We start from the raw sequence: 133,836 nt of genomic DNA, 5'->3' as shown, positions 1-133,836 counted from the left end.
CACCATCACCCTGGCTGCTGCCTTATCCTCATCTCCCTCCAGAGCAATTGGAAGGAGGGGGATTTTGAGCAGTCTGACCCCACCCAGTGCTTCCCCCTTCCCCCAGCTTTTTTCCCTTCCTCCTTGCCCTGATTCAGAGAAAAAAATTGGCTGGATTTCAGGTCAGCACCCGGCTCTCCCTCACTCGGCTCCTCCGGGTCGATGACTCAGACGGTCGACGGCGGCGGCATCCGCAGCTCCGGTCCTGCTTGGCTCTGCTCCCGCCCGGCATGGCTTCAGCAACAATGGTGTTGGCCTTGAGCGAGCTTACACAGAGTGGCGGGCTCCCTCCGCACCCAGCGGGGCTTGATTTAGGCAGAAAGCGGGGTCAGAACAGGGAGGGAGAAGCAGGGAGGGAGTGAAGAGGGGGGCTCCATCGCTTGTCCCCGTCTGGGGGGCTCGGAAGCATTTGGTGAACACCTGCATGCACCGAGGGCTGAAGGGGTCATTGCTGGAAGTGGGTGGATGTTACCGGCCCCACATCTCCGCAGGTGGGTGCGAGCATCCCACCCGCACCCCCTCGCAGCAGCTCTCGGTGCTCAGCAGTTTCAGGGAGAGCACCCAACCCCTCCCTGCCTGGGGGTCCAAGAGGGGCTGGGGATGCCCCGCATCACCCGAGAGCTTCGATCTGCTCCCGGGGGGATAGGGCTCCCAGCCCCTTGGGACCGTTACCCCCCGTCCCCTGGGATGCTCGGGCGAGCTGACCTGGGCTCAGCCCTTCCTCCGTGTTACTGAGGGACGTGTGCGGGTGGCGGCAGCCCTTGGCTGAGCACGGACCTTGGCTTCCAGCGATCAACAGGAAACGGGAGATGGATTTCTCGGCAAACTGGGCTTTCCATAAACAGTCTGAGGGGCCAACCCACGACGGCGGGAGCAGTGCAGAGCCAGGGCCGGGCTTTACAGCTGTTTATCACATTTTTCTGCTCTCGTTTCCTCCCCGGCTCGGCAGCTCGGGGTTCCTCTTCTCCCACGTGAAAACCGGGCCTGAGCCAAGCACCGTTGGACAGGCTGCTGCCATTCCCAACCTGGTGCACCCAGGATGCTCCTGCCAGAGCAGAAGCGAGGCGGGCAGCATCTCATGGCTCCTGTGCCCTGCTCAGCCTGGGTGCAAGGTGCCAGGGTCCCATCCCCAATCCTTTCCAAACCTTAAACCCAGCTCCTGTCGGGCTCCCTTTGCTTTGGAGCACATAACTCAGGTCCGTGGCGTCGGGGCTCTCTGCCCCAGGCCAGCTGTTAGCTAACCAGACCTCACCGGCACACAAGCCTCCAATTTCTCAGCAATCAGGACTTAAGAAAACACAAGCTGACCCCGAGAGGTGAGAGAGGAGTGGGGGCAACGCTGGGCTCTCCGCCTGCTTCTCATTTGCAGCAGCTTGTTCAGTGCCATCCCCGCTCCCCTGTCCCACCCTGGTGAGGTTGGCAGCTCCGGTATTTCCCAGTGATGGTTTGCCCGTCTCAGCCAACCATGAGATGAGAAATTTTGTTGTAGAGCATCCTTCTATCCGTCTGTCTGTGCCTCCCTGCAGGACAGAGCTGCTCCATACCCGTGCACCCTCTGCGACCCATACCAGCATCCCCGGGCACTGATCCTGACCTGAGAGGCAGCGTTGTGGGCTGCCCCTGTCCCCGTCCCCGTCCCTGTGCATGCCCTGTGCCATGGGACAGCGGGGACTCTGTTTTCGGGTGGTGGAGGTCAGTGCAGGGCGGTGGGGTCAGCCGGTGGCATGGGCCCCGTTTGCTGAGCCGAACAAAGGGGCTTTCTTTCAGCTCAGGCTCAGGGGGAGCGTGGCCCGTCTGGAAACGAAGCTGCCTGCGTCAGAGGCAGACAGCAGCAGGACGAGGGGGTCCTTCCAGAGGGCAGGAATAGCGGCGGCGGCGGCGGCGGGGCTGCACCGGAGCCCCCAGGGAGCTGCCGCCGGGACCTTTGCAGAGGCAAGACCTCAGGACCCTCATGCCCCCAGCCCCAGGTTGCCCACACCCATTGGCAGGAGGATGCTGGGTGCCCGGGGCCAACGCATGGCCACCGTCCTCATCCCATGATGCCACCACAATGCCAGCGGTGCTGCCAGTCCACCCCACAAGCCAAGCAACCCCCGACTTGACAAAATATATTTTTTCTGGCTCTGAAAGGCACAAAAATGCCCCACGGAAAGGCAAGAGCAGGCACATAGACAGATGTTAAAGCAAAGAGCGAGACACCTGGCACAACACCAATTTCGGCAGGTCGGTGTCGATGGCAAGTGCCAGCTCCTGGCCCCTCCCCACCATGCCCGGTGCAGCCAAAACCTTCCCACAAAAGTCAACTGTGCGACCCACCAAAACACAAGCAGCTCTGTGCAGCCGTACAGGCGTTGCTGGCGCGGCCGTCCGTGCGTGTTTTGGCACCGAAACGCACATCCTATTTCCACGTGATGGATGTGCAAGAAAATGTGTTTGCCTGCAGAGAGGGGATGCGGATGGTGGGATGGGGTCGGGAGCAGGGCTGGCAGGGAAGGCGGGATGCTCGGATATGGGGCTGGCCAAGGAGAAACGCTGCCTGGAAACGGGGTCGGCTGGACCCGGGCTGTGTTTGGGAGGAAAGCTGGTATGTGGGTGTGTTGGTGCGTGAGGACGTTGGGCTGGGGAGTGTGTTGAAACAGAAGGGTTTGATTTTTCATTTGAAATAGCTTTTCTGATCTCTTGGAATACAAAACGAAATGTTACCAAAGGGGAGAAAAAAAAAGGGGAAAAAATCAGCACTAACCGTTCCTTCCCACCCTGAAAAATCCCCTTTGCAGTCACATTTTTTGCTTGCTTCTTTGTTTTTCAGCCTGGGCACGAAGCTGTGTCTCAGAAGCTCACATGGCCCCATGCCGTGGCTCTGCCGGCCCCAGGCTGCCAGGCGGGGATGGCCTTCGAGGAGCCGTGCTGCGGGGATGCTCCCAGCCGGGGATGCACCAGTGTGTGGGACGACGGCAGACACATCGCCTGGTGTTTGGAGGAAGGAAGAAACCTCATGGACGTAGCTCTGTGCCCAAATGTTACAAGAGTGCAACCAAAGAGTGCCTGATCCTGCAGCGAGGGACGCTTATGCCCGGGGACCGTGAGCTGGTGCCCCCAGCCCTGCATCCCAGTCCTCAGCGGGAGCAAGGGGATGGTTAGCACAGGGGCAGGGGGGATGGTCCAAGGGTGATTCGTGCCATCGCGCCCGACCTGGCATGACAACACAGTTGTGTGGTGGGAAGCTCCTGCAGGATTTGCTTTTGCAGCCATAAATCAAAAGAGCAGCTTGTCTGCAGGCCAGCTCTCCCGGGGAAGGATGCTTCCAGCCCCACGGGGCTTTCGGGGCTCCACCCCGGCCTCTCCACGGGTACGGGCACAGGCGAGGGCTGGGGGTGCCGGAGGTGCTAAGCCACGTGTGGGTCCCTGGCACAACCTGTGCCCCTGCCTGCCCTGCCTGTCCCTGGGCAGCAAGCAAGAAGGATTTCAATCCATACCCCCATTCCCATGGAATTTACCGCCTGGATTCCCACTTTTTATTCTTTCTGGCAGTATTTGGTTTATTTTGTCCCCAGTGAGGTGTTGGAGCCTGTGGGGTGGCGTGGCTGGAGCCGTCCCAGCTATAGCTGCTGCTACCCCACACCGGCCACCGCATCCCCCATGCAGCTCTCCCCATCCCCTCTCATGGTGCAAGGGGCACCCAGGGGTGCAGATGCTGACACCCCCACACCCCAGGAGGGTGCTGGGCCAGCCTGCTCCAGGCATTGCCCCGTCTCCACAACTTCCCAGCGCCCCGCCAGCCCTGGGAGCGCCCCAAGCCCCAGGCCCCGCTGATTAGAGACATTTAACATTCCTCCCAATGCCAAAGGGATATTTTATCAGCGGGTTTTTTTTCCTGCAGACTATTTTCTTTTCATGAAAACATTAAATGGCCTGAGAGATAAGGAGCAAATTTATAGCAGTTCACACCAAAGCAGCCAAGACACTGGCAAAGAAAAAATGCCTTCCCTCCCGCTACTCGCCTTCCCTCGCATGCTCCCCGCCCCGGCCGCTTCCTCTCATTCTCTCCAAATTCTCCTGACTCCCACGACAAGCTCGGCCGCCCCATCCTGGCTCTTCCTGCCCCGCGGCAGAGCTCGCTGCGAGGTCGCCAACCGAGCCAGGGTCCGTGGCATGAGGAGGTGCTGGCATGGTCCCGTTCACCATCGCCCCGGGGATGCTGGTGAGGACTGCCTGCATCCCAGGGCGATGCAGCCTCATGTCCAGAAGCCCTGGCATGAGGATGGATCCAAGCTGTGCAAAGCCTGCCTCACCTTAAAAACGAGCTCGTCTAAAACCGGGTTGATGTTAACTGTGGGTCTGGGTGAGACCTGCAAGCCCTCCCCTTCCCTCCCCCAATAAAGCATCCCTTGTTCCGTCCCTGCCTCTGGGAGCTGCTCAGCAAACCAGTCCCAGGGCTCACAGAGCTGTAATGTTTAACTTACCAAAATCTGCAATAAATTTTCCTAGCGGCCCCCAATCAGCTGGCCCCCGTCCGCCGGCGCTGCAAGTTTACGAGCTCTGAAGAGCTATAAAGGCCTTTTACTGGCTGTGTTTTTTATTTCAAATTAGAGTGTGACTGGATAAACACCGGACAAAGTACCGATTTACCGGGCACCCTGCATAGCGCGGGGCTGGGGACTCGGGGACGGCCTGAGCTGTGGCCCCATGGGATGGACAACGCGTCCCTTCACCCCGGCTGAGCTGGGCTGATGCCTTCCCTGCCCTGGCTGGCCAAAACCACGAGGGCTGGGGAAGGGGAACCCACTTCGGGAGCGCCCGTGGGTGCCAGGGCAGGGCGTGGGCTTGGCTGAAGAGCCCCAGTGCTGAGCAGCCCACCCAGTTTGTGGAAAACAGAGTACATCGGTGGTCTCCTCTGTCTCAAACCCCACTTCGAGGTTTGCCACCAGCTGATGTCCTCTCCTGCCCAGAAGGTCAAAGCCAACATCTCTTCTATGGGAATAAGGGAGAAATGCAATGCCAGGGACCCTGGATGCCCCCATCCCATGTTGAGGTGGCCAGTGGGATCTGTAGGGAGCAGTGCCAGCCACCCTCTGTGCTAGGGACCTGGAGATTTCCCTTCCCTGCTTGCAGAAGTGGTGTCACCCTATTTTACAGGCACCATGGTCTGTCCCCAGGCGCCACGGAGGGAGATGGGGGGGGCAAACGGGTGACCAGCATGAGGATATCCAATGTGGATATTTTCCAGCCCTCCCCTGCCGGCACCTTGCCTGCTCGCTGCTCCCGGGGATGCTCTCGTGTCCTCGGGGTGCAGGCAGGGAAGGGACACGCCACCAGCCCTCCCCAGCCCCTCTCTGCCACCGTTAGTCACAGCTCCGTGGGACCGCAGGGCTCTGCTGTGTCCCTGGGACAGGAGGGCTGTTTGGGGTCTCAGACCCCAGGGATGGTAGGGCTGGTTCCCCCCACTTCATGGCAGGGACACGCATCATGTCCCAAAAACAGGGACACCCATCATGTCCCAAAACGAGGGACACCCATCATGTCCTGAAATCAGGGACACCCCTTTCCTGGCCTCGAGTTTGGGGGGTTGGCTGCTCTTTTGGAGGTACAAAATCATGCAGGGGGGTGATCCTGGTGAAGCCAAGCAGTTTTCCAGGCTGTAATTAAGGGTTCCCTCCCCCGCAGGGAGGGGTGCCGGGGCAGAGGGGCCGCTTGCCGCCGTCTCCAGCCCCCCGGGACAGACACTGTGCCCTGGAGCTGAGCGTGGGGCCGCGCTCCCAGCCGCTGTGAGCACTTGAAGCATATAGGTGGTTAATGCCTTCAGCATGTATGAAATATCCCATATGCTGGGAAACAAAAGGGGCTCTGTGCTATTAAAGTTTCATTTCCCCACTCCCCTCCTCCCGCCCCTCTCCCCCCTGTTCACCCTGCCCTGCGCGGCGCGGCTGGAGGAGAGCAGGCGAGGAGACCCAGGCGCTGCCGGCCCCCAGCTCCCAGCCGGGACCCCGGGGTCCGGGCACGGCCGGGGGGACCGTGGGCTTGACCCCCCCCCGGGCTCGACTCCCCTGGGCTCGGCTGGAGCATATGGAGAGCAGAGAGCTTTCCTTCCCCACGGGAGGAAAGGGAAGGGGAAAGAGGTGAGCGTGGCGAGTACGAGCATCCCTGGGCTTACCGGAGTTGCCCTGGGCTCTGTGGCTGTCCCAGCGGGATGCTGGCCGGGGACGGCTCTTGGTGCCTGCGGAGACAGAGCGGTGTCGTGGGACACGCTCCTCCGGCACGGGCATCGGCAAACTCCAGGACAGAGGGGCCTCCGGGCAGAGTGGAGGGTGGAGGTGGGCTTCCCTGAGACCCCTGGCATGTTTTCCCCATGACGGGGGCTCTCTCGGCTCCTTACTCCTGCCCAGGATGAGGTGCCTCCCTGCCAGCATCCAGCCTGCCCTTGGCGGAGGTGGGCTGGGGATTTGGAGAGGGGAGCAGCCCTCTTCCCCACGACCCCCTGGAGCTGCTGGGGAGAGGATGAGCTGCTGCGGGGGCTGCGCTGGAGGGGAGAGACGAGGAGGGGAAAGAAGAGGGAGAGCAGTGCTGGGCGGGGGGCTCACTGGTGGCAGAGCCAGCCCAGGGAGACAGCCCCATGCCCAGGGGGAGCCAGGCTCCCCATCGGTGTCCCCTCACAGGGACAGCCCTTCCTCGCAGCCAGACCCCTGGGGGTCCGCGGGGTTTGGCTCCAGCAGCTGCCTGGGCTGCCGGCGCTCGTCCCCTGGGCTGCTGAAGGGGTTAAGAGAGGAGAGGAAAAGCGGAGAAAGAAAACAGAGCGTTGGGAGAGAGCGGCTCCATCAGGGGCTGTTTGCACTGGCTTGGATGTGTCCTCGGCGTGTTTATTCCTACTGCGCAAGCACTTTTGCCAGGGTGAGAGCCAGACTGCTGAGCACACTGCTCACACACACACACACGCTGCTTCTGTTGCTCACTCATGCACAGCCCCATCCTAAAATGCTTCCCAGTCGCACCCTTCCTCTTCCACCTTCTCCCCAGTTCCCCCTGCATTAAAAATCGCACGGGGACCCCTCCGAGTAGCGATGGCTGGTGGCCGTGCGCCAGCCTCGGGGAATCCCGGAGCCCAGCCGAGCGGCAGGGCTGCTCTCCTGCCTGCCTGCCCCCACCCTGCCTGTCCTGGCAGGGCTCGCAGCCTTGGGCGAGCCGGATGGGAGCAAACCTCGTGTCCCAAGGCCACCAGCCTGCTGTGCCGCTGGGGCCAAGGCCTGGGAACGGGCATGTGCTGGGGTTTGGCTGCTTTCCTGGGCTGGAAAGAAAACACCCCCCTCCCTGGGATGCTCTTTGTTTCCCATGGACCGTCCCCAAGTGCTGCCCGTGGGGCTCAGAGGGGCCAGACCCTGCACTCAGGTGCACTCAGTCCCTGTCTTCTCACTGCGCTGCTAAAATGCCCTTAATCCTCGTCCTGGCGGTCCCCAGGCTGTGTGCATCCATGTCTCCTCTCAGGTCCCATCCTGCCTCTCTGGGATCAGAGCTGGGGACCGAGGGACTGACCAGGGCTGCGGGTGCGGGAGCCAGCAGGGAGTTGCTCCCCCTCTCTTAGCAGCACGGTTCTGTTCCCCATCCGCCTCCTCCAGGCTTTAGGGCTTCAGGGATGCCTGGTGGGGGGGGGGGGTCACAGCAGGGAGGATGGGGCTGCCAGGGCTCGGCAAACCTTGGCCGAGCCACCGGCTCTGCCGTTGACCTTGCATCTACACGTGGGCAGCTCGCGTGCCGTGATCCCGGCAGCCCGGGGTTGTGGCCCCTTGTTTGTCTGCTCGGGGGGAGCTGGGGGGCTGCGACAGCGGCAAACACGGCTGTGAAATCAGGCAGTGGCTCGCTCTGCGCTGGCCCCCGGGGTCGCCCAGGAAGCTCTGCAGCCCCTGGACCGCGGGGGGGCTGAGATGCTCCGGCTTTCAGTTGTCCCAGCTTGGGCAGCCCTGAATGCACAGAGGTTACTTAAACTGGCTTTTCGAGCCCCTGTGGGTTTTTCTGCTTAGTTAATGGGTCGTGTTTTATGTCTGCTGAGGCTGAGCTCCCTGGGGCCAACGTGGCTGTGGGATGAGCCCTAATTCCACTGCAGGATGAGCCCCAACCCTGCTGCAGGAGGCTGCCCTGCCCTCCCAACCCAGGCAGGTTTTTGGCACAACAAAAAACAGGCGCCCTGACAGCCGGGGGTGACCCCATCCCCACTGTGCTCGCCTCCAGGAGTGGCATTTTGTTTAATTAGCAAGCATTCGTCATCACTCCCCAGCAAATGTTCGGCGATATCGCTCGGGAAAGGCATGAAGGCGCAGTCGTGCCAGCCCTCCCTCCGGCATCTGCTGCTGGAGCTCTGCGGGGAAATTTGGGTGTGGGACCTGCTGTGCTGGCGAGCCGGTGGCTGCACAGCCGGGGCCATTCCCTCGTGATGGGTAACGAAGGAGAGCTGCTCGGGGCAGGCAGGGATGTGCGGAGTCAGGGGGCTGGGAGCTGCCTGTACCCATCTTGCTAAGCCAGCTCACTGTAGCGTGGCTTGAGTCTACTTTGCAGCCGCGGCGGTGCCAGCCATGGGGAGAGCCGTGCCACGCTGCCAGCTGGACCGCTGGATCCCAACCGGCATGAGCCTCCCTGCCCTGCCTCCCCCAGGCTGGCTGCCTCGGCTTCATGTGTCCCAGGGCTGGAAGGAGCCCCCCGTTCATCACTCAGCCCCAAGTGGGTTTATAGCAGCATGGATGGGCTTCCCTGCCCCGGCTGCCACCAGCCCAGAGCTTGGTCTTTAAGGTCGGCTTCTCTGTCAGACCTCCCTGGTTTTATATTTCATTTGAGCTTTGAAAAGTCTGAGCTGCATTTTCATCCCTGGCTTCCCACAGCGATGTGCCGGAGCTCCAGCTGACCGCCCTGTGTCCCTGAGCAGCGGTGGCCAGGGGTCCCTGGGAACAGCCAGCCACCTCGGTGGCACCTTGGGCTTGCACTGGGCTGCAGCCGGTGGGACCTGGGGTCTGCAGCGCTCGGCAAACCTGGTGCTTTGCTCCCCAAAACTGCATCAAGAAGGGCTCGAGGCAGCTGTGACAGCCAGACTGCGGCTGTCCTCAGCCACAGGGATGCGGCAGCTGAAGCTGAAGTCAGAGTCCAAGATAAGCAAAGGGCAGGACAGGCTGGGACCTGCCCCGCACAGGGCTGTGCCACGCAGCCGGGGCGTGGGCAGCTCCCAGGATGGTCTGGATGGGACCCCCAGGTCAGACGGCCCCATTAAGGATGATGGGAAGGGGCAGATTGACTTCTGAATCCAGCCAGGAGGGCTGAGCAAGGTCATTGTCGCTCCGCTGGAGCGCACAGGCTGATGTTCAATGGATGCCAATCCCCGTGGAGCATGGGGGTTTGCTGGAGTCCACCCCAGCCTGGGGCTGGGAGGTGGTTTGAACGGTGGGAGGATGGGAGCGGGTTTGCTGAGTGCCGTAACCCCGACAAAAAGCACCCCGGGAGCCAGGGCGGTGGAGCGGGTGCTTGGTATGGGATGTTTGTGCCGGGGTACAGCCCAGCCTGCACCATGCTGCCCTCCAAGGGACTGGCATCCCCCCCCTCCCCAGCCCCCCATCCTCTGCTCCAGCCTGCTTTCGGCCTCCTCGGTGCCTGGGAGCCGAGAGGTGAGCTGCCCAGGGTGACTCCTCTCCTCCCTGAACGGCGGAGAGACAAGCCCAGGGCCTGCGTGAGGAATCATGCAGCGGTGCAAAGGGATGCAGAGCAGCCCCTGCAGCCACGTCCAGCCCTTGCTTCCAGCGTGGGGTGGAGGAGGGAGAGGACATGGTCCAGCTGTCCGGGATGCCGCTGTCCTCCTCTTCCCTTGCTCTGCTCACTGCTTAATCAGGACAACTCCTCTGGTGCCTCGCAGCCCCCGTGCCGTCCCCGGGCATTTCTCCTGCTGCTTCTCCCCACCAGCTGTGGGCAGGGGATGAGGGCGCAGCTCGGCGTGGGCACCCGCGCGCTGGCACTGGCAGCCCCACGTCCCCACAGGCAGGCTGTGGCATTGGGGACCGCAGGGGTTGCACGGGGACAGGCACTCAGGAATGTTGTTTTTTCCATCCCGGTTTCCGTCAAGGTAGTAAATCAGCACTGCAAAAGGCTTTTGTTTTCCCCAGCACGCTGCCGGCTGCTGTGCCTGCCAGCCCCTGCCTCGCCTGCAGGAGCCAGGATGCGGCCATCCTTGCCCACACTGCCAGGGCTCACTCCAGGGACAGGATCCGTCCTGGCCAAGCGAGGCTGGGGACCTGTCATGCCAAGGGATGCAATCCCATCCCATCCCAGTTTCCTTGTGCCCCTTCCCTGAGCACTGGACCCTTGCAGAGAGCCCTTGGCCCCCCACGGAGGAGGCTTCCCTCCATCGATCCTGCACAGCCTGGCCATGTCCTTCCCATTGCCATCCCCTCCCTGCTGGAAGCGGTCCTGCTCTCCCACGGAAGGATGTCAGGGTGGCATGGGGTGACACCGAGCTGGCCCCAGCCCTGGCAGGGCTTTGGGGTTTAGCGGTGGGGTCCTCGTGAAGGGGGGGTCACCCCGCAGGCAGCTCGGCCGTGCCTCCCCCCAGCACACGGCTCGGCAGCAGGTCCTGGCCAGGTACCCGTGGAGCCGGAGCGGGGGATATTGGATTGCAGCAGATGGGAGAGTGTCCCGGCACAGGGTGGCCCAGGCGCGGCTCCAAATGCCGCTGGGTGACAGCTACACCGCAAAGACGTTTCCCATATCAGCTGCGGAGGCAGCGCTCCCTTAAAGAAACACGGGGCCCCCCAGGGACGTGCGGATGCCCTTGGGGGATGCAGCCGACCCAGGCTCCTTGCCCCATGCAGTGCCACGGGCGGAAGGTGCCACGGGGGGAAGGTGCCATAGGGAGAAGGTGCCCAGCTCCCCTGAGGAGACGTTCAGCTGCTGGCACAGGAAAGGTGTGAAGATCCCCAGATGTATACGTTGTGGCTGGGCTATTTTGGAAAGGGACGGAGGCGATCTTGTGACCGGAGCTGGGGACTGCAAGTCTGGACAGCAGGGTCCTGCCTGAGTGACAGCGACCTGCTGCCTGACCCCGGGGAAACCCGAGAGCCCCCGCTGTGCTGGGGACACCTTTCGCACCCCTTCCCGCCCCCGTCCCGCTTGTTTAATGATGATGAAACCCAAGCATTGGGCACCAATGTAGCTGGGGACAACATGGGAAACCAGGGACAGAGCTCAGGCTTGGGTGCAAATCCGACCCCCACTCTATGGCATCCCTGTCCTGGAGGTGCACCCCGTTTTTTTACAGCTGTGCCACCTTCTGCCCCTGCACTGTGGCTGGGACAGGACCAGCCCAAGCCACCGTGGTCCCCGGGGTCCCCCAGGCGGGTGCCGGGAGCAGACGGAGACGAAGACTTTCTGCAGACCCCGTCTCCCTCGGGCTCGGCAGCCTGAATGCCAGCAACGCCTGCCAAAAATATTTGTGTGGGAGGCGGAAAGTTAACTTTAGTTTTCCTTTTTTCAATGGTGGGGGGGTGGCAGGGTGTGAGAAAGGCAGGCGGGGGGGCTGTGCATCACCCGCCAGCGAGTGGGCAGGGAAAGATAGCCGAGCAAAAGGTCTCCATGCTGCCAGATTTCAGCACTTTGTGAACTGAAGGATTTTTTTATTATTATTATTCCCTCCTCTGGCACCATTTTGCAGCTTCTCGTAGGGACTCGCTGCTGCCGGGGAGCATGAGGTGCTTGTTGGGGCTGTGAGCTGGGCACCAGTGCCCAACTGGAGCATCCCTTGCTCCCTGGTTTGGTGCTGTGCCTCTGAAATGGTCCCTGAAATGACCCTCATGCCCCTTTACAGCCTCATTCTGCAGGCAGGGGTCCGCACAGGCAGGCAGTTGTTATCTCAGCCTGGTTTTGTGGATGTGGCTGGCGATGCTGCTCCTCTTCGCTGGTGCAGTGATGCACCCAGGGCATATATACCCACCCTACCCGTCCGGTCTTCTAGCAGACAGGATCAGCCCCACAGCATTTACTAGAGATGCACATTATCCATAAATATTCCCTTCCCGCACTGCTTGCAGAGCCCAGGTCTCCGTGCCGTGTCCCAGGGGGAAGGCGGCTCCTCCGCCGGCAGCTCCTCCGCCGTTCCCCCGCCGCGGTGCCGGGCTCAGACTGGTCCCCAGCGAGGCAGCAAATGCGTGACTCGGTATTTCGGCGGCGTGGGTGGCCCCATCCCCGCAGCATGTCCTTGGGGAACGCCGCTGCTCGGGTCTCGCCAAGGAGGGGTTTGCCCAGGGAACGCCGGCATCGTGGGCGCCCATGCTCGGGATATGCCCATCTGCAGAAAGTGCTCCCGAAATGGAAGGGGGCGGCTTTGGAATATGGTTTTCAAGGCAGCATGGGCTCGCCCAGCAAATTGTCAAGGCAGCTCCGGTGTAGGATGGGCGGGAGTCGTGCTGCCTGAGAAACCTTCTCCCTATGGATGCGGCGAGGGGGTGGGAGTGGGGAGACGGCAGACCCGCTCCGAGAGGATCTCTGCTGACCTGCGCTGGGCTGGGGCTGTTTTTGGCAACTTTCTCTTTGTCCTCGTTTGAGATAAGCCAGCACCCTCCAGCTCCCATAACTTGCCATGTTTCTAAGGAAAGATGTGGGTGGCTTCCCGCGACTACTGGGGCCCCAAGTTACGTAAAAAGCAGGGTGAGATTCCTGTTTCAGAGAGAAACATTGACATTTTCCCCCCAGGATCTCTTTGCAAATCCGTGTTGGATAATTTCAGGTGAGCAAGGCAGGAGGAAGGATTTCAGAAAGGGCAGAAGGTTTCCTTTGGGCATTCTCAAAAAACATGCAACCTTGCATTTGGGAAATGCCCGAGAGCCTGTTCGGCAGCAAAGCTTTCACTGGCTGTTTTCAAATCTGCCTTTGTTTCCAAAATAACCTTGCTAAGGACAGGAAAAGTTTTGCAGACGAGCTGTGCGAGCCCCAGATGAAGCTGCAGGGTGTATTCCTGCCTGAGCTCAACCTGTGGCGTTGACCTGGTGCATTTTCTTATTTCACTGAAAAACCTTGCAATAACTCAGGGAGGGTTTGGGTCGAGCGGAAACCTCTTTTCCTCCTGGGCTGGCTGTTAGGCTGGGAAATCCATCACAGTCCGTGTGCCACGAGCTCTGTGGGTCTCCCAGCAGCAGTGATGCTCAGTGGGCACTTCCCTGGGACCCAGCCTTGCAGCGGGGCTGGGCGACGCTGCGCTGAGCGGCTGCGGAGGACTCATGGCACAGGAATTTCCCCCGTATGCTGTAACCCGTATCCTGTCCCGGGAACGATGACATCCCCCTCTCCCAGCTGATACCTCGCCTCTCGGCTGTGTCAGTGTGTGCGTTCGTCATTCAGCAGGATTTATGCTTGGCAGAAGGGAAGCGGGTCTGTCTGCGCTTGTCCCGGCGCCGCGTGAGTCACTCAATGGTTAAACACAGCTTTGTTAGCTGGATGCTGGGAATTTTGCTTTCCAGCGGGATGGAGGTGGGAGCCAGGGCGCCTGCTAACCCTGAGCAAACCCCATCCACAGGGAACGGGCTTCTTCCCTGAACGCTCCCACCTCCTGAGCAGCAACCATCCCCCAGTGCTGGCCACAAACGGGTGTCCGCAGCCGTGTCTGGGCTGCAAAAGCAAAGGGAGCCAAGCACCGGGCTCCAGCCCTGGGTGCTGTCCCCAGGGTGAGGACAGATGGGCAAGGGTGCTGGGGCGGTGAGCGTGGCGTTGGGGGGGCTGCTGGGGTGGGGGGCATTTACAAAAGAGCTGTTAGGGAGTGTTTGCATCTCGGGGGTCCTTCCTTGTGGGGAGCGGTGCTGGACCTGGAGTCCAGGCTGGGGACACTGCGAGCCGCTCCTCTGGCTGCAGCCAGAGGAAATCAATGCATGCACAAGCATCCTCAATGCTCCCCCTTCCCTTTGCACAGGTCTTTAGATGCTGCTCCTCTGCCCGCCTAGACAAGAGAGATTCCTGCAAAATCCTCCTTGGTGACGTGTGTCCTCCAGGCAAATCCCTGCGGCTGGGTCTCCGAAAGCTGCCTGCTCCCGTGGCATCGCGCCTGGTCCTCCTGCCTGCAAGAGGAGTAAAGCTGGGCTCGTGCCCAGCACGTGGCCATCTTCCCTCTCGGACGCTGCCCATGCTCTGAGGGATGCTGCCGGGGAGGAGGCAGCCCCCTGGCCATGCGGAGCGGGTTTGAAAGGCCGTGGCGTGCCAGCGAAGGAAAGTAGCAAAGATGCTGAAGGCAAGGCTCCGGCAGCCCTGCCTGCAAACCCAGGCCGGCTGCCCCACACCTGGTGAGGCTGCGCAAAACCCGTTTGTCTGTGGGACGGTCAAGGGGGACACCGAGGGGGACACTGGCTGTTGGCAGGAGAGGGGGAGCAGAGGGGGGCAGAGGTGCCCTCAGCTCCGGGATGCTCCAACCCCCAAGACAGTCGAGCGGGAGGGATGGACGGGGCCATCAGGAGGGAAAGCGAGCGGGAGCTGCTGGCGGGAGCCTGGGGGGCTCAACGGGGACATGCCACGTCCCTCGTTGGATGACAGCAGCCTGGCCTTGGTGGCTGAGCCTGCACTCCCCCCAAAATGCCCCGGCTCTGCCCCAGAGCTGCCCCCTGCAGCAGCCAGCCCCACGGCCGACCCCAGCCAGGAGTGGAAAGTGGTGAAGATTCAACGGGTCCTCATCAACCCAGCCGGCGAGCTGAGGAAAGCAGGTAAGAGAAACCCCCTTCAGCCACTGTCCCCCACCCCGAAAAGCGCTGCCGTGCTCCTGGGGCCGGGGCTGCCGTGGCCCAGCATGGCGGTGGGAACGCCCGGCTCTTCCCAGGGCAGGACCTCTGCTGGGTTAGAGGTCCCAGGCTCCCGGCCGAGCCGCTGGGACTTTTTTAGCTTGAGATGATCTCTCTGGCCTTAAAAATAAGGAGGAATCTGTGGCTTTTCTCGGGAGGGGAGTGGGAAGGCAGCGGCAGATTCCTGCGGTCTCCAAGAGCTCAACTGAACCCCAAGCAGGACACGAGTGGGGTGGGCTTCCCAGCCCTCACCCTGGCCTTGGGGCTTGGCAGGACCCTGCCAAAACGGGGGTGATCAGGGCCAGCTCCTGGGGTGCTTGCCTGGGACAGGGACGCCTCTCCCCAGTCGGTCGGGGCAGGGATGGCCAAGCATTCCTTACGTGGCTTGGGGCCATCTCTCTTTCAGCCCCTGGTTTAAAAATTAAGCGCTTTATTTCAGGCCGGTTGGTTCCTACAATGTTCTCTGCCATCGCCTCGCTTCACAGCCCCGTTTCACAGCCGTTCCCCTCTGTGACTGTCCCCTTGGCCACGGTGACACAAATACAGGCACATATCTAGGGTTACCACGGACCTCCCCACCTGGGGGACATGCTCCCGCAGGATTAGACCCATCCTCTTACAGGCATCGGACCCATTTTTAAACCCCGCTTCCACCCTTCTTTCTATTTTGCTCCTGCCCAGCTGTTATCTCAGCTGCCATGTGGCGCCGAGGCAGGTGTGCCACTGTCCCCATGGGACGGCATTATCGGATGCTGCCGCTCTGCTCAGAGCCTGGTTTTCCCAAAGCAGCCCCCAGGATGGGGAGGGACAGGACCGGCTGGGGATGCTCGACATGAACCTGGTGTCCAGAATCTGTCCCCCTCCTTTTTGGGGTGTCAGACATCCTCAAAGCCAGCGGCTCCCCGGACGGGATGAGGGCTGGGAAGCTCAGCCAAGCTCCTTGGCTCACTGCTGCCGCAGCAGCTCCCCCGGCCGTACGGGCGTCGTGTTTCAGGGCTCAGCACACAAACCAGATGGACCCAAATAGTCTTCCCATTTCTCACTCTGCTCTGGGATGGCAGATCTGCAGCGGGGAAAGGTCAGGCCTGACTCTGTCCAGGCTCAGCATTTTCCTAACCCGAGCCGCCATCCAGCACTTTTGCTGCCAGCCTGGAATTTTAAAGTAACTCAACAGGTTTGTTGGAAAGAGTTTGTCTGTCCCATTTCCTCCCCCTCCAAGTGAGATCACCACCAGCCGCTGCCTGCGGGACCCGTCAGACTTTCCAGAGCCTCCGGGCAGGATGTCGCTAAGGGTCCTGAGCGCCGGCAGCAGCGCCGGGACCTTGCAAAAACCCTGCAGGTTTGCGAAGGAGAGGTTTGGTTCAGAGCAGGGCTGGTGGCAGAGGAGGGAGGGAAGGGCAGGTCCCAGTGCCGGTGGCATTGCGGCTGCCTCTGCAGCAGGGTGTTTGCACGAGCATCCCTGGGAGGTGTCGGGGGTTTGCTCCTCTTCTCCTTAGCTGGCTGGGGGTACAGGAACCCCTGCCCCATGCAGCTCCTGCAAGAGAAAGGGGTACATCCATCCACACCCAAAATCGTGCAGAGGTGGCCCTGAGAGCGGGAGTCAAGCGGGTGCCCCCCCCAAGCGGTGCAGACCCACCCAGGCAGCACCTCCCAGGTGCCCCTTTGGTACCCGTCCAGCAGCCCAAGGCCAGGCTGGCTGCTCCCAAATATCCGGCACAGCGGCCCGGGCTGGTTGGCACCTCTCGGGGCAGGCTGGGGAGCGCAGCAGCCCCAGGTAGAGGCAGCGGCTGGGAGATGCAGGAGGCAGGACTGGTTTCTCTGTCTGGTGTGCAAATAAACGGAAGGTTTCACTCCCTGGGGGCTGCCGAGCCAGCACCAGTCTCCCTCAAAAACCAGAAAAGCACAAAAAAGCAAAGAGGGGCAGGAAGAAACGAAATCAGAAAGGCAAAAAATAAGGCCAAGAGCTTATCCTGCGGTGTGGACAGACGCGGGAAGGGGGTGAGGCTGGTCCCACCCGCAGCGGTGCCCAGGAGCTCTGCAGCCCCAGCAGGAGCGGGGTGGTGGAGGTGGGAGGTGATGCTGGCTCCCCAGGAATCATCTCGCTCAGGGCTGTTGTCCCCCCATCACTGGGAGCCGACCCCCCCTCGCAGAGGGCTTTTGGTGCTCTTTCCAGGGGGTCCCCAGGGTGGTGACACCAGTGCTGGATTTTTGCCCAGCTCCAAGTGCCCCAACTCTTTAGGCACTGGGGAAACCGGCAGCACTGGGAGGCCCCGCGTCCCCGCCAGCGTCTGAAACGTAAGGTGCTGCGGGTCCCCAGCAGTGCTGGGAGGAGGGAAAGGGGGTGAGGGGTGGGGTAAGAGGGACGCTCAGGGCTGGGGTAAGGGGGTGCGCAGAGCTGGGTAAGGGGGATGTGCAGGGCTGGGAAAGGGAGATGCCCCAGGATGGAATGAGGGGATGCGCAGGGCTGGGAAAGGGGGATGCACAGGGCTGGGTAAGGGGGATGCCCCGGGCTGGGCAAGGGGATGCCCGGGCTGCTCTCAGCCCGGCAGCGGGCTCAGGGCAGACCCAGCCGGGACGGGAAGCGGCGGAGCAGGGCCGCCGGGGGCAGCTGGGGCTGCGGAGCGGCTGCCGGTGCCGCCGGGGAGGGGGACCCGTCCCGTCCGGTCGGTCGGGCGGGGCGGGCAGGGGCAGGGCCGGCGGGACCCACCACCCCCCGGCCCCGGCCCCCGCCCGCCGCCCCCCCCGGGCCCCGCTCCGAGGGCGGAGCTGCCGCAACTTTCCTGCCCGCCGCCTCCTCCCCGGTGCAGTCGGGCTGCGAGGGGCGGCGGCGGCACCGGCACCGGCACCGGCACCGCGGGTAGGGCCGGGGCTGGGGAGGTGGCGGCTGCCCCCGGGCGGGGCTGCGGGGCTGGGGGTGTCGGGGGGGGTGGTGGGGCAGCCGGCCCGGGGGGGGGCCGGGACAGGGACTGGGGGGGGCCGGGGGGTGCCAGTGCAGAAGCGGGGGGATGGGTGGGAGAGCAGAGGGCGTGCAAGGGGTGTGCTGGGATCTGGGGATGCAGGGGGCTGGCAGTGCACGGGGGGGGGGGCTGGGGTGCATGGGGGTCCGGGGGTGCTCGCTCAGCACCCCCCGTGGGGTGCTGATGGTGGGTGAAGGGCAGGCGAGTGGAGCCGCACACAGCCCGGAGGGGAGACGAGGGCTGAGCGGGGTTTCTCTCTCGGTAAATTAGGCGGACGAGTGTTGGTTCCCTCTGCCCACACCCGGGGGTCCGGTGCGGGGCGTGGGAGGCACAGCAGGGGGGCATGGGGGGATGTGGGGGTCCCCCCCGGGGCTCGGCAGGGTCACACCTCCCAGCTCTGCAGAGCGTCTTCCCAAGCAATGTCCCCTGTCCCCCACGACGGGGACATGATCTCCCCTGGCCGTGCCACCCGGCTCTGGAGGCACGAGGTCTGTCCCTCCAGCTTGGCAGCCAGCGGGACGGATCCCTTACGGGTTGTGCAAGGGACAGGCGAAGGCCTCGTTTCGTTCCGCTCCCCTTGCCGCTCAGTCCATCCGATGGGGCCGAGCCGAGCCAGATGACCTTCTCTCACCAGGCCAGCACCTCCAGCTCATGGCACCAGCCCGGTGGGGCTGTCGCCAGAGCCCCGGCAGCCCGGGATGTGTCACGGCAAGTCCAAGCACCGACGGGCGCAGGGGGGCTGGGACTCACTTGCCAGGCAGGATGGGGTCCCCGTGGTACCCGGCCATGGGATGGGCTGGCTCTGCTGCGCGCCGGGCAGATGGATGGCAGGGCAGCCTGGAGGAGGTCTGCCCGGCTCCAGCCTCCTTTTGCAAAGCTAAAAGCTTAATTCTGGCTGGCTGGGGGAAGGTGCTGCCTCCACTTCTGTGGTAGCAGCAGCCTCTTCTTCCCCAGCGTGGATGCATGCAGGGCTGGGGCTGCTCGCTGCATCCCCTTGGCTTGGCATGCCCTGGGGAAGCGGGGCTGGGGCAGGGCAGCCAGCCCCCATTAAAATTTAAACCCCCTCCAGCCCCTTCTCTTACTCCCCCTGGGTGGGAGATGGGTGCCCCAGGGCTTGCTGCTTGGAGACTGCGGGGCCATTTTTGGCAGGATTTGGGTGCTGAGTGCCAGTCAAGGCAGGGGCACGGCTGCAAGCTGGGAGGAACATGGGGAGGCAAACAGCTCCAAATCCAGCAAAGCCCTTGCAAACAGAGCGCAGGGAAAACTTGCAAGCGCATCGAATTTTCTCGCTGTGCCAGATTTTGTCACTGGCAAAGGCGCCCGCGAGGAGAGGCCCAGCACGGTGCGTCCTGCCAGGAAGGCGAGGTTGCTCCCACCACGGTACCCACCGCTTGAGCCGGGGCTTTTCGGGTCTGCAGAGACAGCATGGATAAAAACTTCAAGGAGGTTTTTATATCTGGGGTATAGGAGGGTTGGAAGCTGGGAATGAGGCAGAAAATAGTCATATTTTTATCCATATGTTTGAATCGTATCTGTTTCTAGCTAGCTCGACTGCCTGTCTGTGCTACCCTCCTTGTTTTCCTAGCAGCAGATTATTTGGGATAACTCTGGGAGCTGGAGGGAAGCGCAGACTTAAATGTGTGCGAGTTAGTGCGCATTGTAAAAAATCCTGCACAGCTGTAGTTGGGGCAAAAGGCCAGTTGGCTTCTCTGCCAAAAAACCTGCTTACATTTCCTCGGTGTCCAAAGCCCTCAATGTTTGGGTGAAAACACCGGATCCCCCCCTCCCCAGCACCGCCCGGCTGTAGATGTGCGTTCGGGTTCGTGGCAGGGAGGTGGCACGGCAGCAGCGTGTGTCCCCTGGAGAGATGGGGTTTCTCTCCGTTTAATGCTGGGTTTTGCCGGTGGGATTTTGCCAGTAAGAGGCACCATTTGGGTTGACTTGCCGCCGCCCAAGAAATGGTCAGAAAGGGGGAAAAGTGCCTGCGCGTTACGGATAGCGGCTGCTGCACTGTGCGAAGGTGGATTTGGGGTTTCTGGTCCATGCTCTGCCTGGCCCTGGACAGCCCTGGGGCCGGTCGGTGGCCCAGTGGGACATCCTGAGCATCCTCCTGCGAGCCAGCCAAGGTGGGCTGCAGCGTTGGGATGGCCAAGCGTCCGACCCAGGAGCAGGCTAGGGATAGATTTTGGAGTCACCTGCCAGCCTTAAGTCCAAGATTTCACATGGCCTGTTGCATCCCGGCCGGCCCCACCGGGACTCTGGTACCTCTTGGCTTCTCTGTACAAGGACTTCTCACCACCACGCCTGGTGCTCGCAGCCACCCACACCTGCAAGGTGACAGCTTCCAAGTCGCTGTTTTTCTTCTTGTGACATCCCGGCCACGTCAAGACCAGCAACTTCCACTGAATCGGTCAGCTCAGAGGGCCCTGGGGTATCTCCCCTCCCTGCAATTTGGGGCCAAATCCTCGTCTCATTCCAGCTCTTGGAGTCCATGTCAGGGCAGGGCGGGCCACAAGCAGGGTCTGATACATCCTTCATCGTCATTTGGGGTTGGATGGTGACTCCAGCCTTTGCTGGCTGGACTTCAGATGCTCTGCAGTAGCGCTCTGCAGGGGGACCCATCCTTTGCATGGAAAGCTGAGCTGGAAGGAATTTTTTTTTTCCCATCGGGCCAGGAGGGGAGAGCAACAAAAATGCCTTTCATCACCCTCATCATCCTCGCTCTGGAGGAGAGAGCACAGTATGTGCTGCAGGAAGGATGACTGATAGCTTGGTAAGAAGCTGTCAAGCTCTGCGCTTGGGGGATGTTGCTGGAAGTCACCCCTGGAGCAACGGGAAACCTATGGAGCAAGTGCCTATATAAATATATAGATAGAGATCTATAGCTTCTCTGGCCAGAGCTGAAGTGCATTGCATCGAAATAGCACCCGGTGGCCGGTGGCCGGCTGCTCATGTGTGCTGGGAGTCCAGCAGTCCTGCGGGGCACAGGGAGCATCTCCTTCCCCGGCATCCCTGGACCGTGGGGCTGGGGGCTGCCAGGGGACCCCCCAACACGGAGATGCGGCAGCGGAGATGGCCGGTGGAGCTGGATTCATTGTTCTTGGAAGAAGCCAGGACATTTGGAGAGGGGAGACGTTTCCTTCCCGAAGGGCAGCGTGGTGGCGAGCCGGTGCACGGCATGGGGAGGAAGGAAGGAAGAGTGGAAGAGCGCGAGAAGAGCCGGTCACCCTTTGGATTTTGGACTGGACTTCTGTTAATGGGCGGAAGCCAGTTTCCAGTGCTGCACGAGCCCCGGCACCCTCGGCCGTGCATAGTTTTGCTTTCGCCTCCTCCCATGCTGCTCGGGCTGCCTTCAGCCCCGTGCCCCTCCTCCTCCTCCTCCCCAGCACCTGGACATTTTCAGCGCATTGAGCTCCCTCCTGTCTGCCTGGGGCCGGGGGAAAGCACCCAGCCAGAGCCCACCCGAGGCTCCCCGGCTGGCAGGGGATGGTGGGGAAGGATGAAGAGATGTTCCCTGCGGCCAGGAGGGGAGCGAGGGGTGCAGGAGCCACGCGGGGTGACGGGGTCCCTCTGGCCACTGTGGCAGATGGCTAAAGACTCTCGCATCAGGTCAAGAAAACCTCATCCCGCGGCTCAGGCTGGAGCAGAGAGGGGAGGGAGGTGGTCCCTGTCCTTTGGCTGGGGATGGCGTGTCACCCTCGGTCGAGCGATGATGAGGCACGTTTGCAATAGTGCCTGCAGAGCCAGGTTGCAGGGCTGCAGGGTCCGTCTGTCCATCCGTCCGTCCACCGGGCTGTGTGCAGCTGGGCAAGCAGGGTGGTGTACAGGGTTGTTCTCTGCAATTTCCTCTGGCCCGCCGGAGGCTTTGGTGCTCTCCATCTGTGTGATAAACATTGGATCTGAAGAGCAATTATTACCCCCAGCATCCCCATTAGTATCCTGAGGGATTAATTTCCAGTGGGCTGGGGTGGAGCAGCCTGGGAATGGCGGGTAGCAGGTGGGCAGGGGCAGAGGGGCTGCTGGAAGAGCGTAGGGGATGGAGGTCCGCAAGGCGATGCTGGGAGCAAATGCCAAGCGGAGGATTTCAGGCAGGAGGCTCCCACCCGGCAGCACCCCCTGGCCCGGAGGGATGCCTGTGCCCAGGGCAGCAGCAAGGAATGGGGATACCTGGGGGTAAAACCCCGGGGGACAAATCCCGGTGCTGGTCCTGGCTACACGGGAATGTATCCGGCGGCTAGTCCAAGCAAGAACGGGCTGGCCAAGAGCTGAGTCATCCCTCCAGCATGGAGGAGATCCCCCAGGGCCCCTCAGTTGCTGTTAAAAAGCAGTAGCAAGAGCGAGAGGCTGCGAAATGGCTCCGCCGAGAGCTCAGCTTCTTAGGCGGCCTCGGCCTCCGAGGAAGCGGGGATGCTCAGCTTGGAGCACAAAATTCGCAGACATCTGGAGCCTGTGGCTTGTTTCTCAACGGCTCCTTGGCCGTATTTCTCCTCTGTTTCGGAGATAAAGGCGGCGAGGGTGACCCCGTGGAGTGGGAGCCGTGGTGCTGGCCGCCCTCCAGCCAGCCCGGCCGGAGGAAACCACGGCCCCGCTCTGTGCTGCCGCCAAAGCAAATAGAAATGGGGCATTAAACAATGCCGGCGCTAACCGGGGGAGATGTTGGCCGCCGGCATCGCCGCTGCAGACGGGCTCCTTGTCTCCAGGAGAGAGTTTCCACTGGCATCTCTGCCTGCTCTCCCCCATGCCCAGCCAAAACACTCCTGTCAGGCAGCCTGAAGGCTTCATCCACCCTCCTCCTCCTCCTCTCCGGCCCCTCCGGGAAGGCAGGGCCATCCTGCACGCCTTGGCGGTGCTGGGGCCAGGGCAGGGACTTGCTGGGTGCTGAGGGAGGTGGGAGGGATGAAGGGTGAGGAAGCGGAGATACCCAGCTTGCAGCAGCCCTCCTGCTTTACCCTGGGCTCGCTGGAAGGATTTGGCTTAGTCATCCATCCCTTCCCTCGCTGGTAGGCTGAGCCACTGCTGAAAATATCCTGGAAGGCTCCCAAGCAGCACAGAAGGCAAGAAAATGAGAAACACATGAAGGAAGGGAAGAAGGGAAGGGATGGGAAAGGAAGGGGAGTGGGTACTGGCGGCGCCCGGGGGAGCGGGGCTTGGGGCAGGCAGCCCTGGCCACCCACCTCCCTGCCGGGGCTGGAGCGGGGACACCACATCACAGCCATCCCGGCAGCGCCTTTGGGGAAGGGGCTGCACCCTTGGTGGGTGCTGGGGTGACGCTGATGCTCTGCACTGGTGTCTGTCCCCCAGCAGTGGCCTCGGCAGGGCCAGGGACACTGCCCTTCCCGCCAGAGCTTCAGGGCGAGCTCGTAGGAAATCGCTCACCCTGAGAAAATGCGTTCCCGGCAGCTCCACATCCTTTTGGCCTTCGGGAAGGGCTGGCGCCCTGACCTTTTGGCCAGCACACGAGAAGCCCAGCAGCACTCCGGCTGCTTGCCGCGGGGCTTTCGGTGGGCTTTTAGCACTTTGCTTTTAGCACTTGCATAGACTCCCAAGGCATGAGGTTGGCTCCTTGCTGTGGGCTGTGTCTGTGTCCGGTGGGTCAGGATCTGCACAGCCTCTGTCAGCTGCTGCCATCTCGTGTTGCTCCATAAATCAGTCCCCAGATGGGGCTGGCCACCGGCCTTGCCATGAGGTTGTAGCGAGCTGGCATCTCCCTGCTGATGCTGGGTTTGCTTTCCTGCCCGCTCGGGGCTGATCGTGCTGGGATTTGGGGTGAAGGGCCGGGGGACACGCGCTGGCCCCTTCCCTGCCTGCTGCCTCTTCGAGCCGGGGCCCAAAACCATGTGAGCTGCAACCTGAGACCTGCCGAAGCCCTTGGAGAAATTCCTTTCCCATACGGTCACCGCGGTGGGAGCGAGGAGCCCAGCCGAAATACTGGGTAGGATGGGAGGAAAGGTCCTGAGTGCTCCTGGGTGTCCCCTGGGCTTTGCTGTCTGTCCATCCCGGCTCAGCATCTCAGCAGGGGCTGTGCTGGGTCCCCATCACCCCTGGACTGCAATATCCCCCCTGTGTACCCCAGCCCTGGAGCATCCCTCCTGCCTTCCTCCAGCTGCTGGGGAAGGGGTTGGGATGCCGGGGATACCTGGAGGAAGGGCTGCTCATCCTGGGCAGGGAGGGCTGAGATCCCACATCCCCGCTGAGTACCCCTAACCCCCTTCTCCCCTCCGTCCAGGTCTCTCCCGCAGCGCCAGCCTCTCCGAGAAGGAGCTGAAGGAGGCGAAGGCGCGGAGTCGGAGGATTGCGGCACAGCTCACCACGGCGCCCGGCCCCAGCTCCAAGGGCGTCCTGCTCTTCAACCGCCGCAAGCAGCGCGTTGACGGGCTCGCCGGGGCCGGGCATGGCGGGGGGCTGCCGCTGAGCCCCACGCCCCGGCCTTGGCAAGCAGCCATGGAGGAGGGCGAGGGGCAGGGGACGAAGTCGGAGCCTGACCAGCTCGGCACCTCAGGAGAGGGGCTGCGGGCGAATGCCTCCCCGTGCCGGGAGCCGCCTGCTGAAGCCCAGCAGGTCCCGCTTAGCATCTACCTGAAGGAGAACATGGCATCGGCTGCCACCAACGGCGTGCAGGAGCGGGTGGCCAGCGGGATGGAGAGTGGGGCGGGGGGCTCGGGGATGTGGGAGCCCCTGCGGGGCTGAGCACAGCAGCTCTTGCCCTGCCGCAGAGCCCCAAGGAGGGGAAGAATGGTGAGGTGCCCGGCAAGGTGCCCGGCAAGGTGCCCAGCGCACCAGCGGGGACGGCCACAGGGACAGCATCCCCGGCCAGCCGGCAGCAGAACGGGACACAGGGCCGGCAGTACTACGAGGTCCATCTCACCCTGGCCAAGCCCAAGCCCGTGAAGAACCGGACGGCCAGACCCTTCGGCATCCAGGCGTCCCCCCTGAGCGGCCAGCCCCCAGAGGGACCCCCTGCCGCTGAGCTGCCCCCGCCACCCACCTACGCGGAGACCCTGAGCAGCCCCCCACCGCTCACCCGCGTCCGCTCACCCCCTGCCTACTCGGCCCTGTACCCACCCCGGGAGCAGAAGATGCTGCCAGGTCCCCCCCTGGGCTGTGGGCAAGCGGACCGAACCCCCTGCCCAAAACGGGGATCCTGGAGGAGTCAGCCGCCCGGAGAGCTGGCAAAAAGTCCATGTTCACCTTCGTTGAGAAGCCAAAGCTGGGCCCCAACCCCGATCTGCTGGATCTGGTTCAGAGCGTGGACAGCAGGAAGAAGCAGAAGGAGCAGGGGGAGCCCAGTGCTGAGGACGAGCCCTTTGACCTTGGGGCCGAAGCTGCCAACTTTGTCCCCAACAGCATGGCCAGGGGCGGGCAGCACCTCCCGCCGGCTGACGATGCTCCGGCGTGGTCCTCCTGCCTCAAGTCTCCCACCGTCCAGCCCAAGCCGAAGCCGCAGCCCAGCCACAACCTCAGTGAAGCGAGAGGGAAGGGGGCTGAGCTCTTCGCCCGCCGGCAATCCAGGATGGAGAAGTTCATCATCGAGGCTCCTTCCCAGCCCGAGCTGCTGCGGTCCCCATCGCCCACCATGTCCCTGCCTCCCTCCTGGAAGTATGATGCCAACGCTTGCCTGTCGCCCATGGTCTCCAGACACCCCTCCAAGAGTCCCTCCAGGCCCTCCAAAACCCCCCCAGCATCTCTCTATGGCAGTAACCTGATGGAGAACGAGGTCTCGCAGAAGGAGCTGGAGATCTCCAAGTACCAGCCCTACCAGCTCCAGTCTTCGCTCTTCATTCTCTCCCCATCCAAGGGGCCAGCGAGGTCCATGCCCCGGGAGATGCCTCCACCCAGACCCTCTCTTCCCGACGCCTACCCCTACCCCCAGCAAACCTCCTGCCCGACCTCTCCGTTGCCTCCTTCCTCCGTTTGGCATCCCCCCGCCGTGCCCAGTGCTGGCCAGACCACCTCCAGCCCCTTCCCCGGCGCCGCTGGGGCTCTGCCCCTGACTCACGGCAGCCGTGCTGGTCCCGGAGCCCCGACCGAGGTGCTGCTGGCCTCCCCGTGCCGCCTGCTGCCGCCCCGAGCAAAGGGAGGCTTCCAGGCGCCCCGGCCCTCCTACTCTACCAGGAATGCCGGCATCGAGCCGCAGGTGTGGAAACCTTCTTTTTACTACAAGTAGCAGTGGTGGAGAGAAAAACGCGGGGGTTTTAGGCTTCCCTCCGCCAGCCGAGTCCTCCCTAACTGCTCATGGGTGTGCCAAAAGCCGAACCAACCACAAAAAAGGGGGAAAAAGAAAAGGAAATAGAAAAAAGAAGTAGCTGGGAGGCTGCAGTGCCGGGATGAGGGCGAGCCCCCGGTGTAATGGGAGCCGAGGGGTCCCGGGGAGGTGGCAAGAGTCGGGACCATAGAACCCGCAGGATCCCAAAGAGCGTCAGGAACCTGCCTGTCCCGCGGGGCCACCGGCGCTTTCTCTCTTCTCTCACCTGGAAACTGTATGGAGCATCACATCTCTGGCTCCGTCCTTTCCTCGCCTCCTGCCTTTCCAGCTCTTGTAGCCGGCAGCTGCCAGCTCTGCCTGCTCACCTGCAGCCCTTCTGTCCTGCCGGCTCCTATCGGCCTCCTACCAAAGCAAACCCGGAGGGGACACACTGCCTTTCTGCCTCACTGTGCCTGCTCCTGTCTCTTTTGCTGCTCCTTCAGGATCTGTCCTCGTTTGCTTCCACACTGCAGAGGAAGAGCCACATCTCCGGGGGAACGGCAGAGCTCCACGATGCCGGGACCGGGGACACCACGGGGTCCCTGTCCCTCCCCACGCTCAGTGCCAGAGCTGGGGATGGGCAGTGCTGCTTGGCATGGCCGGGAGCGAGGGATGTGCCGGGCAGAGGAGGGCAGGCGAGGGCAGGGCCGCTTGGTGATGCCCAGCCTGATGCTCATGGTCCGGCCATGTCTCTGCCCATCCGTCGCTCCCACTGCTCTCCCCGTGGTAACAAGTTGCCTTTCAACTGTGCTTTTATTTCTCCTGGTTTTTTTTTCCCTCTCTCTGAATACATTCTCTGCGCTGTCAGACCTGGCTCTTCTCTTTCCTGCTGGCTGGGGAGCAGCTGCCGGGCGATGGACCCCCAGGGCGGCACAGGGGGGTCTCCATGCATCGCCCGGAGGGAGGCTTTAGGAAGCTGCAGATAGTGAGAGGTCTTGGGTCATATTTTGGGCAAGGGTGATTAATTGCAGGCTCAGCCTGCCCCGACCTCCTTGGCTGGTGAGGGGGTGCAGAGGCAAATGCATTTTTGGGGAGCCCTTGCAGGGGGCGCAATGCACGAGGATGCATTCCCAGTTCCCGCGGGGCTGAGCCAGCACGAAGCTTGCCCGGCACCAATCCTGCCCCTGTCCCTTCATCTTCCCGAGTGGTGCCAGCACTAACCCGCTCTCTGTCCCCCTCCAGGAAAGGCGGCCGTCCCTCCCCGCCTCACCCACCTGGACGCCCCGGCTGACGCGGCGCCCGGGCAGCCTGGACGGCTGGGCCAGCCCGGCCTCGGTTCCCGAGCTGGACGAGGGACCCCCCACGTCCCCTCCGTGGAGCGAGAGGTCCCTGTCCCCGCTTCGGCAGGACACCGACCCCCGGGCCAGCCGGCAGATGCAAGCGCGGCTCGCCAGGAACATCATCAACGCTGCCCGGAGGAAGAGCTCCTCTCCCAAAGCCGTGGGGCCGGAGGGCTCCCGGCCTTTCACCCCCATCCCTGCCGGCCCCCCCAGCCTGCCCCAGTCCCCCCGGCCAGCGCGGCCGGAGAGCTCCAGAACCCCGGCACTGCAGGCTGCCAGCAGCGTGCTGGGGAGCCTGGGCAGCCCCTCGCCCACCCACAAAAGCCCCCTGCGATCACCCCGGGCAGATGGCCCCCAATTTTGTGCCTCCCCCGGGATGCCCCGAGCCGCCTGGGCAGAGGGTCGCCAGCTCCTGCTGCCACCCAGCATGTCCTCTTGCCCTGTCCCCAGCCTTTCCCCCAGCCCCAAGAGCCCCCTGCCATCCCCCGTGGTGGGCGGGCGGTCCTCGGCCAAGCGCTGCACCTCCCGGTCCCCGACGGACTCGGACGTCTCCCTCGACTCCGAAGACTCGGGGGCCAAAAGCCCGGGCATCCACAGCTTCAACCTCTGCCCCCGGGGCTGGACCAGCAGCCTGCGGCTGAAGCCGGGGGGCTCCCTCGGGGGCCTCCTGCACCTCCTAGAAGAGCCAGCCCTGGCCGGGCCACCCTCTCCCTGGCCCCACCAGTCCAGGCGATGCCACCCGCTGATCCCCCACTGGGAACACCCCAACCCTCGGGGCTGAGATCCCCAAAAACCGGCATCCCTACTCCCTGGCAGAGCTGCCGTGGCCCCTCGGCATGCCAGCAGGGTCAGGTGCCTCCCGCCTGCCCGCCATCCCATGGCCCCACTCTATTTTTACCACCCTAACCTTTCGGGGCAGGACTGCATGGTCAGCAGGCAGAGCAGGCAGAACAGGCAGCGGGGGGAGCCAGCCCCCAGCACGCCCCCTCCCTCCGCAGCCCCTGGCCACCAGCCGGCCCCGTGCCACATAGCCAGGATGGGGATGGGCTCGGTGGTCCCCTGCGAGCCCCCTGTCCCCAGTGCCGAGGTGTCACCCCAGGGTGTCACCGCAGCTCTGCTTTCCTGGGGTGGCACAGCCAGTGCTGCTGCCGCCGGGTCACGGCGCACCCGGTGAGGGGTGGGCAGCACCGAGCAGGTGCCATGGGCACCTCTCCCAGCCTCTCCCAGCCTCCAGATCTGGCTGGTTTCAATTGAAACCAGATTTTGGGGAGGAAAAGTTAATTTTTTATTCCAGCCCCCCAGTTCTTCATTGTCTTTTTTTTTTTCCTTCTGACCCTTCCCAAAGAAATTCCCCATGTCCTTCCCTGGTGACCAGAAAGAGAGCCAAAGTTATTTATTGCCACGTCAAGGGGACCATTTACAGGTGCCCTCCCGCCCTGCACGGGCAAAGAGGGACAGCCCCATCCTGTACCCTGTCACTGTCCCCATCCCCAGGCTCACCCCATCCCTGTCCCCACCCCTGCGGGATGGAGGGACACACGGGGACCAGCAGGCGCTGGGTGGGAGGAGGTGGGGGGGGGCGAAGGAAGCGGTACAGGTTGCAGAGGGTTTGAAGGAGGTGTCGGTGCAGGAGGCGATGCTCAGAGTGTCTCGGGGATGAGCTGGTGTCCCCACAGGGAGCCCTGCAAGGGCTGGGGGGGTGGGCAGAGGCCCCCCGAGGGCAGCAGTGTCAGAAGGAGATTTGGGAGGGGTGATGGGGAGAGGAGGGTGTCAGGGTGGATACAGTTATGTGGCAGAGCCTGGGGAGAGCAGTGGGTGCCCAGGAGGGCAATGGGTCCCCAAAGCACTTGTCCCCACCCAGGGGTGAGCAGGAGCCAGTTGGGGTGCCAGGAGATGCTACGGCAGTGACCGCAGCCGCCCACCCAGAGCACAGGGCCTTGGTGCCGGTAAGACCAGCACCGAGAAAGGAGGATGTGTTTGGGCTGCCAGGGCTCTGGCACGTTCCCTGTTCAGGGAGCCGCCATCACCCCTTCCCTTTCCCCGGGACACGCTGTTGGAGCCAGCCCATCCCTGTTGCCTGGGATCCCCCTGCCCTGCAGCCTGCCCTTCCCAGGACACAGACCCCCCTCGCTCCACCAGCCACCACGACCCGCCTTCGCCACATAGTTGTATACCCAACTCAGAAATAAACTGCCGTTATCCCACCCAGCCTGGCCTGCCTGGCTCCGATCCGTCCCCAAGGTGGCCTGGGCACACGTGGCAGATGGCACCTCCTGCTGCTGCTGCATGGCCACCATCCTGGTCCCCAAGGGTCAGCCCTGCTCCATGCCAGGGTGATGGCATCGCGGTCCCCGAGGGTCAGCCCTGCTCCGTGCCGGGGTGATGGCATCGCAGCCTCCGAGGGTCAGCCCTGCTCCGTGCTGGGGTGATGGCATTGCAGCCCCCAAGGGTCAGCCCTGCTCCGTGCCGGGGTGATGGCATCGCGGTCCCCGAGGGTCAGCCCTGCTCCGTGCTGGGGTGATGGCATCGCAGCCCCCAAGGGTCAGCCCTGCTCCGTGCTGGGGTGATGGCATCGCGGTCCCTGAGGGTCAGCCCTGCTCCGTGCTGGGGTGATGGCATTGCAGCCCCCAAGGGTCAGCCCTGCTCCATGCCAGGGTGATGGCATCGCGGTCCCCGAGGGTCAGCCCTGCTCCGTGCCGGGGTGATGGCATCGCAGTCCCCGAGGGTCAGCCCTGCTCCGTGCCGGGGTGATGGCATCGCAGCCCCCGAGGGTCAGCCCTGCTCCGTGCTGGGGTGATGGCATCGCGGTCCCGAGGGTCAGCCCTGCTCCGTGCCGGGGTGATGGCATCGCGGTCCCTGAGGGTCAGCCCTGCTCCGTGCTGGGGTGATGGCATTGCAGCCCCCAAGGGTCAGCCCTGCTCCGTGCCAGGGGTGATGGCATTGCGGTCCCCGAGGGTCAGCCCTGCTCCGTGCCGGGGTGATGGCATCGCGGTCCCCGAGGGTCAGCCCTGCTCCGCCCCTTTCTCAGCCAGAAATAACTGCTGTCCCGCAGCCGGACCTTGGCATCTGGGCTGGAGCCCAGCACGGGTTGGGGCGAGCGGCAGGGAGCCCGGGGGTGCTGCAGAGGGCCAGCCGGGGCCACCGAGCGCTGGTGGCTGCAGCTTGGCTTCGGCCTCAGTCCCAGCACAGCAGGAGAGCATCTTCGGTCCCCGGCGTCTGGAGCGTCCCCTGGCCAGGTAGGGCTGGGGTCAGTGGGTGGGTGGGTGCACGGGGCTTGGGGACATCCCAGCCTTGACAGTGGGGACATTGCCACAATGGGGGTCAGGGTATGGTCTCCCTGGAGGGGGGGTCGAGGGAAGGACAGGGCGCAGGTCCCATGCTCGCCGTGCAGATGGTTAACGTTAAACTCAGAGCTGGCAGGGAGCTGCGTGCCGGGCACCCACAGCCCTGCAGGGACCCCCTGCTCTCCAGGGCTCTCAGGGGAAGGTGCACAGCCTCAGCCCGAGCCGAGGGACGTGAGATGCAGCAAACAGGGCCAAGCCTTGTACTTGCTCAGCTGAACATCCCAGCCGCATGGGAGGGTGCTGCTGTGGGTGGGCAGCCCAGGGGGCTCAGACCAGAGCTGGTCTCCAGCCACCTCCCCGCGATGAAGCTGGAAGCTAAGGAGCAACCCAGCCCCGTAAGTGGGGACAGTGACCCCACGCCCCGTCTTGCTGCTGGCTGGGCTCGCCAGCTCCCCGGCAGGGTCAGGGTTGCAGCCCCCGCACCCTCAGGGCCAGTGGCCGAAAATAGCTCTGCTGAGGCGGAGGTGCTGGCAGGGGGGCAGCCAGGGCCCCTGCTCGCCCGGCAGGCTGCAGGCAGCGGGTGCTGCTCCGAGGGGGCTCAGGACACGAGGACACCAGTTTGCTGCAGGCAAGGACAGAACTGGGGACATTTGCTGCCCTAAAGAAAGGCAGAGAGGAAAGACAACATGCAGGGGCTGAGGGGTGGCATGCTTTGGACATTTCCCTACATCTGTTGAAGGGAATGGAGAGTAGCGTGGGGATGATGCTGGCCAGGGGAGGTGTTCAGGGATGGTGCTGTCTGGGGGAGATGCTGAGCCAAAGCCTGGCCTCTCCCTGTGGCACACCTGGGGCTGATGTGTCCCCGTGCTTGGTGTCACCCTGGGGCTGCCTCTCTCTTTCAGCCGGGCAGGATCCGTCCCCCTCCCACAGAGCTGCCCCAGGAGCGCTGCAGCAAGTGATGACCATCATGAGGCCGGGCCCTGAAGATGGTAAGGGGGGCTCAGGGGGTGCCACCAGTCCCAGGGCAGTGCTGCCTGCCCTGCCTAGGGGCCAGACCCAGCTGTGGCTGAGGCCACTGGCCCCGCTCCCCAGGGCCTCTGTGCCTGCTTTCTTGGTCCCCTCTTGCACTACAGCCCCAAGGGGCAGCAATTGCGTGTTGAAGGCTGGAGGGGTCCATGCATGGGGGCAGGAGAGGCTGTTTGAGCCTCTGGAGCTGAGATAACTCCCTGACAATTCCCCTCACCGAGGAAACGCCGGTCGCAGGCACAGCTCCCGGCGCGGGCGCATGGTCGAGCCGTGCGACAGGGACCCTGGTGAGGGGGCACTTGCACTGGGCAGGGGTCCCCCCAGCACTGCAGCAGCCTCAGCTGTGGCTGTGCTCTCCCCTGGCCTCCCCAGTGCCCCGGCTGGACCTGGGTAAGAAGGTGAGCGTGGCGCAGGACCTGATGATCGAGGAGCTCTCCCTGCCAAACAACCGCGGCTCCCAGCTCTTCCAGCAGCGCCAGAGGCGGATGCAGCGCTTCATCTTTGAGCATCCCAGCGGCTACAGGGAGGTGGGTCAGCAGCTCATCCCCCGGCTCCGAGTGGGACAGCCCTTCCCCGGCTCTCGCAGCCTTTGCAGGGAAGCGATTCCTGGCGGAGCTGGGGGTCTCTCAGCAGGGCAGCCACGCTCAGCTGCCTGCTACGCCGAGATGAAGGGAGAGGAGAGATGGCTTGGTGGGCTGGGCATGGAGATGGGCAAGCATCAGGTTCAGCATCCACCGAAGAGCAAGGTGCTGGCGCCGGTCCCCGTCTGCACACACTAACCCCTCTCTTCACCTCCTGCAGCTCCCAGGGCAGGGGGCAGGTGGCTCACACCGCACCGAGAAAGGTGACCCAGAGGGAACGCCAAACGAGTGGACGGTGAGTAGGTGGAGGAAGCTCCGAGGTGCTTTCGACAGCCTCCTGAGTCCCAACCGGGGCAGGGGGAGCTCCCCGTGCCTGCTGACTCTCCCCTCCGCAGGCAGGGGAGGACGCTGGGGGCCAGCAGAGTTATCACTCCGAGCTCCACGTGGCAGCATCACCCCAGGGCGGCCCCCCTGAAGTGCCCAAGAAGACAGAGAAAGTCTTGCAGATGAGCAAAGTCCTCAACCCCGACGCTCTGGCCCCGGGTAAATGCCACCTACACCCCAAAGCCGACATCGTTGTAATCTCAGTAATGTGGGGCTGGAGGCAGCAAGCTGCTGCCTGCCGAGGGGTCCTCCCCAGAACCCTCCCCTAGAGTTTTTATATATATAAATATATATTTATGTTATATATATGTAATCCTACCCCCAGCAGCAGGTCCTCCGTGGCCATGTGAAGGCAGGGCTGTTCCCAGCCCCTTCTCCCCTGCTTGGCACGTTGCCCCAGCCCGGTTGTGGCCACGGCAGCCCATGCTGTCTCCCCCCCTGTGCAGGGTACTCGGGTCCCCTCAAAGAAGTCCCCCCAGAGAAGTTCAACATCACTGCCATCCCCAAGGGCTACCGATCCCCGTGGCAGGAGCTCCTCAGTGACAAGGACAATGCTGTGCATGGCGAGAACCAGCCGCCCGTGAGACCCTCTCCATGGGACTTCACGAGCTTCAACAGGTAACACTGGCCGAGGAGCAGGCACCGCCAGCCTGTCCATCCCTTGGCTAAAGCCCTTCAGCCTCAAGAAGCCCCTACCATCCTGCCAGGGAAACACAACGGTCCATGCCCTCTTTATACACCACGGGAGAGCAGCAAGGGCTTGGGTTGCTCTTTTCCTGCTCAGGAGCAACTCTGTGGCTCCTCTGCAAAGGTCCCTGCCTCCAGCAGCTCCCCAGATCTCCTCTCAGTTCCACCACCAGGCTTGCGCAGCCTTAGGCAGCTTGATCTCAGTGGGTAGCCTCAGGGATGAAATCTGGGAGGAATAATTCTCATGCACGTGATGCTGGAGAAGGAATTGCTGCTGTTCCCAGCCAGGCTCAGCTCTGGGCTGGGTGGAGGAACAGCACAGACACTGCCAAGTCTCTCTCCTAATTTCCTGAAGGTATCCAAGCTGCTGCTGGAAGCTGTGGGGGTATAAGGTTAATCTTCCCACAAGGTGCTAAGAGGTCACCAGATTCCTTCCAAACACCTGCTTGAGTTTGAAGTCTCCAGGCTGGGGAGTTTCTGGTGGCTCAGCCTGGCAAGCTCCATGCCCTGCGGCTGCTTCCAATGGAGCACGGCTGCTGTGCCTCCTCGCACCTCCAAATTACACTGGAGTTGAGGCTGGGACCCTGGAGTGGAGACTGCCAAGGAAAATCTGCTTTCCGGAAAGGTGCTTGGTGGGGATTCAGGAGATGGAGATCTGGTGGTAGCAAAGCACCAGCAGCCCAAGGTAGAACAATGAGAACTGAACTTTTAAGCTGAACATCATCCCAGGGAATCTGCAAACCAAGGTTCTGGCTCTCCTCCTCACTGAAAGCCTCTTTCATGAGGATGAAAGTACGTTAGCCTCAGTGGCCTGGCCAAAGTCATCTTCCAGCAGGCAAGCTCCCACTGCAACTCCCTACCGGGACACAGCACTGCTCCCCATCAGACCATCTGCCATGGTGCTGGGCCTCTGCAGATGGCAGCTTTCCTGAGCCCGCACCGGGGTTGGATTTGAGTCGTGGGGGACAGAACTGCTGCGCTTTGAAGGCGTGGCAGAAGCGGCTGCAGGGGACTGCAACCCCTCCGCGTGGGAACGGCGTCCCAAAGGGCAGAGATCAGCCCGACCGCCGGCGGAGCTGAGATGCTGCTGCCACCGTCCCTTTGCCGCTCTCCTCTCCCTCAGCCCTGGGGCTTTGCCGTGGAGCCTGGCGAGGTGCACAGCACACGGCTGCTGCACACTCACCCCCCCGCCCATGTTTCCCCTCCCACACCAGTGAAAGCGTGATAGCGCACTGGTCTGCGCTGGAGTGGGGCTGAGGGAGAGAGGGAGGAGGTGGCGGGGTTAACAGAAGGGACAAGAACCCTTCGGCAGCCACGGACAAGCGTGGGGAAGCCAAGGAGCTGCGTTAGCTCTTCCCTCAGGGTCTCCTTCCCAGTTACTCAGCCATCTTGAGCTTTCCTGGAGCGGTAACATCCGAGGAGGTGCCGTAGGGGGAGAACAAGGAGCTGCTGCAGACACTTGGCTCTTTTCTTTCAACATTTAGCCATGTTCCTGCCTCAGTATTTATTTATGGACAGGGACTGAAGCAAGGGCATGTTTCTGAATAATGCTTTACCCTGTACCATTTCTCCCCTCTCACATGCTGCCTTTCTATTTAAAGTCTTGAACTGTTATTTAATACAGATGGATGCTAATTTAACACCAAGCCTCTCGCCACCTCCTCTAATTCTTCACTGAGGCATGAAGATTCAGAGAGCCAATCTGCTTTTAACTGGGCTTTTCATGATCTTCCAAGCTGTTGGCTTTTAAATCACTTCTCAGTTCATCAAATACCAAACTGCAGAAAAACAAGCTTTTTGGAACAAATCGGCTAGTGAAAAGACAGCTGTCTTGCCTAAAGCTAGGTGAATCCCAGCACAGCTCACGTGGGTCACAGGGCAAGGGCAAGTTCACCATCTCAACAGCAACTGCGTTAAAGCAGACTGATTTATTCCCAACTTTAAACGTTCAGCCTGTGATGCAAAGACCTTCGGCCACCTTGCTAAGGTGTGCTGCCTTAGAGAGTGAAAACCAAGCTTTGAGAAGGACTGTCTTTTCCCAGAAGGGAGAAAGTTTCTGGAACAAACCTCTCTCATTTACCTTTCCCCCCCTTATTTCTCCTCACTGTTGCAAAACAGTGCCACGTTACTCATGTTCGAGCAGCGCTTCCCAAAGCAAACATTCCCAGCTATGCCTCATTGATAGCTCAGCCTCCGTGTGCTGCTCCAAAACCAACATTCTTGGCTTTTCGGGAGCTGGCACTCTCTTCCCCGGTCCCTTTCCGCATTTCTCCAGAAAGGGATGACAGCTCTTGCCCCCGCACTGCTCCTCCTGTTAGTCATAGTTCAAGAGAAGCTGTCCCAAAAGGCAGACTGGAGCCGGGGCCAAGAGAAAGACATTTGCCTGCACATGTGCTAGAGCGATCAGGAGGCAGCACTATTAGCAGAACACATTAGCTGCGGACGAGTCACTTTAAAGACCAGGGGGTTTGTCACCATCACCTGCTCTTTTAATCTAACCCCTTTCACACGCAGCACACCTCTACTGCTGTTGGCGGAGCCCGTCAAAAGAGACTTCAGTAAAGGTAACAACACGCTTCCTCCGTCCCCTGCACAGCCACTGACACTCAGGCACCAAACCCCACTCTCCAGGCCTGCCAAAGCTTGAGTTCAGGTTGGCTCTGTACAAGAGAATCACCTCGCTGGGCTAGCAGAGTCTCTAACGGCATCCTGGGGAGGAAGATGAGGGTTGTCATTTGCTACAGGCATTGCTAGGTTGCTGCTGGGCTCAGAGTTAGTAAATCCAGACCTGCTTTTTCTATCAATCACCCTTACAACGTGCGCAACCTCTCCTCGTGACGTGCTAAGTCTGCTTTTTCTCGTGCCGCAGAACTCCCACCCCGTTTGACAGAGCACTGGTCAGCGACCTGTTCTCTGTGCCTGCCGTGGAGCTGGACAAGCTGAGCGTTCTGGAGGTGATTTCCCACAGACCCAACTTCAACAGAGTGCCACAAGGTTGGGTGCGGATTCTACCAGAGAGCGATGAGCTGTAGCATGCGCGCTCCCTTCCCCATCGCCACGGATGCTTTTCTCGCTAGACTTCAACATACTTCGCACGGTAGGGGAGAGGGGAGTTAAGTATTCTTCATGAAAGCTAAGCTAGTGGTCTCGGGTCGTCATCTTCTTCAACGGGATTTGAACAAGCTCAGGTCTGGGACCATTTTGAATTCCCCTCGTACCAGCCATTGTCACAAGGGCATTTAGTGCTAAGCTAACCAGCCGAGTTCTCGTCATTAATGCAAGCAGATCCCTGTCAGCTCCCGTACAAAACATCCCATACAGCCTGTCCTCTTCCCTGCCTCGTGGAAAATGGCAGGACCGCCAGCTGCAACACACTAAGCTGTCTCGCTGCTTCTTCACCGACACACAAGATGTGCTCCGACAGCTGGTGCCTTTGCAGAGAAATTCCATCTTCAGGACAACTCTACATCTGTCATTCCGGTCAGGATGGCGAGAGGAGGCGATAATTGAAGAGCAGCAGCAAAACAAGTTACCAGAGGCACTGGCATGTTAAAAGCAGTTACCTTGGCCTTGGCTGGACAACCAAAACAAATGAGGAACTGGGAATCTGCCTGTTTACCAACACAGCACAACCAGGATATATGGGAGAGGAACGTTGGGAGTTGGAAACTTGTGCCCCGTTTTCCACAAGCTACTGGCTAGCACTTGGCAGCTGATACTTTCCCCTTCCTACTGCTATTTGCATGCCTTGCTTAAACACCTAAGCCCTTTGATTGACTTACGCCAGATTTGCTTCATATAGTTGGTCAATAAGGATCAGGCCCCGCCTGGACCTGCTGCACTGCAGAATTCAGCGTCAGCGGGAAGGAAAAGCAGCGCAGCCGTGGCTCCAGGGCAAGCACGGGCTTCTCCGTGAATGCAAAAATCAGCAGCGAGGATTCAACTACACAATCGCTTTCAGCAGTGACACACAGTGGGACACGCAGCTAACAACAGTCTATAGGACAGTCATCAGAACATCTGGAAAACCCTGCTAACCGCTAACAAAAGTCTCTAACTTAATACAATTGCTTTTGTCAGGTTCTGAATGTTACCCTTATTTAATCTTGCAAAAGCGGGAGCATCAGGATAAAAGTTTCTTTTTCCACCACCGCGGTTAAACCAGGCAAGTAAATTTTGTGGTAAAAATGAAGTTAACAGCTGCCTCACTTGTGCAGTGTATTTGTAATGCTGTGCAGACAGATGTGCAGAGCAAATCCCACACAGGGATTCTGCTGCCGCAACACACCATTCAGGCAGGAAACTTTCATTGCCTGTTCTTCCACACAGAAGCAGGAGGGGACAAGCAAACAGAAAGAAAAAAATGTCTGTTCCTTAAACATTAAGAATTTATGATGCTCAACTGCTGTCCTGTTCCAAAGCCATCTCTCTCCTCTTTGCCCATCAGCTGAAGAACCCGTGTACCCCTGGGGACCTGGCTGGAAATAATAAATAAATTGCGACAATGTAAAGCCTGCTTGCATTCCAGATCTGTCTGCACAGCGCTCACGGGCCCCGACTGCAGAGACTCGGGGCCAGAGCAGTGGCAAACGCTGCAGCCCTCCCCCATCCACCAGCAGGCCTCTGCCCGTCCTCCAACGCTGCCCTGGGATGGCTCTTACCTGACAAAAGCTAAACTAATCACCTGCGCCCAAAGCCCAGCTCTTTCTCCAGAGAAAGCCAGCCCGCCGGCCAGCCATACCCCTGGTGCCACACGTGCGGTGCCACCTCCAGCAGCCTGGCAGGGCTGGCAGCACCAGTGGGACCCAGCGGCATGGTACAGGACGGCACACAAAGCTAGAAGTGGACCTGCTGGCACTGCCCGCTCTGCATCTTGGCTTTGGCAGCAGCCAAATAAAAATCAGACAAAGTCCTCAGACACTGTGCTCCGGGAAGCAGGGTCTAAGCAAAGGGTTGAAAAATTCAAGTATTTTAATGTATTTTTTTTAAAAACAAGCAAACAAAGCTTCAGAACAGGTCCCATCATGTTTTGCTTTACAGAAAGATGTCCACAGATTCATTGCGTGAAAGCAGCTGACATACAGATAAACTTAAAATCCTCCAGCTGCGCGTACATACATCTTACTCCACGGCAGGCTCCATGCAGGGGACAGTTGCTCCTGGGCAAACGCTATAGTTGGAGCACAGAAAGAGAAGATTCACATCTTACCAAAGCAGGACGAAGTGGGATCCATCTCACAGTTTAAGAGGAGACTGTATCCCCAGGCCTCGAAAGCCCCAGTCATGCTCCAAATATACCCCAGACAAGCTTGCAGCTGCACCACGTCCTCCCTGCAGCTGCCGGCATCACCAGCCCAGCCTCTGGGGGCCACCGCGGGGGCCTTCACCAGGCTCAACCCGGCACCTGCTAACCTGTCACTCCACGTCATGCCTGCACGACCTAACACTTATCTTGCTCAGGACATGCAGGATTAGGAGTGAAGCATCAAAAAAGGTTTGGTTTTGTCTTTTTAAGCAAGAGGTCAGGAAAAAGGAGGGAGGAAAATTCTGTGGCAATAGCAAGGCAAAGCCATGGGTTCGGCACATCCGATAAGCTTGTTTTTCAGCTCTTATGCAGTCCTGGTTTAATACCTCATTAGAATAATAAGTCATTAGTTATCTGACAGAGAAGAGTCTCTGGTTACGTTTAAATAGTCCACAGTGTTGAGACTGAGGATATCAAATGGGCTTGAAAAGGGTTTGGTTTTGTTTTTCCAGAAGTTTATTTCAAAAGTGTGCAAACGGGATACACGGATAGCACTGTAATTCTGGTACACCTGATCCACAGCCCCCCGACAGCCCTTCTGTCTGCCCCCCGCCCCCCCACACTAAATGAAAGATCTGGGATGTATCAACAATCCGATTAGCTAGCGGAGACACCGAGCTCAGCTTGCCCAGTGTCTGCAAGCAGGGAAATAAGGCTTCTCTAGCTCACCCACAGCTCAACATATGGTGCTACCATGGTAACTAGAAAATAACATTTACTTAAACGATGAGGGTGGCACGACGTGCTAGGGGCTGCTGTGCTTTCCCGCGTGGGCACCCATCCTCTGGGGATCTTGAGAGGGGTAGTGAATGGGGCCTGGGGCCCTCATGAAGGGAGGTGGAGGCCCCATGGCGTGGAACATGTGTGGTCCGAAACCTGCAGAAACAAAGTTGGCAGCCTCAGACAAAACAACAGCACAAGCAATGCAGAGGTACTACTGCTTGAAACTGCCGACAGAAAACAGCTGGCTTACAGCTGTGCCTTAGAAAGGTGCACATCTCCCATGATTCTTCAAATCCCCAAACTCCTTCCCCTCTTTCCAGTACAACTGGGGGCAATCTTTACCCAACACACATCCTTACTCACAGATAAAAGCTGGCGGGGGGACTGGACAGGTGTCTGTAATGCCAGTCTAAATGCTTTCTACTCAACCGTGGAGCAAAGCAAATCCATCCACAAGAGTCTGACGTCCCATAAAAAAAAGGGTCTCCGGATAGATATATACACACAGCCAAACACAGGCTGGCATTCAACCAGCTGCAGCATTACCCTTTGAAGTTCAGGTTAATGTGGCATTTACACAGCCAGCAAAAGCACGGAGTAGGTCTCAGTACCAGTAACAGGGATCTCTGACATGCCTGAGAATTTGCAAGTGAATACATACCACAACAGGCAGCTCAGTTTAATTAAACTGTGCTGACAGCTCATTTTAGATCATTGGTTTACATTGTATGATCAGGGACGAGGAAAATCAGCTCAGGGCATGCATCAGCGCTACAGCGCAGTCGAGCAAGGACGACTAGATCATCTAACACCAAGTTAGACACCCCCACTTGAAGGGGAAACACAAGTACCTGGAGGTGGTGGCGGAGCAATGCCAGGAGGAGGTGGCAAGGCAATGTTAACCACGGCTGGAGGGCCACTTGGAGGTAGGTTGAAGTAATTTGCAGAAGCCTCCTCTTCTGCAGCTGGAGGAGGAGGGAGAGCTGCAGAAAAAGTACACGGTGGTTATGGAAAATCTCTCAGCCAAGATACGCAGAGGTATCTGCCTTCAGAGAGGAGGCACAATCAGTTCTTCCACAAGGGCAAACTGCTGCTACTCTTGCATGGATGAACCAGAGCGAGCAGCAGGACTGCACTGAAACTCCAGAACAGTCACCAGTTTTCTTCACCCAAAACCAGCTTTGCTTTTTCCATCATACAACGCTCAGTGGATTAGGAAAACATTAACCAAACCTTGAAAAGCGTGGGTCGCCAGCTTCTCAGACCTAAGTAATTCTACTTCAGCTTTAACTTTTCACTCATCACATAAAGAACTCTCTTTTCATCAAGAATTTGCTTCTAGACAAAGCTTGCCTCCCATCCCAGCTGGATCTCCTGCAAACCTACTGTAAGGAACTGCTCTGGGCTCACCAGTGCCTCTACCGTCCTGAACTCTGTCGCTGCTCTCAGAGGTTTAACGCCAGCCTCTCTCGTGGAAGCAGGTCAGCATTAAGTGTTTCAGAGATGAAAACAACTCTCTTACCTCCGGGAAGTCCTGGAACTGGCTCCAGCTTTATCCCGGATTCTGTAGTACCTTCCTTGTCCTTTTCTTTTCCTCTTGCTGCCTGGGACCTAAAAACCAGACAAAAGTTTGAAAACAAGAGGATGATGAGAAAAAGTAGGATGAGCAGATACTCACACCACAATAGTTTTACATTATCTAATCCAGATCCATTGCTTCAGGCCAAAGATGAAAAATTCACCGAACATCAGAGACAGCTGTACAAAGTGTGCAAACAGTGCTTACAGGAGATGGATTAGAAGCAAAACTACAGGCACTCATCCATAACCCTCAACCAGGAAATCCCTTACACAATTTGTGCAATTTGTGTAATCTCCAACCCAGATCCCACTGCTGAAAGAAAACCAAACCGTAAGAGGACCCCAACTATTTACCAAATCAGTCTCTACTCCAGCGTAACATCCAATCCTGCTCATCAACGCTGCATAAAAAGAGTGAAGAACCTTGTGGCAGTATCCTCAAGGCTTCCTCCCCCTGTACTCACCTTCCCCATTTGACATTGAGCCTGCGACCGTTGACAATGAGTTTGTTGAAGGATTTCTCAGCAGCCACTTCCGCAGCTTGCCGGGTGGCAAACTGGATGAAAGCACACTGTTGCCTCTGCACTACAGTTATCGTCCGAATCTCCCCAAACTGGTAGAAGTGATTTCTGCGTGGGGAAAAACAATTATTATGAAACCCCACTCCTCCTAGCCGCAGGGTACATAGAGTAGAATCTCATCACGTGCTGAAACAGATATGCTCAAATCCTTTCTCTTCTCCATCACCAGTTCGGATTAACCATTAGAAATCAAGTCTCTTGCCCCTCTGTGCAATTATGGAGCAATAAAAACTCTGCAGCAGCTTTTCTCAGCAGCTAGCTAGAGAGAGGCTATGGGACTTTCTTGTAAAAAGTGTAACACGGTATCCTCAACAGCTCAGAAGGATGACTCATCTTTAAGAGAGAAATTTTAATCAAAGCATTTGAAATGTGCCTGTTTATCTGTTCTCCAACAAGCTGGCACTCCTCTGCACTTGCCCACCAACCTGTTCCCCATTAAGGAAAACTGAAAACCAGATTTTTTTTTTTTCCCCCTTGCAAGAGAGATTTCCTCACTTGAAGACGAGCAGTAATCAAAGCATCAAATAAAAAGGCAAGGGCAATACAAATTCACCAACACACCTGAGATCTGATTCAGTGATAGTATCTCCAAGCCCTCCAACGTACAGCGTAGTAATAGTCTTGTCATCAGGGGGGTCTAGACGAGGCATCGTTGATGCTCGTTTCAGAAGTTTATCAGCCACAGGATCATTAATTCCATAGTAACGATCTTTGATGTTCTGATCAGCCAGCGGATCGTCTGGATCTGTAGGTTTCTCATGTCTAAGGTTCAGCAAACAAAGCATTTCATAACACCAGTCCCAGCTGCATCAGAGTAAAATGACTATAACTGCTGCCTTCCCTTCTAAAGGCCTCTGGTCACTTATATGCTTAACCCTGTTCACATAAACATGCCAAAATGGAACAAAAAGCCCTGAGAACTTAAATTGCAGCCAGGACTGCCTCAAGTTCTGAATGAATGGCACTTCTGAGAGCTCAGCATTCAACACTACAAGATACAAAAGCTGGATTTCAAACGGTCTCTTGTTCAAATACAAAGATCTCTGATTGAGGGGACTGACGCCACAAAGGGAAAAAATGAACTATGCAAGAGAAGAGTTGCAGTTGCTGCTTCAGCAAAACACTACAAGACCACGCAGCTCACAAGACCTCACAAACCAACTTGCCACAACAAAGATTCATTCACTGGCGCCGCGTGCCAACCGAATGCAAGTTTCGCACTGGTCCCAATCACAGTCTTGTGTCTCCTGTCCACTGCAGCATTTCCTGTTCTTCAAACCCCAAGGGGAGCTGTATCTGACCGCGGTGAACAGATTAACTGTTTAAGCTGTATCTGTACCTGTAGGGACACTCTTCTCCTCTCTTGCATTCTCCTTTTACCCAGAAGGAACAGATGTGAGGACGGTTACGTTTATAGTAAGGAGTGGTCCGAGCCAGCTTCAGCAGCATGTCACTGGTAGAAGTAGCTTTTCCTAGCGCACCAACTGGTCTAGTGCCATCAGAATTGGATATCTAAACAGTACATAAAACACAAATAGTTACATATATATCACCATTGAAAACTAATGCACAGAATCAGATCAAGCAAATGATTTTAAGATAAGCTAGGTCATTCTTGCCCTTTCCTCCCCTATACACATCCACACAGAGAGCATGATTATAACTATACTTTCTTACCTCTCGTTCCATGTTCTGGGTGTAGTACTCTTTATTGACATCAGACTTGGGCATTTCATCCTTAAGGGAGAGTCCTGCATCCCGGACTTGAATAGGCAAACCTAGAATGAAACAAACAAACAAACAAAATCACCCAACAAATCCATAGGAAGCACAAGCTGGAAGAGCAGAAATAGTTATTGCAGCCTGCATTAGCCAGAGATAACTCAGGTACTGCTCAGGTATACCACGCTGCCCCTGAACCTCAGAAGAGGTGTGATCATCAAGACTTGTTCTTCTCAAAGACTGTCCAGAGACAACCGTGCCAGTTACACGCACACATTTAAAGACGTTTCACCAGCTTTCATTTCAGAGGCAAGGAGACCAGCCTTTTCTCTTAGTTTACAAAGTTAAAAAAAAAATTTTGGTACACACCATATTCCAGGTCAAGCAGACAGGTTTGACAGACGTTCTTCAGCTTGCTGCAGGTCTGGCAGACTTCTGTTTTCTTGAAACGCATACGAACACCAGGGCACCAGCGGAATACTGTGAAAGGCCTGGCACAAATCTGAAAGACAGAAAGTCGACACTTGTATCACTATCACACAGCAATGAAGTTACCGTTCTGGTTCTTGCACGGAAACTTAAAGTCCAAACACATCTAATCTCTTTCAACCGTAAATACAACTTCTTCATCTTAGTGCTAAGATTCAGACCTCAAGAAATATTTGTTTCTATTTGGTGCCTTACTTTCACAGGAGAAAGTTTTAGGAAGGTTTTCTTTCTTGTTGTTGTTTTTTTGATTTATTACAATAACCCAAATGCTGAAAGCAGATCTACTCAAAGGAAAAAGAAATTCTCCTTCATTCCAGGCGATGTCAGTGTAGAGCTATTAGAGATAAATTACCCATTATCTGTAAATAAGTCGCCAGCAATAGCAGCAAGCCCAGCGAGAGGTTATGAGACTTTTGGTCCAGAAGACGACTACTGCTCTCTGTCTTATCTGGTGGAATGACGCATCTGCTTCCACTGCATATGCAGTTTGAGGAAGGGAAGCAAGATTTCAACGCATACCTTCTCCCCATCTCAGATGCCAATTGATAAAAGGGGCAAAAACCTCCTCTAATTTCCCTCAGTCAAGGCAACACTAAATATTTGTTGCTCTCTCAGCAACAAATGTGGCTTATTTCTTGGACAGCTAACACAAATCACCACGTAGCCATGAATAACATATTCATGGCAAAGCCTAAACTCCAGTTATTTATGCACCACTTAGGAGTAAAAACAAACTTGCAAGAGAAAATGAGATCTTAAAATGCTGAAATACCTTCAAATATAGTACAACAATATTCGCAAAACCTAATTCTGATAAACATGAGCAAATCTTAAGTCTATCGGAACAGTCTTCAATAGTTTTACTATTTTAAGACCAACTGACTTTGTCTAACGAAGCGTACGGTAGACTGACCTAAAAATTTATATAGTTACATAAACATTTTAAGTTGTTAACCCAGATAAGCACTTTTCTGAAGCTGACAGATTTTTTTAACATTAAAATGTATTATTCCTAGATGTGTGCCAATTTAGACGTTCTTTCTTCAAAAGACAACAAACATACCTTGCATTCTTTTCCATATTTTTCTTTGGTCTGAAATATAATAAAAAACAATATAAGAAAATATGAAATATCATCAATTCAACATAAAACATGAAACATATCATTGATTTTACAGCACAGTGGGTTTTTTCCTAATTATGCTGCATTTAGACTCACCCACCCCTGTGTTTTGGGCTTACACCTTGGCAGGTCAACAGGACAAAAAAGAAAAAATCCTAAAAAACTCTTAATCCATTTTTGTTTTAGAAACATTCATTAAAAACACATTATTGTAAGTCCCACCTCATGTACTGACGAAAGGCAAGAAGGAAATGGAATATTAATAGGTATTTTTAAGCAATATTTAAGATGATGAAGTCCATGAAAATAAGCAGGTTTCGAAATATCACCTACACCGGCAGTAGGGTTACGTTTCACAAAAATACCGTAATCTCTCTCAGCAAACTTGGTGGAATGGCAATGTGAAGGAAAGATAATGTAAATGTAGGTTATACGCAACTAGACTGAGCAGGGACAAGCAACGTAAAATGGACTGACACGTCCTGCATGGAGGAAACCAAGGTAAACAAACAAGGATTTAAATGACCATCAGGCAGCCTTCATAAGACAGTTTTAGCTTCTTTTTACAGGTGGGTATTCTTCACATTTCAGAAATTGTGCTAAGCTATTTAATATTTCAGCAGCTCACTGTTCTCCATGTCGCACAATTTACCAGTACCAAAGCTTCATCTTCTAGTATTTCCTGCACTCTAGACATGGGGCTGTATCATCTTGCTCTCCTTTTTGACTGATTTATTCTTAAATCACATACCTAACGCCATGATATCACATACCAACAATGGCTGGAAACAAATCCTCTTGTGCAGAACCAACTAATTAGGAGTGCACGTCCACCTCAGCATCTCCTCCCGTAGCCAGGCTTATTTTAGTCCCCGAAACCCAACAGTTCTAGGGCCAACCCAGAGGAAAGGACTGCATGGTCAAACAGGCACATACCATTCGAATATACGGGTTTTCTCCAAGACATGTCTGGCACAGAATAGGGAAGTCCTGAATTGAGCAAGATGAAAGAAAATCAGGAATTTGCAACAAACGCTATCATCACAACAGCATTCAAATCACACTCTGAACTAACGCTACTGAGTTAAACCAATCAGACCATCTGAAAGGTGCAAAAAGACTCATTTGAAAAGAGTCACTGGGAGAGCTGCAAGCCACGACCCAAGGCCCATGTTATGAAAGAACCACGACCTGCCAGCTATTCCCGTTTGAAATAAAACTTAGAGCAAACAAACGAAAAGCATATGCTTGAGATCTTAACTCTTCACCTACCTGACTGCAGGAGATGACACCACCCCCCCACTATCCCTCAGCATCTATTGTTTGCACTGGGCCCACCCAGGAAAGGCCTCAGCTCTAAAGAACGGGGCCACGGGCACACGACGAGCCCACCTCAGCCCTCCCAGCTGCCGGGAGACCTCCCCAGCTACCAGACACCCCAAACTCCGGCAGGGAGTCGCGGGGGGGGGGGGGGCGCCCCGAGCAGCACGCTCCCTTTTCCAGCCAGCGCTGCCCGTAAGGAGGGCCCGGGTAACCGCGGCAGCCCCTTCCCGGACGGAGGGACCGCAAGGACGCAGCTCCCCGGGGCAGATCCCCGCACTGCCCGCCGCACAGCCCCGAGGGCCGCCTCACCGCGCACCCCTCGCCCTACGGCCTTACCCTCCCCCCCCCCCCCCGCCCCCTCCCGGCAGCGAATGGCCCCGCCGGCCAAGGCCCGCCCCGCCTCTCGCCCGCCGTCCCCCAGGCTCACCGCGTCCTCCCAGTTCTGCCGGTTGTAGGTGTTGGAGCCCAGCGATGTCGACATGGCGGCGGGGCCCCCACTCCGCTCCCCTCAGCCCCCGGAAACCCCAGCGTCGCTCCGCCTCGGCAGGCGGCGGGAGCCGGAAGTGATGTCACTTCCGCTAGCGACGTGCCGGAGAGGGGAAAGAGTGAGGCGACGCGGTGAGGTCGACGGCGCGTCGAAGGGCGGAAGGCGCTCTAGGCACGGCGCACCATAGAGTTCAGCCAAAGGGGCGGAAATGGGCCGGGCGGGCGAAACCACCGGGAACAGGGGACGGGAAGGGGAGCGGGGCGAGACCATTGGGAAAAGGGGGGTGGGTGGGCGTGTGCTTAGTTGTTTTTTTTTGTTTTTTTTTTAAATAATTGTTATTTTCTAACGAACCGCAGCGTAAGAACCAGCGCAAAGAATCCGAGAGCCACGTTTGCTTTATTGAAGGTCACTACACGACGTCAAGCAGTAAGGCAACAGTCGCCTGTCGGGAAGGGGCCGAGACGGAGGGGCGAGCGCTCCGGGGAGCGGGGACGGACGCGGGGACACGCCAACACCTTTCCTATCGCCTACAAACACCTACGGGGGGGGAACCAAACACCTCACCGAGCTAATTAGACCGCTCAGAATATCATAAATCAATGCACCTTTCTGTTTTCAGCGAGAAACCGAGCGTTCAGGTTGCGCAAACCCGGGGGGACGGCAGCCGCCGGCCCCAGCAGGACCCCGGGCGGCAGCTCGAGGCCTCGGTCAGCCGCCAGCTCGTCCCTGGAAGGCTCTTTTCCATATCAGCGTGGCAAGCGCTGCGGCTGTTTTGGCTACTGAAGAGGAGAAGCCACGGCCAAAGGTTAAGTGCTTTGTTATCTGGACAGGTAAAGCCGCAGCAGGCGCTAGCACTAGACATTAACTACGAACTACAAGTCTTAAACTCATGCTGTACATCTGTGTGTAACCTAGGCGAAGTTGTAAACGTGATGCCTCGCCGCTTTGAGACCGGCTGCAGGATCTAGGCTGTAAGGCGTGTGCCGCCCCGGGCACAACCGAGGCAGATTTCTCGCGCTACGGGAGATGTTTTTCGGGTGCTGCACCACCGCCTCCCCCGGAGAGCGGGCAGCCTCGTCCCGCCCGCCCGCGCGGAGGATTTGCAGCTCCAGGCTGGCAGAACCATGGCACAAGTGTCTCGAGCAACACAGCCCGCGGCTGGCTGGTATTCAAGCCTTTCCCAGCACGGCAGCACATCAAAGCCCATCAGAAATGTTTAACGAAGGTCAACGTCTGAACTGGGAATGCTCTGCAGGAAGAGCCATCTCACCCGCGTGCGCTAAGCTATGCAGTTACTGGTAATTCAGTATCCTGGATACACTGCTCTTAATTACCGATTTTAGCTTGGACTACAGCCAAATTACACCCCGGATAAGTTACCTTATGGTACAGTGTATGCTAGTTAACGTATAACTGTCTTTCCACCTTTATACCTCCCTCCCACCCACCCTAACTGGAAAGAGACAGGGCATGAACTCAAACAACCTCTGCAGTTGTACGTATACCAGACCTAATCTTAACTCTCCAGGTTTCATACTCTGATCGCTACCCCTATTAACACACGTTAATTGATCTGAAGACTGCCAGGCGGCCTCTCCAGAGCATCGCCGCCTCAGTCAAGAGCTGTAGCAGAACCTGAATTCCCAGCTCGCAGTGCATCATGCTACCACATCCAGCTGCAACACAGCGGGCTGGCAGCGGGCTCGGTTGCCAGTCAAATCCACGAACACTACAGCACACTACGTTTTGAGTTTAAAGGCAAACTGATCATTTCCTTTGTGAAAACAGATCCATCACCTCGGCTAAGCAAGCTATACATGCCAGAGTGGCAGGGTTGTACGTCCCAATCCCCCACAGCTGAGGTATCCTACGAGGAAGCAGAAAACCAAAAGAAAGCATCATGCTGCTGCCAATAACTTGCCAATAACGCAGCAGACACGGCCACCTCCTAAAACGCTTGTTGGGGAAGGGCATAGCTCTGTGTGAAAAAGAAGTTGTTCACTATTGAGTACGTAACATCAGGTTTGTGGGCTGACACGATCTAAAAACAATATGGGTTCTTTTCTGCTGATAAAACCAAATTCAGCCAGGTTGTAGTGCAAATCTGGAGAAAGTGAGATCTTTCTCTGTGCTGAAACACGTGCTGCAAGTTAAACTAGCCTGTGGCGGTGTGGAGAAGCAGAGCGGTAGTTAGTGGGCACTACGACAAGAGGAGAGAGAACAAACCATCCCAAACCACGGCACCCTCAGCCGCCTCTCGCGGCCCGGCTGGGGCCCGTGGCACACACCCACACATCACAAAGGAGCTCTCGCAGAACGTTTCACCAGGTGCCTTCTTCACTGCGACAGTCCGTCCTGCGGCCAGCCGTTGGGGCGCAAGCGTTGGGAGCGTTTATGGGAGCACTGGACCGAGGCTGAGCTCCACGTGATGGATGAGCCAGATGACCTCAGAGGTATGATCGCCTTCCTCGCTGGGCCGGATTGGAGCCGCGAGGTTTTTAAACTCGTGCTTCATCTTGAAACTCACGGTCACTTCGCCCTCTTCTTTCTGTGGGGTTACCTTGATGAAAACTCCTACCTTATTGGCTTTTCTGAAGGCAATAACGCTGCAAGGCAGAAAACAAAAGAATGCTGGGTCAGCCAAGTTCTGAAACAATTGCTCTGAGAGATTTATTCCAACACCACAAAACAGGGATGCTCAGTTTATGGCTGAATGTGCCCTGCTAGAACAGCGGCCCTGGTTTCTAGCTTACTCCCCGCTGCTCTTTTTGCAGGGGGCCCACAGCCCCTCCTGCCTCATAATCAGAATGTGGGTACCCCCCACTTTATGCTGACAGCTACTGGCACATCCATCCGTCAAACAGAACATGCCTGCTTTGGCCATGGGAGTTATCTACCCGGCAGTGCAACAGGGAAGGGCTGTAGTATACAGCTCAAGTTGCTCTGTGAGAGGCTGCAGAACGTATTCCATTTTGAAGGCGGGAGGCAACTCTGTCATACACCCTACTGTGTAGTTCTCACCGCTACCGTGAACCCTCTGCTTGCAAAGGAAAGGATTACACAGAGTATTCCTGGAGAGAATTAGTACCACCACCTATAACTCAACTGCTACAACAGCACACCTTGCCTCAAAGGGAACAAATGTCTCCTGAATAGTCCGAACCACAAGCAGAAAGATTTGCACTGCTGATCTCTGACCCCCCCCCAAAAAACACCAACACCAACCCCCCCCCAAGAAAACCTGAAAAAAAACCCCAAAACATGCTGAAGACAGAGATGAGAGTGAGTTACTTGGTTGAAGTGCCAAGTTTTTAAGGGACAGGATCCCCACAGGACAGACAACACTCACTCAGGGTCATCCTGGAAGTCTTGAGGCTCTGCCAGCTCATCGTATTCTGCCGCAGCATCCTTGCCAGCCAGAATAAGCTCCTTGGGAGGAACTGCCACCTGAAACAGAACATGAAGAGAAGTAGCCTTTCAGCACAGATCACCACCTACACTGCGAGCAGGAGAGAGCCCTCCCCTTCCGAGGGCTGCTTTACTATGGTTTAACAGAGAAGTGATTCATCCTGGGCTTTCTTCCACTCTGGTACCACCTGGTTACCACTCTACCAGTGAAATCGTGTATTTCTCCCTTGGGTTCTGGATCTCAATGAAGAGACACAATTTCAAAACACTATATGATCTGATGTTTACATTGGTGACAGTCATTTAAGCTCCAAGGAGGAAACTGCAACATAGTCAGCAGGGACCAAAGGACATATGAAAAGTGTGACCTGTGGAAGGATAAATGGGAGTGGAAAGCCTTGGAAGAGGCTTGGGCTCGCACAGCAGGAGGTCACAGTACCTTGGCAGTGCTGTTGATGTTGTCAGGGTCTCCCTCCTCGCACTCCAGCAGCGTGACATGTGTTATGTTCTCCACTGGATTGGTCAGAGTCAGAAGGACTTGGCTCTCCTGGGGAGATTCAGGAATCACAGTTCAAGAAGGAATTACTCTAAAATTCATTGTTACTGTTAGCACCTCCATCTTGTGTAACTGATCAACACCTTCAAAAATTGCATCACATACACTCAAGGGATGGATAACAAACACCCCCAGTCTGTAAGAAAGGTGCCAACACCATGCAGCACTCTTTCTTAATCTAAGAGATACACATCTTTGGAATCTAGCCAAGATCTCAACTCCACACCTTTTATTCTTCAGATATTGGCACGTGCTTGCGATGCCAGACATCCCACTGCACGGTAATCTACTCATGCAGAGTGACAGGTACATGCAGCATTATTCCAACCACTCCCTTAAACCCTGCACCCTCTCTAAACAGAGTGAGCGAAGCCCTCAGGCAGCAAGCATCACACCATGTCATCTTCCAAAAAGATCCCACATCCACACCTCCCGGCTGTGTCTCACCCTAAGACATTTCTGGAAAAAAGTACTGACCTTCATGTAGCGCAGGTTGGGAATAGACATGATTCTCACTTCAGGGATATAGTTACTACAACAAGAACAAAGCAAACGACCATGACGGACTGTGTTGCTGTCTATAATCTACCTCTTGAAGTAGAGCGATGTCTTCACAGATATCCAGCTAACTTGTTCAACGCTATTAAGAGCTTAGCTTACATGAAACATAAAAATGAAGTGCCCTTTTGCTACATAAGCCTAATGCTACAAACTCCTGCTACTGTGTGGGGCTGGCACAGCATGAAAGGTCTTTTTCACACTGCTGAAATCTTCAGCAAACTTTTTAGAAGATCAGGAAGCAAACCTACTACAGATAAGCTGAATAAATTAAAAAGGTGATTACGCCACCCTAAGAGATGACACAATCATACAAGAGGTCAAATCAAGAGTACAAAAGAAATGAAAATAGAAGGCATTAACTAAGCATGAACAGGCGGTTGTTCTCCCCAATCCCCATATCTTACTTACACAGCAACCAGCTGGATCTTGAATTTGATAGATGTTGGATTGAATTCTGGTTTGCTCAGGTTATGTTCACATTTCTAGAGACAAAGATATTTTTGTCAGCGCCAAAAGACAGTGCGCAGTCACACCCCGAAGAATCAGAGCTGCAAGCACCGTGCCACTAGCCACGACATTACCAGCCTCTAGTACAGCACACATAAAAACTACCTTGGGGTGCATGTAGCCATCGCTATGTCAAGTTACTGATACTCCGAAAATGTCACATCCAGCACTATCAGTGCAATCTCAGAAACACGAGATTCAGAACCCGGCTTAAAAACACTTGGACACTCACTGACTGCAGCAGGAAGAAGGCACAAATACCTGTAAGACCTTTGACTTAGGCTCCAGAATCCATTAAAAAACCAAACAGCTGGAAGTCAAGACTGATCTCCTCATAGGCTACTCTTCAAATACAGGCTCAGCCTAACATTACTTATTTCTGAGAAAATATTCTGCATTTGCAAAGCATTCTGCATCTTAAATGCTTACTCTAGTATTTAGAGTATAAATAATAAATAGAATAAATGGAGAATAGATAAATAATAAATAGAAAAAAAAATATTGCTCTACTACTCTGGGAACTAGATAAATATCCCTGTTTCACTGAGAAAGCAAGCACCTTTTTAAAGACCATATAGTAAGCCAACAGCAGAACTTGGATTTAATTCTTGCCTGTTTTCACTTCCCAGCTCCCTGCTTTTATTCTCTGAAATATCCTCTTTCTGCCTTCACTCTAAGGACATCTTCAGTATTCTGCACTGCCTCTCACTAATATTTTGTTTGCTGACTTGATTTTTGTCTTTAGTAATAGCAGAAATTTTTTAATTCCAACTGTACTGGCAGCCTTCTCTGATTCCTTGGCTAGGCAGAGCAGAGACTGTTACACAAACCCACCTTTGTATCTTTACGCATCTTTGACAATGTTGCCCCCCTTTCACAATCTTCATCACGTCAGAGATGCGACAGCCTCCCTCATCTCCTAGTGCAGTTACCAGTAGTTTGGTTGAGAACTTTCAACAACCAGAAGCATTTGAGCAGTTTCTTTTAAAAAGAAACACACAGCCCATTTCCCACAATCCAAGTTCTGTGAGCCTAGAAAAAGCACTTTTTTGTATTTAATTACCTACCCGACAGCGCAGCGAACGTTTGATCAGGAGGTGCTTATGACGTGGGTAGAGCTGGGAAGCGCAGATCGGCTGGAAGTCAGGCTGCAGCAGACGCTGACGCAGAGTCGTCACTGAGTGCACAACAGAAAGCAAGACTAATGTCTCACTCAGGCACTGAAACTCGAGCTAGATTGTACATACGCGCTGGCCTAAGAGCAAGTACGCCACGCACTGTGTGCAGACAAGCTACAATCTCTAAGAAACTTAATTTCACCTGCACCTAATAATTCAGAAGCCACTGGCAAGTGTCACTGTCTAGCAGTGAATGAATGGAAGGTAAGAGTTGTATAAAGGGCTGCCCTGACTGGGCACGGTAACAAGAGAGCAACATCAGTGCCTGCCCAGGAGAAACCAGGGACCCTGATCTCTATTCAAAGCTCAGCTGGGGTGGAAACAGAATTTTGTAATCATCTAGAAAATAAGTTCTTTTCCGGCCAAGGACAAATGAGTTTTCATAGCTTTGTTACCCTCACAGCTGGGTACTGCACGAGTACAATATACAGCTTCTCAGCACGGAGTTTGCATAACTCAGACTCACACATAGAATTAGCGACTACATAGTTCCCAAGGCAAGGAACTCCCAGCAGCCAAATTTCCCATGGGTTTCTCCCAAAAACAGGCTCCTCACTGTTCCCAGTGTCTTAAGAGGCAGTGAGCCACCTGGCAGCCTTTCCTTCACTGCGGGGAACCACGAAAGTGGTCTTCTTTAGCAGCATCATACTCTCACAATGCTGACAGTCTCATGAGAAAAGGAGACCAAGATGATCTACCCCTTTCCATAAACCTTTCATGAATGAATTAATATTGGTGGACTTTGTAGGCCTGCAGGACTACCGAGAACATCTGTCCTACTTAAAACCACCTCAGCAGGAAGTCCACATTGCTTCCTGTACCTGCTGTTTTATCCCATTGGCTCCCAAGTTTCATTGACCAATTCACAATATTTGCTGATTAACTCATGAGCCAGCTAAATAACTGGCAAGTGTATGCAAGCTGTTCCAAGCTGATGTCAAAGTAATGTGCAATTGTTACTTAACAGGTCAGTTTTGGTTCCAACTCCCCAGCAGCTCAGCTACCTCCTTATTTCCTGCTATTATTTGAAAAAAGACATCAGCTCTTTTCTCCATCCAAAAGTTGACACTTCACATGCAGAGAAATTAAGCTCAGCAAGAAAATGGAACAACTGTTAAGAGGCCTGACGTATCTGGCTCTGAGCTTTCCATGTACAACACAAAGCTGAGGCTGCATTCAAAGTTACCATTTAAAAAGTCACAAGTTTCCCACCATTTCAATCCCAGCATAAAAATCACTAAAATCTCAGGCCATTAGGAACCCCACGGACAAGTTTCCAGGCACTGCCCACGTTACAAAATGTAAGGGCAAAAAGTGACAGAATATTAAGGTGTTACCTTCTGTCAGATTGATTGGTCTTGTGTAGTAATCCTCAGGAAGAGGTTCCACTTCTTCCACTGCATCAGCTGGCTCAATCTTGATCTCCTTCTGGTCCTCTCCCTCTTTCAGGCTGAAGCAAAGTGAGGGACAACTCGGTCATAAAATATGGCAAGCGTGCTCTGACGGACAGCAGAAGCAGTAACTGCATTGTAACACAGACCACGAGAGCTGAGACTGCAAGACAATAGCAACTGCACAAGGACGTGAGCAGTCACTTCTTTCTATCGGGAGAAAGCACAACATCTGGAGCTGCTGCACAGAGATGCCTGAGGATTTGACATCTCTCTAACGCTCCAAAGAAGGAAGCTCCTTTCACTGCTATCTGCTAACATGGTTCATCATCTTTCTGAAGCTGCATTATTGCTCTCTTGCCTACACCTCCCATCCTTTCCACAAAGGTAACCCAAACCCTGAGACTCACGAGAGTCCAGCGAGGGCACTGATCGGTGCTCCGGGCCTCTGGCGTTGAAGCCTGGTTCCAAGGCCATATTTGTCCTACAAGGAAAAAAGGAACTGTCAGCTTCAGGTCTGCTTCCTGCCAGGACAAAAAGACCTACTGCAAACTCATCCTTTGAGCTGCATGACAAGCATAGGGAGACAAGCAAAGGAAAGCAAAAAGGGAAAGGTATTCAATGCTTCCCAAGATATTTTTTTTCTGCTCAGACTGTTAGTAAGAAGAAAACAATTACCACTGCACTGCAGATGGGGAGAGACAGATGTATGTGGCTACCGCTTATAAAGCTTTTGCTCTTTCCTGAAATCACCAGCCTGTACTACTGACACATTTTCCCTTGATCTTCTCTTCAGAGCAATTGCATGTCAAGTAGTGCAGAATGAGAGCTCAACTGCCAAAAGAACTGGGTCGATGTGGGTATGCATCCATCTGAAATGCTCTGTAGCACTACTAGAAGCAGCTGGAAGGTTCAGCCTCCTACAAGCCTCATTACCTACAGGTCTCTCTCGCCAGGCACCACCAATTGGCAGGAATAGCTGAGCTACTCCTCAGGTTTCTACAGCTGAACTGTACACAGGGTGCTTGGAGGCAGAAATCTTCCTTCTGGGCAGGACTGAAAACCTGAATTCTCACCAAACGAGAAATCTGAGCATAAGCCTACCCTGGTGATTTTTCAAGGATCAGAAGATTAATGTCAGTGCCATTTGCCTCAGGCAGACAGACGGCTGTGTCTCAGCCAAGCTTTGTTAAGGACTGCTTTTCAAGTGTACGTTACTTACCCAAAGACACTGCTCTGTTTGTAAACTAACAAAAAATATTTTTTTATGTAACAAATGTTACCCGCTAACTAGTTAGCCTTCGCGTGCGTTTGTTCTAGGCACATCCAAGTCAGAAGCCCTGAGGCGAGGTGAAGAGTAGGATCTGTTACTCCCCTTCAGTTGGTACCATGAGAGCTTTAACACCAGCAGAAACTGTGAAAAGACTTACCACTACATGTATAGTGTGTTGCTGTGGAGAGCCCCCAAAATAGCAGCAGGTAGCAACGGAGACAAAAAATGCAGCCATAAGACACAAGCAAGGGCACAGAGCAAGCACAGTTAATTGAGAAGTAGCAAGCATATGCAGAGTCACCCAGCTAAACAAAGTAAGCATTTACCTGCCAGTTATAATAAAGAAGTCATTCAAGCCACAACCAAGTCTTAAGGTTAATTTCAGTTGAGACTTCATGCAGAAAAGTGCCAGGCAATCCTGATCTAACTGTTACTGAGCTGTGGTATGCAGCTGTCCTGAGAAAGAGCTACCACTGGTATCGTGACTGCGGTTGCACTGCATTTTACTGCTGGATAACATATTCCTTTGCATGGCAAGTGTAAACCCTTCTGGCATTATCAGAGAGGACTATTAGAGAGAGAAGCAATGTAATACACAATAATGGGTGTAAAACTACTTGTCCCTAAAGAAACCCATGTGCCCTAGCACATTTTCTTCACGTTGTTCTCAATAAGAAAAAAGCTGAGCAGCCCTATTGTGCTACCAACTATCTAATCTTTCGAGCTGAGGCTGTTGAGCATCACTTTTCCTGCTCTGAGAGCACAGTACTCCCAGCTCACCGAAAAGGCCAGGGGCATGTAGTTTCGGCGTCGCACCAGTTTCTTCCGGTCCCGCTCAATCTTCTCTTTCTGAGCCAACTGCTGGTAGTACTCAACCAGTTTGTTAATCTGGACGGATAAAAAGGAACAGATACCCAGTGAACGGGGAACAAATGCCGGACCAGCTGCAGTATTTGTTTGTGAACAAGCTGGGGTTCCTGCTACTTCTTTCACTCTGTTCCTAGTACTAGCTGTATTTTGAAGGATATATGTTAAAGAAGCCTGTGTGTCTTAACCCACGCTGTGGGTGACAAACTGACCCTCCTTTGGGAATGACGTCTATCGGAGAGCAGTGTCCAATTCTCACTTTGCAGTTCAGCAACTGAGACTTTGTTCACGCATTTGCCATGACTGGACAGAGTAATGTCATATGGCCAAAAACGAGCAACTTGGATTAGTGGAGCAAACAGCATCTTTTCCCCCCTGAGGGTGATCACATTTAGTGTGGAGCCCTAACTGGTGACAGGGAAGGGTAGTAAAGGTGCAGTTCTGTTTTCCAGATCCTAGACACACTCTTGGTCGGAAAACAGCTTTTGTTCACATACATACGCAGCATATTCATTGGTGTCGTTTTAACAGCACTATTAGATATGATGTTTGCAAATCAGTTTCTTCTGAAAAGGAGATTTTATACTGCGACATCCACGGGAGAGCCTCTAAGAGGCCTTCCTTCCATTGAATTCAGTCAAGGTGGAGATAAGGAACTCGAACTGGTATCTGAAGGATTATATAGATGCAGAAAAAGTGATTGAGAGGGCCCGGCACCTCTAACAGCTCTTTCTAGCTGACGTATCTCAGCCTAAGCATGACCTTCCCCTTCACTCACCCTCTGTGTGTGAGGATTCTCCGGCTCCTGCCAGCCACCACTAGCTGCACGAGAAAGAGAAAAAAAAACCCAAAGTCCTCAGGAGAAGATTTCCAGATTCCACGCAGAAATCACACCTAACACCCAACTATCTCGGTTTTACTCATGAAATATGACATTCCCCATTTTTGCTACACTTACCATTGCAATTCTTTAAGTTCATGCCTGCACAAATACACACCTCTGAAAGCTTTTCACAGGCAGGTTTGGGCTGAAGGCACTTCACCAGCTTTTACAGTGTGTTTTTAAACAACTGCTGTTTGAGAGATACTCAGGACAGCACCTAGGAGTCACTTTAGCAGCAGGTACATGAGTTTACAAGAACTGTCTCTTACTACTGGCTGCCCATGTCCCTGCATCTTCAGCTCCCAGTCTTCAGTCACATCAACACTGGAAGTCAGAGGATCTGCTTGGTGTACTCAGCCCCATTTTTGGAGCCCGACAGATATTTTCTGCATGTCTTATGCACCAAGAAATAGATAAAAGCTTTGTTCCAGTGCTGTCGTGAAGAGAAAAACCAAGTACAAACACTAACTAGCAACTCTGGAATAAGCCTAAGTGAACAAAAGTGATGGAAAATAAATTAGATGTTTATGCTGTCAGGCTGAGTGGCTTTGGTCTCTAAAGGTGCACAAACAAGACGCAACTGTGGGGAGAGCAAACCAACTAAAAAAGCCCTTCGTTTGACAGCTCTCTCACTAGTCAGGTAACACGAGCATGGAAGTGGGTCACATGTTGCACTAACTCAGCTCTTCAGAGGAGACTCCAGCAACAAACTGTTTTCCTGTGAATTTCCAACCGAGACTCAAAACCTAGACAGATATTATGTATATCGTATGGCCAGAAATTAATTTGATTACCTGTTACCTTCAAAACACATACTAGGCTCCTGCTGTTACTCAGTTTTCTGTCTTTGACTGTCACTTACCGACAGACTTGTCTGCCATGCCAACATCCCGGGAAGTCCAGCGGCAAAATCCACAGGCCAAGTAATAAGCTTTCTTCATGGTAGTCTTGGCTGGGTCGTCAGGGAGCGGAGCAGGAATGCTCGTGGCCCGGGTGGAAAGGGTGTGCATGCAGCAGGGGCAATCAAAGCAGTTAGCACACCTGTAAAGAGGAAGGTCTATAAGACAGTGCTCTCACAAGGGTCCCAGGCCAAGGAAAATGCTCTCAAAAAGCAAATCAAGATTAAAACCAACAGACCTTTTCATCTTATGCAACAGCATTAGGGAAAAAGGGCAACAGAACCATCAATGGGAACAGGAGGGGTTCAGAGTCAACATAAGAATGGCAACAGTGCGAAATACTGGGTGATACTAAAAAACCCTTTGTATTATGAGAGTGGGTCATCAAAAAAACTAAAACATGAGGAGCACATGATGCGTCATGGAAAGACACTCATTCCCCAAAACAGACTAAAAGGTAATAAGGTGATGTAATTTTTGAAGAGAGTTTCAGATACATGCGGTCGGGTGTTGATTAAGGAAGGCGCTGTTTAAAATAGAGAGTCTTGATGAAAAAAGCCAAAGTAACCTTACCTATTCTTTTTCAGTTTGGCTTCAGCTGAAGGCATGTTTTCCAGGCAGCTGGGGCAGTAGTGAGAGTCCACCTGACGAACAAGACGGTCACATCACACTTCCTGGCACGCATTTGTCTAGACAGCATGCTGGCAGCAGCCTGAAACTCTGCCGCACAATCTAACAGGTCTTTGTGTCTGGCAACAGACAGGTGAAGTCAGGGAAGGCTTCAGACATCTTTTGGTATCTGAAATCTTAGCCCATCTCAGCCAGATTTTGATCTTTAATAATGTAAGTCAGAAGGTTTCTTAAGTCAGGAGGTTTCTTAAGTCAGGATAGATTAAACTACTCCGCCTAGTAAACGGGAAAAGGACAACTGGGTGTTGACCTTTTGCAGTTACCAGAATTTCATTTTTCAGCTTGAACAACAGGTTTTAACATGCTATTTTCCATTTATATCCAAATTTATTCTACCCTTGTAGTTACACTGGTCAGATATACATACATTTCAGAAAAAGCTTTGCATCTGTCTGCTGTCACAAACTAATTTTGTCAATTAAAACAACAGTAGCAAGAAGAGGGTGCCCTTCTTGAAGGGGAAAACAAACGAATTATTAAACATGGAAATGCACAACTGCACTCGTCACACTATAGTGAATTCATGACAGATGCAGCCTAGTGACAAATCTATCTTCTACTCTTCAGAGGCTTTAACATTTCTGAAGAGATACCTCTTCTGAGATCTGGGTTGCACAGTCATTCTTTTAAGGCTTTTCAAATCTATCATAATTTCTTAATTCACCCAGACTTCCACAAAATCAATTTTACCAATTTTATTATGATGACTTGTGAAGTCACACAAGGAGCCCCAGGATCAAGGCTTGCTCGTATTCTGCTCTGCACAAAAGCAGTGCTCCTGGCAGGCCCCCGCACACCAGCAGACTATCGCTCCGGCCTGACGATAATGTACAGCTTAAGGCTCCAGCCACTCCCGGACAAAGAACAAACCCTCCACAGCAGAAATCCCACTGCATAACGTGGCGGAAAAGCTTGTCCGCATGAAAATAAACCCATACCAAACACCCGCAACCCCGACTCCATTCTCAAAACAAGGATGGTGCTCTCAGGCCTCAGCACACCGCCTTGCCAGAAAGCGTGGGTTTTGTGACTTTGACTGCTGCGAACGCCACCACATCCAGCAAATCTCGGCAAGCCCTGGGGGCCCTCCGAGAGCAGCTCTCCCCCTGTGAGACAGCACCAGCCCAAGCCTGGGAACGGTGCGGGACCTCCCGGCCCTGCTCGCTCTTCGCCACAGGCCGGGCCCCACGGTGGGGTGTGGGTCGGTGGGTGTCCCTGCCCCTCCCCGGCCGGGCCCGATGCGGATGTGTGCGTGGGAGGGGATCCCTGTCCCTCCCGGCCGGGCCCCACAGAGGGGCGGGGGGGTCCCTGCTGCCCCGGCCGGGCCCCACAGAGGGGCCGCTCCCACCCAGCCAGGCCCTATGTGGGGGGGCTCATCCTCTGTGAGGAGAAGCCGCCTCTCGCGGCAGCCCCCACCCCGGTACGCGCGCCTCAGCCAATCACAGCCCGCGCTCCGCCGACGGACAGGCCCGCAGAGCCAATCCAACGCAAGGCACCGCCCCTTCCCTCATCCGCTGCCAATCACGCCGCTCCATGAAGGCACCGCTGTGCCCGCCCCTTAGCCGCGCCACCAACCAATAGCAAAGCAGACAGCGAGTGAGCGGCAGGAGAGCCACCCAATCGGTGCGCGCAGAGAGGGCAACGTCCCGCCCCGTCCCATCCGGGCTGCGGGCGCGGCGCGGCCGGGCCGCCGTTACCTCGTGCGAGACGCACTCCAGGGAGCGGAGCTCGCTGCAGTACCGGCAGAAGTACAGCTGCGACAGCGGCGCCCGCATCTCCTTCTCGCCGCGCACCAGGTACAGCACCCGCTCCGACTGCAGCAGCGACGCCATCTTGGGAGAGAGGCGGCCGCCGGCGCGCCGCCGCCGCCGTCATACGTCAACCGCCAGACGTCACGGCGCCGCCCCGCCCACGTGATCCCTGCGGGGAGGGGGCGGCGCCCGCAGCGTGGCCTGCCCGCCTCCGGCAGCGAGCGATGGCCGCCGGTCGCCTGCGGGCCCCAGGCAGCGATGGCCGCCGGGCAGAGCCGCGTCTGGTGCCTGCGGCTGAGCTCTGCCCGTGCTCGAGCGGTGCCGGTGGCCGTGCTTCCCCCGCCCTGCGGGGCTTCCCCTGGGCTGCTGCGGGACCGTGCGTTGCCCGTGGCGGGGAGCAGCCGTACCCCGGCTGTGCCCGCGGCGGGGTGCCAGTTCACCCGTGTGTCCCCCTGCGAGGCTGTACGCTCAGCCCTGCGCTCCTCTGGGCTGGGAGGGGGAGCTGCTGGGGGAGCGGGGCCAGGGCCGCCGGCCCGGCTGCGTCACACGTGCCAGAGCTGCTTGTAACACGTTTTCCTGTGCTCATCCTAGCTGCTTTCCCTGAGCCTTTGTTCGCGCTCGTTTCGCTGCCCACGTTCCCCTCTGAACCCACAAGGTGCCAGACTTCTTCATACCCCAAAGGTGGTTTCCCTTTAGTGTCACGGTCGCTAAGACGAGATCCCAACAAAAACATCCCTGCGTGGTGGGATCAGCAGAAAAACAGAAAAACGTGACATCTCTGGTTGCTGTGCTGCGCTGTGCGTCCAGAGGACAGAGCTTGCATCAGCAAACCACCTCCGGTTTGCTCTTACGCATGCCGCCCAAGCGTGCGTTGCAGCCTGGCCTGCGGCATCGCTCCCCCGTCCTCACCGCGGCACGCCCGTCCCTGCACAGCGCCTGGTTTCAGCCCACGGGCTCTGCCCGCCGCTTGCCCCTGCGGCTCCAGGGGAAACCCCTGCCCACGAGGATCCGCCGCCGCTTGCGATAGAAACCCCACGTGCTTTTTATCCGACAGCAGCAGCTGGAGGGGGACGCGCTGTTGGGGAGTCAGGGAAGAGGCTGCCTGCTGGCTGCCTGTGCGCTGCTCCCGGGGGAGCAGGGGGTGAAAGGTGCAGTGCATGGGTCCCACTGCAGGTGACACCAGGCTTGTGTCCCAGCAGGAAAATCGGAGCATCCCACCTTGCTTCCCGGGGCCAGTGGGGAATAGCTGCTGCTGGCTTTGCCCTTCAGCATCGCCAACGGAGCAGAGTATTCCACCGGGCAGCGGAAACACCGTTCCCAGCTGGTGGGCTGAGGTCTGACGCCTCCCCGGAGATGCTCTCTGCCCGTGTCTCTGTAAATCAACCCTGCCCCAAAGCCCTGGGGAGCACTGGCTGGCACCTCGCTGCTGAGGTTTTATGGAGGCTCTTGGTGGTTTTGCTTTTCCCTCTTGCCCCAGCCCTCGGAGGCAAGTGGGTGCATGTGAGCCCTGCTGTCGGTGAGGCAGGAGGGGAACGGGGCAGGGGAAAAGCCCTTTATTAAGCTGTTGTGCTGTGAAATGTCCCCACGGTGCCTCCCTGGCACCTGAGACCTTCGGGTTTGGCTCCAGATGCTCTCCCCCGGTGGGACCCCGTCCTGGAGGGGGGGGGGGGGATGAGCGGGAGCGTGCTCTTGCTTTGTCCCGGTGCAAAAAAAAAAAAAACCCAACCCTGCCCTGCCCTCCTTCCCTCCCCCTCCCTCCCTCCCTTTCCTTTCCCCTGCCCTCCCTTCCCCTCCTCTCCCTCCCGTCCCCCGCGGGCCGGGCCGGGCGGGGCCAGGCGGAGGCTCCCTCCGCCGGCGGGGATCCCGCCGCCTCTCGCCGGAGCCGGGCAGCGCCGCAGGTAAGGGGGGCGCGGGCGGGCAGGCAGGCAGGCAGGCAGAGAAGGCAGGGCAGGCAGGCAGGCAGGCAGGCTGCCGCCGCCTCTCCCCGGCGGTGTCCCCTGCCCCGGGCTGCCGGAGCCTGGGGCGGCTGCGGGCGGGCCGGGGGGGGGGCTCAGCCCGGTGCTCTCGGTCGTGTCACTCGGCTGCCCGGCCGGCGGAGGGTGGCTCCGGGACCCATGGAGGGGTGGTCGGAGGAAAGGCAGCGAGGAGTGGTACCGGCTCCCCGGCCCCTCAGCCCTGAGCCCCGCTGCTAATTAACCCCTTAACTCCGTGACTCAGCAGGAGGCACCGGGGGGGGCGGGGGGAGAGGTGCGAGGCTCCCCCTGAGTGAGGGGGGCTCCGGCTGCCCTGGTCCCACCGTTCCCCCACGCGATGACCCACTCGTGAGTGACCAGCGGTTCGCCTGGTTGTGACTTTGCTTTATTGGCTCCTTTAACAACGGTAGCAATTAACAGGGAAATTTTTCCCTGGGCTTTTATCCAGCTGCATCAAAGCATGCTACAAATCCTGGGGCTTCTCGAAGGAGCCTTTACCAAAGCCCTTTGCTTTTGAAGGAGCCCGAGGCCAAGGCTGGACGTGGCCGCAGGGGTCTCCCTGGAGAGAGCAGCAGGGTGCTCAGAGTGTTGGGAGGGGGGTATTTCTGGCTATGGGAGGGACGGAGAGGGCTGCCCCATCACCCCTCTGCCTCTCCCTTGCAGGATGGACCTCCCTGACCCCGCAGGTCCCGCCGCCCTCCCCAAGCACATCCTGGACATCTGGGTCATCGTCTTGATCATCCTCGCCACCATCCTCATCATGACGGCCCTGGTGCTCTGCCCGGCAACTGCCGTCATCATCTACCGGGTTCGGACTCACCCCACGCGCAATGGCATCGTGTGAGGCTGTGACGGAAGCGACGAGGGACGGCCGGCTTGTCGGGCAGGGGCCACAGCCGTGGGACCCTGTGCTGGGGACCCCGCAGAGCCCGATGGGGCACCCCGAGAGCTGGGGAGAGATGGGCAGGAGCCGGGGTGGGTGAGCACCTGGGTGCCTGCCCCTGTACCTGGCTCTTGCCAGGTGAACCCACTGCCTCCTATTTACCCACCGAGCTCACGGGGACCGTCGGGGAGATGGCAGCCTGGGCACCGGCGGGGAGATGTGTGGCTGTGTGGACATGTCCAGCTGGAAACGACTCACTCCCATGAGGCAGGCAGGCTGGTCTCGCCTTCGCTGGTGACCCCGTCTCCTCCCAGGCAAGCAGCAAGGAGTGGAAATGCCCGGCACAGTTATTTCTTCTTTGGAGTCCTAGCTGTCGGGGTGGCTGGGAAGGAAGGGTCAAAGCAAGATGGATGTGGCTTCTGGTTGTGCATTCGGAGACTTGGCTAAAAGCACCGGTGACAGAGCCCGTCCTGGCTGCACAGCAGACGTACACCTGGCACCAGCCTCTCCTCTATCAGATATCTGCTGAAATTGTAGGAAAACCCGATGAGGTGCTCGGTTCCTCTGGGTCTTGCGGGGCAGAGGAGCGTGGGCAGCTCCTGCCAGCCTGCCTGCCCGGACGCTGGCTGCACTCGGTGCTCCTGCTGATGGCAAGGGCCCCTGCCGCTTGCCCGGCATGCCGGCCCCATTGGGGGGAGTCTCTGCGCCCCTCGCCTGGGCAGGCAAAGCGGTAGGAGCAGAGGGGTTTGTGCCCAGGCAGTGGTAAGGGACCACGTAAGCTCTTACATTGCCCCTTGCTACGAAATAAATGGACTTTATTCTACACCTGAGCGTGTCGTGCAGCTCTGTCCACACTACGGATGGGGTCCGGGTGCCTGTGTGCAGGATCTGAGATACTTTGCAGCCTCTCCAGAAACCCTCCCCGCGCTGAGCTCCTGCACCGCACTGGCTCGAGGTCCCTGGGGTTCTTGCCCGGCCTTTGAGCCCGGTGGCCGCAGCCCCGCGGGAGGCATGCTGCCAGCCCAGCCCCAGCTCCGGGGTGCAAACCCAAATCTGGCTGAGATAGCAGCAGCGACTGTCAGACAGCAAGTGGGAAGGATCCCCAGGGACTTTCTGACAGTGGCAGCAGCTGCTTTTCTCCCGCTCGGGCGACCGGCATCATTCCGCCCCGCCAGCCTCGTGCCGAGCTCTGGTGTGTGGCAGGAGTCCTGCGGCCGAAACGGCGTCCTGGTGACTCATGGTGAAAAAGGTCATGAATAATGAGATGAATCAGTCTGGGATGTGGGGAAACGCTATGGTGATGCTAGTGGGAATTGTTTAAATCCCATTTTCTCTGTTGGAAAGAGCAAGCAGCCCCACTGTGTTGGAAACCCCGCGTCCCATCCCCACGCGGCTTGACCCACGACAGCCGGCATCGGGTTTGCTTTTGGCGTTGGGGCTGGAGGGGCAGGCGATTCCCAGGGAAGCAGGACCTTGGGCGAACACCTCCCTCCCGGGGGAGGGAGCCCAGCACGGGGGACGCAGCCCCCGGGGAGCGGAAACGCCTGCGCTGGAGCTGTGGGCTGCGGTTGTGCTGGGGAGGGAGCGGACACGTATTCCTTGCCCGGCCTAGAAACAAATTCCTGTTTCAAACTGTCATCTCTCTCTCTCTCTCCCCTCTCGAGTTGCAGAATTTAAGGCAAATAACCAGAGTTATTTTCCTGTTGTTGTTCCCCCTCTCTCCCTTCCTTGCTGGCACTGCACGGTGGCCGCAGCTGGAGGAGATTATGGCTGTGCTGGGTGGGAGCAGCCCCGGTTCTGCCTCCCCCCCACGCTCCAGCCCGGCGTCCCTTCCCTGGGGAGACCGTCGGGTGTGGGGATGGCCAGTGGCATCTGGCAGCAGGAACTGGAGCTGAGCAGCTTTGCTATAAGAGGAATAGGGAAGAAGCCACAAATATTGGAGTGGTTTGAGAAGGAAGCCTGGTTTGGAGCAAAACAGCCGAGGAGAAGCATGCAAACCCCGCTGTCCCTGCAGCCATGCCCGGTGGCTGTTCCCACTTCCCCGTGCCCCTTGTCATGAGCAGCTGGGGGGTGCGAGAGGTTTCCTTTCATGGTAGGAGTTTTCTGGGAAGTTTCAAGCCCGTGGCAAACATTTCCAGGAAAGGCATTGCAAAGCCTTGGAAAGACAGGTTTGTTCATGACAACAACAAACTGCACGGAGCAAAATGGCAGTGGGGGGAGAGCGGTGAGAAGCCAGGATGTTTTTAAAGCATAAAAATGGGGGGCATGGATTTAGACTGATGTGCACTGTCGAGTTGGAAATTCCTCCTCCAGGACTGAGCAAGATAAGCAAATCCCCCTGTGGCCCTGGCTTCGGTGCCTGAACAGTGCCGGAGCTCAGAGGCAGCGTTTGCGTGGCATTTTGCCGAGGAAAAATGCCTTTTCCTGCCCGTTGGGGAGTGGGTCCTGCAGCGATGACGCTGCAGCAGGCAGGCGCGATGCAGACACCGAGGTGATTCAGCGTCCACCGGGATGCTTCCCTGCCAGCGCCGGTGGGTGCTGGAGCGCAGTGGGAGCCGGCTGCCGGCCCGCGGGGGCTGCTGCTGGGGGAGGCGGATGCTGGCAGCCCCGGTGGGGAGGAGGTGATGCAGGATGCTGGCTCTCACCTCGCCTCTGGGCAGCGATGAGAGCCATGCCAGGGATGCAAGCACCCAGCTTGGCTGCTTTATCACTGCCGGACAGGGCATTGCGGGCCCTGTGGCTCGTCAGGAAGGTTGTGGGGAGCCCCAGCGGCACTTGTGCAGCAGGAGCTGACCCCCGAACATATTGGGCGCTGCGGGGGAAGTGTCGCCTGGAGCAACTGCTGATACAGGACTGAAACACAAACCCCGTGGCCCCAAAGGGAGGCTTACGGGGTCCCAAACCGCCCTCTGCGCTCCAGGCTGCAGTGGGGTCTCCGGGAGCACATCGCAAACATCACGGCCGGTGGGCTCGTCCTTCCCCAGCCTCAGGGAGGAGCAAATCCCCACGGGGTCAGAGCACTTGGAGGGGCTCCTCATGCAGGAGAGGAGAGCAGCAGCACTCAGCGGCCACCCAGCTCCCCTCCCCTGCTCGGCAGCAGCGGGTCACTGTGTGCCCCTGTCGCCTTTGGGTGGGGGGCAATGGGCCAGGGACATTTCTGCAGGGGGCAAGTCTTTGCCTGGAAGAGGAAGGGATGGGGATGCCGGAGAGGGCAGCACCCGCAGCCATAGCCCAGGGGGTGCGGGGGCACTCAGGGAGGGGGGGTCCTCACACCAAAGGGCGCTGGGCACCGTGCCCAGTGGGGAGGCTGCCATTGAACCAGGACAGTGCCTGTGGGAGCACACGGGTTGGGGCAGGGCAGCAAGGGCTGGGCGAGCTGCGGAGGTGGCAGCGTGTGGGAACCCTGGCGCTGGGGGAGCTGGGGTCTCTCGCCCAGCAGAGCTTGTTTTGCTTTTGCCTCCCGTTGCACACCTAGAACAAAAGTTCAGAGGTTGCCCTGGGATTGATGCTGTGCCAGGCTGCCAGAGGGAAAGCAGTGCTGCTGCCAGCCGGGGCGATGCTGCCTGCCACTGCCCGAGCCCCTCGCCACTGTCCTCGGCATGCTGCTGGCACCGTCCCCGGCACGCTGCATGAAAGAAGCTCGTCGCTTGGCTCTGCAGCCAGCAGCAGTATGTGGTCCCCACCGCTGGTTTCACGGTCCCTGTGCTCACCATGGCCCTGCAGCCTGGCGCGAGGTCTCTGCAGCCCCTCGCCTGTGGCTCGGGGACAGCTGAGGAGGCTGGTGGCAGCGGCAGCATGGCGGCCAGGGGGCTGGAAGCGCCTGGCCTCCCGCCCCCGAACTGCTGCCAAACATCTGCAGCAGGGGGGGGCCGGCTCCAGCCCGGCTCTGGTGGAAAAACAACCGAGGAGGGAGGTTCGTGTGAGGGTCAGCCTGCCCAGCGCGCCTCCCATTTGGGGTGGGGGACCCCAATCCAGCAGGGTGGAGCGGCACGCTGCCCTCAGACGGTCTTGCTGGAGCCCCCAGCACCCTCGGCTCTCCCATGCTGCAGGGGACACTGGGTGACATGCCCAGGGTCCCATGGAAGGTCAGTGGCAGAGATGAGATCCATCGACTGTGGCTCATTAAATCCTCCCCTGTTCCCCACCTCCACTGAGGCCGATCTGGCGCCAGGACCCAAGGAGAGGGGACTTGGAGAAATGGGTCCTTTATTTTTATTTTGGTTTTAGGAAAATGCAGTTGAGGAGTGGCTCAGCCTTTCCCTGCGTGTGTCAGGGATCAAGGACACGTGGAAGGGACACACCACTGCGCGTGCTGCACAGCTCCTCCTGGCCCCCAAGTCCCTGTTAACCACAGGAAAGCCACCAAAGCCCCACGCAGGCAATTAGGGGATATAATTAGAAGTGGGTGGCTGTTCCCATGGTGGGAACTAGCAGGGCAGGGAGCACAGCCCTGAGCAGCTCTCCAGCTCTGTCCCGGCTCTGTCCTGGGAGATGGCTCAAGCCCTGGCTGGGGTCAGCAGCGTGAGCTGGCTGGGGAGCACAGCACTGTGCTGGGGAGCATGGCACTATGCTGGGCACGCACCAGTCCCTGTCGGCTGCAGGATGCAGCGAGGCGCAAGCAGCATGTCGGCCAGGAGCTGCAGCCCCATGGCCTTGTGGCTCCAAATCTCCCCAGAGCTTGGGAAGTGGGTGGGGAGGGTCGAGCCCCTGGTTTTGGCTCTCACAGGCTCCCCGGTTTTGGCAAGGAGCTGCCTCACACCACCCACAGCCACATCTGTGAGGCGTGACCACAGCATCTCTGTGGCCAGCCCAGCTGTTGGCGCATTGTGTTGGGCTCTGGGCAGTCCCCAGGCAGTGGCTGAACATCTCAGGGGTTTGCCTGGACCTGGGGGAGCAACCCACACTGCTTGGGGACCCATGCCAGGGCAGGGCTAAGCCACTTCTCCAGTAGCACTGCAGGTTTAAAGCTTTGGGAAATGCTGCCCGTGACAGAGGGACTTGCAGCTCCCCTGCTCCATGGGTTCCCCGGGTGCCTGGGGGACGTACCTGACCCCCAGCCAGCCCACGCCAGCTGAGGCTGCAGTGGGAGCCTGACAACATCAGCCTTTCCCAGGACATGGTGTTCCTGCCGGCGAAGGACACGGGATGGGAGATTGCTCCCAGACTCCCCCAAGGCCACGGCTCCGCTCCCCTTCCCTGGCAGCGTCTCCGGCAGCCGGCTCGGTGACAGTGCCCTGGCAGGGTTGGCCCTGCTTTCTAGTAAAGCCAAACCTCATGCTGGCGCCCATGGTCCCCCTGGGGTTCACCCCCTGCCACCCCGTCCTGCCCTCTGTCCTAGGCCAGCCCCCACTCCAAACCGCAGCCCCCTCCCAGCTCCCCTCCAGACAGTTAATTCTCCCATCAAATAATTTTTTTGCGGGATTTCAGGGAATTTACACCTCACCATGGATATTTCCTTTGGAGCCAGCCCAGGATAAATGTTTGCATTCCCTGGGTATGCAAACAGGGCCCTGGAAACTCCTGCCCCTGGGGACACCAAGGACTAAGGGACAGCCGTGCCCTGCCCTTGGCCACAGCGGGGTCACCATGGGGCTATGGCCCCCCAGCCCCGGCACAGCTCCCCCCGAGAGGGACCCTACTCCAGGGCTGCTTCTCGGAGCACCCTGATTTGCTGGGCTGCAAAGGAGAGAAGCTTGATCAACCCTTCCCCACCGCTGAGCAGCACAGCCATGGGAGGGGAGGACGCTGGACCCCAGCCCAGGCTCGCCGGGGGATGCCGCTGGGGCGGTTTGGTCCCTGCTCCTCGGGTCCCAGCACCCCACTCGGGGATGGATGTCACCTCGGCTGGGTGCCCCGCACAGGGTGGGGACATTGCCTGGCACCTCTCCCACCGTGCAGGTTTTAATCCCCGGGTCCTTGGGTCATATAACGCGTTGCATAAACCCCCGGCACGTGCGGCCGCCCCGTGCGTTCCCGGGTGTCCCCCGCGTCCCACGCCGCGCCGGGGTACCGAGCACGGCATTGCCACCCCGCTCCTCCCCGCACCCCCGCCCCGGCCGGCGCGGTGTCCGGCCCAGGGCCCACACGGTTAACGCAGCCCTCGGCCCGTCCTTCCTCCCGGCGATTGGCTCCCCCCCGCCGCCCCGCTCAGCCCAGCAGCTATTTCTCGGCTGTCGGGCTCGGAGGTGGCAGAAGGCGACAGGGAGAGGTGTGTCCCGTGTCCCCCCCCTCCCCTGCCTCTCTCCCCTGGGGCCGTGAGGAGGGTGCCCGCACCCCACGCCCGCCCCAGCCATGGGGGGCTGGTCCCGCAGCGCCTGGATTTTGCCCTTTTTCTTGGCTGGGCTCGTCCCGCCGGGGCAGAGTCAGGAGAGGGAGAAGGTAAGAGGTGGTGGGGGGGGAGACCCCCACGGGGGCTGCGGGGAAGTGGGGGGGGGGGGAGGAATGTTGCACCCTGGGGACCCACCTGTCCCCAAGGCTTGCTGCAGAGCTCCCGGGGGCAGGAGTGGGGCACGGTGGCCCTGTGACCCCCCCACACCCTCCCCCAGTCCCGGTGTCTGGATCACGGAGGGATTTTTCTGAGCTAGCTCTTGCAAAGGGGGAATTGCTGTCCTGGGGTTGGGGACAGAGGGGGACAGAGCCTTGTCGCCCCCCAGTGACCCCCGTAGGGGCAGAGCACGGGGCTTTTGTTCCCGTGTCCAGGGGGGTGCACCCACGTTTGGAGGGTGCGGGGACCGCTGTGTCCTCACACCCCGGCGGGCAGAGAGCAGGGGTGACTGTCACCCCCGGCCAGCCTCCCCACCCCGGGCGGGCGAAGCAGAGCCCTGCCGCCAGGATCCTGCCGGCCCCATGGAGGCTGAGCTCCCCGGGCAGAGCCCCTGTGACTTTTATCTCCTGCCAGTTCCCAAAATAGCCCTTCGGTGGCACTGGGGTGAGCCTGGGTCCCCTGATGGGAACAGGAGATGGGCTCCCCTGGGTTAACCCCTGCAGTGCCGCAAGCAGAGGCGGCTCCACCCCGGCCTTTCGCTGCACGGGTCTGATCCAGCCCTGATCCCTCCCTTGCCTGGACCCGGCTTTGCCACGGCACAGCAGCCAGTGCTGCTCCTGGGCACCCCGGCTGCCGCTGCCCCTGCCCCAGAGGGATGCATGCAGGGGTGGTGGGGTCCTGCCCACCCGTGGCCCTGGGGAGGCTGCGGCTGGTCTCCCCCCCGTGCTGGCACGCCAGCCCAGACTGTTTTCCAGCCTCTCGCCTTCCTGCCTGACCCTGGCTGGGTAAACATCCCTCCAGCTGCAGCCAGCCTCACTGGCCGGGCGTGCGCATGCGTGCACACGCATGTGCATGTGCATGCAGAAGCCAGCCTGTCCCACCACCGCGACCTTGGCATGCCGGAGCCTGGCTGTTGCCAGCAGCATTCGGGGCAGGAGACACAACACTGGCAGCTGCCATTTGAGCCAGCGCCAGGGCTGCAGCCGCTGCTCCGGTGGGCGTGGGCGGCCGTGGGGCGGGCGAGCAGGGTGGCTGGCAGCCTCCAGCCTGATCCCATGGGATGCTCCTCGCCCCACAGGTGAAATGCTACAGCTCGGTGCAGGGCACCATCTACGACTACGGGGCCCTGACCATCGACGGGGACGAGTATGTCCCCTTTAGGAACTACGCGGGGAAGATGGTGCTCTTTGTCAACGTGGCTACATACTGAGGCCTCACCCTGCAGTACCTTGGTAAGGGTCCCGTGGGGCACAGGCACCCCAGGGGACAGGGCAGGCAGCCGAGGAGCAGGCGGCGTCACCCAGGTGTGCAGCCCTTGGCAGGTCCCCATGGTCCGTCCTGCCCTGGGGAGTTGGGGGAAGGCGTAACGTCTGCTCCCCAGGACCCGGCACGGCCGGGGATGCTCTGAGGGGGTCGGTGCAGGTGTGGGGGGTAAGCCCCGTCCCCTGCTAACCCATCCCTGACTCTACTTGCGTGCAGAACTGAATGCACTACAAAACGAGCTGGGGCCCTACGGGCTCGTCATCCTGGGCTTCCCCTCCAACCAATTTGGGAAGCAGGAACCTGGCCAGAACTCGGAGATCCTCCCCGCACTGAAGTGAGTACTGCGACAGGGGCTGCAGGGCACCTGTGTCCCCCCCCAGCTGGGCTGTGGTCCCCAGCCAGGTGGTGGGTGCGTAAGCTGCAGCTCCTTCTGGCTGTGACCCCCCTCCCAGCCTGGGGCTGTGGCCCTCAAAAGCATGGGGCTTGGTGTTCCCCCACTACCCCTGTGCAGCACCAAGAGCTGCCCGTTGCGTGATGCCCTGCCCACCCTCCCCTTGCAGGTACGTCCGGCCGGGGGGTGGCTTCGTCCCCAACTTCCAGCTCTTCCAGAAAGGGGACGTGAATGGGGCCAAGGAGCAGAAGGTCTACACGTTCCTGAAGGTGGGTGCCATGGCAAGGGGGGGGATGAGGGGGCAGCCCCCAGCTTGTTTTTTGGGGGGGCAAGGCAGCAACGCACTGGCCGCCTGTTGCAGAATGCCTGTCCCCCGGTGGCGGAGGAGTTTGGGAACCCAAAGAACCTCTTCTGGGAGCCTCTGCGGAACCACGACATCAAGTGGAACTTCGAGAAGTTCCTGGTGGGCCCCGACGGCGTGCCTGTCATGCGCTGGTACCACCGCGCCAACATTGCCGTTGTGAAAAACGACATCATTGCCTACATGAGGCGGCAGCAGCAGCAGCAGCAACAGCAGCAGCAGCAGGAGGGCCTGTAGAGGCTGGGGCCGCCGGCCTGAGGGGTGGCTTCTCCCCCCTGCCGGCATCCCCGCTGGCTGCTGCGGGGCTGCTCCCCATCCTGTCCCCTCCCAGGATGCTCCCCAGCAGCTGGAACCGAACGCCGAGCGAGCATGCTGCCCCCTCCATTGCTCCCGTCTCTGGCACCACCCAGCTGGGATGCCGGGCTGGGCAACCTGGTGGCAGAGACCTCAGCGATGGGAAGGGGACTTTTCCCAATATCCCTGTGTCCCACATCTCCACCCCCAGTGGTGACAGCTCCTCCTGGACCCCAGCTTGCCCCCCTGCTCCACCATCCTGTCTTGCCAGGCAGCAGGAGGATGCAGGGGCCGGTTGCCCCCGGAGCAGAAGACCACGTCTCCATGAAGGCTCAGCCCGAAAGCCCCTGGCATGGGGCGGGCCTGGCCTGATCCTGCTGGGCACGGAGCAGCTCTTCAGTGCATTCAAGCTGCCCGCGGTCCTGGTGCAGAGACGTGCTCCTCTCCTGGCCGGGGGCAGCCGGCCCCTCGCCCCCCACCATAGAAATGCCAAATAAAGGCTCTGCAAATGCACAGCCCTGCTTCTTGGCCAGGGGCGGGGGGAAAGAGTGGGGGGCACAGCAGCCAGGCTGGGGGTACCAGCAGGAAGGGATGGCTCCCAGCTGGAGAAACTCCATTTTTTTCAGGGCAACTGCAAACATGGATGTATCATCACAGCCCAGCATTTGGGGAGAGGATGGATGGGGCAGTGCAGAGCACAGGGGGGGCAAAAGGGGCTGGAAGCAGGGAGCAGGGACCAGCCCCCTGCGAGGAACATGCCAGGGTGCCATGCCTCCTGCAGTCATGCAGATGACAGCCACGCTTACAGAAATAGGGTTGGGTTTTTTTCTCCCCTCCAGACTTGTTTTCCTGGAGCAAGATTTGCTCTGTGCAATTTGAAAGACTGGCCCCAAGGCCATCGCTGCAGGGGAAGGCAGAGGGGGGAGCAGCGGTTTCCCTGCTCTGGCAAAGGCAGGGGGCAGGAGAGGGGAGGGCGAGGGGCTGAGCCCAGGGGTAGGTGGGGGGCATGCACTTGGGGGAATAGATCCTGGGGTGCCCACACAAGGGTTGGGGTCCCCTTGCGCTTGCTCTGGCCCCATGGCTACACCTGAGCACATGAAGGACCAGCAGCCCTGGCATCCCTCCCACTCCCCGCACAGAGGGTGCCCCACGGGAAGCAGCTTTCAGGATAAAACCAGAGAGAGAGTCAGCTACACTTCAGTCCTTAAATAAATACAAAGACACCAACCACCCTCAGCCCGGGCCATGGCTGCGACAGGCACCGACCTGTGAGCATGGGATCTCCCACCACCGGGAGAGTCCCCACTGTCACCCGCTCCTCCGGGGGCTGAACTGAAGCCCCTGGACGGGGGCAGCTCCTGGCATGCTCTTGGGAAACACCGGCTCCTCTTCCCTGAAGACCTGGCTCAGGTCTACAGCGATGCCAGGCCTGACACCTCGTGGGGAAGGGGATGGCCACCACCACAATGGCACCTCCGGTCCCTCCTTCACACTTTCCTCGTGGGGATGCACTGCCGAGCCGCTTCAGGCCATGGGTGCAGCCACGTCCACCGCATGTCTGCGCACGGGGATAGGCAGCTGGAGGAAGCTCCTAGATATATACACACGGGCACACACACACACCCTACTCCTCTTCTGCCGGTATCGCAGCGCAGCCGGTCCTTGGCGTTAGGGCAATCTGGGACCTGCCTGTTCTGAGACACAAGAGAGGGGCGGCATGGGGTGAGCGCAGCTCTTCATGCCCAGACGAGCCCCACGGGAGGGATGCCAGCCACAGGATGGCCATTATCCCCAAGGACCGATTGCCGTAACCCCACAGGCTGTTGGGGCTCAGGCTTGTGCCTGTCTTCAGATACTGCGGGGATGGTGGGGGGGGGATGCAGCAGGGACCAACCCCACAGCCAAATCATCCCCTTGGCTGACCAGAGGTGGGGGCTGAAGGGAAATGGCCACTGCCTGGCAATCTGTCCCCCCATCCCTCCCCCAAGTGTTCAGCCAACTGCCCAGGGTCTCAGGGTGAAGGACAGGGGCACTCCCCTCACTGAGGGTCCGAGCCTTACCCAAGTCCTTGGGGACCGGTTTCACCCCGGCCACTGCTTGGGCATTCTGGCTGCGAGCCATGGCGCAGGGCGGGCGCCATGGGTACTCGGGCTGCAGGAGGAGATGGAACAGAAACCGCGAATTACCAGGGATGCGAATCATGAGGCTGCGCTCTGTGTTCGATTGCCGAGGTGTGAGGAGGAGGAAGAGAAGGGCTGAGCATTCACGTGCCAACAGGACACACATCCTCAGTTCCCTGCTTGGTGACTTGGTGGCCCTGGAGGAGCCGCTCGCTTCGCAGCGAGCCCCAGACCTGCTTGCATGGGACCCTCTGCTCCCCCTCGTGCTGGCACAGGTAGACACTCACCGGGGGAAAATGGTGGAAGTTTTGTCCTGGCGTGTGCTCGCCTGGCATAGCTGGCGGGTATCGGATCTGCTGCCACTCATCGAAGCCGTGGTACATAGGGTGAGCCACGGGGGGACTGTACTGGTACTGGTACATGGGGCAGGCAGGGCCCAGTGGCCCCGGCAGCGGCTCGGGGTGCAGCCTCTCTCCGGAAGCCTGCAAGGAGCCGGGGGAGATGCTGGGGAGATCCCCAAGGGCAGCCCACCACCACCACCATCCCCCAGCTCGGAGCTGTCCCTCCAACGGGAGATGAGGGGCTGGGGCCAGGCCTGCAGCCCCCAGTCCCTCCACCCAAGAAGGGTTTTTTCCCCATCCCCACCTGTTTGTGCTGTTTCAGCAGCTTCTTCAGCTTCTCCTTCTCCTCCTTCTCCCTCTGGCAGTCATCCTTGGAGGCTCGCAGCTGGGAGCAAGGGGGGTTAGTGCAGAGCCCATCCTGCCACCCACCGTGTACGTGGGGCAAGGGTTGCTGCAATGCCCTGCAGGAATGCCTGCACCGGTTCCCCTCATCAGATCCCCAGGAGGGGCAGAAGGAAGAGAAGAGTGAAAGGAGATGCTCTGGCAGAGACAAGCAGCAGCAAAACCACCACTCTGGCCTTTCTGTCCCTGCTCCAAGATGGGTACAGGGGCTGTGACACTGGGGATGAGCACCTCTGACACACCCGGGGTGGACACGGGGCTCCCAGAGTGCTGCCGGTGGCACTCAGTGCTGCTCACCTGGTTGTTGGAGAGGACCAACTGCTTCTGCAGCTTTTCCAGCTGCTGCTTTAGCTCTTCCTTCTCCTCGTTCATCCTCTCCCTGTCACTCCGCTCCCGCTGGAAGTCCTCCTCGAAAATTTTCACCTAGCAGGAGGGAGGGATGTGGGTGCACCTGGCTGAGGGCAGACACCTCCCCCAAGCACCCCCCATTACTGTGTTGCCATCCCTGACCCCACCAGCTACGCCAAGCCCCAGGCACGTGGGTTGGCACGATGGCCCACGGCTGTGGTCCTTCCAGCTGAAGGCCTGGAGGATGCTGAGCTTGGTCCCCCACTCCCCACCATCACAGCACTGACACCCGCCAGGGTTGCTGGGCTGCTCCTGGCCGCACTGGGCTCTTTGCCGGCGAGGTCCAGGACATGTAGCTCCCTCCCTGCCTCCAGTGGCTCCGTGTCCTGCCCTACCTGCTGCTTGAGTAGCTCGTTCTGGGTCAGCAGCTCCTGCTGCGGCACCTTCCCTGCTGGCTCCATGGTGCTGGCGAAGACGGGTGGTGGAGAGGCCTGGACGTTCAGGGCCTCCTCTAGTGCCTAGAGAGGAAGAGCAGGAGCAGGGAGGGGGGTCAGAGCGAGGTGCTGTGCCCATGATGTCTCCGGAGGACCATGGGCACATGCCCAGCATGGGAAGCGTGTATAACTGGGCAAGAGCAAGAGGGACTACAGACCCCCGGCCAAACCCCCTTTTCCTGGGAACCTAGAGGGATGTGGTGGGCATCATCTGACAGGAGCTCCTGCCTGGGCAAGGGGCTGCGCAGGAGGGGGTTGATCAGGATCAGTTTTGGATTTGAGAGAGAGAAGAGGCTGAAGAACATAAACGACATTTTGCAGGGGGGGGTTGTGCCCTGGCCCCCACCTTGTTCAGCCTCTGGATCTCCTTTTCCTGATATTCCCGCTGCCTGGTGACCGGAGCCAGCTGCTCCTGCAGGAATCGCATCCTCTGCTGCAGGTCCCTCACCTCCATGGCCAGCCTCTCCTTCTCTGCCTGCAGGACCCAGGGCAGAGATCAGCCAGGGCAGGGCGACAGGGCCAGCAGCTCCCCGCCACCCTTCCCGAGGGACTCGCCTCCTCTGTTTCGATCCGGGACTTGGCCAGGAGCAGCTTGCGGTCAAAATCCCTTTGCTTTTGCTCCCGCTCCGACTCCAGCTCTGTCAGTGCCCTGCGGGCCTTGGCCAGCTCCTGGTGCAGGTCCGTGACCTGCCGGGAGGGAGTGGGGATGTTGGCCTGCTCAGAAGGACCCACACTGGGGGGGAAAGAGGCACAGGCAGCCCCAAAACCTTCCCCTGCACCCGGTCTCCTCCGAGTCCCCCCAGCCAGCACCCAGCAGAGATGTGCCCCCCAAGCCCTCAGCCCTACCTTCTGCTCATACTTCTGCTTCATGGCTTGGAAGTGCTGATCCCATTGCTTATTCACCTCCAGCAGCTGCGGGGAGAGAGGGATGGCTGAATGGGAGCTGAACCCCTGTCCCGAGCCAGCTGTGGCAGTCCCCAGCAGCATCCCATCATGAAAGCACCTTGGGGACCAGCTGGATGGGATCCCAGCTCCAGCAGTGCTTCCCTGCGGCTCCGCAGCCCTGTCCCAGTCTCCCCGTACCGTCCCAGCCATGCACCCCCGCTGCCCGCTCCCCAACTCCTTAGCGGTGCCTCCCTCCCAGCCTGGTCCTCACCTCCCTGTGCTGGTGCTCCAGGATCTTCACCTTCTTCTCCTTGGCCTCCAGCTCTCCTCTGCCCGGCGCCTTCTCCACCGTGGCCCCGCTCTGCTGGACGCGCACGGGGGGACCCTCAGGGCTTTTGTGGAGGCTGTGCCCAAGGCCGGCTAAACTCGAGCCGGTTCCCCTCCCACGGCCTCCCCCATCACCTCGAGACCCTGAGAAGTCCTGCTGGTCATACTGGGACAAACTGGGGCTCGATTAAAATGAGGCCGCCTTTGCTGATGTGTCAGCGGGCTCCCTGCCTCCTTCCCAGCCCTCTCTGAGGGTGATGCTGCCTCCTCACCTGCTGCTGCTCAGCAGCTTCCCTCTTCCCGCTGTCCTGGCTGCTCAGCATCACCATCCTCCGGAGCTCCTGGTTCTCGCACCTGCGGGCAGGGAGGGACGGGTCAGCAGGAAGAAGCACCCAGGGCAGCCCCATCCCCCTTCCCACTGCCCACCCTCACCTGAGCTTCTCCAGTGCCTGGTTTCTCTGCTCCAGGTCCCGCTCCAGCTTCGTTCGCAGCTCCTTGTTCTCACTGTGCAGCGTCTCACACAGCGTCTGGGGGGCAAACACCAGCAGCATGAGGACTGCGGCCAGCCCCAGGAGCTGCCTGGCCACCCACCTCCCACCAAGCCCTGGCATAGAGGTGAGTGTCCACCTCAGGGTGGACAGGAGGGGCTCGGTGGGGAAAAAAAAAAAAAAAAAAAAAAGTGTGGGGGGTAACCCCCATGAAAAATCCAGCCAGCCCTCACTCACCTGCAGGAATGATGTTCTCTGCTCGTTCTTGTGCACCTTGGAGGCCAGGCGCTTGAGCTCAGAGGCCATGTAGCCCATGCGCACGAAGACCTGGTCCTTGCTGGCCTCCTTGGTGCAGCCGCTCAGCGTGCTCTCCAGCTGCTGCAGCTGGGGCAGCAGGTTGGCATCCTCGTTCGGTGGCTGCTCCAAGTCCTGGGGACAGGGAGGGGATGAAGCATGGTCAGATCAGTTTGAGAAGCATTGCAAAGTTCCCTCTCGGGGCAGGTCAGCCTTGTCTCCCATCCAGGGCTGTGGCAGGGAGCTGGGCCAGCACCGAGACACTCCGCAACAGCCCTCTGTACGCTGAAAAAGCGTGTCAGCTTTGTAAAGGTTTGACTCCCAGCGCTGGACATGGGACAGCAAGTCCCTGGGTGGAGGGGGATATTATGGCAGCAGCACTCCCAGCCCATGGATTCCCCGTGCCCCTTGGCAGTCTGAGCAGACGACGCTCCTGGCTCGCCAATAGCAATGGAGGCATCTCTACCCCGGTCCCTTCTCCCCCTGAGCTCTCCCCATCGGCACCAAGACTAGAAATCCCAGCTCCTGAGACTCCTTTCCACATACGCCCTGGTCTCCGCTGGGAGCTGAGGTTTGCCACATGAGGGTGGTCTTACTCCAGTCCCCATCTTCTCCTTCCTCCTGTCCTCCCTCTGTGGCTCCCCTCCCACCGCGGCACACCAGGCACTGGGAACTTGGGCTCTTTGGCAGGTGGCAGCCAAGAGGGTGATGCATGGGATTTAAACGGTGGCCAGGAAAGCCCGGGTCAGGGCACACCCACCAGTATCAGGGCGTACTCCCAACCTACGCAGGAGGGGTGTCCCCAACAGGCTCGTCCTCCCCTGGCATGGCTGGTTAACTCCTCCATTGCCTAGGAGACATTGCCAGCACAACAGAGCCCAGCTGGGCGCACGAGGCACTGCCGGGTGGAGGTGGGGATGCGCTGGCACACCTTCGCCCGCTCTGCTCCCAGCCCCGCTGACTCAGCCTGCTGCCCGTGGGAATGCCCCAGGCAGCACCACGTGGGGCCAGGAGCCCAGTGTGTCCCCAGCGCCCCAGCCCTGGGGTTCACAGCCCCGAAACTGCCATGGGAGGGTGTGTGCGGGGCACAGCACGGCCGGTTCCTCCCACCACCGCCGGCTGGCAAGGGGAGGCAGTGAGGACGCAAGCCCAGTTGGAGCACCTGGGACAAGCACTCGGCTCAGGCACCAGCAGCCGATCACCAAGCAGATGCCACCCCATTCTCCATCACCCTATGGCTGCACCCCAGGAGGGTCCAACAAGACTCAACCCCTCCTGGAGCCTCTCTGGCCAATGCAAACAGGGATGTGCAACGAGAACATGTCCCCTTACTGGCACTGTGTGGTGCAAGCTGATGTTCATCCCCCTTGGGCTCCCCATCCCTCCTCCCCTCCCTTCCAGCACACACAAAAAGCCAGAGCAGGACAGGACAGGGCAGTGCCAGCCAGGGGGACATTCAGGTGGCAGCAAACGGAGCACATGGAGGTGCCTCAGCTGGGGCAGACCCTGTCAGCAATGACGGGGCTTGGAGACCTGGTCCTCCCATCCAGTGCAGGCATCAGGAGGTGAGCGTCAGAGCATCGCTGACAGCTCCTCGGGTCGTCACAGCCCTTCCTGTCACTGTCATGTGGCATCTGGAGACACTGGTGTCCCTGTCTGGCTGGGGCTGCTTTGCTGGCCCTGTGCCCAGCCAGGCCACTTCTACTCAGGAGCCCTCGCCCTTGGAGGGCAGCCTGCACATTGTCCCCTCTCCCCGTCTTGGCCAGGTGAGAGGAGCGGTACGCACTGGAGCACCTGTGCCATCACTCCCGAGCTCTCCGGCCCCAGCGAGACATGGGGAGGACCAGCCACGGGGCTGTGTGGTTCCCTCCTGACTGCAGGCCAGCCAGGTCCCCTCATCTTCATCGGTGGCAGAGGCTGCAGCACGAGCACTGTCCTGGGGGCCGCACGTGGGGCTGGCTCTGCTCCCCTGGGAACGCCCGGGTGCAATTTATCCCTCCTCTGCGGTTTGCCCAAGGGCCGCCTTGACACAGGTCCCCCAGCCCTGCCTGTGCCTGCCGGCAGCTATGCCACGGGGGCACACCGCTGCCTGTCCGCACACCCTCCCACGCCCCTGGTACCACCACCACCACTACCGCACCAACCGGCTCGACTCCCCACCTGCCACCCACTAAATCCCGCAGGCACCAGGGCCACTCACCACTCTCCCGCTCTCCTGGGGAAATCCCTGTGCTTCGACAGCGACGATCTCGAACTCCGAGGAGGATCCCTGCAAGGGAAGGCAGCCAGGTCAGGTCTCCCAGGGAATGGCAAGCCAGGACACCACCGCACAGAGGCAGGGACTGGTGGGACGGGAGCACAGCAGGGAAGCTGATCCCGCCTTTCAGATTTATCCCTGTTTCTAGAGGCTAAAGGCTGCCTCCTTTTGCTTTAACTAGATGGAGAGTCTCTCCCTCCAGCCATGCCAGCACCAGCTCTCACATTCACCAGACTCACACTTGGAGGAGATTTCCGCGCTTCTGTGTCCGGCTGGGCGCTGCCTGGGGCAGCTCGTGTGGAGCTGGGATCAGGGCCGACGGCTGCGGAGAGGGGAGAGGACATAGCCATGAGTCTTTTGGAGAGCAGAGCCTCTCCCCGCCTGGCACAGGGATGCAGAGAGCAGACACCCTGCGAGGTCGGGCACCGATGGATGGTTTCTACCCCAGCTGTGAGGACGGGACAGAAACCTCCCTCCAGGAGAAGGGAGGACAGCAGTGGTTTGATACACTCCAGAGAGGACAGGGCTGCAAGAAAACTTCAGGAGAGTCTGCTTCACACCCTATCCCTTCCCCTGAGCTCAGGATCGTGAGTCATCAGGTTATCCCTCCCCAGTGAGCCTCGTGTCTCCTACCTCCAGTTTCCACCAGGTCCTCCAAGGAAGATGATGCCATCAGCATTTTGTTGTCCTTCACAAGGTCCTCCGCCTTCTGCCGCAGCTTGGATGCCTCCACCTGGGACTCCTCCAGCAGCTCTCCTGTTGTGGGCAACAGAAGGATGCTCACCCTCCTTCCCCGAATGCCTGCCCTCCAGCAGCCCCATCCACCAACATCAAGCCCCCTGCTTGGGTGGAGAAGTGCCCAGCATGGTCCTTCTTCATCCAGAAATAACTTTTCTTGGCCAAATCCAACGGCAAAGCTGTATCAGTGGCTCACTGGCTGCAGAGTCCCCCATGCTGACACACAGAGGACTGGTTACAGGAGGCAGAAGGGCAGCACTGCATCTCTCAGATGTCTCCGCTTCCCAGAAGAGACGAATTTAAGCCTAGGTGGTAGACCTAGGGGTCCAGACTGCCCACTTTGTGGTCTGGCACTGGCAATGCAATCCTCTCCCCACCCCGTGTGACTGCTTCCACACCAGCAGGTCCCGATCCCAGGTAGGGGCACGGTGACATGACGGGAATCACGAGGCAGGTGGAAATTTGGCTGCAGAAGCAGGACTCGAAAGCGGAAGCTGGGTCACGAGACCGAAAGCAAAACCGGGGGTGGGTGGGGGAAGGCGGCCAAGGAGGAGAAAGGGGGTGGCAGGACTCAGCTGGAGTGTTTCAACGCCGGCACGTCCCTGCCACCGCAGGGAGCGCCCAACGCTGGGGTCTTCAAGCAGCACCCGGGAAAAGCGTGACCCAACAGGGGTTGCGGGAGGTGGGGGCTTTCATCAAAAGCAGAACAGATCCCGGCATCTGCGACCTGCCACTGCAGGACTGCGAGGCATTGACCTTGCTCCATCACTTGCTTTTTTTTTTCCCAGCCATTTATCCCACTGTAAAGCACCCCAGGAGTTCAGCAAAAGCCTTGCTCCCTCTGCACCCCCGTGTGAAAAAGCCCAGACATCCTGCTCAACCCCCCAGGACGGGGAGAGCTTTACTACTGCCCCAGTGCCAAGACCCCCAGCTTCTTATAGCACCCTTCCTAAATAGAGCAAGAAACCCCCAGGCTCGGTGGGCACAGGCTGAGCTGCCCCAAAGGCAAACCTTGTCCCCCAGTCACGCAGCAGTTACCGATAGACTTGATCCCCTGCATCTTCTCCTTCAGCCGGGTGTTCTCCTCCACCAGCCGCTCAAAGGCCGTGGATCCATTCTCCTCCGAGCCCCCACCGGGGTCATAGATGCGGTAGGGTCCTCTCCCTTCCATGCCTGCCATTCAGTCGCCTACCTCCCAGCCGGGCATCCCTGCAAGGCAATGGAGCACAGTGTCACCTTCCTCTGGCTCCAGACTGTGCCGCGGTCCCCTGGTCCCAACCGTGCAGCTGCCTCACTGCTCACCAGCCAGCGAAGAAGTGTCCCAGGTGAAGGCACTTCCCCCTCCAGCCCTGCTTGGGGTGAACGTGCCGGGGTGACTCACGGCCATGAGAAGTGTCATGCGAGGAAGCATCACCAGCAGCCCCGCTCGGGGCTGGCTCTTACCCCTGTGAGCTGCGGGAGTCCCCAAGGAGGTCACAGCCGCCTGCCGCTGCATCCCGGGAGGGATGGAGACCCAGCCCAGGAGCACCCACCCACGCCAGCATGGACCTGGGCACTGTCACTGGGGCATCTTGCTCACCACAGGATATTTTTGGGGGGCAGAAAGGGTTGTGGGGGGCTGTTTGGCAAGGGGCAGTGTCTGCAGCTCCAAAAGCCTTAACCTGCAGCTGGCGGGCAGTTTGGGCAGCACCAGGGGGGACAAGCCCCAGCAGCCAGGCAGGGACCCACTCTGCCCTCCAGCTCAGCCAGAAAATCCAGCTGCCAACAGCATGGCTTCCCGAATCGGGGCACTGGGAACAGCCAGGCATGCGCCAGGCTGGGAGAAAAGTACGAGGAGAAGAAACATCTGCACACAGTGCGCTATTTGCTTTTTTTAATTCCTTGCATTTGTGGGTGGCCTAGGGCCTCCCTCTTGCTGAGGTCTGGCCTGGGGACGGCTGGGCAGGATCCTGGCTCCAGGTCTCACCCATCTCCTGGGGGTGACAAAGCAGCTACTGTGAATTACAGCACAACTTATCAAAAACGTCCCCCCTGATGCCAGCTTGTTAAACTGGAGCAGTGCAGCAGCCCAGACAGCCCCAGGGGGCGATGCCAGCCGGAGCTGGGGTGCTGCCTGGGGGCACCACAGGAGCACCCATGGGCACCCCCAAGTGCTCTTCTACCCAGCCAAGGCAGCTGGGTGCTCGCGAGCAGGAGGCGGCCGAGGGGGCGGCATTTTGAAAGGGGAAGGGGGTAGCCCATACCCGAAACCGTCTCAACCTCAGACTAATGCTCATGCCACGAGCGATCCGGGCTGATCACCATTTTAGATGACCTGCCTGCCAGGGAGCGGCAGGGACTTTCCAGATGACAACTGCCACCTGGCAGCATCCGCAACTGGAGCTGCAATTAATGCCTGCCTCGGCGGCAGGTAATTACACATGGCCTCAGCGGCAGTCTGCTTGTGGGAGACACATCTGTCAGTAGGTCTCACCGTCCTCCTGCTCTGCGGGTGCCGCCAAGCCCCCCATCGCCTGTGGTCCCCGCCGGGGAGCCGGCAGCTCCGTCCCAAGCAGCTGGAGGTGGTGACGGCCGGGAGCTGCCCGGCTGCGGTGCGGGGCAGGCTGAGCAGCGGCTATTTCTGGAGCCCATAGCAGCTGACAGGAAGCTGCAGAAGAACCGGGGCAGTTTCCCTGCCATGGGTCCTGGCGCCAGGCAGCATCGTCACAGCCGGTACAAAATCCCCCCCCAGTCCCCCCCACCATGGGATGGGGAAAACTCCCGGAGCAGACCTGCCGGTGGGCAGGACGGAGCCCAGCGTGGCGGCACACACGTGGCCCAGGGACCCAACGGCACCTTCACCGCAGGGAAATGCCGTCGCCTGTGGCCACGCTACCTGCCTGGCCAGCCTGGCGGAGGACGGGGACAGTGTCACAGGCAGGCTGGGGACCTGAGCCTGTTTCTCACTGCTGTCCTCTCACCACATGCTGCTCCAGATCCCAAACCCGGGGCTCTGGAAGGAGCTGGTTAGCAAAGCTATCTTGCAGTGAGCATCTTGTGGGGCATCTGTGTCCTCCACCGGGATGAACCCAGGTGTGGGTTGGGGAAGGTGGGGACAAGCTGCCTTCTCACATGGCATCCTTTCCCCATGCGGCTTTGCAGCAGCCTGCAATACCAGCCCGTTTTCTTGCACTCCAGACCCCAAACCGGGAGGTTTTCTGCCTTGCCCTACGGCACACGTGGGAGGTCCCCTGCCCCTGCACGAAATACTCAAACCCGAGCCAGCTGCACTGACCACCTTGCTGACCAGCAGAGCTCACTCACGGTGACCCCATATTCTTCCAGCTGGATGGAGCCACCGAAAGCCTCTGCTATTCCTAATTCTCAAGGTTTTATCAAGGATTTTTCTACCCAAGGTCTGCACCCCACCAGGGAGATGGCAGCAGAGGGGCCATGGGAGCTGTTTTGAAACAGCAGCTGGGGAGGGGAACTGAACTATCTCCAGCTGACAGAAGCACAGACCAGCCACAAATTCACCAGCAAACAAGACCCAGCAAGAGGGGAGGGTTTCCGCAGCATCCAAACCCATCGCCAAGGTCAGGGTGGGTTTGCCCAGGGTGGAGGAACAGCCCCATTTCTGCAAGGAGCCGCTGGGACTGAGCTGTCACCCTGGGGACAGGACCCTGGTCCAGGTCACTGTTCCCAATCCTGGTTAGGTTTTTTTTTTTTTCCTTAAGAGTTCTGAAAGGTGAGAGTTGCAGTGAAAAATCTCATGTTTCAATAAAAACACCAGGGGATGAGAGAGAGGAGTATAGACCAGCACCTAACGATGGTTAGAAACGCAAAGAAAACATGACTACCACAAACTCCAGAAGAAACCACTGTACCATCAGAAAACACTTCTCTTTTTGCCAATCAACAGTTTCTAAGCTAATCTGACAGTATTTCACAGCCCCAGGGGTTGAGGGCCAGCCACGGACCATGGCTGCCCGGCTGTAGCTCACTGGCTCCATGCCCAGCCGCTGGCAGAGGCTGCCAGACACCGCGGTTGCCCGTGGGCGTTGCTGGTTGCAAGTGGGGCACCAAGACCTTTAGGTAGTAATTTTTTATGACAACTCAGCAAAAGGAGAGAATGAGAGAGCAAGCGGGCAGGGGAGACTCCCAGGCGACAATGAAAACAGGGTGGTATTTAAATAACCGTGCTGTGGCTTGGGAGTGAGCTGGAACCGTGTAGCTGTGACCAGGCTGTTCCCCGCTGTCACCCAGGAAGATGTGCATCACCACCACGGCCACCAGCACCACAGCCATTGCTGCACCGGCCATACAGAAGCAGCAGAAGGAAATGATTCCTGCTTTAAAATTACTGAACAGCTGAAGATACGAAGGCGGAGGATGTGAATCCTGTGCAGCGAGTGGGCTGGCACCACTGGAGGTTTGCTTTCAGCAGCGAGCCCCGGGGTAGAGACCAGCCTCCTGAAGCTGCGGGCCTGGCAGCCCATCCATTCCCATCCTGTGATCCATGTCAGGGCTCAGCCCAGCCCTTAGGAGAACGGGGTTTTCCTTACCCCAGCGTGCAACATTCCCAGGAAGTTTCCTCCCCGCCAGGATCACACGAGGCAAAAGCAAATCCCTGCAGGCTGCCAGCATCGTTTTCCCATGACCAGCGCTGCCGGGCCCCCGGCATCCCTCCTCCTCAGAGGAAAAGCAAAAGCCACTCAGATAGACACGATGGAAGCATTTTGTTTGTTTGATCATTTTACTGGAAATCAGCAAAATGCCACAGCCACTAGCCCGGTTTCTTTTCCTCTCCAGAGCTCCAGCAGCTCCCCAGACCAGGGACAACCATTCCTGGGCTGCTGGACTGCTCTCATTTGCAGGGAAGCAAAAGCAGAGGTGGCTTTAGGAGGATGCAATAATAACGAGACTTTCTGGGCACTGCAGTCCACTGGGCTGGGAGTAATAAAAGAAGAGGAAAGAAAGCATTGCAGGGCTCAGGTCTCAAAGGGAAAGGTCTGAACCTCCACTTGAAGCATTTTTCTTCCCAGCCTGGTTAGCTGCAGAGAAGAGCCCCATCTGAAACGCAGCAGATGTTACAGATGTCCTCCGGCCAGAAATCCCACCCTCACCTGAGAAACCCACCTCCTGCACAGGCTTCACAAAACAATCTGCTTCTGAAGAGGTTGCTCACAAGGAAAATAAAGCATGTCCCCATTCAGAGCCAGGTTTACAAACACAGGTAACCACGGGTCCAAGCTCCAGTGCAGATACGACAGGCAGCCAGACTTGGTGGCGGGGCAGCATGGTGGTGTTTTACGCAAGACCCTGTCTTCTGCTGCAAAGACATCTTGCTTCATGCTGCCTGCTCCATTTCTTCCCCCCCGCAGAGCTCAGTAGCATTATGGCTGCTCGTCACAGCACTCAAAAGCAGAGCAAGGCACAGCCACCCCTTTCCTTGCAGCTCCAGCATAACCTGGGCTACTCCTGTCCAACCTGGTGTGCTTCAGCCGCGCAACAACCAAGCAGCAGAAGACAGTGGTACCTGCAAAGCTACACCAGCAAAGCTACCTCTGTCACCCAAAGCGCAAGCATTGTTGCTTTAAAATGAAATCTGCAATGCCACAAGAGTAGATAATTCAGCTTCCTCCACCCACGAGTGTTTTGTACCAGCTGCTGGCAAGCAACAACCCGTGGCCCTGTGCTAAATAGGTCTGTTTGGCGTAGGTCAGGCCGAAAGGGCGTCGCGGGATTTCTTGCAGAGCCAGGAATGATGCCAAAGGCTGCAAAAAGCCTCTCCGCTTTTCTTCTTGCTTACTTCCCTTGCCACAGAGACAGCTCTCAAGGACGTGCCTGGCTAGAGCCTTCCTGCCCCCAGAACTCACCCCAGCGCCCAAAGTCTGGTCTCTCCTGGCTCCAGCATGCTTCGGCTGCCTTTGCCACTGCTCTCAATGAAATTTGCTCTCCTAAAGAGCTTGTGGCAGCAGAATACCTCTTACTCACCCAAGCAGATAGAAACAACAAGCTAAAGGGGAAAGGTTGCATTTGCCTCCCTGATACAGGAAGCAACCTGTGCCCAGGGGCGCTGAGGAATGCAACAGCCAGATCTCCGAGAGGCTGCAGGTCCCCACCAAGTCCCACCCGGAGCTGTTCTCACCCACAAGCAGGGCTGACAGGCAGCATCTTTTTTTCCTCTGCCCTCAGTGGGGGCTTAGCCTGGAATTGAGGGAGAGGAGATGGGGAGGCAAGCTGTGCACCACCTCCCCGAAGGAGGAGGGGAGGCAGGTGGGGATGCTGCAATCCCCGCTCCGGCTATTCCAGCCTCTGGATCCGCATCCGATGTGGACACGCACCACTGAACCAGCGGCAGGATAGGGAGGAAAAACTCAGAAAGGGAGGAAAACAACATCGACTGGAGGCTCCTTGGAGCCACGGCCACCGCAGCCCCCCGGGGTGGGATCCACGCACCGTCCCTGCCCGAGGGGGGACCGCAAGCCCAGAAAGAGTCAGAAGGGAGATGCGTGGGCCTGGGGAAACGCCGGGGTTGTGTAAGGCAGAGCGAGGGGAGGAGCGAGCCCGGGGCTTCGGCCCGGGGTACGGCAGCGGTGCGGGGCTGCCGGGCCCAAGGGACCAGCACCCTGGGCCCGCCCGGGGCGGGAGGGACCCCCCACACCAGCACCCCTCTGAGCCTTTCTCCTCTCTTTCCCCGGGCATTGCCACCGCCGGTGAACCCAGGCTCCCCTGCAACCAGCCTGCCCCTTCGGGAGCTACGAGGGGAGCCGGCAGCCCCTGCCCTGCCTCGGGAGAGGGGAAACTGAGGCACAGTACGACTATCGCGACCCGCCCATGGCACCCGGGCCGGCCCCGGAGCAGATCCCCGGGGGACGGCGCGGCCCCGGCCCCCTCCGGGGTTTCACTCCGACGACTCGAGCAGACCGAGAGCCCGGCAACCGGCCAGATACGGCCAACACGCAGCCTCGAGCGCCACTATCCCCTCCCCACCACCGGGACCTTGCGCTGGGGCAGCGCGACCCGGTGCCCAGGAGCCATCCCCAGTGCCCGGTAAGACTCCATACACCAGGCAGGGCCCCATACCGCTCCGAGCTCACCTGCCAGTGCGCCCCCGAGGCGGGGCCGCTCCCGGTACTGCTCCCGGTATTGCTCCCGGTACTGCTCCCGGTACCGCTCCGCCGCCAGCACCGGAGGAAGCGCGGGGGGGACGGACCTGTTCTGCCCCCGGGAAATTCCCAGCCTGACGGACAGGCACCGCAGCCAATCGGCGTGGAGCGGAGGGTATAAAGAAGGAGGGCGGGGGAGGCGGTAAGGAGGGTGGCTTGTCATGGCGGAGCGGTTGGTCTCTGTGCCGCTGTCCCCTGTGGGTTCCCTGGGGCTGCGCGGGGTCCCGTAGACCCGCCCGGCATTGTGGAGCCCTGAGGGGTGGAAGGAGCCGGCCTGCCTCCGCCTTAGGGGGTGGTTTCCGCTCCGTTGGGGAGCGGCAGGCCCGAGCCCAGCAGCGGCTCCCCCGGCTTATCGAGAGACAAAATGGCGGGGCCGAGGGGAGGGCAGGGCCCAGGCGCGGCGCCTTCCTGCCGGGGGGCGGAGGAACCCCCTTGCACCCCCGGTGCTTCTGGTGGGGTGCAGCCGGTCTGGGTTTTGGAGGAATAGCTGAGGGGAGGCTGTGCTGAAGAGGCCCCAGGTCTTCGGCCGCTCTGGCAGGTGGGCTGTGGCAGTCCCAGGCTCTCCCTTCAGCCCCAGGTGCCCTGGGAAGGAGGCTTGCGTGCTCCTGTGGGCCTGCTGAGGCTTACCAGATCTTTCCTTCTCGGCACCTGGGGCAGGGAGAATTCCCCACTGAGTCTGTGTCTGTAAGTTAATGTTACACAAGGAAATTACACCCCCCCAGCTGGAGTGTTTGTTATCAGGGATCCTTTTCCTCTGTGCTGCTGCTTTGATTAGTGTGTATTTGTGAACAACAGAAGTTAACCAGAGGAGCGAGAACCACAGGGAATGCCTTCTGTTTTCACGTAGCTCTTTGGGACTCGCTCCATAGCTACCTGATTCTTTTGTTGGTTTTGCCACAAGGAAGGTGGGGTTTTTTTATATATATATTTGTGTATATATATTTATAAAACCAACAAACCAGAAGCAAAGAAAGCCTGCTGTAAGCAGACATGCTGCTTGCTCTCTGCCTGTACCCCTGACATTTCCTCCTTAGGTGACTGCTGCTGGGCTTGCGGAGGTGTCCTTCGCTGGGGATTGTGCTGTTTCCAACTGTACCAAGTCCTGCCTTCCTAATCAGCTCTGTTCAGACAGTTCCACCGCTTCTTGGCGATTTGATGTTTTGGGTTGTAAAAATTAAAAAAAAACAAAACCAAACTCTTTTACCTGACTGCCCTTTGCTCCAACCAGGATGTCGCCCTGGCAGCCTGGCTGGGTTATGAGACAGCTCAGTGGGTGCTGGGACCCTTTGGCTGTGCTTGTGTTAGAGGTCTCAACTGGGGACAAGACAGCAGGATCCCATGCACAGGCAACGTCTTCCCTTTTGTTCCCTGAAGGGCTTGTTTTACCCCAGAGGCCCAATGCTATTCTGTAAACCCTTGGAAAACCTGGCTTCAAAGCTAAACGCAGTCCCACAGAACCAGAAAGCATCTTGTTTCTAAGATAATGTCTCAGCCTGCAAAAAATAGCCAAACCCTGCTCTGTTTCTGTGTGGAGAGAAGTGGGGTGGCATGGCCCTGCTTTGCAGCTCTCCAGGCTGACAGCCGAAAAGCTGCCTGCCTTCCCCTCGCTCCATCTTGGGCACGCTCGCACCGAAAAAAGCATCGCTCTACTCACCCAGCTGGATCGCGGAGGGGCTCGGGGGGCTGAGAGCCCTTTGGGCCAGGCGCTCTCCGGCTGCAATCCCCAAATGCAGGAAGGCCAGCCCAGCTGAGCTTACTTTTAGGCATGGAGAAGGGGAATTCCCCATGATGGAGGCCCCAGACAGCCTCTGCGTGGTTTTGATAGGGAGCCAGGCACTGCTTAAAGGGCTCTCCTGTGCCGTTCCTTCCAGGGGCCGCCGAGCTGTGTCAGGTATTAGTCAGCAAAAGGGGTGGGGGGCTGTCATGGAGGCTGTGATTCACTTTTGGACAACTGGAGAGCCTGGTTACATCATTCTCCTTGCCTGGTTTCTGAGAGACTTCACCAGGTTTGCAAACACATCGTGCTTCTCCCCAGGGAACCCGCTGCATCTTGTGAGAGGTGTTGTCGTCGTCCCATGCGTGTTTCCATCCCATTCTCATCCATCTCTGGAGTCAGAACAGGATGCGTCTTCCCGAGGGAGCGGGAAGAGCTGGCTCTGCTGGTGGAGCCAGACAGGGGATGGTGCGCCAGGGCTGCAGGTAGTCCCTGGAAACCATCCGCCAAGACGACTGATGGTCAGAACCAAGGCTGGAGCCAGCTGGTGCTGGAATAAACACCAAGGATTTAAGTGTTTCTGTTTTACAGGGGCTGATTCCAGCTCCCCAGCTCCTTGCCAGCAGGCACAAAGTTGTACCTGGCAGGGCATTTGGTTTACAATCACCAGGCGTGAACTGCGAGGCCTGAAAAGCGCCCTGCTTTAGTCTGGCTGGTTTGGGTGGTAGGAGCATGGGTGCTTGGCAGGAGGGGTGAGGAGCCATGGGGTCTGGGGCCTGCCTAGGTACCCGTGGAGGTGGTCGGTCTATGGCGTGCTCTCACCCAATGCCCCTCCACCTCTCTAGCCAGCTGCTCTTTGTGTTTCTACCTGAGGTCGCCAGCTCGGGCTGGCCCAAATGCCAGGATGAATTTCACTATGAAAACCAAAGGCTCTTGGTCCTGTTGGTCCTTCCTTATTCCTTCGGTCCCACTGTGCTCTCAGGAGAGAAAACTCACCTGACGGCAGCTGTGATTCATGAGCATGCCTGCATGGCTGTGAAGATGTGTTCATAGCTGACACTTTTACATACAAGGGGGTTTTTGGCACAGAGGGTTGGGTTCAGCACCTTCAGCGGAGGCTCATTCACGTGAAGGCACCCTGATTGCTTCCGTGTTCGTGGCCGTGCTGCGGGAAACGGGGTGAGAAGGAGCACAGGCTGCAGGTGGGGGTAGCGGAGCTCCCCTGCCCTCTGCTCCAGCTTGTTTTGGATCTGGGCTAGCTGCCTTTGGGTTAACCCCACGCAGGGGTGAGCAGGGTGGGCCTTGTGCATGTCTGGTGGTGCGAATCCCAAGTAGAAGTTGCCCAGCAGCCTGAAGCACCCAATAAATGCACCTGCCCTTGGTGCTGCTGGGTGAACGGAGCACACTTGAACCCTAACGGGGCAATGGGGCCAGCCAGGGCCCGGCTGTCACGGGCGGCCATGCCGGTGAGCTGGCCCCGGAGCAAGGCGGGAGCAGAGGGGCAGCTGCAGAGCAGGCGGCGGGTGCAGCCAGTTTGGCACAGCACCCTGGTGCCGCTCGTGGGCTTAGCTCTACAGAGGGGTGCGAGGTGCTGCCAATGGGTGCCTCTTGGCATCAGCAGTGGTTTTCACTGGGGGCTGCTGCTTGTGCCGCGCTGATCGGATGCGTCCCGGTGCTCCGGCAGTGAAGGGAAGCACAAGGTCGACAGTGACGCTGTGAGAGCGGGGAGGAAGCTCCGGCCGCAGGAGGGGATTTCCAGAACATTGTGATCTGCTGCCTATGCAAATCAGGGACTCAAATTAACCTGGCGGGATGGGAGGGCTTTGGGATGGAGGGCAAGGGAGAGGCAGGGGAGGGAGCCTGGGAGAGTGGGCTGCTGGGAGAGGGAAGGAGGGAGCATGGAAGGGGTCTGGGAAGGCGAGGGGTCAGCAGAGGGATGGAGAAGGGAGGTGCTGGGGAGCGATCTTGCTCCCCAAGACCTGCCACAGCACCCTGTCTTTGCAGGGTGTCAGAGTCACACCGTGGCCTTCCAGGGAAGATGGGCTGCTTTCGCTTTGCTGGGTTTACCGTCTTGCTCAACGAGAGCTCCCTACTCCCTCTGCCTCTGGCGTGTGAGGCAAGGCTCAGTGTCACCCACTTCGCAGGAGGAGATCACCACCTCCTCCACGGTCAGCAAGGGATGAGTTATGGTGGGACCTGGTGCAGCTCCCCAGCAGATATGCCAAGAGCTGTGGGAACTGGGTCCGGGAGTGCTCAAAGGATTTCCTTGCGTGCCTTAAGCTTTGAATTATTCAGAGTCCAAATTTGCAAGATCAACAATGGGCACAGAGGGGATTTTCCCCTCTTCCTCTCTCGCCAGGCCATGTCTCATCCAGTTGCAATGCCTGAGAAAAGGGCTCCTCGGCAGTCATCATGTCCTGGAAAGCTGGCTCCAGGGATGATGGTGTGGGGAGAGCCGCTGCGGCGAGCTCAGCCATTTCCCCAGTCTCAACTCACTGTGGGGAACAGGCTGCCCAGTGAGCGGCACATGGATGTGAGGGGCAAGGCTGCTTCTTCCTCCTTTGGCTTGGCAAGAGGAAGAGCTGAAGAAGAAACCTCTGCCAGCTCCCAAGACTCAAGGCTGGGTTTCTCCCCTCCGGGGGAAGGGGAGGACGGTGGGTGGGATGGAAGTGGCTCACTGATGTTGCAGCGTTGGGCCAAGGACCAAGAGCAACGTCCCGTGTGTCTCTGCACCAGGCACGGCTCCTCCCAGGGTCTGGTAGTAAAGAGGATCTGCAGTGGCCCCTGGAGCTGACTCAGAGGGAGAGGTCCGACCCTCTGCACACCAAACGCGGGCTCATGGGGTTTTTTGGATGTCGCAACCTGTGAAGTCTGGTGTTGGCTTTGCCTGGAAGCGAGTCCTTGCCCCCGGCGTTGCTCGTCAATGTGCAGAACAGCCGCATGCCGGATACTGGTGTATAAATCCCAGACCCTGGCAGCAGCTTCTCTGCGGCAGCCCTGAAGGCTGAAGCATGGCCAGCACGGACCTGCCTCCAGCCCTTGCCCTGCTCACAGCCTTTCTCATTCTTCCCTTTTTTGTGCCCATCATTTTGTCCTCCTTTTTCCTTCCCTTGCCTTCCTTGAACCACTTGCCTTGTTGGCCACAGAGGCAAGGCATGAGATCTGCCACCGATTGTCCTCGGGTTGGGCTGGTTGGAGCCAGCGGATGGACCGGAGGCGTTCCTGGAGAGCGGTGCAATGAAGTGCATTTTCTCTAGAGACCGGGATGCTACAGAGATGAAGCTGCTTTGTCTGAAGGGTCTATGACCTGCCCACATATAGAGGGTTTCATGGGCAAAACAGTCCTCACTTGGGGAATTTTTATTTAATTTATTGTCAATTAACACAAATTGCTAGTGAGTGATTTGGGCATTAAACAAAACAAGTGGTTCTTCCCCAGGCTTGGCTTAGGCCAAACATATTCTTTCCCCTTCCTAGATTCAGTGTTCCTTGTTTCATCGCAGGTTACACTCACTCCGTCCCAAATCTTTTGGCAAGGTGACAGGCCACGTGTAACCTTCTGGCTGCCACTTCTCTGTGCTTCTTACTGGGTTTCTTCCAGTCCTCTGTGCTTGTCCCAGGGTCCACAACCTGTCTTGGTGCTGCCAGTCCCCAGGCTCCTCTTGGTTCACTTGGAGTCCTTCTAAAGCAACACCCCTGCCCAGCGCCTCCTCCTTCCTCCTGGCAGCTTTTCACCAGAGCGTCTCATTTTTCTGGGCCTGGTGCAGAGTCCGCAGGCTCTCCAGCATGGGAAGGCAGCAGGAGTTTAATTCGGTTGGCAGTGGGAGATGCATTTACTGTGATGCATGACACCAAACAGGGGCAGGTCTCCAAACAGGAGCTGGCTGCAAATTCATCAACCTCTGCAAGAAAACATCGGGGTGAGAAATGGGGAGAAAATGCCCCCGGTGCAGAGTGAGTCCCAGAGGCCATGCTTGTGCTTCCCAAGATGCCGTCACCCTCCTGGCATTGCCCTCAGGGTGGGCAGCTCTGCTGAGCTCAGTCCAGTTCGTGGTTCTCCCTCGCAGGGCAGCCCACCGTGAGCAGCCCCACGTGTGCTGCCAACCCAGCAGCATGGGGGCGGGATGCTGAAATAGCCTGTGCTTAAATAGGGTATGGAGTGTGCTTAAGTGTTTGTAGCAATTAAAATGCCGCTGGCTGTTTTCTGCTCCAGCTGTAGCAACTGCTGCTGGAGATGGATTACTACAGCGCTGGGGCAAGGCAAAGGCTTTTCAGCAGCAGGACTGTCCAGGAGAGGGAATTGCTCCAAAGAGGAAATCCCATCCCACTCTCCCTCCCTGTCCCCAAACATTGTGTGACTCTGGTATTTTGTCCTCATCATAGGAGCAGCCGGCAGCGGGTGCCAGGGAAATTCCTGGCCTTGGGACCAGTGTGCTGGGGTCAGCCAGGCTTCCTGGCGGCGGCATCACCCCGAGCCGGGCTGGGGACTAGCCCCAAGGGGCTGCCTGGTTTCACTTGCGGTCCTGTGCCGCTCCAAGGCAGCTGGGCTGTGGGTGATGGAGTCACCGGTCACAGGCTTATAGCAACCATGGTACAGCCAGAAAATTCACTAGTGTTTACGCCTGTGCCCAGGGAATACACCCCGCTGTACATACCCCAGGAGCATCTGTTTTGGCAACAAGGAGGAAGGATGATGGCTCACGTGTTGCAGCCCTGTGCTAACGCTGAGCAGATTTCCCCCCCTGCTCTGGAGAAGCCGAGCTCCACTGCCCCAAATCTGGCTCTCTCAGGGGTGTCGGGCTGTCTCCCGAGCCCCAAAACTTCCTTGGACATTGCAGCTGGGTCCCTCAGAGCACCGTTCCCAGCTGCAGGGACGTGGCCAGCTCTGCTCCTCGCAGTCGCTGTGCTGTGCCCGGCTCTCCAGCAGCCTCATGCCTCTGCTGCTAATCTGAGAGCTGCAGTGCTGAGCCACAGGAAGAGACGGGCAGATAAAGATCAGGATTATATCCTCCCTTCAAAACATCTTCTGCATCTGCTCAAAGTCTTTGCAGCAGGTTTCTGACCAAGCAGGTGATCTGTAGGCTGCTGTAGGCATGGGGTGGGTTCAGCCCCCCCAGATGCCGCCTGGACAGGGATGCTCATTCCTACTTACACACAGAGGCAAGACAAAGGAGCCCAAATCTCTATGGGAGAGGGTGAAAAAGCTTCAGCCAGGCTGTTTTCCCCCAAGAAAGGTGATTTTTTTTACAAGGGGATGTTTTGCAGGAAGGCATCAAGGGAATTTTCAGTGGGGTAACACCCAGCTGAGTTGCTTCAGCTTCCCTGGTTTGTCTCTACATGTTGCTGCTTCTCGACCTCGGCAGGTTTTGAAGTGTTATAATAATATTGTGTTATTATTCCTAATGCTGCTTTGATATTTTGAAGGTGAAGCTTTCCTCACCCAGCTGTTCTGAGGAAGACTTGGGTATTCAAGACTTTTTGTTCTGACTTGGAAACAATTGAAAGTGCTGGAATTTCCCACTTTTGGAAATTCCAGTTCTTTTCTCCTGGGCACTGGGGGAAGTGCAAACATAAACTGTTTGGGGGTGTAGCCTCTATGGCATGTGCCTTTCGACTGCTTCTTCAGCAGCTTGAAAGCACAGGAAACCACGTGCAAGGACAGATGGATGCCATCAAGTCCAATTTGTATTGCTGGTTTATAAAAGCATCATCCACACAACGGCACGAACCCTGCTGGGGGTTTTCAGAGGCATGAATGAAGCTCTCAGTGAAATCCCTGCACTGCTGCCAGCCCCATACGCATTTCCAGCCCCTTTCTCAGCAGCGGGGGCCCTGCAGTGTTGCTCAGAGGGGCTTTGGGGTCTCCACAGCCCTCCCTGGGGCTGGGGCAGGGCTCCTGCCCGCATTTGCCTGCGGGAGCAAGGAGACACCGAGACTCCTCAGCACGGGCTCAGTCCCACCCAAACCTGCCCCAATAAATCGACTGCTCTCGCCCCAGGGTCAGCAACAGTAAAGTTTTATTTATGAGATTTAAAATTGTCTTCTCCATCTGGGTAAATTCCTGGGTTACTGGCATGTTTGGGTATGAATTATTTTGCACTGAGACAGACAATCTCCCTACCCAGACCCCTCTGTTCCCCTCCCCGAGACTCCCCTGCTTGCAATGTGGTGCTGCTTTCCAGCGCAAAGTGAGTCGTCCTCTGCAGGGAACCGAGCGTCCCCTGAAGCCCCCAAAGCTGCAGTGACATCAAGGCGGTGGGTGTGTGCGTGCTGGCTCAGACACAAAGAAGGGGCTCCCACGGCTGCCTAGTCCTCCCCCCCGCACAGGGCCAGCAGAGCCTTGCGGTAGTCGCCGGAGGTGTCCTTCTGCAAGAGGGAAACCCGTGTCAGAGAGCCTTCCGCTGATGCCTGCCCTGGGGAAGCCCAGTTCAAGGTGCTGGGCACGGGGAAGATGTAGCTCCATGCCCCGGCCACCCCACAGGCATCCGTGCAGCAGCGGCGGATGTCAGCACATCCCCTCTAGAGCCAGACCTGCCAACACCGGGGCTGGTTGGGGCGGGTTCCCCCTCCCCAGGCGATGCTCAGCCCCTGTGCCGCTGACGGCACCGCTCACGGCTCGGGTCCCTGCAGGGCTCAGGGCCAGGGCTCAGCCAGACAAGGTGACAAGCCGGGGAGGGATACCTGTGTCCTCTCACCTCGATCATGTGGTGCAGCGATTTGTCAAACAGGTCTATGAACTCTCCCCGGATGTTGAACAGGTCGATCTCGCTCCGAGAAACCATGATCCGGGTGAGGGTCCTCTCATCCGTGCCGGCACCCTGCAAAGGGGAGCTTGAACAAATAACCCCAGAGGGACTGGAGCTCAGGGTCCCTCCCAGCATCTCCCAGCACAGTCCAAGCTGGGGATCGGGTCCAGAGGAGGGCCACAAAAACGATCAGAGGGCTGGAACACCTCTCCTATGAAGAAAGGCTGAGAGAGTTGGGGTTGTTCAGCATGGAGAAGAGAAGGCTCCAGGGAGACCTTATTGCAGCCTTTCAATGCTTAAAGGGGGCTTATAAGAAAGATGGGGACAGACTTTTTAGTAGGGCCTGTAGCGATAGGACAAGGGGTAATGGTTTTAAACTAAAGCAGGGTAGATTCAGACTAGATGTAAGGAAGAAATTTTTTTTTTTTTTTATGATGAGAGTGGTGAAACACTGGAACAGGTTTCCCAGCAGTGGTAGATGCCCCATCCCTGGAAACATTCAAGGTCAGGTTGGACGGGGCTCTGAGCAATGTGTTCTAATTGAAGATGTCCCTGCTCATTGCAGGAACGTTGGACTCGATGACCTTTAAAGGTCCCTTCCAATCCAAACTATTCTATGATTCTATGATCTCTCCTTGGACATGTGCTGGGCTTGCTGCTGGTGAGACACAAGCCTGCCACATCTCCTGCTAACCCCAGAAAGCTGATGCTGTATTGGTCTGAGCTCAGCCCTGCCCTGCTCCCTCGAGGACAGCAGGGGACAAATCCCATCACTGCTGTGAGGTTAAATCAGAGAGTCCCAAAAGGTGTCTGCCCAGCATAGCCCCCTCCCGCAGCTCAGCCCCAGGAGAGCCCATCTGCACCTTCATGGACTTGTAGAGCTTGTCAGCGAAGAAGGCCGGCTTGTTCTTCACACTCCGGACTGCAACACACAGAGGGGAGAGAAAGTGGGCTCCGGGCTGGCGGCACCCAGGGGACACGTTGCAGCAAGGAGCTGTGCCACCCATTGGGTCAGCTGCAAACCCTCCTTGGTACAAGGGTGCAGGCTTGGCCCCGTAGGATGCCGTATAAATGCCCTGACCCCGTGCCACACTGGGAGTCTCCATGGCCCAAAGGCAGCAGGAATCTGCCATCACGTTGCCTTGGCAGAGGCAGGCGAAGGGGCTGCCTGCCCTCCGGGGAGCCCTGCCCCAAGGGAGCACCTGCCGGGCACTGACCGATGGCCATGAAGGCATCCCTCACGTCTCCCGACATCCGCTTCCTGATGGCGTGCTCCACGTCGTGGTTGGTCATTTTGATGAACTCCTGAAACACTGGGGATGGGGGAGAGGAAAGGGTCACTGCCGAGCCGCTCCATCCCAGCCCTGGGCACCCAGGAGACTCGAGCTTTAACCATGGAGACTTCTGGACCAGATGGGACCAGAGCAGGCTTGGGCGACCTCAACTAGCCACCCCAATTGCAAGGCCATGCCATCTCCTCCCACTGCCTCATCCCCACCACCGCTGGGGAGACAGGGCTCAACCTCAGCCTGGGGCAGACCCCAATCTCCTGCTGCCCGGGAGTCCCATTCAGCCCAAATCAAAGCACTTGTGTTGCAGCTGAGGGTCCAGCAGCGATGGAGAAATGTGGTCCTACCTCTGCGGAGGTGGGGGTAGCTGCGGGTGCAGAGGATGCTGAGGAAGCGGGTCTCCAGGGAGTCACTGGAATCGTTGCTGGAGACATCAGCAAGTTTCTGGGAGAGCAAATGGGAGTGAAGAGGGAGGCAGTGGGATGGGCATAGCAGAGAGGGACAAAGATGTCAAACAGCTCTTCCTGGGACAGCCAGTCCTGAACACCCTTTTGCAAAAAGGGTGGTCTCTTATGAACAGGAAAACAGCTTTTTTTTTTTTTGCCAAAAAAAGGCATTTTCTGTGCATGGATGTGAAGGTGCACAGCTGCACACTCACACGTTACCTCTGACAAAAGATGTTTTCCAGTTTTTGTGAGAAAAGCTTTGCAATGCTCATGGTTAAGACTTCTTTTTGTCCTTTGGGGAGGATGTTTTGGGGGTGACCAATATTGAACAGGGAATTCAGAGCTGCCAGACACAGGAACCACCCTCCACCCTGGACCACAGCAATGCTGTCCACGGGTGAAATGGCTGCCAGCCCTGCTGTGGGGCTCAGTGGGGAGGCTGTACTCATCGCACCCATTAGGCTATTGCAGTAGAAAGTCCCCCCTTCCCCAGTTCCCACTTTCAGTGAGCCAGGGAAGCCAGCCCCAAGTCCCATGCTGCCAGGAACACAGGTCCTGCATGCAAGCAGGATTGGTCGCCAGCCCTCCCAAGGGCAGGAAGGTGGCTTCTTCTCTCTCCTGTCCAGTGCTGCACGGAAGTGCCCTCGTGCAGGTCCCATCTGTCCCCTTGCCACCCATCCTGATGCAAGGACCCTGGAGCCCCAAGCAAGCGAGCACAGCCCATGTGGTCAGAGGAGACCGGCATGTGGGGCTGCTATTCCCAGCCCCAGCCCTGCACCCGAGGACCACAGTATCCCCTCAAACATGCAGAAGGCTGAGGAGCGAAAGGGCAGGCACTCACCAGGGTCTCAGCAACAACCTGGTGGAGAGAAAGAGAGAGACAGGAAGACAACAGGGTCAGAAGGTGCTGCTCAACCTTTACCCTTCCCTGACAAAGCGAGGGAAGTCTAGCAAAATCCCCTAAAATGACCTGTCCCCAGCTCCCCTGCTTCCCCGTGAATGAGCCTCATCTTAGGACCTGTGTCCTCCTCCAGTTTGGCCTCTACACCACTATCTGGGGTGAAGGGGTGGTCTTTGGCCAAGCAAAGCGAGCCTCCCACCCCTGGGGCTTGGGTACCAGCCTGTTGCTCCTCGGGGAGCATCCTTGCCTGGCCCCAGGCTGGCTCACACCAGCCTGCCTGCCTCTGCCAGGCGCAGGCAGCGGGAGGAGGGGCAGGGCAGCTTTGCTGACAAAATACAGCGCAGTGCCAGGCCAGCTGCTGCCCGGCTGGCTCGTCCTTGTGTTTGTCATCCCTGGCTCTCTCTTTCTCTGCAGTAGGTCGAGGCAAGCGGCAGTACATGCGGCAGGGTACAGGCAGCGCAGCATCCGCTCCCTCTGCCGGCAGCAGCCCCGCTGGGAGAGCTGCGCATCTGCGTGCTGCCGGCATGCACTGGAGCAAGCAGTGCTGGGGCAGGACAGCCAAGCGAGAGCTCGAGTTTGGCCTTGCACCGAGCTTCCCAGCCCCTTTCAGAAAAGACTTGGCCCGAAGGAGCGGGAGGCCAAGGTGCACAGCCCGAGGGTCACAGGTCTCCTGGGACCGGGAGCTGAGCCAGGCAATGGGGCCCCAGCACACCCCCCCGCACCATTTCTGGCCGCTCAGCCTTTCCCCTCCAGTCCTGGCTCACCACAGCCCAGTAAAGATGAGGCAATGGTTTGGGGGCTGGGGCTGGCATCCCAGCGCACTGGCAGGGTGAAAAGCAGCTTAGGCTTCAGGGCTGCCCCATACACAACATAAAGAGGTGGGTGGCTCCTGCAGACCAGCCCAAAGCTGCCTTTGAAGCTCAAGTGCCAGATTTCAGCATCAGCGCGTGTTACTGGAGCCCAAAGTGGCAGCTCTGCACAAGAAGTGGTTCAGTCCCCAGTTGGGAGCTCCCTGGGGCTGGGCCCCAGGGCTGCTCTTATGGTTTGCAGCTTCCCCATGCATGGAGCAGCAGAGCCCAGGGCATCAGAAATCAGGCTGGGGAGCTTTACCTCCAAGGTTGTCACTTCACCTGGCATCTCCCCCTGCAGCTTAGAGAGACCCTGCCCCAGCAGCATTTGCTTCCCTGAGGATGCCATTTCCAGACCAGGGGATGCAACATCCTCATTTCTTTTTTTTATGCAGAGCCTGTAACAGCATTGCCAGTACGGTTCTTACCTTGGCATCTTCATGCGCCTGTGTGAGGTTCTCTGGTCCTTCGTCGCGGTTGCCCTGTGGTTCAATACAAAAATCATGGAGCTGGGGAGAGGACATCTCCCAGGAGAGCCCCAAGCGAGGGGGTGGCAGACAGGGTCCGACAGCGCTGCCCAGCCAGGCAGTGATGCTCTGTCTCTCCATAGCCACTGTCCTCGCAGACCCTCATCGCTGCCCGCGGCAGGGAGGGGACAATCCCCAGCAAGAGAGCCGCCCTTACCAGAGCGAGGGAGACTAGAATCCTCTTGAAATGTCCCGATGTATCGGAGCTCAGGTCATCTTCCAGGCGCTTGTGGTAGGCTGTGGAGAAGGGGGACGGCTGAACCCTGCACCCTGCCTGCAGCTCTGCTTCCCACCCACCAGTGCCTGTTGTGCCCGTGATCCCCGTGGGGCCTGTGGATGGTGGTGGCCATCCTCCAGCCTTTGCATGGCTGAAGCAGATGCCTCCATCTGCTATTTTCAGGCCCAGGGAGGAGGGGATCAACCCCAGCAGCTCTAATGCCCTGGGCACAAGCACAGCCTCTTGCTCCAGGTACTCCCAAGGGAGAGGGATCATTGCAAAAGAGCTCTCGGGAGGAGACGTTGGTGGCAGAGCTGGGGCATGTCACCATGACACGGAGAGAGGCCAGGACCAGGGCTCTGCTGGGGGTGACCAGCCACAGAGCCATCTGTTTGAAGCCCTGGGCTCTCTGGGGGAGAAGAGGCTGGGGATTTAACCTGGAGCTTGTAGTTCTTGTTCCTTAGGGAGAAGGGGGCATGGATGGAAGGGAAAGAGAAGTGCAGGGTCTGGGGGTGTGGGAAATCACAGGATGGATTTGAGGACTCCTGCCAGCCTCATCCCAGGTTTCCACTTCTCTTTAATAAGGTGTTGGACCTGAGGAAGAGCTGCTCTTGCCTGGAAGGACTAATAGACCTTCACAGCACCAAGCCATGGACCCAACCCAGAGACAAAAATTGTAACCTGGGCTCTGGAAAGGGCCTTGTACAGCATTAAACGCGGTCCATGCCCAGGACCTGGGTGCTCCCCACATCCCTCCTGTGCCGTACCTTCCTGATAAGCCTCGTTGATAGCCTTGATCTCCTGGTTGTTCCGCGTGGCCATGATTTCAATGAGGACACTCTCGTCTGTGCCGGCCCCCTGGAAGAGAGTGGCATGGCAGGGTGCTGTGGGTGCCAGCGCTGGATGGGGACACGGCAGCATCGCCTCGCCGGTGCCAGGCAAGGAGGGGCTGCTCTAACCCCAGGGCTACCATGTGCCAAAAGTCCATGTCCAGCAAATGGCCCCAAGGGCTGGTAGGAACCAGCATGAAAGTGTCCAAGTGTGCTGTTAGTGGGGTCCCAACTGGTGTGACTGGTGGATAGTGGTGTACACCACTGGTTTGCCCCTACCCTGGCTCTCCTGTGGCTGCCTGTGCCTGGCAGGGCACTGCTCCCGCTGCAAAGTGGGGATACTCTGTAAAGCAGTGGGAGGCCTCCCTGAGGGGCTTTGTGTACAAGCTGGCCAGAGCGTGCTGGGCTGCAAAGAGGCCAAACTGGGCTCCCAGCAGGTCTTGAGTGCAAACCAGGTCTTTGTCCTGGTGCTTTCTGCTCTGCCTTCCTTCCATATAGGAGACGAGAGCCTGGGGGCGTGTGAAGCTGGGGTGCACTCACAGCCCCAGGCCACCAGCAGTGCGGGTACAACCACAGCAAAAACCACCTCGTCCTCACATGCTGAAGCCAATACCACCAATGTGGCAGTTACCTCCACAGCCTTCCTCAGCTGCTTGGCATCGTACTGCGCCGGCGTCAGCATGAGCCCGAGGATCAGCTTGGCCAGGCTGCCCGACAGCTCAGATTTCAGGTCCGCCATCAGGTCCTGCAAAAGGCATTTGAGGGTTCAGTCCCTGGCTCCTTCCGCAGGGACGGACCAGCCAAGGCAACACTGGGGAGAAAACGGGAAAGGAGAGTGTGGAGGTGGGAGACATCTGGGAAGACCCTTGGGGTGGTTTAAGGTCACATTTTGGGGGTGGCTCTGGGGAGATCCTGGCTCTGGAATCCTCTGTGTGGGACCGAGGACGGGGCAAGTGAAGGGGAAGGGACACCCTCCCCTCGGGCTGGTGGTGCACCCAGAGCAGGAGGCTGCTTTGGCAACTGGGTCTTCCTTGGGGGAGTCATGCTGGGGCAAAACGGGGTGCCCTGGCTGCCCACCGCTCCCTGGGCAGGATTTCTTTCAGCGAGGGGCAGATCTCTGCATGGGAGGGGGCAGGATGCGGGCAGAAGGAAGGAGCAGGGTAGAAGGGGGGGGCCGGCAGTACCCTGCCGTAGTGAGCCTTGTAAGCCTTTAGGATCTGCTGCCTCTGGGCGTTGCTCCTCTGCGTCACCACCTCGATGATGGCCCCTTCGTCCGTGCCTGCAACGACAGCAGTGGTGCTGGGGAGAGCCGAGGGGGCCAGCAGAGCCACACTATGTCACCCCTAACTGCGGGCACATCGCCGTCCCCCCTGTAAACGGGAGATGGGGAAGAGGGAGCTGCCATGGCTCCAAAACTGGCTCTTTTCCCCCTCCCTGGGGCTTTCATGCAGCCCTGCATGGGCTAGGGTGGGTTTTCTGCCCCAGAAGCTGTTGAGGAGCAGCAGGAAGGGGCTGGGCGTGTAGCCCCCGCTTACCCAGGCCCTTCATCGCCTTCCTCAGCACCTGCGCATCCCCGTCATCATTGAAGCTTCCCGCGGGCCGCACAGTTCCTCGCAGCTGTGGATGCACAGAGGGGTTTGGGTTCATCCCTGAGTTGGGTGGGATGGAGGGACGGATGGAGAGAGGGAGGGAAGGTGCCACCCGGCAAGCCGAGGCCAAAGCAGATTGTGTGTTAGTGCAAGCACCTGGGGCTCAGTGAGGATGTCCCCGCCACTGTCACCCCTTCCGTCGAGGGGCAAACCATAGCCAGGCCAGCAGAGAGCGGGGAGAACACGGCAACAGACAGTCCCTGGAGTCTCGGTGTCCTGCTTGGTGTTACACCCACCTCCCCTAGTGCTGGGACACCTCGGCTGGGGCTGGCTGCATCAGCTGAGAGCCAGAAGAGGAGTCACTGAAAGGGTGCTCGCTCCTGCCCTGTAATTCTACCCTCCTGCATCCTTACAGCTCCCAACACATCTCCATCCTCCCCGTGCACATGCAGGTAGGGCTCAGAGTGTCTTTTCTGCACATCCCAAAGCACCCTTTTGTGGGTGCCTCCAGCTGCATGCAGGGTGCTGGCTCCCCATGGCACAGCTGTGCCACGGCCAGCCCTGGCATCGGGGTGGGCTGCCCCGGGAGCAGGAGGTCTCCGGCAGGCACCGGAGCCAGGGCTGCACGTGATGCATTGCACAGACATGCAGGGCCTGCCGCCGCGAGGGAGGGAGGCCTCAGAGAGAGGAGAGGGTTAGTGGAGCCCATGGGGGGCAGCCAGCCCTGCCGGGGTTACGTCCCACCAGCCTTGTGCCCCAAAACCAGAGAACGGCGTCAAGAGAAGCTGCGGAGTGAGAGACAGAGCGGAGGTGCGGGGCTGGCCGTGCCCCGCGGCAGAGAGGAGCAGCCGGGGGTCCCAAGCTGGCAGGGAGCAGAGGGGGGGGGAGTATGGGGGGGCTGGGGGGTGCTGACCTCTACTTTGGCCACCGCACTAAGCTCCCACATCCGATAGGCCACCTGCGCCGCCTCGGGGAAGAACTCACCTGCGGCACTGCAACGGGAGGGCAAGGACAGGGGACAGTGAGCCGCGGGGGCCCCGTGCCCCACCAGCAGCTGCCCCCCGCCTGGCTCCATGCCCCATCCTGCCCCTCCACGAGGGGCATTTTGTACCCGCCGGGGGCTGGGCAGAGGGGCAGGCGGGCAGGAGCCGGGTGCTTGCTGCGGGGCTGGGTGGGAAGGGAGGGAAGCGGGTGGTAAATCCCAACTGCCCCCGCCGGAGCATCCTCCCTCCAGGTGTTTGTCTCTGCCCTGCGGGGCTGCCACGTGCCAAGAAGGGACCGTGGCATCGTGGTTGGGCATGCAGAGGGGCCGCAGGGCCCCCCTGTACCGAACTGCTGTCACTGCGGGTGCTGCTGGTCCAGGAGCTCCACCAGGCTCTGACCCGGAGGTTTGTACCCAGCACCAAGGGGATGAAGAGGGACAAACGGGGTGACAGGAGGTCTTACTCATCGTCCCCTCCGCACAGCTTCAGCAGGGCCTTCTTGTACTCCCCAGAGGTGTCCTCCTGGAAAGACAGATGGAGAACCATGTGGCAGGGAGGGTCGAGGTAGTGCCATGGGATGGGCGCATGGAGAGGGGTCTCCCTGAGCCTTGTCCTCGGCACAGGGTGGCTGGGCAGGGGGCTCAGCCCTTGCATGGGCGCTGGCATCACAAGGGAGGCAGCACTAGCAGCTGCTCAAAGGGTGACCGGGGACTCCCAGCACTTACCTTTATCATGTTGTAGAGAGATTTCTCATACTTGGTCCTGAACACCTCCCGGATGTCCAGCATGTCAATCTCACTGCGGGACACCATGATGCGGATCAGCGTGTTGTCTCTCGTGCCCAGCCCCTGCAACAGAGGAGCCCCTGCATCAAGCCTGGGATGGCCAAGCAACCCTGCTCAGCCCATCACATTCGGGACCCTCTATCAGATTTCTTCCCAGCCCCGGGTCTGAAGGAATAACTCCTTTGGAGGGAAGAGCAGAGACCTCAGGTCACATAGGTCCTGTCTTCACGGACCTGCGTCACCCTGCCCTCCAGCAGCACCCCGTGGCAAGGGGACCCCTCCTCTGCCCTGCTCCCCACAATGCTGTGGGGGAAGCCCTGGAAAAGGGGCGATCCACTCACCTTCATGGCCTTGTGGAGCCTTTCAGCAAAATACTCTGCCGTGCTTCTGATGCACTTCACTGTGGGGAAATTGAGGCGCGGTGAGGGATGCTGGCACCCAGCTTCACCAGTGCCCCCAGCCTCTGAGCACCCATTCCCCTTGGGCACCACGTTCAGCATCCCCACCCGCCTTGAAGGAGCCTCCCTGAGCTCCCTGAAACCAAGCACAGCTGCAACCCTGACCCTGCTGGCTCTTGCGCTGAGCCCTCTCACCCCGGCAAGGCCAGCGGCGTGTTTTCGCAGCACTCCCCACACAGGGGCTGACTTACCCACTGCCAGCATCAGCTTCTCAAAGTCACCAGAGAGCTCTCCCCGGATGCTCCTCTCGATCGGCTTTCCAGAAATCTTCAGGTACTCGTCAAAGACTGCGGGACAAGAGCGAGATGATGCCTGGAGAAGCTGCCAAGATACCTTCAAGCCCAACCCTGAGCTCACAGGAGATGCTCACCCAGGCGGAGGTGCTGCTTGCTTCGCCGGCCAAGGATGTAGATGAACTGGGCCTCGTCCGTGCCCCATTTTAGCTCGCCGGCTTCCAGCAGGTCCTTGTGGGATGGGGAAGGTGGCAGAGCCCAAGTCAGGGTGCTGCTCACGTGGGGCTCTGCCCAAGCACGGCCACCCTTGGCACCCACCCGCCTTTTGCGGGCGTAAGTCCAGATGGTCCCAGTGCCACCAGCACCGTCCCTGCCCAGATGCCACCCATCCCAGTGACCTGCCAAGCCTCACCTTGGCATCCTGCTCCACCAGGTCCTCGCTCACCACGTCATCCTCCTCCCTGGTGCCCTGTGGGACAGAGACGGGCTCAGCCCTGCTAGGGCAGGCACCCACCACCTACAGACACTGGACGGATAGACAGACCTGAAGCAGAACGACAAGCATCTTCTTGAAGTGGCCCGACGTGTCCCAATGATGTCAGCTTCCAGGTCTCTCTCGTAGGCTGGTGGAAGAGGGAGAGGTCAGGGCCTGGAGAGCTGGATCCCCTCACCTCTGCCCCTTGTCCTGCCCCAAGCGGACACAGGGCAGCCTCTGCCCTTCCCCAGCCCTCACCATCTTTGTAGGCGGCCACCAGGTCGTGGATCTCCTGGTTGGTGCGGGAGGCGAGGATCTCGATGAGGCACTTCTCATCTGTGCCGATGCCCTGCGGGCAGAGACGCAGCCCCATGAGCAGCCAGGCCAGCCGGGGTGCCATCGGAGGGGCCCCGGGGGGGCTGCCCACCCCTTACCGCGATGGCATCTTTAATCTCCTTGGCATCACTGTAAGCTGGGGGCCGCATCAGGCTCACAATCAGCCGCTCAAACTTCCCCGTCAGCTCATACTTGAGGTCTGCAATGAGGTCCTGGCAGAGGGGGAAAAAAGAGGCTGGGGCACCCTTTGCTCCTCAGCATCTCTGAGTGGGTCCCTGCGTGGCCACCTGCGTCTGCAGTGGGGGCACGGGCCAGGGAGCATTTCTGCTGTTACCTTCCCGTAGAGGGACTTGTAGGCTTGGCAGATCTCCACTCGCTGCTTGTTGCTTCTGGACGTGATGAGGTCGAGTATGGCCTCCTTGTCGCTGCCTGCGGGGAGAGCCGGGAGTCACATTTAGCCACCCAGCTGCATCTCACCCCCCATGGCTGGGTTCATCATAGCCATCCTGCCGTGCCCAAAGGTGCTTCCGACTCGGGGCTGGGAGGAGAAGCAGAGCCGAGCTGGCTCCAGGGAGGAAAGGGGAGCCAGGAGAGGTCCTGGCACACTGCTACAGCAGAAAGGCAGCTGAGAGAGGAGGCGATGCAGGATGCCCAGCCATGCAAGGGTCAACCAAAGGAATAGGGGACATCAGGGTGGCCCTGGGGTGACAGTCCGGAGGAGCATCCGTACCAAATCCCTTCATGGCATTGTACAAGGCCTCCGCATCCTGGCTGGCATCAAAGCCTGGGAAATCCTTCACCGACCCTCTGTAGACCTAGGGGAAATGAGGTGAGAAGGTGAAAGGGGAATGAGCAGTCCCCGGTGGGACAGGGGGAAGGAGAAGTGGAAGCTGAGCAGGACTGGGGCGAGACTCGCTCCTGCTTGGGCTGCCTGACGGCAAAGCTCAGCCTCAAACATAAACACTTGTTCTTCTCCTTAGTTGTTTCCTTTCCTGTTTGCTCTCCCTGCTGTGCAAATTGTTTGCTTGCCAGGTCACTGGAGTACGCAGCCTTCCCCCTCGTATCTCGCTGGCATCGCTCTCTGTTTGCTGCTTGTGCCTTGTGTTTAAGCTGGATACAACTCTCCCCGCCACGCCAGCAAGAGCTGGTGGTTTGAAGGGAGGTTTCTTGAACACATTTAGGTTCCCAGCTCCATCTGGGGGGGGGGGTCAGCAGGAAAAGGGGAGACCCCACAGGAGGGTTGGGCACCCTGAATGCAGAGGAAGGCATGGAAGGACCAGGGCAATCCCCCTGCAACGCAGCCGGGCCAAAGGGAGTTATGGTGGATGGATTGGGAGCGATGAAGGAAGTCATTTTCCTACTGCCTGTTGCAAGCAGGGAAACCCTCTGGATGCTGAGGATGCCCAAGCTCTGCATGGCCTCCAAGCGAGGAGACACATTTACAGGCACAAAATCATCATGGGCTGCTAAGCGGAAAGCACTGAGAAGTGCCAGAGCTGCCAACAGCTTGTCCTGCCCCAGCGTGCACTCCCGCAGGGCCCAGGCTAGTCCGAGGGGTCGGAGCAGGGATCCTGGATACAGGGAAAGACTTTCCCGGGAGCCTGAGAAATCCTGGGGGTTGGCATGATCCACTTCTGTCTGCTCCTCTGCACCTCCAGGCTGCACAACAGGGAGCCCAGGAGTGACACTCCCTAACAGAGACCTCAGGAAAAAGCAGGGACCAGGCTTCCCCTCCCCAGGTCAGCTTTGCCCGGGGGAGTTCACCCTGTGGGAGCCTGGTGCCGAACCCTGAACGAGGTCAGCACAAACCCTGGGTGGAAGCAGATGTGAAACCAGCCCAGCCCCACGTGAGGAACTTAGATGCATCCCCGTCGGAAGCACAGAGTGGGAAGAGCGGAACGGCAGCGTTTCCTTAGCGGTATCGCTGGGGAGCGGGAGGGCTGGGAGCCAGGCTGAGCCAGGGCTCTCAGCTGTGTCAGCACCCTGCGAAACTCTGAGCATCCTCCCTTGGCTCTGCTTGTACCATGTGCCAACCGGGTATGTACACCTCCCTGGGATCACTTGCTCAGGATCTGCTGCAGGGCTTAAGATCCCCAGGAGCTGTACAAAGGCCCAGGGCTGTTGCCAGCATGGGCATCTAAAGCCAACGTGTCCCCAGAGAAGACAGGCATCAGGCAGGCAGCACCAGCCCTGCAGCAGCGCTGGCATCCCTGACCCAGCAAGGGCCTCCAGGAATGAACCTGAGGGGATGGACATGGGGCAGCCCCATACCCACCCCTCCCCTGGCTCCCATCCCAACACCACAGCACAACAGCTCCGCTGCACATCTCACCCAGCACCTTCAGAAAGAAACCGGCCTCTGCACCCCCTTTTTCCAGAGAGAAACCAGTCTGGGCTGGGCACATCCCACAGGCCCTCTCAGGAGAGCTGCTGGCACTGGTGTCTCACATGGTGGGGACCAGGTCAGGCAAGAAGAGACGGTGCCCTTCAAAGGAGCTGGGCAGGCGCGGGGACAGATCGTATTGCAGATGATTCATTGGGAGAGCTGGATTTAGCCCCGCTTCCCGGCAGCTCTCAGACCCTCCTGGCTCGGTGCAAGCTGCTACCCACACGTATATCTTGCAGAGATGTAAATAACAAGTTGCAAGGCAAAGGAGGTGCCCAGAGGCAGCAGGAAGGGACAAGGGTGGCCAGAGGGTGCTGGGGTTGCACGGGTGGTGATGAGGAGACAAGATGTTGGCCCTAGTTAGATGGGGAGGAGGAACAGGGCTGCGATCCTGCCTGCTGAGCCATCGAAGCACAAGCTGCCTGCCTTGCCGCAGTGCTGCTATGGTGAGGGCAAGGGAAATTGAGGCAGGAGCTCAGCGCTGTGCATCGCCCCATGCTCCCTGCACTCTTGTGGGAACGAGCCCCGGGGAGGTGCAGAAACATCACTCGGGAGGGAAACAGCATCCTGCCCGCTGTGCTCTCCTCAAACCCCCATCCCCCTTTCCATCTCACACGTCAGCTGCCGGGGGCCCCCCGCCTCCCCTCCTCCAGCCTCTGAGTCATCCCGGCCTGCCCAGGACCTCCCAGCTAAAAATAAGCCAGGCTGGGGCCGGGAGAGTGGAAGCAAAATTCCTAGCATGGCTGCGCTCTCTCCCACCGCATGGCTGGTTGGGGTCCTGGACCACAGCAGGGGGGATGCTCACCTGTGCTGTGCCTCAGTTTCCCCACCCAGAGGCAACCACCCCCTCGGCCAGGCAGGAAGCCGCAGGTAATTGGGCTTGAGGCAATGATTACTTGATTTCTCAAGGGAATGGAAAGCAGAGCCTGGCCCCAAGCAGGGGAGGAGGGAGGCTCTGGACTTGGACTCCTCCCCTGCGCAGCACGCTGCAGGGCAGGCTGTACCCTGCCAGCCACAGCTGCCCACCAAGGCAGGGTTTTCCACCCACGCCGGGATGTTTTCCTGGCTGCTCACCCAGCTGCCACATTGCACCAGCCCCAGCTTGGAGCGGGGAAAAATCCAGGCTCGGGGGAGAGGCCAAAGCGGGGCTGCACGCCTTGCAGCCGGCTCAGGCACAGGCAGGATTTCTCTCCAGCAGAAGTCCAAATCCCCAGTACAACGTCTCTTCTCCTCCCCTTCCCATAGCCCTGCTTCTCTCCGCCATCCCACTGTGGTCCCAAAAGGATTTTTGCTCCTCGCTGTCCCTGCTCTCCCAGCTCCTCGCCCCAGCACTTCCCCCATCTGCATCACATCCAGACAGCACTGGCTGGAGAGGCAGGAATGTAAACAGGCTCCGGGCAGCATCGCGCCCTGTGCACGTCACCACCATCCTTGCTGCATCATGGAGACGCTGCCCCAGCTCTGGGGTCTGCCCTGTGGCACCCCCAGTACCCATCCGCGCCGTGTGTGGGTCACCCTTACCTTTCCTTTGGGTGCCATGGCTTCCCAAGCTGGAAATCACCGGAGCGAGGGCAAGGAGGAGCTGCAGAAGGGAAGAGAAAAGCCGACGTGAGCCAAAGCCCCCTCTCTGTGGGCTGCGTTAGTTAAGGGAGGTTTTGCTCCCTCCCTTGGGCGCTGCTGCCAGCCATCGCTGCGGGTGCAGTACCCCCGGGAGGGCGATGATCAGGTGCTGCTGGGGAGGCTCAGGGAGAGGGGCTTCGCTGTCCGCCCTGCGGTCACCGGAGCCAAGGTCCTTTGGTATCTGGCACCAAGTTGGGGACCCCACAGGCTGGGGGCAGCGGAGATGGGCCCCCGCGCAGCTTCCTGCCAGCGCTGAGAGAAACTGGGAGGGGAAGAAAGCGCTGAATACATGGAAATGGGCTGAGCATCCTCCGCGGGGCTGACCCTCCTTGCTGCACCCCGCAATGCTTCCCCTGCTCCCTGCAGCCCCCCAAGACCTGGCACCATCGCAGCTTCAGCAGCTGCTGGGGACGCCCCGTTGCCACATGGTGCTGGGGCTGGGCAGCCCCCATGAGATGTCACCAGCTTTTATCTGAGTTTCCGTGCACTGAATCAAGGCCGCCATCAGTCCCACGCACCCAGTGGAGCCCAGGAAACGCAGCCGGGTTTCCAGGGTAACTCGTGGGTTGTTTTCTAACACCAGCACCATTTATAGCTGCAACCCGCTGTGGCGTGGGCTCTCCCCGCCCTCCCAGAGAAAGTCCCCAGACAGCGCCGTTTGCTCTGAGAAAGCTGACGGAGGGAGAGAAACAGCTGGAAAATGGAGCCCGGCCATGAATGAACCACTGAGCGTCAGCTGAGCTCCAGCCATGAGGCACGGCCCCCTCCTTGCCAGCGCTCGCCCTCCCTCCGAGACACGTTGCAGGAAAGCTCAAGGCACAGCAGGGCCGCCCTGGGGGGATTTCTGCCACCAGCCGAGCTGGGTTTCATGCTGTGGAGCGAGCAGGGGAAATCACATGAACTTCCCTGGCTTGGCCCTGCATCCCTATGAGAGCACCTATGGAGGGGGAGACCCAGTCCCACAGCTGTCGGTGCGGCTGGGTCACCCCACTTGGGTGCAGGAAGCCTTCTGGCACCTGCGGTCATCCTTGTCGAGGGAAGGAAGTTTTGCAGAAAACCTGAGCTGCCTTCGCCTCTCCTTCCTTTTTCAGCGGGGGAGGCTGCACGCCTCGGCCGCCCTTCCCTGCGGCTCCTGGCTGGGGGAGATCCCCCACAAGCCCCGCGTGCAGTGGGGCTGCACTGCGGCCAGATGCTGGGTGGGCACCAGGGGATCCCAGCCCCCGGCCCACGCAGCCTTTTAACACCACTCAGGAGCCTGTACGTGAAGCTGCGTACCCTCCAGGGAACAGAGAAAGCTCTGCATGGCACAGCCCTCCTGCCTCGCTCCGTGCATGCGGCAGCTGGGCTGAGACCGCCCAACTCATCTCAGCAGTGGCGGAGAATCGCCGGCCACACCCAGCCCGCCCCTGCAGCACCCCATCCCTGTCCCCCGCTGCTGCTGACACCTCCGCAGAGGCTGGGGGAGCGGCCCTGGCTCTTGCCTTGCCAGCAGGCGATCTGGGGAGGGATGCCCGGACAAACGCCGCAGCCATGGGGCAGGTGGCGAAACCTGGAGGCTGCAGAGCCCAGGCACGGGGATGTACCTGCCCCCCCAAAACGATGGAAAGATTTGGGTTATGAGGGTCCCTGGACAGAAAGTTCCATGAGAAATCCTAAGTGGTGTGCGCAGCCCATCCTCTTTGCAGAACAACCCTCCCTTGCCAAAAAGCCTCTGTCCCCCTTGCAGCATGCACCCCACCAGCCTCTCCACGGCCCCACCACGGCTTTGGGCTCAGGGGTTTCACCCCAGGAGCCCGGCAGCTATTTTTGCAGCTCGCTGCCTGGTGGGGCTCTCCCGGCATGGCTGCACACAGCAGAGGCCATGACACACCCAGTACCCCGCCGCCCGTTGTCCTGCCCGCGGGGCGGAAAGGGAGCTCCGCCGGGTTAAAAAAAGTGGCATCCGTCCTCCCTGCGAGGCAAGGGATGTCCCCAAAGTCCCCTGCCCCACCCCAGCGCTGAAAAGTCCCCCTGCCCTTCTAGAGCTCCGTGCCTCTGGGGTGTCGTAGGGTGCATGTCCCTGGGCAAAACTCGGCAGGTACTGAACCAGGGGGAACCTCTCCGCCGAGCCCAGCTCGGACCCCTGCATGGAGGGATAGGCGTTTCTGCGGCCGCCGCAGTGCCGGGGCACAGACAAAGGCGCATCCCGGCCAGGACACACCCATGGGTCCCGCAGCAACGCCAGCGCCCACCCGAAAAAGCACCCGCCGGCAGTGCAGTGCAGCCCCCCCCCCCCCCGGCTTTTGTTAAAAAGAAAGGATTTTTCATAAAAAGAAAAAGAAAACAAGGATCCCCCCTTCAGCCACCCCTTGGAGGGAGCCTCCGCTTGCACGGCTCACCCCCCAGCCGGGGCTTTCCTCCCCTCGCATGCCACCGCGGTGGCTTTGCACACCAGCACCGTCCCCCCGCACACCAGCGCACACTTACGAGCCGCACCGAGGCCTGTCCGGGTGTGCTCGCGGGAACAGCCGGCCGCCGGCACGCTCGGTGCGTACTTGTGGCCGTGCGCTCGTCCTTGGCGTGCAGCTGTTCCCTCCCGGTGAGACGTCACCGCTCACGAGCCCTCCAGTCCCCGCCTGCCATGGCACCGGGGTCAGGGCCACACTCCCACCCTCGCCGCCATGCCAGACCTCAGCTCCTCGGTTTTGGGTGCCCACGGTGCAGGGGGACCCAAAGCCGCCCGCAGAAGCACCCTGCCCCTGCCAGGGTGTGGGGAAGGGGGGTCACTCGGCAGAAAAAGGCCCACTGGTGTGCGCAGGGGCTGCGTGCCAGCAGCGGTGCCGCACGCAGTGCAAGGCAATAACGGTGATTGCACTTCAACTGCGGAAATTTCACCCCCTTCTGTCCCCCCCGCCCCGGTTTCCTGCTAAATGCCGAGGTGCAGGGTACCTCGGCTGCCTCCCGAGTACCTCCTGCCGCTGCCCACCTCTGCCCGCACCAAATCACCCCCTTCCTTGGTCATGGCTGGGAAACATCCATCCCTGACTCCCTCTGCAAAAGCCAAGGCAGGGAGTGAGGGGTGGGGTTGGCCCCCCAGGACCTGCTTAAGGGGGAAGGTGCTGACCAGGGCTCTGCAGTGAGCATCCGTGGGGCAGGAGCTGAGCTGGCGCGGGGAGCTGGGGAGAGGCAGCTCGCTGTTCCCCCCAACCTTCCCTCCTGTGCTGCAGACACAGGGATGAGAAGACCTTGCAGCACAGCTGTGGGTGGAGATGCAGGCTGAGTCTCTCCGAGATGCTGCTGGCAGGCTGTACTGCTGCCTGCAGTGCCCCGAGGCCGTTTCCTTCCCTGCCTCGCCCAGGTTAACCCCGCTCCTTTTTTACCACCACCCTTTGCCTCAGCCAGCACAGAAGCTGCAGAAGGGCTGGAGGAGCTGACGGGGCTCCCCGGGAGCCATGGGCAGTGGGGTCTGTGCTCTGGCTGATACCAGCAGGAGCAGATAAAACCAAGGGCCCCCTCAAGGTATTGAAGGCTGCTGGCATGTAACCTTTCAGGCATCCAAGCCCCGGTGGTACCCGCTGCCTAGAGCATCTCTCTGGGGCTGCAAGGCAGCTGAGCCGCTCAGCCCTGCCTGTCCTGGGAGATGGTGGTCCTGGGCAGCAGGGACCCCAGGCTGGGTGTGACATGCCCAACGGCTGGCATGCAGCCACAGGGCTGTGTACCCCCGGGGACCAGAGGCACCCTGGGAGGGGGAGACACTCGTGGCTAGCTGGCACCAGCTGCTCCTTCGTGCTCTGTTGTTCCCTCAGGGCAATGTTCCCTTGGGCTGGCGTTGGTGTCTGGAGACCTCGCTCATGTGAGATGGCGTGGGTGACAAGCACAGCTTTGTTCACCCTATGCCGCAATGCAGGACAACAGCCCTGCTCTCCTCCTGGTACCCCTGGCTGTGTCATGGTGTGCTGAGCCCCCCTGCCCCAGAGGTGCTAGCCCAGCAGCTCACAGGGTGTACTGGGGACATGGGGCTGCCCCATATAGCCAGGACAGGGCAGCCTTGTAGTTAGAGCATGCACCTCTGCTTTAGGTGCTGTAGATTCTTCCTTGCTTTGTTCCTGCATAGCTGATGTCCCCTTCCTCTATTCCTTGCAAGCTGCAGGCTGGAGGACGTGCTGAACTACATCACAGCCTAAAAGAGGTTTTTGTCCCCAAATACTGTAAGCAGGCTCAACTTGAACACTACCTACAGTAAAATCAAAGTTAGTTCCTCACCCCAAAATATCAGCTCCCAGCCTCTCCTCAGAGCCCAGACTTGGTCCTCTTCTCCCAAGATGTGGAAAACTAGCCAGGTCACACCATAACTTCCTCCATATCCTCTCCCTGCTAGGAGCAGCCCTATAGAATAGCTGTGCTGGGGCCTGAGGGCACTTATATGCCTTGCTGGCCCTGAGCAGCCTCACCTGGGACCCCCACCCACGCAGCCCTGGGCCCCCATTTAAGCCCAGCCCTAGAGTCCCCCCAGCCCCTATTTATACCCTGCTGCTCAGCCCCTGTGGGCTGCACCCCAGGAGAGAGAGGGGCACTGTGTCAGGGTCATTCCTGGTATCTATCTCATTCCTCATACAGGAGCACCCAGGTCTTGCTGCACCCTTGTAACCTCCCAGCCAGGACAGGACCTGGGGGCTGGGATGGGGCAGGTGGTGCTTGGGTTGAGAGCTGCAGCCTCAGCCCTGCTCCCAGGGTAAGGCTGGATGGGTCAGTGATGGATGGTGCTGCTGCCTGCTCTGCTACAAGCTGCACTGGAGCTGATGGGGTACTTCTCTTCATCTGAGGCTGCTATCTGTCTGCAATGGGGTTGTAACAAGGTGTGGGCAGCAACTGGGGTCTTGATGCCCAGATACTGGGGAAGTGCAGGCAGCCTCAGGACTTTGCTTCTGGGAGCTACAGCTGGATGTGCTGCTGCAAACATCGCATTGAGCTGGGTCTGTGCTTCCTGCCTCACTGCTGCAGTCAATTCGTGGACCTGCTCGCCTCCCTCTGTGTTCCCCAGGGACAGCTCAGCCTGGGTACGGTCACAGCTGTAGGTGCATGCACCCCTGAATCCTGACCTGGTCATGTTTCTGCTCCTCTCTGCCTGGATTTCCTCCAAAACCTGTGCTCCAGATTGAGATGAGGTCCTGGTGTGAGGGAGCGGGGACAGAGGGAAGAGGTTCCCCCTTCCACCCGCACAAGCAACTTTGAAATGTTAATTAAACTCCCTCAATAATGCCTCTGAGCCTCTTAGCATTGCAGGCTTGTGTGTATGATTTGGAAGGCGTTGTGGGAAAAATATTTCTGCATAGATTTCCCATTGTGCAGCCCGGAGCGGTGGTCAGCGGGGGAGGGCCAGGGCACTCCCAAAAGGGGTTTAAGGGGAGAGTGTAACTGGGGCTGCCTGGTGCTTGCTCTTTCCATCAGCTCACAGCTGGACCAGTTTGCCCAAAGGATGGCCGGAGTAAGTAGTTTGTTTGCAGAAGAAGGGAAAATCATCAGGGTGAGATGCCTTGGGTGGGACTGGTGTCGTGCAGCGGGTGGGTGCTGCTGGGGGGGGTGGGAAGGCAGCCCCAGCTGGCCTGGCCTTGGGCAGCGGCTCTCCAGCCCCCAGGAGACACAGCAGTTGTCCTGGAGGTTGGGGCTCCCTGTGCCACAAGGGCTTACAGCACCCCATCCTGTGGGTCAGGGTGGCAGGCACTGCCCCAGGGCTGTCCCTGTCCCCTCCGGGCTCCACGCCGCAGCAGGGACCGCATGGCTCTGTGATCCTTGGTGCTGCTTGGCTGTGCCAGTGGGCAAGGTTTCCAGCTGGGTCCCTGGCCCTGTAAGTAGTAGATTATGGGATTTGAAGTGTGCAGCATGGATTTTCCTTTGCTACGGGGTAACCTGGAGGTCCTGGGAGCACCATGCGGATGTGGAGGCATGCAGCCTCCCTTTCTCCAGTTCTGGGTGCTCCTGGGGAAGGACGGGCAGGATGGGGGAAGGCACACAAATCCCAGGCATGCCATACCAAGCACCTCACTTGCCCCAAGCACAAATATCACACAATTCAGGGTTTCTGCAGGGCTGACATCCCCATCGGTGACCTGAGCAAGTCACAGCGTTACTGTACAGGCTGATGGCCCAGGGGACCCAGTCTCTGCCTGAGCTGTGCCATTGACCCACAGTTACGGGTGCTGTGGGAGCACCTTCAGCTGAGCGGATGGGTCCTTCCTGGTGCACTTCAAGGCCAACGGCTGCTCCAGGAGCAGAGCATCTCCCATCTCTCCTTCTCTGGCCCAGCTTCTGCATGTCAAAGCTGGGACAATCTGGCTGTGCATCCCTGCTGGGGATGCTGCTGGTGCAATAGGACTTTCTGAGCTGGCAGGGGGACAAGCAGGTGTCCTTGTCACCTCTCACCGTAGCACGAATCGGACAGAGCCCAGCAAACCCCAATCATGCATTGCTCCACGTGTCACTGGGGATGAGAGTGCAACGCAGCCACTTTAGCCCCGTCTTGCTCCAAAACGGGCTGCTTTTCTGGCAGAGACAGAAAACAGGCAGCATGCAGGGAGTCCGGAAGGCACCGTACGGACGGTGGGAGCTGCAAGGAAAACGTTCAGGCTGGGTTTGGTCACATCCCCAGGGTGGTGCCCATGGGGCAGCAGTATCCTCACGCCTGCTGCTTTCCTCTCCCACAGATGCCATGCTGGGGCTACCTGCTTTCTGTTTTGAAGATGCTTTCCCGCAGAAAGCGAGTCCCGGCTGGCTCGGAGGGCTCCAGCCTTCGCCGCTGCCTCTCCACCATGGACCTCGTCGCCTTGGGAGTGGGCAGCACGCTGGGGGCTGGTGTCTACGTCCTGGCAGGGGAAGTGGCTAAGACCAGCTCCGGCCCGAGCATCATCCTTTCTTTCCTGATCGCAGCCGTGGTGTCTGCTCTGGCAGGGCTGTGCTACGCCGAATTCGGGGCCCGCGTGCCCCTGGCCGGGTCCGCCTATCTCTACAGCTACGTGACAGTGGGCGAGTTGTGGGCGTTCATCGCTGGGTGGAATCTGCTGCTGTCCTATGTCATCGGTATGAGGCCCTTTTGATCCCTCCACGTTTGCTTTGCATTGGTGGCTTTGCTGAGTGTCATTCCCAGACCCCACGGGGCCACCATCGCTGCCCCAGCTGCCACCTCTCCCCAGGTACTGCCAGCGTCGCCCGGGCTTGGAGTGCTACCTTTGACCAGCTCCTTGGCAAGAAGATGGGGAGATTTTTGGGTGCTCACACAGCCATGAGCTCTGTGGGGCTGGCAGAGCACCCGGATGCCTTTGCTGCTGGCCTGGTGGTCCTGCTGGCAGGTAGGATGCCTCCCCCATGCCACCCTCCATCATGTAGAATGACCTCCTCACCCCACTGTGGGCTCTTCAGGATGGTGCTGACCCCTCTGAGGCTTTGCCATTTCCCTGAGCAAAGAATGGGGAATACAAGGGGAATCTGGGGAAATCTGCAGATCCTCCTGACTCTACCACTGTCCCCCCTTTTCCACCCTCCCTAGTAATGTCTACCCTGGGCCTGGTGTCATCCAGGGGGCTTGGCCAGTTTTGCTCTTTTTGTCCCCAGGGCTTCTTGCCTTTGGAGTGAAGGAGTCCACCATGGTCAACAAAGCCTTCACAGCTCTCAACGTGCTTGTCCTGCTCTTTGTCACAGTGAGCGGCTTCATCAAAGGCGACTTGAGCAACTGGAAGCTCAGGGAGGATGACCTGCCACGGGTAGCTGCCTACGAGGCTGGGTATGAGGGGTTCTGCTCTCCCTGTGCTGCCTTCAGAGGGGGATGAGGATGGCTGGGTCATCCCCCTAATGCTTTATCCCAGGAAATCCTGCTTTCTCCCATTTCTCCCTGCCCTGTTGGCAATGCATCGAAGAGCCAAGTCCTAAGCCCTGCTGGGTTGATGCTGGGGGGGTGAGCAGGTTGGATGGACTGTTCAGCTTGGCCCTATCCTGGGACCCCATTGCACTGACCCCCTCTGCACTGCCTGACTCTTCCTCCTCCTGCCAGGAACCAGTCCATGGCTGACAACATGACCAGTGCCTTTGGGGTAGGAGGCTTCATGCCCTATGGTTTCACTGGGACCTTGGCTGGAGCCTCTACCTGTTTCTATGCCTTTGTTGGGTTTGACTGCATCGCTACCACGGGTAAGTGAGGCGGGGAGAGATGCTGGTGGGACCCTTCCCTGCAGGCTGAGGGGCCGTGGCAGTGATTCTCCCCCCAGCGCCGGGAGCTGGTGTAGGGCTGGGCTGGAATGGGCACATTCCCGGCTCTGTGCCGCAGCCGCTCTCTCCTGCCCTCTGTGCTCAGAGGAGAAACTGTAAGAGCCCATGTGGCATGACTGGGCTGATCCTGAAGCAGAGACAGTCGCAATCCCCATAACCCTGGAGCCCAGGAGGTCTAGTGGTCCTTGCTAGAAGGCCTCTGTGTCCCCTCTCGTGGGGGGATACGGGATATGCTCTCCAGCCTGAGCTGGGCTCCTAGCATGCCATGCACATTAAAAAAGCAAGTGTTTTTACAGCTGAGCTTGTCCTCCCCAGGGGAAGAAGTGAGGGACCCGCAGAGATCCATCCCCATGGGCATCATCCTCTCCCTCCTCATCTGCTTCCTGGCGTACTTCGGGGTGTCTGCCGCCCTCACCCTGATGATGCCCTACTACCTCCTAGACACCATGAGCCCGCTCCCAGCAGCTTTTGAATACGTTGGCTGGAGCAGTGCAAAGCATGCCGTGGCTGTGGGGTCACTATGTGCCCTGATGACCAGGTGAGGGGAGTCCTCTGATGGCAGCTCTGTGGCTCAGAGCAAGGTTGCACTGGAGCTCTGACACATCCAGGAGCTATCCCCAACCCCTTCCTTCTGGCTGCCCTGCTTGGCCAAAATCCCTTATTCTTCCTCACAAACCCTGTTGCTCCCACCCTGGCCCCTCCTGATCAAGGAGAGCAAGCAAACCCCTTGGCATGCTGCTTTTAGCCCAAGCTTGGAGGAAGCAGTCAGGTGTTTGGTGGCACTGTGACTGCAGGAGCAGGCTGGGGTGTCTTGGTGTGCACAGGGCTCCCAGTGACCTGTGGATATCTCTTTCCCAATACTGTCCCTCATCTGATGGTGAGGGAGGTGCTGGTCTTGTCCGCATGGTTTTGAGAAGGTCATGGACCGTACAGATGAACGGGAGCTCCCTTGGCACCCAAGGAGGAGCAACAGGCAGGATGGGCACCTCCTGGATGCCTGCCCTCTTCTCCCTCATCTCGTCCCCTCTCTGCAGCCTCCTGGGCTCCATGTTCCCCATGCCGCGGATCCTGTATGCAATGGCTCGAGACGGGCTCCTCTTCAAACCTCTGGCCAAAGTTAGTCGCCGTCAGTGCCCGGTGGTGGCAACGCTGGTGTCTGGAGGAGTGGCAGGTGGGTGAGCGATTGGGTTACCCCTTAACCTTGAGCAGGGCTTGGTAGATGTCCTCTTTCAGCAGGACAACACAGACCCCCTAGCTTGCCAGTAGCTGTTTGAGCAATATCTCTCCACCCAGAGAGAGGTCTTCTCGCTGTGGGTGAGGACCATGTGGCCTTGATGCTGTCCCGGACACCAGTTCAGCCTCTCTGAGCTGCCAGGCAGGAGGTGGCAGGATGCTTTGCACTAGTGACTGAAGCATCACCAGCTCATTGAGGTGCTCGAGTCCTGTTGCAGCGGGTGTCAGGGGGACCCGGGGGGGGCAGAGGGGGAGCACGGCTGAGATGGGCACAGCAGTGGTGCTGCCAGCTCTGCCGGGAGGCTGAAAGGGCTTCTCGTCCCCGCAGCTCTCCTGGCCCTCCTCTTCGACCTGAAAGCCCTGGTTGACACGATGTCCATCGGCACGCTGCTGGCCTACTCGCTGGTGGCTGGCTGTGTACTGCTGCTCAGGTGAGACTGCTGGGGACAGGGGACAGGGCTCACCCAACTTCTGATGTTGGCCATGCCCGGGACAAGGCACTGGCCTTGGTGCACTGCAGGTGCACGCTCATGTGCCTTGACATCCAATATCTGCTCCTCAGGTATCAGCCTGGACCCAGCGCTCAAGACACTCCTGCGGGGAAGGTCCTGGCTGTGCAGCTCTGGTGGGACCATCTTGTCCGGCCGCCCCTGCATCCCACCTCGTGTTCCTCCACTGCGGTGGCCTGGGCTCTGACAGCCGTAGGTACGCCCGGGAGCGATGGATGGACTTTATGGGGAGCTGGCATGGGGGGACCCACGGGGGACATCTCTGCTGTAGCGTGGGCTGACAGGTTCCTGCTCGCTGAAAACCAGCCGGCAGCGGGATGCAGGCAGGGCCTGCCTGGCTCCCTCCTGCCCTCTCCTGACTGCCGCATGGCTGGCTGCCCCAACGGGACCTCGGGAAACCTCCCGCGCCCTCTGCTTCCTAGGCTGGAGAGAAAAGCTAAACCCACCATGACAAGCCACCCAGTCCTGTCCCCTGGTTGTCCTTTGTCCCTCCCACCATGGGAGCCTGGGTGCTGCACCCCAGGAGAGGGACGGGCTCAACCCGGGGAAGCGCTGCCCTGATGCGCTGCCGTGGTCCCTCCGCAGCCGCCCTGGTCTGCGCCGTGAGCTGGGTGAGCATCGCTGGGCTGCCCTGCCTCCGGGCTGGGGATGCCTGGTGCATCGCTGCTCTGGCTCTGCCACTCCTGGGGATCCTGGTGGCAGCTCTGCTCGTCTGGAGGCAGCCTCAGAGCCCGGAGAGAGCATCCTTCATGGTGAGCACACAGCTCAGCCCTCGGGGACCGTCCCCAGGGAGAAGAACCTGGGGAATGGAGAGGAGGCAAGCGCCGCAGCCCCGTGGGGAAAGGGTTACATTGCATCGCGGGGTGTTCCCTCTGCTTCTGGTCAGGCAGATCTTTGCTGCATCTACCTTGAACAAAGCCATGTTGGAGGCATCGGGCAGCTCACAGGGTTTTCTGTAGGGACTGTGAGGGCTGCCTGGTTCTTCCCCCCCATGTCTCGCAGGCCAAAGGGGCACCTCCTGCAGCCGCAGCCGAGCCCAGTGCCTGCTGCAGGAATCAGAGCTGGTCTTCTGTAAAAAAACCTGGTCCTGACACCCTGGATTGGTTTTGCTAGTGGTTTACTGCCTCCCCCTTAAATCCTGCAGCACCTCCTGCCCTGGTGCAGGACCTGTCAACCAAACCACCCTCCACGAGCATCCCTCTCCAGCACAGGCTGCAGTCCCAGCGCAGGTCTCCGAGCCTCACAGCCCAACGGCTGAGCTGGCCTTTCCTTCGCCTGTCGGCAATTAGCCAAAGCAGCAAAGAGCCCAAGTGGGCTGTGAAACCGCTGCCCGTGGACCGGCCGGTGCCTCTGGGCGAAGGCATGACCCTGTTGCCTTGTGCTTGCTCCCTGTAGGTTCCCTGCCTGCCCTTCCTGCCACTCCTCAGCATCACCATCAACAGCATCCTGATGGCCCGGCTCAGTGCGGCTGCCTGGCTGCGGTACCTGCTCTGGATGGCCATCGGTAAGCCCAGCCACCCTCAAGGTCCCGGAGCTGGCGGCAACCTCTTTGGGTGAAGCATAGGTGGTTTGAGAGCCTGCAGCATTAATGCTGGCTGCAGAGTGGTGATGGGTGGATGGAGGAGATGCTGAACTTCAATGTCAAAGGGTGGCGGGAGCACCCCATCCTCTGATGTGTGGCCCAAAGGAGTGGGAACTTTGTGGCTGGGAGGAGACAGGACCCCCCCCACCCTATTCTGCCCATTCCCAGGTTTCCTTATTTACTTTGGCTATGGGATCTGGCACAGCGCCGAGAGCCGCCGGCCCGAAGGGGCAGCTCCCCAGGAGCCGCCGGGAAGCACGGCCAGGGAGGTGGCCCCAGAGCCCTGCGGAACTGCGTGGTGCCCATCTGCTCCAGGGCAATAAAAGGAGACAGGCTGGTCCCTGAGCGCCTGGCTCCCTCCAGCCTGTGCCCGAGGGGCAGAGAGGCCCCTTGGGCTGAAGGTCTCATCCTGCGGAGGGGCACAGCCCTGACATGAGCCCCAGGAGCTGTTTTCTCCTGAGTCTGGTGAACCTCCCTGAGCAACCTGAATCCTCATGCGAAGCCCCTGCTGAAGGAGTTTTGTTCAGAGAGGATAAAGCAGACAAGTGTTTTTGCTCCTGTTATTGGGTTGTGGGGGTTTTTTTTTGTCTTTGAAACCTCTCCCTGCAGCCCCCCAACTTCCCCCTGTCCCCTCGCCCACCCTGTCCCTCAGCTACTCACGGCAGAGTGGAGTGGAGGCTTCTCATGCTGCCCTGACCCTCCATGCTGCCTCGGCACCCCGAGGCAGGCAGGGCTGACCTGCCTGTCCCCCTGTGACCACCAAGGCACTGCCTGTGCTGGGCTTTTTCCTCCTTACTGTGGAAGTCCTTTTCCAGACTCATTTATTCCTCCTCCTCGGTTCCCAGCACTCCTCTTTGCCAGAGCTGGGCACATTCCTCTGGGTCCCACGCAGGATGTGCCTTCAGGGGAGTGGGATGCGTACAGGTGCCAGACGGATGCCCGACCCTGCCAGCCTCATCTCCCTTTGCCCAGCCATCCTGCCCCCTTCAACTACAGCTAGGCAGGATTTGCTGAGGCAGCAACCTGCCCCATGACCCCTGCTTTGGTGCTACAGCATCTGGTGCGTCCTCCCACATCCCCGAGGTTGCTGTGCAAAGCTGGTGGCTGGCCCACCACCCGTCCCCAGAGCCACGGGATGCACAGAGCAGTGGGTGCCTTGGGGAGACACTGCTCTGACACAAAAGGCACCCCCATTTCCAACTCTGGGCACCCCATGGAGGTGCTTGGGTAAGAGCTGAACCCTACATCTGCGTTGTCTTCCTGGCTGCCTCGTTCAGCTGCTATTTTCCTGACAAGGATTAGCACAAAGGACGGAAGCGGCAGTCGCAGTGGCCCTGCCAGCTTGGCAGGGCTGGGAGGGTCGGGGTCTGCCCTGTGCTGGGAGCCCATTGAAATGAATGAAACGAGGGAAGGAGCAGAAAAAGGGGGACCGGCAGCGGGGGCCTCCTCTGGGGCTCCCTTGTTGTGGCTTTGTGGCACCTGCTCCCACCCCTCCCCGTCCTCCCCCTGCCCTAGGTGCGGAGCACGCAGCCCCGCTGTGAGATGCTCCTGCATTGGTCCCCAAAACCACTGACAGGGGATTCTTGAGGCTGCTGCTTCTTACAGACTTGTAATTGTTACAGCCAGTAGCCTGTTGGCCTGGTGCACACACATACACACACACACGCTCCCCAGCTAAACAGCCCTGGGGAGGGGACAGGCCAGTGACAGCCCCCAGAGCAGTGACTGTCCCACCACACTCGTGCACCCAGTGGAAAGTGCTTGTGTGCATCCAGCCCTGACCCGCAGTCATGCTGGCAGCATCTTCCCCGATGGGGATGCGCTGGCTCGGAGCAGGGAGGGATGTGACCTGCTGGCAGCCGCCGCTGAAGCCTGCTCCCCCTCAGGAGGATGCTCTCCTCCCCAAATATGCACCTCTGGGCATGCAGTCTCTGCCTGGTTTTGGGGGAGAAGATGAGGCTGGTGGTGCTGCTGATGGGCAGCGGGGACAAGGAGGGCTTGGCGTCTGTGTGGCAGTGAGCGGGGGCACATCTGGGCTGCAGGAGCAATCCCTGGGATCCGTTTGCTGAAGACGGAGGAGGCGATGGGGAGAGGAGGGCATGGGTAGGAGCCCTGCTTGGGCCCCCTCCCCGGGGAGCGAGGCAGGTCCCAGGCAGGGGAAGCCCTGCTTTCACTGGAAATGGCGGGAGTGGGTTGCATCAGCTCGGAGCAGCCTGAGCAGGAGGCCAAGCCCCGAATTGGGACAGGTTGACATGGTCTATAGCAAGGGCAGCACCGGAGGTGGCAGATACACACAGCGGCACCCGTCCCTCCTGCCCTTTGCTGCCGCCCTGTGAAAGCCTCCGTGGCTCAGCCCTGGGCTTGGCCACCCGCTTCCCAGGGATGCTCCCCAGGGAGCGAGGTACCTTAACGTCACCATGTCCCCAGCGCCTTCCTCATCCTCCCGGTCCTCGTCCCCATCCCGTCCCTGTGACTGCCTCATCTTCCTCGCCTCACGCCCCCGGGCAGCACTGATGCTGGTTATGCTCAGAGCCAAGTGCTGGGTCAGATCCAGCCCAATGCACGTCTGCGTGTCCTGGCTGACCCCTTTTACCCCCAGAAAGCCCCCCACAGCCTCCCACCAGAGGAAGGGGTGCAGGGATGGCACAGGGGGTTGGCCAGGGTCCCCCTGCAGCCCCGCACAGGCTGGGGCAAGTGTCCTGTGAAATGCTCCATCGCCTGGGTCAGACGGGGCCGCCCGAGGGCTCGGCTGGCCCGGGAGCCTGCCCCGGCAGTGGGGGCACTTGTGAGAGCAGCCCTGGGCTCACGCACCCGGAGGAAAGCCCCGACAGCCCCCCCGGCAGCGCACGGTGCCGGTTGGCGGCGTGCTACGTGGCGATGAGGGGCACCTCGCCGGCAGCCATGGGGAAGGGGGAGCCGTCCCCCCCGTTGAGCACCCGGTACAGCAGCTCCTCCTTCTCGCGGCGAGCCTGCTCCCGCAGCTGCGCCTCCTTCTCCAGCGCCCCGCGGGCGGCCAGGAGCTCCTCCGACAGCTGCCTGCGGGCAAACGGCACGCGCTGCCGGAGCCGCCGGGCAAAGCGCCCGCGAGCCCCCTCCGCTCCCCACAAAGCAGCTGGTGGCACCACAGGCTGCGATGTATCCCCGCCTGCCCCCCCCCCACCACCGCTGCGGCCACCTCTCCCCCCATCGGAGATGCCACCTGTGCACCAGGGAGCCGGTGGGCACGTGGGACCAGCACTTACCTGGCCATGACCAAGTGGTTCTGGGTGCGAACTTGCAGGTCCTCGTTCTCCTGCTGGAGAGTCTTCACCTTCTCCTCCAGCAGAAGGTTCCTCTCCGCCTGGAAGGGGGGCACGAGGGTGAGGAGGGAGATGGAAAGTGCCTCCGAACCCCCCGCCACCCCATCGTGGGGGTAACGCTGGCTTGGTGGGAGCGCAGTGGCATTGCACCCACGTCCCCTCCACACTCCAAGAGAGAAGCCAGGCTCCATCCACCTCTGCTTCAGCTGCAATTTCTGGACAGGATTCAGGTGGGGAGAAGAGATGGAAAGAGGAAAGCCCACCTGTGACCCCCCCCTTTCAACCCACCACGGTCTCCAGGTTCAGCAGCTTCTTGTCCAGGCCGTGGATGTGCTCGTTCTTCATCTCGATGACAAAGTGCAGGCTCTCCAGCTCCTGCTCCCAGAAGGGGCTGGGGCTCCCGTGTTCCTGTGGGGCACAGGGGGTGCGGCAGCTGCAGCGGGGTGGGCACTCGGGGCATCTGCTGTGGTTCACCCCCCCCCCCCACATGATCCCAGGGGACCAGTGCTCTCATCTGGGACCCTGCATGGCCCAGGATGGGTTTGTACCCACAAGGCATCACGTTTCGCCCATCACTTGTGTTCAACAGACCCCAACAGCCCGTGCACCTCCCAGGGACAGGGCTTTGCTCCCCACTTCAGCTGTCCTGTGCCCCCCTCTGGCTCCAGCCCCCCCTGCTCTCAGGATCCATCAGAGAAGCACCCCTGGCTTTGGGCCAGCACTCCGGAGGCAGGTCCCCTCCCTGACACCCCTCCCTGCACCTGGATGTGCTTCTTGTAGTCTGTGCTCAAGAGCGACTCCTCCACCCGCTTCATCCTCTCCTGGAAGGACTTCAGCTGGGAATTCAGCGCCTGGATCGTCTCCTAGGGCAGCCAGGGAAGAAGAGTAGGAGGTGTCTGGGATTTCTTCCTGAGCAGGGGCACTGCTGGGCTAGTGCACCCTGATAACCCCAAGGCTGGAGGAGCCTGCCAGGGACCAAGGTGGCCACCAAGGAGCTTGGGGCACCATGGCAGGACCAGCAGATGGTCCTCAAGCCCTCCACAAACACCCCCTCCTCAGGGATTTCTCCGCAAGTACCTGTAAGGCCGCCTGGGACCTGTGGTGGGACTCTGCCAGGAGCAGCTTCTCCTGCTCGTGTGCTCTCTGGAGCTCTGCGGGGGGGACACGAGCCAAGCGTCACCGGTGCAGAGGCACCGGGGCAGCGAGCCCCACCTGAGCACCACAACGCCGTGGAGCAGGGGGGCAGCGTCCCCACACGAAGCCGGAGGGGCACTGGTGGGGCAGGGGGAGTGGGCAGGGGGGCTGCGGGGAGCCCTGCTGTCCTGGCACATACCTTGCAGGGTCTCCGTGTGCTCTCTCCTCAGGGCATCAAACTGCTCCTCCAGCCCCAGGTCTTTTCCCTTTTCCACCTGGGAAGCAGGGAGATGACAAAACCCTATGTGTCTGACCCAGCGTAAAGGATGCTCTGGCCCTCCCCGGCCCCCGTGACTCATTGCCAGACCCACACCGCTCCGGGCTTCCCAACCCCTTCCTAACACCTTCCTTCTGAAAATGGGAGAGCCCAGCCCAGCGTGTGCCAGGTCCATGATCTCTGCCTGGGAAGTCCTGGCTGGCCACATGCTCCCTGCCCGGCTGCTGCCCCCAGCAGCACCCGCCTTTTCGACCGACCTGGATGTTAACGTCCTGGGCGATTCTCGCGGTGCCTGCCCGGCTGGCATCCCGCAGCCGCTCCTCCTCCTCCTCCTCCTGGCCTTGGAGGAGTCTCGCGCTCTCCGTCCGCTCCTCTCGCAGCGCTGCCTTCTCCTTCCCGTCTTCAGGCAACAGGGCGGCATCGGCTGCAACGCAAACGTGGCTGAAACGGCGCCGGCCGCATCCTGCTAACCGGGCCACTTGGATGTCCTGGGCAGCCGACCTGCCAGCGCGGTGGCCCGCGTGGCCCGCGTTCAGCCGCTGTCCTCTTCCCACTTGGACAAATACCTCCTCCCCATCTCATTGGTGCAATTAGCACTAATTGGGATGGCGCTGGCAGGCTCAGAGAGGACACAGCTCGTTAGGCCTCCTTGCCCTGGGGACAACCTGTCTGCCTGAGAGGACGGGATGCCATTGTCTCTGGGATGCCATCATCTCTGGGATGCCATCATGTCTGCCCCGCCTGCACCAGTGCCATGTGGAGCCTGCAGCCATCATCGCCGTCCTCCCTGGCCCCAGCGCAGGCTGGCCACCCTGGGGTCTGTCCTACTGCTTTCTTAATATCACACTGAGAAAGCACAGCGGGGGGGGAGACACACATTTGCTTCTCACCGTTCTTTGTCTTCAAGGCCGTGAGCTCCTGGGAAGCCGGTTCCCTCTGCTGCTGGGCTTTTCGCTGTCTCTGGCAGAGAGAGAGGGGGCTGGAGCAGAGGGGGACAAAGGAGGGCAGGTGGCTGCAGGCAAAGGACACCCTGTAGCCAGGCACCCAGCGCTGAGCATGCTTCAGCCCTGCTAAAACACGGGTGCTCGAGCAACAGGGAGTGGTCCCTCCCTGACCCCCTGCACTCTGCCAGCCTTGAGCACCTATGGGTGCACCCACGCTGCCTGGCAGGCAGCCCCGAGCTCGTGCCGTTTCCCTGTGCCCCAGATGCTCTGCCACGTGGCATTGCCAGCCACCGGCTGGAAAACCTGGGGGATGCTCACAACCCCCCTTGACATGGTGCTGGTGCAAAATAGGCTCCTGCAGCAAAACATTTGGTGGGGGAGAGCAGGCAGCACTTGGCAGGGCTCCGGCTATGGCACTTCCTTGCCACCCTCCTCCTGCCCTGTCCTGGGATGCTCGGGGTCAGTCTGGTCCCTGGCACCTTGCAGCACCCCAAACACACCCCTCTGCCGGTGCTTTACACAGCTGGGCTTTGACACAGCCTGTGCCGGAGCAGGAGTGAGAAATGAAAAATAACCATAAATAAGAGGCGATGCCGACCCCGTGCAGGGCTGGCAGCAGGCGAGGGCTGGCAGTGGCGCAAGCAATGACCTCAGGAGCACAGGAATGTGCTGCTCGGCCCCGCGTGCTCCCGCACGCTCCCACTGCTGCTGCAGGGCTGATATAACCCAGAGCTGGGAGCTGCCTTCAGCAACACAGCTCCGCGGGATGCCTTCCAGCCCTGCATGGGTTTAATTTAGTCACTTGGAGGGGAGGAGGAAAAAAAAAAAAAGAGATGGATATATTTTTATCTGTTGCTGAAAGATAGAAGCAAAGCTCGCCTGCTGTCACAGCCTGGCCTCCCTGGTGCAAGGCAAATCTTGCCCCTGATGCCCATTGCCGGGTCATGCTTCTGGGCAGGGGTGCGGATGCACCGTGGGCACAGGAACCCACCTGCAGACATGTTGCTGCTCTCCAGCCCCCAGCAAAGCCACCCCTAAAAATACTGGTCCCTAACGAAACCAGCCCTGCAGCCTGCGCGGAGCCGGGGACACCCCTGTGCCGGCTGCACCCCAGCTTGGCCCCGCTGTCACAGCGGCGTGGCCAAATACAGACCAGATTAGGGAGCCTGGCTTGGGAAAAAAGCGAAGCAAAGCAAACAGGCGTCCCTGCCTCCGCCTCCCCTGCAGCCCCCCTTCTGAAGCTGGAGGGAAGCGCAGTTGCCAGAGAGAGCAGGAAAACTCTGAGCCTCTGGGAAGCCACGGCTTTATCTTCCCTTCTATGGCGTGAGCGGCCGCAGCGTTGAATGTGGCCCAGGCAGCGGGGCGAGGAGACACCAGACGGTCGGGATTCGCAGGGTTTGTTCTCATTGCCGACATGGCTCGCCCTGCAAACACGGGGTGCCCCGCGATGCTGTCGAGGCCTGGCAGCCCTGCCTGCAAAGGGTCCCCAGTGTCTCCAGCCTGCCCCCCGCACCCATCTCGTGCTGATGTGCATCCCTCTGCTATTTAATGTACCCCGTGTCCCGTGCTGGGTTTTGGAGTCCGGTGGGCAGTGGGTGGATGAGACAGTCGGGGCTCTGCAAGCCGGGGGTATCATGGGAACCTCAAAAGCCCCCCCCAGGTTTTACTGCGACAAAGCAACGGCTGTGCGGGGGGACCGTCCTGGCATGGCGGGGTCACACAGCCCCCAAGGGTTTTGGATGATCTGAGCCTTGCTGGGAGCGGGATGCTGGTACCTCCTCCAGGAGTGACCCCCAAATCTCACCTGCCCAAACCAAACCGCCTCTGCTGCATGCGTTGGGCTCGCTGGCAAAGGTGATGCCCAAGGACAGAGAGCCCAGGGCTGGTCACCCCTGATCACCCCCATAGCATGGGCAATGTCCCCAGCGCGGGTCCAGGGCACTTTCACCTCTCCCCCATGCGGGACGGGGCCTCAGAGCCCCTCGTCCGCTCAAGGAGGATGATTTGAGACAACTGCACTGAACTCAGAAATGGCTAAAGGGAGCAAGAGGTATGCCAGCATCAGCAGACAAATCTAAATACCTACCCAGGGGCTACGAGCGAGGCACCCCTCCTACCTCTAGGAGCAATTAAAATAGTGTCTGGAGCTAATTTTACTCCTAAGCACTCAATTGTCCTTTGGAAGGAGAGCTCCACTGCCAAAGCCAGGGTGAAAAGCAAAATGTGGCTGAAAACTAACTGAAATATAGAGGCATCTTCCGCTGCCGCTTCCAGAGCAGCATGTGGCACCCGCATCTCTGGTATCGCCTGGTGCATTTTGGAGAGCTGGAAGACAGTCCCGGTATCCGCTGTGTGTGAAAGGAGCAGGTTGGGAGTTGCTCCAGCTGGCACGGCTGTGGCCCAGGGAAGAAGCAGCCCGAAACATCCCGCAGGTGCAGGCCATCGGCAGCGCTGCTTATCCTGTAAGGTCTCAGCATGGAAACCTCTGGCTTAGGCTTTGAGGAGGCTCATGCCAAAAAATGCCTTCTAGCGATAAAAAAAAAAGTATCCACGTTCTTAGAATTAAATATTTCTAATGGTCTGGAGCAAAAACTGTTTGATGGATAGATTAATCGGGATTTCCAGCAGAACCTGAGGCATGTCCAAAGGTGCCAGCGGTGGGGAGCATCCACGCAGAGGCAGGTGGCACGGTGCGGGCAGCTGCGGGCAGCTGGGTCGGCTGCAGCCGCTTTTAGCGTGAAGCTGGGTTTTGTACTGTATTTTTCTTCCTCTTTTCCTGTTTTACAAGTATGTTAAGCAATTAAACCATGCAGTGTTACCATCAGCAAATGAAATCACAAAGAGGCAGGAAACGAGCATTTAAATCCCGACTCTGCTCCTGGGAACGAGGTTTTGCTTTGTGGCTGCGGAGAAGGAGGCCAGGATTTGGCCCATGACCCTAAAACCTCCCCAGGACCTGCAGCAGATGCTCAGTGCTGCCAGAGCAATGCTGGCACAGGTCCGTGGGACCTGTCTTTGACTGTTGCTGTTTTTCCTCCGGCGACGGTTGTGTTACAAGATGGCTATCACCTCTCGTACAGTCAGATCTGTGCCACAGACCATATGCAAACCCTTCACGCCGTTGACAGCCCCGAGTTTTGCGTCCTGACCTTTCCCTGGCTCCTGCTGCTACATATAGTTCCTATATCTCCAAAATAAATTCACCCCAGCCTTGGAAGGCGGCCAAGCCTCAGCCCTGATCTTTCGGGAAGGAGTCTCAGCCTCTCTCACGCTAGGAGCACAACCGAAGGGCGAGCGGTGACCACGAGCGGCCAAGCGTGGGTGGATGGAGCCGGAGGGGAAGGGACCCCCGGGGACAGTGCCCACAGCTCGGGGCCGGCCTCTGGCTGCGGCACCTGCGCCCGTGCCTCCTTATCGCCCCGCTGCCCGCACACCGGTGACGGGAAGGACGAGGCTGCCAAGCTGCCTCCCCCGGGGCACGCAGCGGCGCCTGGTATGCCATCCGCCCACCAGACCCAGCCCGGCACGGGCTCCCCAAGGTCACCTCCACCCTGTGACCGGCCCCAAAAGCCTCTGCAGCCCCCAGCCCCATGACAGCCCCCAGCCCCGTCACGTGCACCCGAGGTCTGCCCGGGCTTGCCCCTGGGGTTTGAGGGCTCCCCCATCCCCAAGCAACCGTAAGGGACCAGCTCTGCAAGTCCACCCATCAGCAGCAGGAGGGTGAAGGTCTCCCATCCCGCCTTTTGCTACCCTGGACACAAGAACGTGGGCAGGAGCGGCTCGATACCCGCCCTTACCCCTTTTTGCCATAAAGGGGATTTTCGGTGCTGCTTTCAGGATTAACTTGCAACTTAGTCACAGCAGCAGGGCTGTTTTATGGGGCACAAATTGCGGTAAGCCGCACTGCAAGGCTGAGCAGAGGAGCTCGAGAGCAGGCAAGCGCAGGAAGGGAGGTGTCTGCGGGCAAATGACTCTGACTTAAATTTCCGCATTTTGGTAAACGTGCGGCTCTCAGCACCTGGGGCCTCGGGGCTGCTGTTTCTCCCTGTCCCATGCCCCTTCTTGCGAGCTCTCAGAGTCACAAACCAGCCCAGAAGTGTCTGATCTTATGACATCGGGAACAATCCATGATATGGAGAAGCAGCCAAGCCTGCAAGTGCTGTAAATAAAGGCACTTGCTGGCTCCGGGGCTGTGCAAGCTCCGCGCCTGCTCCCCCCACACACCCCAGCAGCGGGTTGTGCTTCAGCCGCATGGTCCCGGGCGCCCGAGCTCTCACAGCTGCCGCTGCAAAGGGCCACCCGTGTAGGGGGGCACGCCGGCACCGCGGGGCCTTTCCGATTTTCCTCCTGCCCCTGCCACCCTCCAGTGACCACAACGCACCGACACCGGTATGCACAGCACATCCGACTTCACAAACAACTCCTGAGGCCGATGGCGGGGCGCTAAGGCAGCACGAGCACGTCAAAAAATAATAATAATTAGCAGCAGATAACTTCTAGACCTTAACTCGCAGAAGAACTCTTCAGTGCAGAGCAATGCACCGAGATCTGCTGGGGACTCAGAGCGTTCCCCTGCAGAAGCGTTGCCTTCGGCACAAGGGGGGACACAACTTTTGGGACAAGAGAGGATGCTGTGGGAGGATGGCAGAGGTCTAGCTGGGGGAACCCATCCCTGTCCTATACGGGACCAGCATTTCCAACAGGCATTGTCACCCTAGATGCTGCACCCCCTTTAGTACGGGCTTCCCTGTGATGTGAGGGGAGAGCCCGGAGGGGTGCAGGAGGGTGCAGCAGGGCAAGTGGCTGCCAACTCCCGCTGTGCCCGGTGCCAGCTTCCCCGCCACAATGCCGGTGGGGTCACACGCAGCCGGGGATAGCCGCACTGCCCGGCCCCGCCGCTCCCCCGGGGCAGGGGGGGGGACCCACGCCGGGTGCCCCCAGCACACCTCCTCCCCAGCAGTGCAAGCAAGGCTCCACGCAAACACCAGCCCTACGCGAACCTCAACTCCATGCAAACCCTGACAACACGCACACTCGGTCCCACGCGAGCCCCGACCCCACGCGAAGCCCACCCCAAGCCCAGCCCAGCACGCCCCCGCAGCCGCTACCTTGCCGCCGGCGGGGCAGCAGCGCAGGGCGCTGCCGGTGCAGCCCATGGAGCCCCGGCCGGGAGCCCGCTCAGCCGCGGGGCGTGGGGTGCTGCATCCCCCGGCGAGCGGCTTCTGCTGCCCGGCGGGACCGGGTGGGACGGGACGGGACGGGACGGGACGGGACGGGACGAGCCGCCCCAGCTGGCAGGAAGAAAAAAAATAAAAAATAAAATTTAAAAAAAAAAAAAAAGTCCCCGCAGCTGCTCGCAGGCAGCGCCGGGAGAGGGTGCTCTGCACCCCCGAGCCGCGGGCAGGGCCCCCGGCAGCAGCCTGCCCGCCCCCGGGGCTGGCCCTGGGCGCCTGGCGGGGGTGCTCTGGCCCTGGGCCCCCTCCACCCTAGGGTGTTCCTGCCCTGGGCCCGGGGTGCTTCATCCCAAGCAGGGTAGTGGGACCCCCTGTCCCGGGAATGCTCTGTCCCTGGGGTCCCCTGCACTGAGGATGCTCCATCCTGGGTGGGGGGAAAGGGGAGCAGGACCCCTACACCGGGTCTGGGGTCCAACTGGAGCAGGGCTGCCTCGGGGGGCTTCCACTGATGAACCCACCCCAGCCTCCTGGGAGAAGGGATGTGAGGGGCAAAGGCAGGATCCATCCTGGCTTTTGCCATCACCCCATGAAGTTGCAGCTTGTGCTGGGGTGGTTGTGTAAAAGTAGTGGCTTTGGGGTGTTTTCTTCTGGCAGAAGCTCTGCTCTGGGGATAGCTGTTGCTGGCTGGAGGGGGCTTTCAGTGTGGTCCATACTGCCTGGGGGACTGCATCCTGGCAACCCCTCTCTTGAGCATCCCAAACACCCCAAATGCTGGGCCTGGAGCCAGGGTGCCCTTTTCCAGGAGGAAATCCTGCACTTTGGAAATGGATCCCGAAAAGGTAGGGAAACACATGGATTTGAAAGTGTCCTGTCTAAAAACTAATGGGAGAATATGCAGGCTCCTCCAAATGTTTTGGTTTTGATGATTTTTTTAAATGCTGTGAAATAATAGACATTTCTAAATGAACACACATTCTGACCTGAAAAATCAATCGTTGCCACCCAGCACTGCTGAAATAG

The 133,836-nt window shown here is 58.9% G+C and overlaps 10 protein-coding genes across 14 annotated transcripts; 5 read left to right on the top strand and 5 right to left on the bottom strand.

Annotated features, from left to right (window-relative positions):
* Window positions 1–14,545: 14,545 nt before the first annotated feature.
* SYNPO (synaptopodin) lies at window positions 14,546–29,491 on the top strand. Its single transcript, XM_050905623.1, is given in 6 exon segments — window positions 14,546–14,738; window positions 23,997–24,418; window positions 24,484–24,873; window positions 24,876–25,904; window positions 27,195–27,943; window positions 27,945–29,491. Coding segments are annotated over 6 exon segments (2,811 nt in total). The 3' UTR covers window positions 27,973–29,491.
* A 2,043-nt stretch (window positions 29,492–31,534) lies between these two features.
* MYOZ3 (myozenin 3) lies at window positions 31,535–36,286 on the top strand. Its single transcript, XM_050905629.1, has 6 exons — window positions 31,535–31,564; window positions 31,965–32,129; window positions 32,404–32,478; window positions 32,579–32,726; window positions 33,014–33,185; window positions 36,124–36,286. Exons 1-6 carry the CDS (start codon window positions 31,535–31,537, stop codon window positions 36,284–36,286), a joined length of 753 nt encoding a protein of 250 aa, XP_050761586.1.
* A 1,921-nt stretch (window positions 36,287–38,207) lies between these two features.
* Window positions 38,208–46,582, bottom strand: RBM22 (RNA binding motif protein 22). Its single transcript, XM_050905492.1, has 12 exons — window positions 46,529–46,582; window positions 45,715–45,768; window positions 44,719–44,748; window positions 43,536–43,668; window positions 43,122–43,222; window positions 42,784–42,956; window positions 42,006–42,206; window positions 41,328–41,492; window positions 40,805–40,893; window positions 40,134–40,265; window positions 39,279–39,435; window positions 38,208–38,424 (listed from the first exon to the last, which is right to left on the bottom strand). Exons 1-11 carry the CDS (start codon window positions 46,580–46,582, stop codon window positions 39,305–39,307), a joined length of 1,263 nt encoding a protein of 420 aa, XP_050761449.1. The 3' UTR covers window positions 38,208–38,424; window positions 39,279–39,304.
* A 1,460-nt stretch (window positions 46,583–48,042) lies between these two features.
* Window positions 48,043–60,633, bottom strand: DCTN4 (dynactin subunit 4). 3 transcript variants are annotated; one of them, XM_050905322.1, is made up of 14 exons: window positions 60,499–60,633; window positions 58,685–58,755; window positions 58,075–58,253; window positions 57,108–57,151; window positions 56,243–56,350; window positions 55,620–55,640; window positions 54,600–54,673; window positions 54,136–54,248; window positions 52,688–52,797; window positions 51,522–51,595; window positions 51,030–51,084; window positions 50,436–50,543; window positions 49,938–50,035; window positions 48,043–49,194 (listed from the first exon to the last, which is right to left on the bottom strand). In XM_050905322.1, exons 1-14 carry the CDS (start codon window positions 60,631–60,633, stop codon window positions 48,981–48,983), a joined length of 1,404 nt encoding a protein of 467 aa, XP_050761279.1. In that variant the 3' UTR covers window positions 48,043–48,980. The 3 variants fall into 3 exon arrangements, with proteins under 3 accessions (XP_050761279.1, XP_050761278.1, XP_050761280.1); XM_050905321.1 differs by lacking the exon at window positions 55,620–55,640; XM_050905323.1 differs by lacking the exons at window positions 55,620–55,640; window positions 60,499–60,633 and adding an exon at window positions 59,492–59,525.
* Window positions 60,634–62,413: 1,780 nt separating this feature from the next.
* On the top strand, window positions 62,414–64,233 carry SMIM3 (small integral membrane protein 3). Of its 2 annotated transcripts, none has more exons than XM_050905394.1 (2): window positions 62,414–62,450; window positions 63,189–64,233. In XM_050905394.1, exon 2 carries the CDS (start codon window positions 63,190–63,192, stop codon window positions 63,367–63,369), a length of 180 nt encoding a protein of 59 aa, XP_050761351.1. In that variant the 5' UTR covers window positions 62,414–62,450; window position 63,189; the 3' UTR covers window positions 63,370–64,233. The 2 variants fall into 2 exon arrangements, with proteins under 2 accessions (XP_050761351.1, XP_050761350.1); XM_050905393.1 differs by lacking the exon at window positions 62,414–62,450 and adding an exon at window positions 62,820–62,873.
* Window positions 64,234–69,621: 5,388 nt separating this feature from the next.
* On the top strand, window positions 69,622–72,712 carry GPX3 (glutathione peroxidase 3). Of its 2 annotated transcripts, XM_050905081.1 has the most exons (6): window positions 69,622–69,786; window positions 70,971–71,124; window positions 71,372–71,489; window positions 71,716–71,815; window positions 71,908–72,115; window positions 72,568–72,712. In XM_050905081.1, the coding sequence occupies exons 1-6, from the start codon at window positions 69,700–69,702 to the stop codon at window positions 72,696–72,698; spliced, it is 798 nt and encodes a 265-aa protein (XP_050761038.1). In that variant the 5' UTR covers window positions 69,622–69,699; the 3' UTR covers window positions 72,699–72,712. The 2 variants fall into 2 exon arrangements, with proteins under 2 accessions (XP_050761038.1, XP_050761039.1); XM_050905082.1 differs by having other exon boundaries at window positions 69,624–69,786; window positions 71,908–72,712.
* A 680-nt stretch (window positions 72,713–73,392) lies between these two features.
* Window positions 73,393–88,036, bottom strand: TNIP1 (TNFAIP3 interacting protein 1). The gene is made up of 18 exons (XM_050905080.1): window positions 87,978–88,036; window positions 81,934–82,104; window positions 80,791–80,913; window positions 80,397–80,479; window positions 80,101–80,169; window positions 77,844–78,035; window positions 77,551–77,645; window positions 77,391–77,472; window positions 77,063–77,155; window positions 76,753–76,818; window positions 76,458–76,593; window positions 76,253–76,377; window positions 75,808–75,930; window positions 75,362–75,487; window positions 74,967–75,047; window positions 74,609–74,803; window positions 74,262–74,352; window positions 73,393–73,895 (listed from the first exon to the last, which is right to left on the bottom strand). The coding sequence occupies exons 2-18, from the start codon at window positions 82,073–82,075 to the stop codon at window positions 73,870–73,872; spliced, it is 1,848 nt and encodes a 615-aa protein (XP_050761037.1). The 5' UTR covers window positions 82,076–82,104; window positions 87,978–88,036; the 3' UTR covers window positions 73,393–73,869.
* A 7,724-nt stretch (window positions 88,037–95,760) lies between these two features.
* ANXA6 (annexin A6) lies at window positions 95,761–112,967 on the bottom strand. Its single transcript, XM_050905021.1, is given in 27 exon segments — window positions 95,761–96,126; window positions 96,456–96,578; window positions 97,370–97,428; window positions 97,724–97,819; window positions 98,143–98,239; window positions 99,083–99,100; window positions 100,419–100,472; window positions 100,675–100,754; window positions 101,502–101,592; window positions 102,196–102,309; window positions 102,749–102,843; window positions 103,100–103,181; window positions 104,067–104,145; window positions 104,600–104,658; window positions 104,862–104,984; window positions 105,263–105,321; window positions 105,571–105,666; window positions 105,750–105,843; window positions 106,025–106,081; window positions 106,157–106,203; window positions 106,206–106,235; window positions 106,346–106,436; window positions 106,522–106,635; window positions 106,758–106,852; window positions 107,154–107,238; window positions 110,331–110,391; window positions 112,896–112,967. Coding segments are annotated over 26 exon segments (2,016 nt in total). The 5' UTR covers window positions 110,349–110,391; window positions 112,896–112,967; the 3' UTR covers window positions 95,761–96,066.
* Window positions 112,968–115,869: 2,902 nt separating this feature from the next.
* LOC127022173 (cationic amino acid transporter 2-like) lies at window positions 115,870–123,601 on the top strand. Its single transcript, XM_050905622.1, has 14 exons — window positions 115,870–115,893; window positions 117,110–117,482; window positions 117,596–117,751; window positions 118,014–118,182; window positions 118,450–118,586; window positions 118,980–119,202; window positions 119,699–119,835; window positions 120,226–120,328; window positions 120,460–120,602; window positions 120,992–121,158; window positions 121,802–121,910; window positions 122,157–122,286; window positions 122,390–122,574; window positions 123,531–123,601. Exons 1-14 carry the CDS (start codon window positions 115,885–115,887, stop codon window positions 123,599–123,601), a joined length of 2,112 nt encoding a protein of 703 aa, XP_050761579.1. The 5' UTR covers window positions 115,870–115,884.
* Window positions 123,602–124,786: 1,185 nt separating this feature from the next.
* On the bottom strand, window positions 124,787–132,798 carry CCDC69 (coiled-coil domain containing 69). The gene is made up of 9 exons (XM_050905023.1): window positions 132,715–132,798; window positions 127,589–127,658; window positions 127,011–127,122; window positions 126,621–126,775; window positions 126,365–126,438; window positions 126,049–126,150; window positions 125,576–125,695; window positions 125,231–125,328; window positions 124,787–125,024 (listed from the first exon to the last, which is right to left on the bottom strand). The coding sequence occupies exons 1-9, from the start codon at window positions 132,796–132,798 to the stop codon at window positions 124,856–124,858; spliced, it is 984 nt and encodes a 327-aa protein (XP_050760980.1). The 3' UTR covers window positions 124,787–124,855.
* Window positions 132,799–133,836: the final 1,038 nt, after the last annotated feature.

The sequence above is a fragment of the Gymnogyps californianus genome, chromosome 14 (genome assembly GCF_018139145.2).
Source record: "Gymnogyps californianus isolate 813 chromosome 14, ASM1813914v2, whole genome shotgun sequence".
In the NCBI taxonomy this organism is placed as follows: Eukaryota; Metazoa; Chordata; class Aves; order Accipitriformes; family Cathartidae; genus Gymnogyps; species Gymnogyps californianus.
Note: the sequence above shows the minus strand (reverse complement) of the source record. Positions and strands in the feature narration are given on the sequence as shown.

What these genes read in the sequence shown, in the direction of transcription:
- MYOZ3 (XM_050905629.1), top strand. Translation starts at nt 31,535, where the DNA reads ATGACCATCATGAGGCCGGGCCCTGAAGAT. An exon ending in TGAGGCCGGGCCCTGAAGAT is followed by an intron (nt 31,565 to 31,964) that starts GGTAAGGGGGGC and finishes TGCTCTCCCCTG; the next exon opens with GCCTCCCCAGTGCCCCGGCT. An exon ending in ATCCCAGCGGCTACAGGGAG is followed by an intron (nt 32,130 to 32,403) that starts GTGGGTCAGCAG and finishes CACCTCCTGCAG; the next exon opens with CTCCCAGGGCAGGGGGCAGG.
- RBM22 (XM_050905492.1), bottom strand. Translation starts at nt 46,582, where the DNA reads ATGTCGACATCGCTGGGCTCCAACACCTACAACCGGCAGAACTGGGAG. An exon ending in TCTGCTTGACCTGGAATATG is followed by an intron (nt 43,223 to 43,535) that starts GTGTGTACCAAA and finishes GTTTCATTCTAG; the next exon opens with GTTTGCCTATTCAAGTCCGG. An exon ending in CCCAGAACATGGAACGAGAG is followed by an intron (nt 42,957 to 43,121) that starts GTAAGAAAGTAT and finishes TGTACTGTTTAG; the next exon opens with ATATCCAATTCTGATGGCAC.
- DCTN4 (XM_050905322.1), bottom strand. Translation starts at nt 60,633, where the DNA reads ATGGCGTCGCTGCTGCAGTCGGAGCGGGTGCTGTACCTGGTGCGCGGC. An exon ending in AAGATCCAGCTGGTTGCTGT is followed by an intron (nt 51,085 to 51,521) that starts GTAAGTAAGATA and finishes TTCTTGTTGTAG; the next exon opens with TAACTATATCCCTGAAGTGA. An exon ending in GACTTCCAGGATGACCCTGA is followed by an intron (nt 49,195 to 49,937) that starts GTGAGTGTTGTC and finishes TCTGCCTTGCAG; the next exon opens with CGTTATTGCCTTCAGAAAAG.
- TNIP1 (XM_050905080.1), bottom strand. Translation starts at nt 82,075, where the DNA reads ATGGCAGGCATGGAAGGGAGAGGACCCTACCGCATCTATGACCCCGGT. An exon ending in GCAGGGGATCAAGTCTATCG is followed by an intron (nt 80,914 to 81,933) that starts GTAACTGCTGCG and finishes TGCCCACAACAG; the next exon opens with GAGAGCTGCTGGAGGAGTCC. An exon ending in TGCTGAAACAGCACAAACAG is followed by an intron (nt 74,804 to 74,966) that starts GTGGGGATGGGG and finishes GGCTCCTTGCAG; the next exon opens with GCTTCCGGAGAGAGGCTGCA.
- LOC127022173 (XM_050905622.1), top strand. An exon ending in GTAGCTGCCTACGAGGCTGG is followed by an intron (nt 118,183 to 118,449) that starts GTATGAGGGGTT and finishes TCCTCCTGCCAG; the next exon opens with GAACCAGTCCATGGCTGACA. An exon ending in GGTGTCTGGAGGAGTGGCAG is followed by an intron (nt 119,836 to 120,225) that starts GTGGGTGAGCGA and finishes TCGTCCCCGCAG; the next exon opens with CTCTCCTGGCCCTCCTCTTC.
- CCDC69 (XM_050905023.1), bottom strand. Translation starts at nt 132,798, where the DNA reads ATGGGCTGCACCGGCAGCGCCCTGCGCTGCTGCCCCGCCGGCGGCAAG. An exon ending in ACTACAAGAAGCACATCCAG is followed by an intron (nt 125,696 to 126,048) that starts GTGCAGGGAGGG and finishes TGTGCCCCACAG; the next exon opens with GAACACGGGAGCCCCAGCCC. An exon ending in TGCTGAACCTGGAGACCGTG is followed by an intron (nt 125,329 to 125,575) that starts GTGGGTTGAAAG and finishes CCCCCCTTCCAG; the next exon opens with GCGGAGAGGAACCTTCTGCT.